This window comes from Halichoerus grypus, chromosome 9 (assembly GCF_964656455.1).
Source record: "Halichoerus grypus chromosome 9, mHalGry1.hap1.1, whole genome shotgun sequence".
Taxonomy (NCBI): Eukaryota; Metazoa; Chordata; class Mammalia; order Carnivora; family Phocidae; genus Halichoerus; species Halichoerus grypus.
Genome location: NC_135720.1, coordinates 49,783,080 through 49,904,975, shown reverse-complemented (window position 1 = coordinate 49,904,975; position 121,896 = coordinate 49,783,080). Strand labels below are relative to the sequence as shown.

General features: G+C 41.0%; 3 protein-coding genes and 1 long non-coding RNA gene across 10 annotated transcripts; 3 read left to right on the top strand and 1 right to left on the bottom strand.

The window, feature by feature from the left end:
• Positions 1–679: 679 nt before the first annotated feature.
• AMD1 (adenosylmethionine decarboxylase 1) lies at positions 680–23,944 on the top strand. Its single transcript, XM_036086520.2, has 9 exons — positions 680–1,141; positions 17,770–17,856; positions 18,708–18,834; positions 19,402–19,504; positions 20,581–20,623; positions 20,730–20,874; positions 20,984–21,076; positions 21,156–21,311; positions 21,710–23,944. The coding sequence occupies exons 1-9, from the start codon at positions 1,032–1,034 to the stop codon at positions 21,848–21,850; spliced, it is 1,005 nt and encodes a 334-aa protein (XP_035942413.1). The 5' UTR covers positions 680–1,031; the 3' UTR covers positions 21,851–23,944.
• Positions 3,052–58,401, bottom strand: LOC144379053 (uncharacterized). Its single transcript, XR_013441155.1, has 3 exons — positions 58,259–58,401; positions 49,714–49,765; positions 3,052–3,213 (listed from the first exon to the last, which is right to left on the bottom strand). It is a non-coding gene; the product is annotated as an uncharacterized LOC144379053 (long non-coding RNA).
• GTF3C6 (general transcription factor IIIC subunit 6) lies at positions 57,907–70,294 on the top strand. Of its 6 annotated transcripts, none has more exons than XR_013441153.1 (7): positions 57,920–58,096; positions 58,408–58,488; positions 59,980–60,043; positions 60,122–60,187; positions 61,718–61,831; positions 67,765–69,258; positions 69,648–70,294. XR_013441153.1 is itself a non-coding variant. In XM_036086523.2 (6 exons), the coding sequence occupies exons 1-6, from the start codon at positions 57,983–57,985 to the stop codon at positions 68,064–68,066; spliced, it is 741 nt and encodes a 246-aa protein (XP_035942416.1). In that variant the 5' UTR covers positions 57,923–57,982; the 3' UTR covers positions 68,067–70,294. The 6 variants fall into 6 exon arrangements, 4 of the variants coding, with proteins under 4 accessions (XP_035942418.1, XP_035942420.1, XP_035942416.1 ...); XR_013441154.1 differs by having other exon boundaries at positions 69,645–70,294; XM_036086523.2 differs by having other exon boundaries at positions 57,923–58,096; positions 67,765–70,294.
• Positions 70,295–77,122: 6,828 nt separating this feature from the next.
• Positions 77,123–111,577, top strand: RPF2 (ribosome production factor 2 homolog). Of its 2 annotated transcripts, none has more exons than XM_036086521.2 (10): positions 77,123–77,227; positions 79,104–79,236; positions 81,985–82,022; positions 86,971–87,010; positions 90,982–91,063; positions 91,894–91,970; positions 97,469–97,568; positions 103,435–103,537; positions 110,100–110,244; positions 111,023–111,577. In XM_036086521.2, the coding sequence occupies exons 1-10, from the start codon at positions 77,205–77,207 to the stop codon at positions 111,200–111,202; spliced, it is 921 nt and encodes a 306-aa protein (XP_035942414.1). In that variant the 5' UTR covers positions 77,123–77,204; the 3' UTR covers positions 111,203–111,577. The 2 variants fall into 2 exon arrangements, with proteins under 2 accessions (XP_035942414.1, XP_035942415.1); XM_036086522.2 differs by lacking the exon at positions 77,123–77,227 and adding an exon at positions 77,509–77,529.
• The last annotated feature ends 10,319 nt before the right edge of the window (positions 111,578–121,896 follow it).

Below are 121,896 nucleotides of genomic sequence, written 5' to 3'. Positions count from 1 at the left end.
GGTGGGAGGTAGGTAGAGCCGGAGCCCTCCAAGGCTGGGCGCCACGTTGCTTTTCTCTTTTAAATAGGGAGACAACGCTTCTGGCTATTGTGTAAACGGGTCGAGAACTGCGTTTACTCGCACATCAGCTAAGGCACGAGCAGAATTAAAGCGCCTTCTAATCCGACCCTTAGCAACATGTGCGTCACGGACAAATGTTGAGTTTTAATGCGTGGCTTCTTTCGCCTTGGGGAAACGCACTTTAGAGAATGGCCAAGTACCTCAGCAATCGCGGTGAACTGCACAGGATCAAAACCACCACGCCATCCCAGCAGTGGCCACCGCCCCCGCCGAACCCCGCCAACCCTTCCTAAGGACCCACCCATGATCTCTGCTAATTAGTTGTTTAACGCAGCGCGGCACAGCCTTTCCTCACTACTTTCCCGTTCTCCCCACCCATTCCGCATTCGACCCCAGGTTCCTAATCCCCAGCCGGACCACACAGCGCCGTCTCCCGCCCAGGGGACAGCGCGAAGCCGAACCGCAGCACGGCGGGCAGCTCCCCGCGCTCCTGGCAGGCGGGCCGCCAGCCAGCCGCAACTCGGCGGCTGCTGATTGACAGGCGGCAGCAGCAATGAGCCTCAGGGGCGGGATGCTGCGTCACTTCCTGGCCTTTCGGGGGAGATGGGGTATATAAATGCGGTGCTCACGCAGCGCCCTCGCTTCCACAGTATGGCCGGCGACATTAGCTAGCGCTCGCTCTACTCTCTCTAACGGGGAAACAGCGGACTACAAGAGACTGAACTGTATCTGCCTCTATTTCCAACAGACTCACGTTCAACTTTCGCTCACAAAAAAAAAAAAAAAAAAGCCGGGAAAATTTTATTAATCCTTTTTTTTAAAAAAAGTTAATATAAAATTATAGCAAAAAAAGGAACCTGAACTTTAGTAACACAGCTGGAACAATCCGCAGCGGCGGCGGCAGCGGCGGGAGAAGAGATTTAATTTAGTTGATTTTCTGTGGTTGTTGGTTGTTCGCTAGTCTCACGGTGATGGAAGCTGCACATTTTTTCGAAGGGACCGAGAAGCTGCTGGAGGTTTGGTTCTCCAGGCAGCAGCCCGACGCAAACCAAGGATCTGGAGATCTTCGCACCATCCCCAGGTGGGTGCTGGGGGCTGTCGCCGCTTCGAAAGCATCAGCCACGGGCGGGGGCCGGGTTCCCGCAGCCTTCAGGTGGGGGCAGCTCCCGGGCGGGGCTCGTTTCGGTGGCCGTGGAGGGGGCCCCGGTGCTGGGGGTGGGGAGCGGCCGCGTCCACGCGGGGCGCGAGCCGGCTCCTCCCGCCGCCGTTGCTGGGCCGGGCGCTGCCCGGGGGGGAGGGGAGGAGGCCGGCGCGCCGCGTGCTCAGGTAACGTCTCCCGCGCGGCGTGCGGGGCGGCGGGCGGCGCCAGTCGGGGTGGTTTGTGGGCCCGCGCCGTCCGACTTTCCCCTCCGGAGTTGGCGGTCCGGGGCCCCGGGTGGGGACGTTTTGGGGCCGCGCGGGCTGCCTCCCGGCAGGTGTGGCTCGGCAGGCTTAGTCAGGCGCTAATTTGGGCGTGCCCGTCTCGGAGAGCGAGGAGGGAGGGAGCGAGTCTGAAGCCGGGCTCGGTCTCTCCGCGTGCTGCGGGAGGAGGGGGCTCTCCCGGTCTCGGACTGAGGGTCTGGCGCGCAGGCCTCCCGCCCGCGGTCCGCGCTGGCAGCATGTGGCGCCCGGGCGGCGGGGATTGGGCGGGAGCAGTGTCGCAGTGGCTGGGCCCCACCGCCGCCTTAACGTGCTCTGCACCAAATCTTTTCGGGGCGGCCCCGGGAGACGGCCGCGGAGCCCACCGAGGCTTGCCCCCGAGACTCTTGACCTTGGGAGTGTAACCTGTTACCGCGTCGGCGGGTTCCGGGCGAGGTGCGGGGTGCTGGAAGGTTTGACTGCATTTACGGGCTAGAGGCCCGTCCGAGCCAGGACATAATACCTTTAGTGCCTAAGCCTGCAAAGGAATCTGGGGCCCCAGCCTCCCACCCCGGGCAGTCACGCGGGAGGGCTGGGCTGATCGGGCAGAAAAGGAGAGGTCTTCTTGTGGTTTGGGGAAAGCTGAGCGCAAAAGCGCAGGCGGTTGCGAAGGTGCTGGGCCTTTCTCCGCGGCGCTCACACCGCTAGCCGCCCCTTGCCTTTCGGCGCACAAGTGCGGCGAGTGTGGCGGTGCGGCGGAGGAACCGGCGCGGCTGCCTCATTGAGGCGACGACCAATGAGCTCCGGGGCCCGACAGAGAGCCTGGCCCCAGGGTGTGGGCCAATGGGCGTTTCAGGAATGTAGGCTGCGCTCGCTGCCGTCCCTGACAAAAAGCAACTGGAGAAGGGAATCCAGGCGGACACGTGCTGCCGGGACTTTTAAGGCGGTATATCTATCTTGAAGGATTCTCCTGCTGGAAAGCGTCGTGTTAGCTAAAATGTGACAGGTCTCATTTTTCAAGCTTTGTGCGACACTTAAGATGTCTAACGTAGCCTTTTACTACGTGCCAGGCTGAGCTTTAAACATTTTATAGTATAGGAAGCAGTTACTTACAAATACGGGGAAGCTTAGTATTTCCTCCATTTCACAAAGGGAAAAACTCCCTGGTGGTGGTGGTGGTATGCGTCTGATGAAACCATTGTGATTAGATAATGTTAGAAAATCCTGTCGGTGAAGAACTAGTGAGTGAGTCGTATAAGGTGGATAACAAATTGTTTTGCTCTGGCTCTTTAAATGTTTGGAAGCTTTATTTGTAAGCACACATTCTTAATAAAGGAAAGAGGGTTTTTCCTCCCTCCAAGTTCTTAGGCAAAAATACCAGAATTTACGCTTGGGCTTTTCTCGTTAAGTTCCCTGAGTCGAAGGGGGGCGGAGAAAGGCTCATAAAAGGGTAGTTTGCTTTCTTTAAATGTCTGAGAACCACTTTTCCTTTGTACTTTCGGCTGCTGAAATTGTTTTGCTCCCTTGGTGTGGCTCTTAAAATGATGGCGAAAGTTAAACGTTCAAGGACAGAATATTCAATTTTGCTCGTGATTTAGTGCCACAACGTTTTATAGACATTAAACATTGGTTAAAGCACTATTTTGAGAGTTTATATCACATTTCAGCTGTTGCAGGTAGAGCAAGTAAGAACTGAAAAATCTTCCATTTAGCTGAAGTCCATTGGCAACCTTGGTAGGAACTTTTCTCTGTGACCTGTCAAGCAAGGATGCACAGGTTAGGTTATTAACTAGGAGGTAAAAATACGTGAAAAATAGTAGATGCTAGGTAAATCATCTAAAATCAGTGGCCTGGCCAGAGATCATTGGCTTCTGGTCTTTTGAGGAGTTGGGTGTTAGGGGCTTCAGAGGAGGATTATAATCTAGAAGAGTAATTCATAATGAAATGGTTAAGTAAGTAAATTGCCTTGGAATATCTAAATTTGAATTCAGACAGCATTCAATAGCTAGCTGTTTGATATCGCCTCATCTCTAGAATGAAAATAGTGTACCTACCTTCATAGGGTCATTGTAAGGATTAAGTGGGTTCATATATGTACAGTACTTAAGAAACTGACACACAGTAACCACTCTGTAAGTATTATATCATCTTCTGGGGGGAGTTGTTTTGTTTGCCTTTAAAGATCATCCCCCCCCCCTTTTTTTCAGATTTTATTTATTTACTTGAGAGAGAGCAAGCCAGAGAGAGCTTGAGCAGGGGGGCAGAGGGAGAAGTGGACTCCGGGCTGAGCAAGGAGCGGGACATGGGGTTCAATCCCAGGACCCCAAGATCATGATCTAAGCTGAAGGCAGACGTTTAACCTACTGGGACACCCAGGCGCCCCTCCTTTTCTCCTTTTTTTAAGCAAACAAGCCTGGGGAAGAAATTGTCAGATTGTAGTGTAAAAGACTACATGTTAAAGCGTGTCCTAGCAATTCAATATATTTTTATTCGAGTAGAGAGTTTTAGATTGCATCATTATATTTTTATCATTAAATAATGTATTAAAATTTAAAAGCCAGAAAGTCCTTGCCTCCACACCCCCACTCAGTAATTCCATTAAAATGCAACTAAAGTCATAGAAGACATTAACAGACTGGATTAAAATAAACAAATAAATTACACTGTTCATAAAACAGATAATAACCGAAGGGCATGGGAAGAATTAACTGTGAAAAGGCACAAAATGTCCTAAGAGGGCCTTGCTATAGATGCTAGACGTTAAAAAAGATAAAGTTGTTATGGGAAAATGCCCCCTTGTACTTTTTTCCAGTTACTGTCCTACCCTCTCCTCCCAACTTCTAACCACTATAGATTAGTTTTCCCTGTTTTTGAGCTTTAAATAACATGGAATCATTTAGTATGAATCATTACGTAAGGCCTCTTTTGGTCAGCCTTATGTTTGACATTTTGTGTAGTGTTTTGTGTCAGTGTACACAATTTTTCATTCTATTGTTAATGGGTATTTGAGTAGATTACAGTTTGCTATTACAAATATATTGCTATGAACACTAGTATGTCATTTAGTGAACAGTATGCTTTTCTGAATAAACATCTAGGAGTAGAATTGTTAAATCATAAGGTGTGCATATATCCAGCATGAGGGTGCTAGTTGCTCCATATCTTCATCCAACACTTGGTATTATCTTTTTAATTTTAGCTATTGTGGGTGTATAAAAGTATGTACTTCCCATCAGACTAATGGAGTTGAGCATCCTTTCATGTCTTCATTCACCATTTGGATATCTTTTGTGAAATGCCTATTTTGGAATGCCTTTTCAGTTTGTACGAGTTCTTTATATATTGTGGATGAATTCTAATATGTGTATTATAGATATCTTGCACCCTCAGTGGCTTCCCCTTTCTTTCTATTAGTGATATCTTTAGAAACAGAAGTGCATAGGTTTTGTGTTTTGGGTTTTTTGTTTTGTTTTGTTTGTTTTTTAAGATTTTATTTATTTGAAGGGCGTCTGGGTGGTTAAGCGTCTGCCTGCAGCTCAGGTCATGATCCCAGCATCCTGGGATCGAGCTCTGTGCTAGCAGGGAGCCTGCTTCTCCCTCTCCCTCCCCCTCCCTGCTTGTGATCTCTCTCTCTGTCAAATAAATAAAATCTTTAAAAAGACAAAGATTTTACTTATTTGAGAGAGAGAAAGCATGGGGGTGGGGGGGCACTGCAGAGATGGAGAAGCATACTCACTGCTGAGCAGAGAGCCTGACATGGGGCTTGATCCCAGGACCCAGGGATCATGACCTGAGCTGAAGGCAGAGGCTTAACGAACTGAGCCACCCAGGCGCCCCAGAAGTGCATAGTTTTAATGTAGTCCAGCTTACCAATATTTTCTCTTTAATGGTTAGCAGGTTTTTGGTTTTTTTTAATTTTTAATTTTTTTTAAGTAACCTATACAGGCAACATGTGGCTTGAACTTGATCAAGAGTCTCATGATGCTCTACCAACTGAGCCAGCCAGCTGCCTCTGGTTAGCAGCTTTGCATCCAATTTGAGATATCTTTGCTCATTTTAGATTAATGAAGATGTTCTTTTTTTTCTCCTAAATTTCATTTTGCTTTTCATATTTAGATCTGCATTCCATCTGGAATTTTATTTTTAATACAGTATGAGGGAATACAGTGCACTTGAAGCAAAATTGGCTCATCTTTCCAAGCTTTAACTCCCAAGTCAATCTGGAACTTCTCTGTTAAACATTTCCCCACTCTCCTATAGGCCAATTGGAAGAATTTACCTCACCTGTAATCTGAACAAATTACAGAACACTGAGAATCTTTTTACTGACTTTTTGAGGGAGACAAAGGGTACATTATATAATTTTTGTTGTTTTGAGAGAGTACAAGAGGGGGCAGGAGGGACAGAGGGAGAATTTTTGTTTTTAAGATTTTATTTATTTGGGTAAGAGGGAGAGGGACAAGCCGACTCCCCACCAAGTGTGGAGCCCAACTCAGGGTTTGATTCCCAGGACTCCGAGACCGCAACCTGAGCGGAAGTCAGACACTTTAACTCACTGAACCACCCAGGCGCCCTGGGGGGAGAGAGAGAATATTAAGCAGGCTTCATGCCTGGCATGGAGCCTGATGCAAGCCAGATCTCACAACCCTGAGATCATGACCTGAGCTGAAATCGACTGGGAGTCGGTCGCTTAACCGACCAAGCCACCCAGACACCCCTTTTTGTTCTTGGGTTGTGAGATCGAGCCCACATTGGGCACTAAAAAATAAAAATAAATTTTAAAAATGGAAAATCTTGTGTGGCTCAGATTGAAGAATACTGGTTAACAATATGTTGAAGAAAAGCTGCAGTCCAGTGTATCCATATGAAAAAAGGAATAGATGATATGTTCTAAAACAGACTTAATTCACACATTACTTGAATTTGAAGTGTAAAAGGGGTGGTATATTAGGTTTAACCTGCAGTTTCTCCAGCAGTTTTTCAGATTTCAAAAGGATCTGAACAGAAATCAGTGATCATGTATTAAAAGGTCTTAGGGTTGCAGGACCAAACAAAAGCCTTTTATGTTAAGGAAATGGCAGCTATGGGGAGGAAGTCTGTTAGAAAATAAGAAATTTTGCTGAGAAGAAAGATTTTTGCTTTTGAATTTATAACCCTGAGCTATTTTTCCTAGTAATGAGGTGGGTTCAGATGGGAAATTATAGTGGACATGAAGAGAGTAAATATTAACTATGGGAAGGTTAGAGAGGTGTATTTTTGCACAGTTAATGTGAAACCATAAAAACTAGAATCTATAGTGTTCATGTTGAAGGCATTTAGGACTAGTGGGATGTTCTGCTATTTTTCTCCTTCAAATTTTGTAAGCTAAAATTTAATTTTTAGTAAAGGATTGGGGGCATTTGCAAAGATTGTAAATCACACCTCAACATTAACTTTCCCAGAACTCCTGTCTTAACCACATCATTGCACAGTATTGCAGTATCAGTGATTTTACATTGAAGAAGTTTACAACCCATTGCCAAAACCTTTTAGTGTAAATGTTTTTAGTAGAAAAGCTTCATACTGAATTAAGCTTCTCATTACATTCTTCAGAAAAGTTTGAACTGCTATCCCCAAGGCACCCTTTCTAAAGTATGCATTGAAACTAATAACTGAATGTAGCAGTAATTATACTCATTGTGATTAAAATTAGTGTATTTTCAGTTGATTTCTTTGAACAAAAGGGGAAGGCTTTTATTTTTCTGGATATCTGAACTAACTGCCCTGATTCAGGGAAGATATCCAGAATTTCTGGTCAGTCTAGGCTTCGCTTAAGAATGATCTCCTGGGGCGCCTGGGTGGCTCAGTCGTTAAGCGTCTGCCTTTGGATCGGGTCATGATCCTCAGGGTCCTGGGATCGAGCCCCACATCGGGCTCCCTGCTCCTCGGGAATCCTGCTTCTCCCTCTCCCACTCCCCCTGCTTGTGTTCCTGCTCTCGCTATGTCTCTGTCAAATAAATAAATAAAATATTTTTTTTAAAAAGTGATCTCCTATTTTAGGATGGTGTTGTCCCGAAGACTAATACACTTGGGTAAGGTATAGAGGCCTGAATGTAGTGTGGTAAGGGGAAAGTCTCTAAAACAGGTTAGTGTGACTTTTGAGTAAATTACTAGGTAACCCTGAACCCAGTTTTTATTCGCAGGGAGGCCTTTTAAATGCAAATTTCTAGGCACCATTTGCTGCATGTCTGACCTACTGGGTCTGAGGTTAGGATCCAACTCATCAGGCGATGAGAGTGGTAACTCTGCTCTGACGGGTTTCCTCCACCTGCCAGCAGCATTCTGTTCCCTCAGACATTTATTTGTAAAATTGTGACTTATTTTAAGTGGGTAGTATTGTAAGTATAGTCACATTGTTGATCTCTAGAACTTTTTCATCTTACAAAACTGAAACTGTACCCATTCATTTCCCCTTTCCTCTTCCTGGAGTCCTTGGCAAACATCTTCCTTTAGGATTTTGGCTACTTTAGACACTTCATAGGAGTGTGAGTACCTCATAAATGGAATCATACAGTATTTGTCCTTCCATAACTGGCTTATTTCACATAGCATAAGGTCCTCAAGATTCATCCATGTTCTATGTATATATCACATTTTATTTATCTAGTAATCCTTTGATGGACATTTAAGTTGCTTCCATCTCCTGACAGTTGTGAACAACAACAAACATGGGTGTGCAAATACCTCCTTCCAGACCTTGTTTTGAATTCTTTTGGATATATACCCAGAAGTGGGATTACTGGATTGGTCATATGGTAATTCTGTCTTTAGGGTTTTGAGGAACTTCCATACTGTTTTCTGTAATGGCTGTACCATTACACCAATGATGCACAAATGTTAAAATTTCGCCACATCTTTGCCAAAACTTCTTGTTCTCCTTTTTTTTTTTCTTTTTTTTCCAGTAGACATGCTAATGGATGGGAGGTGTTATTTCATGGTTTTGATTGGCATTTCTCTTATTAGTGATGTTGAGCATCTTTGCATATGCTTGTTGGCAGTTTGTGTGTCTTTTTGGAGAATTGTCTATACAAATCCTTTTGTCAGTTTTTTAATTGGGCTAATTTATTTAGTTTTCTTTTTAAGTGTTCTCTGTACCCAATGTGGGACTCGAACTCACAACCCCATTTGAAGAGTCCCACACTCCACTGACTGAGCCAGCCAGGTGCCCTGTTGGGTTATTTGTTTTTGCCCTTGGGGAAGTTCCTTATATAATCTGGATATTTACCTTTTATCACCTATATGATTTGCAAGTATTTTCTCCTGTTGAGTACTTTCCTATGATGTGCAAAAGTTAAGATTTGATGTAGTTCCATTTGTCTTTTACCTTTGTTGGCTGTGCTTTTTGTGTCATATCTAAGAAAGCATTGCCAGATCCAGTGTCCTGAAGCTTACCCCTATGTTTTCTAGGACTTTTGTAGTTTAGGTCTTAATTTTGGTCTTTAATCTATTATTAATGAATTTTTGTAGATGGTGTAAGGTGAGGATCCAACTTCATTCTTTTGTGTGGACACCCAGTTTTCCCAGCACTGTTTGATGGCTTTTCCCCCCCAATTTTGTAGTCTTGGCACCTTTGTTGAAGGTCATTTGACCTATGGCATTTCTTTTTACATACTACATTTAAAAATGTAGTCAGTTGTCCATTTTGGGTTTTGTTGAATCAGATGACCTAGAAGTCTGTCATCTTACTTGTGTCTTTTCCGTTGTAGATGCTCCAACTTGTTCTGTTTTTAGTAAACCACAGATTCTTTTAAAAAAAAAAAAAAAACTTCAAATATAATATACCATTAATGTTTTGCTTTCTGGCATGGTGACCTTAATAATCCATGTACTGTTACTAGTAAAGAGTATCCTATTTTGGGGGCATACTTACCATGATCTGGGTGTGACTAGGATCCAATAAAGCTTTATTTACAAAAGGAGGCTTATTTTCCTGGAAGAAATATGATAAAATAACTTGCTGAAATTCTCAGCTGTTTTTGGTGTTGATTTTTCACCTTTTTCTTTATATACATATATAGCATTGTATTGGCTTTTTTAGTTTTCTCTCACATCTTGCTCCTTGATTTATTCTTTTTTTAACCTTGTTGGCTCTCCTAAGGTTGTCTTTTTTGTTGATCATTTAGCTATGTGGAGTTTTGTTTTTTTTTTTAAACATTTTATTTTTATTTATTTGACAGAGAGGGAACACAAGCAGGGGGAGTGGGAGTGGGAGAAGCAGGCTTCCCGCGGAGCAGGGAGCCCGATACGGGGCTCGATCCCAGGACCCTGAGCCACCCACGCACCCCATCATTTAGCTATGTTGTAAGGTGTTTTAAATAACTGCATTCTTTCATACTATGACTTTGAAAAAATACTAGAGGGTTTCTTTTAGGGGAGGAAGAGTTTGGTTGCAAAATTTATTAACTAATGGTGAATGAGTGCAAGAGCATTTTGGTTTCTCTCAAGATGGAATAAGCACAGTACTGTCTCTTGTGTTTACTAAAAACCTTGGGCAGAATGCATGGAACAGCTGAGGACTTTGAAAACTAAATGTTAGCAGGTGAATTGAAGAAAGAAACCATAACTCAAAATACCACTGAAACAACTGTGATTCCGTTTCTTTTTTTTTTTTTTTTCCCTTTGGTTATCCCTTGGGGTGGTCTGAAAAGCTGCCAGAAGCTGGTAACTGCACACTAGGTGCAGGCAAAAAGACTTCCAAGAGAGGTCTTTTTCTGGGCTGCAGAGAAGGAAAGGGAGCCGGCTTCTTTGAGTCAGAGAGAGTAGGGAAAATCACTGTTCTGTTTTTGTATTGCTTTGCTTTTTGTGTGTGTGTTCTGCCCACAGCGTAGGCAGTTCTGTAACAGTTGTGGTGGCCAGACAGATGCCTAACACTCCAGGTGCAGGAGGGAGACCCCTTTTTGACCTGAGGAGTGTGGTCCCAAGAGTGAAGAGCATTGTGGATATTCCTATTGCTCTTTTCCCTTTTTGTCGTCTACCCATTTGGCCACAGAGAGACAGATAGTCACAGGCAGCCTGCTGCAGTTGGACAAACTTAAAGCCTTCCCTTTTTAGCCAGAGGACCCAAGAATTGGGCCCCCTCCCCAAACCAGAAGTTGTCAGCAAGATTATGGGAAGGAGAGAGGTGAAGAAAGTGATCCCATAAAGGTTTATATAAATACCACTGAGCTGCTACTGTATAGATCTGATCATAAACAGTATATCAAAGGCTTTGAAAACTGATAGATCACCGCCCAGTCCCAGTCTGGCGACTGGGCGACATGAAGGCAGGACAAATTTGAATACCGTGGCAAGGGCTTTCATAACTAAACTGAAGCCATAACATAACCCAAAGAAGCTGGTTAAAAACTTGAAGACTGAACTTAACCTTTTTTTTTTTTTTTAAGATTTTATTTATTTATTTGACAGAGACACAGCGAGAGAGGGAACACAAGCAGGGGGAGTGGGAGAGGGAGAAGCAGGCTTCCCGCGGAGCAGGGAGCCCGATGTGGGGCTCGATCCCAGGACCCTGGGATCATGACTTGAGCCCAAGGCAGACGCTTAACGACTGAGCCACCCAGGCGCCCCTGAACTTAACCATTTTAATTGCCTGCTAAAACAATTTTAAAAATCAACATGCTCCATAGGATTTAAACAAGATTTAAAATTATATAACATGACCAAAATGTTCAGGATGCAATCATAAATTGCTCAACTTACGAATGGGAAATTTTCAGCATCCCTCAAAGGAAAAAGACAACCTCAGGGTGACGCAGATCAAGCTTTACAGACAGCTGTCATAACCATTCTGTAAGAAAAGTGAACACTTGGGCGTCTGGGTGGCTCAGTCGTTAAGCATCTGCCTTCAGCTCAGGTCATGATCCCAGGGTCCTGGGATCGAGCCCCACATCGGGCTCCCTGCTCAGCGGGAAGCCTGCTTCTCCCTCTCCCATTACCCCTGCTGTGTTCCCTCTCTCGCTGTGTCTCTCTCTGTCAAATAAATAAATAAAATCTTAAAAAAAAAAAGAAAAGAAAAGTGAACACTTAAAAGGAAAAGACAAAATCTTAGAGAAATAGAAGATGGAACTTAAAAATACAACCAGAAAATAACTACTGGAATAAAAAGTTGCTTGGGTGGGCTCTAGTAGATTGGAGATGACAAGAGTAAGTGAACCTGAAGATAGATCAGTTAGGAATTATCCATTCTGAACACAGAAAAAAGATTGGGGGCAGCAAATGTCCCACAGGTCCCAAACAGTAAAGGAGCATGTAACAGTTTTAGATTTGAAAATTTTAAGGCTATATGGGGAACCTGGCTGGCTCAGTTGGTAGAGCATGCGACTTTTGATCTTGGGTGTAGGTACGAGCCCCACTTGGGCATAGAGATTACATTTAAAAATAAAAAACAAATTTTGGGGCACCTGGATGGCTCAGTCATTAAGCATCTGCCTTTGGCTCAGATCCTGGTCCCAGAGTCCTGGGATGAAGCCCCACATGGGGCTCCCTGCTCGGCAGGAAGTCTGCTTCTCCCTCACCCACTCCCCCTGCTTGTGTTCCGTCTCTCTCAGTCAAATAAAATCTTTTTTAAAAAAATTTTAAGGCTGTTATTTTCCCAAATGTCCGTAAGATTTAATCAGGATAATTATTGCCAGATTCAACAAATAATTGAGGACCTCTCACGAACTGGGTTAGGCACCGGAGATAAAAACAATAAAACACAAACTCCCTAACTATATGGAATGTCTAGTGGGATTTGCATGAATACCAAAATAGCCACACAAATAAAATGCTTTGGTAAGCTTTCTGAGTATTAAAACCTTTTCATGAAAAGATCTTTGATCTGGTGGGAATAGTGAGGTGACTTGAGGTAGAAGAAGGTGCCGAGGACAGGGTAGGGTGAAATCCATTCCAGCAGCACTCAGAACAAAGTTTACATGTGTTGTCCAGCATAATTATAATGCTCTCTTTCACTCTCATGTGGCTTGATTTGGGTGAATAAATTTATGGTGCCCTATTTCTAGGGAGAAAATGGTTGGTGGAAAAGTCCCGTGTGACTGAAATACAGGAAAATGGGGATAGAGCTAGTTACCTATATATTTGTCAGTGTGTGTTTTATTTATTTCAGCTGCTTTTCTGATTCATTGTCTTTATATTATAAAATTTGTCTGAGTCAGATGAAAAGAGGGATGCCAGGAGATCTGAAGATTAGATAATTACTCTCTGGGAGTAAAAAAGGGTCTCTCTGAAATGAGGGGACCAGGTACTGTTGGGGTAGAGTAACTATACTGAAAATAAAGAATAAAGGCTTTTAATGAGTGAGATCCTTAGCCCTTTACCTTTTGCCTACCAGAAATCTTCATGTTCTCCAGGCAAGAGAATGGAATATTTGGATAATCTGACCTGCCCAGGAAAGAACTTAAAAAAAAAAAAACCGATAGGGAGGGAGTTCCCCAGTGAAACCCCCCACAGTGCCTGTATAGAGGCCCACAGTAAACAAGCCCCATCCATGTGTATAGACTTTCTGACTTAGCTAAGTCTTAGTACCCTAATCTTGGCCAAGAATCACTCAAAAGAAATGTTGAAACCGTTGGGGGAACATTTGAAGATAAATTAATGCATAAAAAACCAAAGCAGGGACGCCTGGGTGGCTCAGTCATTAAGCGTCTGCTTTCGGCTCGGGTCATGATCCCAGGGTCCTGGGATTGAGTCCCGCGTCTGGCTCTGCTCAGCAGGGAGCCTACTTCTCCCTCTGCCTGCCCTCCCCCCGCTTGTGCTCTCTCTCTCTCTCTGTCAAAATCTTAAAAAAAGAAAAGGACGCTTGAGTGGCTCAGTCGGTTAAGCGTCTGCCTTCGGCTCAGGTCATGATCCCAGGGTACTGGGATCGAGTCCCCCATCATCAGGCTCCTTGCTGTGCGGGGAGCCTGCTTCTCCCTTTGCCTGCCGCCCCCCCTGCTTGTGCTTGCTCTCTGTCTTTCCCTCCCTTTCTCTCTGACAAATAAATAAATAAAATCTTTAAAATAAAAAAGAAAGAAAACCAAAGCAAATGAAAAAAGCAAGACAGCTTTTAAATCCAGAGAGAAACAAAATTCTACAAGAAAGAAAAAGTCACAGCATGATTAAAAGTCTTAATATACTGTTAACACTGCTGTATGATACATGAAAATTAAGAGAATAAATCCCAAAATTTCTCATAGTGGAAAAGTTTGTTTTCTTTTTTTGCTTTTTTTTTTATTGTATATGTGAGATCCTAACTAAACTTACTGTGGTAATCATTTAACAAATGTGTTAAGTCCAAACCATTATGCTTAAACTTACAGTGATATGTCAATTATCTCAATAAAACTGGGGGTGACGGAGTCTGTATGAATAGTGAATATAACTGAGGAGGTAGTGTGTCCAGTGGGTGGAAGAGAATATTTGCAAGAGTGCTGAATTCTAGTGGGGAGTCATTAGGTAGGATCTGAATTATTAGATAAGCTCTAAAGAGAGACCCCTGTGCTGCAGAATTTTACTTAATGCCTCTTATAGTGGGTATTTTTATTATTTACCTACGTATACAGTGCTTGAATTCTTTTTTTTTTTTTTTAAATTTTTTATTGTTATGTTAATCCCCATACATTACATCATTAGTTTTAGATAATAGTGTTCCATGATTCATTGTTTGTGCATAACACCCAGTGCTCCATGCAGAACGTGCCCTCCTCAATACCCATCACCAGGCTAACCCATCCTCCCAACCCCCTCCCCTCTAGAACCCTCAGTTTGTTTTTCAGAGTCCATCGTCTCTCATGGTTCTTCTCCCCCTCCGATTTCCCCCCCTTCATTCTTCCCCTCCTGCTACATTCTTCTTCTTCTTTTTTTCTTTCTTAACATCTATTGCATTATTTGTTTCAGAGGTACAGATCTGAGATTCAACAGTCTTGCACAATTCACAGCGCTTACCAGAACACATACCCTCCCCAGTGTCCATCACCCAGTCACCCCATCCCTCCCACCCCACTCCCCACTCCAGCAACCCTCAGTTTGTTTCCTGAGATTAAGAATTCCTCATATCAGTGAGGTCATATGATACATGTCTTTCTCTGTTTGACTTATTTCGCTCAGCATAATACCCTCCAGTTCCATCCACGTCGTTGCAAATGGCAAGATTACAGTGCTTGAATTCTTCCATCAAGTACGTAAATTTATTTGAGAGAGCACAAGCGGCGGCGGGGAGGGGGGGTCGGGGAGAAGCTGACTCCCTGCTAAGCAGGGAGCCGGATGTGGGACTCGATCCTGGGACTCCAGGATCATGACCTGAAACGAAGGTAGTCGCTTAACCAACTGAGCCACCCAGGCACCCCAGCAATAGCTTCTTTTAGAGCCCCATTACTCCTTTTTGCATTAAAGCATATTACTTGTGGAATTGAGCTACAGTGGGTTCTGAAATGTTCATACATAGTGAACTTTGAGCCTTAGAAATACAAAAGCCCAAGCTATTGCCTGACCACCTACAATAAGAGGATTAAAATGATCAGTTTGTGTTGCTCAGAACTGGGTCTTAATTGTAACTTTTTCTTCCTAAACAACAAATTGTACCATTTAAAAAGTTTGAAACAAACTGCCAAGATATGGCGTAGTCTAATATGTATTTTTTCTTTATATAAACAGTTGTTGGCACCTTTTTAAAAGAAAGCTAATTGTTAGCTTTTTTAAAAAATTGCTTGGCAGGGGCGCCTGAGTGGTTCAGTCGGATAAGCATCTGACTTTTGTTTTTTTGGCTTAGTTCATGAGCTCAGGGTTGTGAGATCAAGCCCTGTGTCGGGCTCCACACTCAGCAGAGAGTCTGCTTGAGATTCATTCTCTTTCTCTTTCTCTTTCTCTCCTTCTCCTCCCACTCCCCCTCTCTAAATCTTTTTAAGATTTTATTTATTTATTAGAGAGCAGGGGGAGCGAGCTGGAGAGGGAGAAGCAGGCTCCGTGATCCCAGGACCCTGGAATCATGACTTGTGCCAAAGGCAGACACTTAACCTACTGAGCCACCCACCCAGGTGCCCCAAAAATAAAAGTAAATTTTTAAAAAACTCCTTGGTAAAGTTATAGGCAAATAGGCTCTATAATCATTAGCAAGCCTAGGGGCACCTGGGTGGCTCAGTTGGTTAAACAACTGCCTTCCGCTCAGGTCATGATCCTGGAGTCCCACATCAGCCTCCCTGATCAGCAGGGAGTCTGCTTCTCCCTCTGACCTTCCCCCCCCTCTGGTTCTCGGCGCATGCGCACGCTCTTGATTAGCAAGCCTAACTCATTTAGGTTTTTTCAGGTAGGTCTCAGTACTGTTCAATTTAATTTACCCCACATAGGAATTACTGCCTTCTGTGATTGGTCATATAATTTCTTTTGGAAAATGATGAAACAGGCACAAAATGCTAGCAGGATTGACTGGTACTATGCTTGTGGGTTTTTGTTTTTAAGATTTTATTTTTTTAAGTTCTCTCTATACCCAACATGGGACTTGAATTCACAACCCTGAGATTGAGTGTTCAATGCTCTACTGGCTGAGCCAGCCAGGTGCCCCTGTGCTTGATTTTTAATACAGAAGAATAAAACATACCTATTTTTGTGCTGGCTGTGCTGTTGAGGATTTTTTTTTTTACAGAGTCTTAATTGGATAAGAAAACTAACCATAATATGCCATTTTCTTGGGTTTACAAGAATGATCTGTCAAACATTAAGAGCCTTAAAAACATTTCTAGCCTTTAATCCGGTAATTATAAGCTTGTCCTGTGGAATTGTTTTATGTATTTTCTGTTTGTAGTGGGCACACTAAAGAGGAAGTACTTCTTAGTCTCAATCAGATAAAATTAAAACCAATTTCTATTTTTTATTAAAGATTTTTTTCTTTTAAATTTATTTGAGAGAGACAGACACAGAGGGAACACAAGCAGGGGGAGTTCGGGAGAGGGGAGAAGCAGGCTTCCCGCTGAGCAGGGAGCCCGAAGAGGGGGGCTCGATCCCAGGACCCCGGGATCATGACCTGAGCCGAAGGCAGACGCTTAACCAGGCGCCCCAAAACCAATTTCTTTTTTTTTTTTTTAAAGATTTTATTTATTTTTATTTGAAACAGAGAGAATGAGAGAGAGAGAGAGAGCACATGAGAGGGGGGAGGGTCAGAGGGAGAAGCAGGCTCCCTGCCGAGCAGGGAGCCCGATGCGGGACTCGATCCAGGGACTCCAGGATCATGACCTGAGCCGAAGGCAGTCGCTTAACCAACTGAGCCACCGAGGCGCCCCCAAAACCAATTTCTTACGTTATGTCCATTTGACTTCATTTTGCTGTCTATTGCCTGTACTACAGACTTTTTGCTTTGTTGAAATGTGCGGTTTTTTTCCTGTTAAAGAGTTGCATAATGTTCCCCCAAAATCTTATTGACGGTTGAATTGCCAACAAAAGCCATGTTTCAAGTTTTTGATGCTTCTAGACTTTAGACACCACTAGGTATTACGATTAGCTGCTAATTTGATAGAAAATAGTATCTAAACAGTATGAGAGTTTCCGGCTTACTAACAGTCGGGCCTTTAAATCTTTTTGCCAATCTAATCGGTGAAGGAAATGATGCTTTTTAAATTGTAATTCCTCTAGTAAGATTTAAAATCTAAGAATATGATAGGCAATGGGGTTCCTGGGTGGCTCAGTCAGTTAAGCGTCTGCCTTTGGCTTAGGTCATGATCCGAGTCCTGGGATCAAGCCCTATGTCAGGCTTTCTGCTCAGTGGGGAGCCTGCATCTCCCTCTCCCTCTGCAGCTCTCCCTGCTTGTGCTCTTTCTCTGTCAAGTAAATGAATAGAATCTTAAAAAAAAAAAAGAAGAATTTGATAGGCAAACATCTCGTTTTGACTTAATTTCTTCACTTGCTTGTTGGTGAAAGGTAATGATTTTCCTTGGTTTATGGGCCTTTTAATTATCTCTGTGCATGGCTTATTCATTTCATCATTTGTTTTTTTCTTAGTAAATTGCAAATAGCTTATAATTTCCAGTTTTCCAGTTTGCTCTTTGTTACTTGGTGGATATGTCAATATAGATAGGCTTTTGAAATAAAACTAAATGTTACCCAGAAACTGGAACAAGAATGTGACAGCAAATACAAAATACATGGTGTAAATTGTGTTAGAACACCAAAGTGTAAGAGCTTTATAATTTTTATCATCCTAGCCACAGCAATCAGACAACAAAAAGAAATCAAAGGCATCCAAATATAATTTTTATCCAAGTAGGCAAGTACTGTTAGGACTTAATCATCTTTTTTGTTGTTGAATAATAGATCTGAGTGGGACATACTTCTGAAGGATGTGCAATGTTCAATCATAAGTGTGACAAAAACTGACAAGCAGGAAGCTTATGTACTCAGGTAAGTGCTGCAGAAACAATTGTTAGCTACCTGATTTTAGTCTGAATCATACTTTACATGGGAATAGCGAATTGTTCCTCTGGATCTTAGTACTATAATCATTTTTTCCTTATTTTGAGAAATAATGATATAAAATAAAATGTTTACTTTAGATGTCTCTTTGCAGTATATAGGAGAAGAAAGCCATTCAACATGTTCATAGGTACAAAGCTAATTTATCCAATAAAAACATTAGTTTCTTTTCTTTTTTTTCTTTATTTTTAAATTTTATTTATTTGAGAGAGCACGAACAGGGGTGGGGGGAGAGGGAGAAGCAGACTCCCTGCCAAGCAGGGAGCCGGACACATGGCTTGATCCCAGGACCCTGAGATCATGACCTGAGCAGAAGGCAGGTGCTTAATCGAATGAGCCACCCAGGTGCCCCAATAAAAACATTAGTTTCTAATGTATTATAAGGGACCTTGTGGTTACTGGATTGAACAAGGTGCATAAGGTGCCTGGTTTTTACTAAGCTTATGTTTGGCATATACAGATGTTTATTGAATGCTTGTGTCAGGCTCTAGGAATATAATGGTGAGTAAAAATAAATTCCTTTCCTCATGGACTTTATTATCTAGTAAAAGAAGTAATGAGATGTTTACAGAAATACACGTGAGAGTGGTTGGTACAAGCTGAAGTAAAGTATGACTTCAGTAAATAATATCCTAAGATAGGTGAGGTGAGGAGGAAAGTTTAGTAGTAGAAGGGGGTTAATAGCCAAATTTTACATTGTAAATAATCCAGTGATAGATTAATTGCATCTCAGTAATACAGAAACATCATTATAACCTTGTGACTTTTTTCAAATGCAGTGAGAGTAGCATGTTTGTCTCCAAGAGACGTTTCATTTTGAAGACATGTGGTACCACCCTCTTGCTGAAAGCACTGGTTCCCCTGTTGAAACTTGCTAGGGATTACAGTGGGTTTGATTCGATTCAAGTAAGTAATCAAACATTTAATCCTTTTTTTTCCAGGCAGACATTAGGGCTCTGTGTTATACATATGCCTAGTAAATAAATTTGTGTATTTACTGCTTAGTTGTGGTGGGTAATCACTGACTCTTGAAACTGAATGTACACATGTTCTCAGATTGTTGCTTCCATGCCTATTTAAAAGCTCAGATCTGAAATTACTGCTCCAGAAATAATGTACCTTGTTTCTACAGTTGTGACCCATCATGAGTAGAATGGGTATTTTTTAGTTTCCAGAAACTCACAGTAGTGATCTGCATTTTTAAGACTTTCTTGAGATTCTTCTCCACAACTTAAAGTTGCTCTGTGTAACACTATCTCGTGCATATTGGTCTGGAATCTTGCTCTGACACAGTGGCCTTCATTTTTTTATTGGCCAGCAAAAGACCGCTTACATTTTAAACATTAAAGAGAAAACATGTTAAATTGCATTGGAGAAAATATTTATAGATTTGATTTTGATATACATATCCAGAAAATAGTTGACTATGAAAAGTGATAGAATCCTACGTATAAAGTTATCTGTCTTTTTCAGAGCTTCTTTTATTCTCGTAAGAATTTCATGAAGCCTTCTCACCAAGGGTACCCACACCGGAATTTCCAGGAAGAAATAGAGTTTCTTAATGCAATTTTCCCAAGTAAGTTTAAATAGAGTTGAAACCCATTTCCTTAGAAGGTCTGTCCTTTCAGAGATCTTTTTATATATGTGAAAGCATTTGAATGCAAATATGCATTATATAGTTAAAATAAAAATATCAGTAAAGTTGATGACAAATTTTAGAGTGTGCATGCACATCAGGTCAATGCTGTTGAAAAGATGGGAAAAGAAAATGAATTGATCACTTGCTAGAGGGAGAGATCATCTTTGTTTAGCCAGTTGCTCTAATTTATATCTAACTTAGTGGTTGTTCCTTCATCCAGAAAAATGCATGGTCCTTCATATACCCATGCTAAGATCTTGGTCCATGTTATGAAACTCTGGACTGGCATTCTTCTATTCAGGAATTGAGCTGGCTTAAAAATGAGAAACACAGATCATAATGTCACTTCAAACAAATTGGCAAGATTTTCTTCCATTTACTAAGCTTTTATTTATAGACTTTCCTTTTTGAGTTTCAAGGTCAGGGAACTAAAGGTTATCTAATCTAACACCCTTATATCATAGATGTGGCTGAAAACCTAGGATGATTTTACTAACTTGGCACAAAAACACTCCAGGCATGATTTGACAAGAAAGTCCGATTTTTTATCCTGTTCTTATCTACTAATATGAAATTATTCCAGGCTGTAGCAGTGCTGAGTATAATTTGGTGTAAATATCTCCCAGTTAATTTACTGTGTTGAGTGAGGCTTTGGAACAAAAATATGGAAAGAATGTATTACATAAAATGACTTGTACTGACTTGGGAATGTAGATAAATGGGTGATCAAATTCCATTCCTTAATGGAGTTTTAGGGGAGAGTGAGCCATGGTTTTCTCAGCTCTCAGAGTAACTCACTAGTTGAAGTATATCTCTAAATGACAATAAAATATTTTTAGTAAAATATTTAAGGGATGACGGAGGGCATCCTGCCTACTTGTGAACTCACTTCCCTTCACCAATAACATTTCTGATAGGAGGCAAGCACTAACACCCTAACCATTAGAAGGGTGGGGGCAAAGCTACCAAATGGAGGTGTTAAATTTACTTTACATTCTCTCCTCCCTCAACAGATGGAGCAGCATATTGTATGGGACGTATGAATTCTGACTGTTGGTATGTTGGACACAGTTTTATGGATTTTTTTTTTTTTTGGTCTTTATAGGATTTATTTTAAATTGCCATTTGTCATTTTTAGAAACTACTTTTTACTTTTATATAGGTACTTATATACTTTGGATTTCCCAGAGACTCGGGTAATCAGTCAGCCAGATCAAACCCTGGAAATTCTGATGAGTGAGCTTGACCCAGCAGTTATGGACCAGTTCTACATGAAAGATGGTGTTACTGCAAAGGATGTCACTCGTGTAAGCGGTTTCAAGAATGATTCTGGATTATTCTTGAGAACTAAATATTTTAACTCATTCTCAGTTTATTTTTCAAATTTGTATGTAATTCAGTCTTTCCTTTTCCCAGGAGAGTGGAATTCGTGACCTGATACCAGGTTCTGTCATTGATGCCACACTTTTCAATCCTTGTGGGTATTCGATGAATGGAATGAAATCGGATGTAAGTGATATTTTGCTTAACAATTACTAAATATTGAAGTGTACCCATTCCATTACTGACATAAACCTATTTCTTTAAGGGAACTTATTGGACTATTCACATCACTCCAGAACCAGAATTTTCTTATGTTAGCTTTGAAACAAACTTAAGTCAGACCTCCTATGATGACCTGATCAGGAAAGTTGTGGAAGTCTTCAAGCCAGGAAAATTTGTGACCACCCTGTTTGTAAATCAGGTAATTTGTTTTATTATTGGCAATAAAATCTTACAGGAAATAAGGATAGTGAGTCATGTCATAAAATGTATTCTAAGACGGCAAATATCAGATATCTAGAAGTACTACTGTTAAGGTTACTGGTAGAGGAGATGCTTTATATCTTTGATTAGACTTGGTCGTTGCTTTATATCTACCCCAAGTGATGGGTTCCTTCTGTCTTCCTTTCCCTTTGGACAGATGGGCAGCTGGGGGGACAACATAGGATGTCTTACTCCATCTACCCGTGAGACAGCTAAAATATTCAAATGCCACAGTTTCTTCAGATAGTAGTCTTAAATACTTTTAAGTGACTGTTTTGTTTGAAAATACTTTTTCAGATTTGAAACACTAATGCTTTATTTAAATTTTTTCCCCAGAGTTCTAAATGTCGCACAGTGCTTTCTTCACCCCAGAAGATTGAAGGCTTTAAACGTCTTGATTGCCAGAGCGCTATGTTCAATGATTACAATTTTGTTTTTACCAGTTTTGCTAAGAAGCAGCAACAACAGCAGAGTTGATTAATAAAAATGAAGAAAAAACGCAAAAAGAGAACACACATAGAAGGAGGTGGTGGCTGCTTTTTAGATATTGATATCGGGGGCCATGCTTTCCATAACCACCACCTTGTAGCTGCAGAAAGCCCTAGATGTAATGATAGTGTAATCATTTTGAATTGTATGCATTATTATATCAAGGAGTTAGATATCTTGCATGAATGCTCTCTTCTGTGTTTAGGTATCCTATGCCACTCTTGCTGTGAAATTGAAGTGCATGTAGAAAAAACCTTTTACTATATGAAACTTTACAACACTTGTGAAAACAATTCAATTTGGTTTACGCACAGTGTAATATTTCTCCAGGTATCATCCAAAATTCCCCACAGACAAGGCTTTCGTCCTCATTAGGTGTTGGCCTCAGCCTAATCATCTGGGACTGTTCTATTAAATTGCTGCCAGGATTTTACATCCAGTTACCTCCACTTTCTAGAACATATTCTCTACTAATATTACTGAAACCAGTTTCTACTTCATACAGATGTTTTTTGCAACAGCAATTAAAGTTTATCTTCCACGAGTCAAGTCCTCTTAAGAAAATGATTGCAGTTATCCATTTTGTGTATTACTTTTTTAAAAACATTATTGCTTCCTGTAACTGTACTTCCTTTCATTGATTTTGTTCCTCACCATGGTGTCTTGCCTCCCAACCTCCCCTCAATAAAGCAATACACTGTTACACTGTGGGTTTATACTAATCTTATACCCGGGAGGGGGAAGGGAGAGTGGACCCTGGGCTTAATTTTCTTTTTAAGGTCAAGGGAGTTTGGCCTCCTTTTATATTGACATGGGCTCTTTTGGGAGATAGTGACAAAAATAAACCTGTTGTTGATTAGCAAGGAAGACACATTTATATTAGGGTATACTTGGCAGAACTGTTGCAGAAACTATGCCATTCTGTGTTCCCATTAAATGAGATTAGCTTCTCACTGAGTACCATGGCTTTAGTAATTTGCTAAGTAGTTATATAAAAATTTTTATCACTTAAGTTTATTAGCAAGGAAATTAAGATAAAGGTATTTACAGGATTTAATAAGTCAGCTCAGATGATTCACCTTAACTTTTACTTTAGCAGCTATCTCCAATCATTTTCATTCATAATACACCGTAAACTTTGGTTGAAAATGGAGTCTTGTCTTTGTCATCTTGTGACTTAAAGTTCTTTGACTTTGTAATGCATTATGATAGTGTTCTGACTTGAACTGTTTCTCTTCCTGGTGTTCCTTTCACCATGATTTCATAGCATCAACTGAAACTTCCCAGAATGAGAACTGTTCAAGTTATTCAGACATACACAATGAAGCAGAATGCTGTCCATAAGACAAAATTCCAAACTGGTCAGTGGGAAATGACTAGAAATACAGGCTTTGAGGAGTTGGCATCTTTTAGCCATATTTGCAAATATGAGATTAAGCAGCTGAGAAAACAGCAGAGTTGACTAAATTTTTTATATTCTTGTCCTCACAAAATTTTTTTGATTCTTTCTGGATTGATGCAGTGATGTTTTTGTTCCTTCCGTATTTATAAATGAAACACTTTTTTTTAGTGTTTCTAAACATAAAATCTACTTGGTTTGAAATCAAGTGGTTGGAACACAAATTTTGACTTTTATTTTAAGCATGTTGATTCGAAGTTTCATTGAAGAAACTTTCAGTCAGTGGATCAGTTAGATTCTGTAATTAGCACACAGTACCTAATGTTTCGGTACTGTTCTGAGGACCAATGCTCAAAGTGGATTTTGTTCTTGAACAGTGTCCCAGTAGATTTGATGACATTTGTTGGCTTGAGGTCTGATTTTTTTTTTCCTAATAGATAAAGATTTCTATCTAATACTGAAAAACACAAATTTGTATGGAATAAAGCCTAGAAAAATTAAAACTATAGATTCAATAGTAATTGGAAATTAATCCTAGTGTGTATGATAGAGGAGGGAAAATTTTGGTGCCATTATTTCTCTCTTCATGGTGTTGGACTTAAATCAGTTGAAATGTATTTCTGTACCACAATTTAAGCTTCAATAAAAGTTTGCTTAATTCATTGTCCAGTGACATTCAGAAAGTTTTCTGTTGATGTCTAGTATTTGTTCATGTGTACTATTTAAAAAATGTATCTACAAATTTTTGTGATTTGAGGAAATTTATATTTGGTTATTTCCTAACATTTTGGAGAATAATCATGAAGACATCTTTAAGCTCCTGGGAGAATAATTTATACTCAGATTTAAGCATTTTTTGTTAGTGGCTTCATAACTGAAGCTTAAAAGAAATAGCTGGGTTATATATGTATCCTGGATATCAAAGAGTAGGAAAGGTAAGTAGTAAGAAAAAGTGCGTTTGTGAGTTTGGATTTGAAGGTAAAATGTTCCAGCCTTTATTGTGGAATAGGCTCATACTGGTGGTGTGAGGAGGAACAAGTTGTAAACATCCTTTATTTCATTCACTGTTATTTCTGTTAATAGAACAGTTATAACCTTGATCATTTTTGCCATGTTAGGTACATGTCTCATGGTCATTTATTTGACAAAATTTCAGTTCTTCAGTCTCATGTCTACAGTAATCTGAAAATTGGAATCTTACAAAAATGTATATTCATACCTTTCTCAGGAAAAGCATATTAAAGAATATTTTTTTCTAAGACATGAGTGAAAAAAGGATGGATCCTAGAAAAGTAAAATATTGACAACATAATACCATCAACACCAGGTTCTTTTACAGGAACAGGTTAAGTGATGGAGATTCAGACACACAAGTTGCAGGTGTGGCTCATTTTCCTAGCCAAATAACTCACCAATTCCTGACTCCCCATCTTCAAACTTGATGTTTTCTTCTCCCCCCCCCCCCCTTTATTCCTGTTAAAATGGAAACTGTTCTTTGGATTCCATCCCTTCTACCTTGAGAGACTTTGTAACAGCTTTCTGCAGGGATTAGCTAGGACCCCAGAAAATAGATGAGATTTGTAATTAAACATTTTACTTGGAGAATCTTCAAATACACAAAGTAAAACAAAATATTACATTGAATCTTCATATCCTACCTTAAACTATCCTCCGTTCTGCTCTGGTACATACCTACTACACATCTTTTTAGGGAAGATTTATAAAATGCAAATCTTAACTATACTTCTCAAAAGTGAACACACTTTTAGCCCACAGCCATATTGGGACAAAAGGTTCATTTAGCCCTAATTAGGCAACTCAGCAATCTACTTCCACCCCCAAGCTGACTACTTCGCCAATTTTTTTCACCACAGCATAGGGTCCCACTGGGGACCCTGCCCCACTGGAACCTTATACTAATTTAATCATGAGGTATATACTCAAAGTGCTTTTCATTTGATACAAAGTTTTTGAGAGGTTGCGCCATGTATTCCTTTTGCCAAGTAGGAACCATTGTGCATGAATATACTATAGTTTATCCACTCTGTTTATTGGTTTCTGATTTTTTGAAAACATGAATAAAGCTGCTATGAATATTTGCATACAAGTGTTTTTGTGGCTTCTGGATGTGTAGTGGTATCTTGTGTTAATCTGTTTCTCTGAGTACTGAACATGTTCTGTCTTTATCCACCATTACTATTCACCATTAGTTCTTTGAAAGTGATACATTTAAGTTAGGTTGGCTCTTTATTTTGCATACAAGTTCCTTGTTTAGTGTTTTGCAAATGTTTTCTATCTAGTATTTTCTCTTCATTTTCCTAATACGACTTGATGAGTAGAAGTTGTTAATCTCAAGTCTTGATTTACTAACATTCTCAATGGATCTTTTTCTGTCAGTAAATTTACTTAACCTCACATTGTGGTGGTGGTGGTGGTACTGTTTTCTTTTGAAAGCTTCGTAATTTTTGGCTTTCACATCTGTCATCCACCTTAGATTTCTATGTGTGGTGTGAGGTAGGGTCTGAAGTTTGTTTTTACCCATGTGACTGTGCCGTTACTTTGGCACCATTTGTACTATCTCCATTGAATTACTTTTGGCACCTTTTAAATTCATTTGACTGGTTCCTGACTGACTTATATTTCATGGTTACCTGTATTTGTGTAAATGTTAAAACAAGCCTGTCTCTCTCTCGTTTTAAGTTCTACACCCAAGTGGGCTTTGAACTCACAACCCCGAGATCATGAGTCCCACCTGAGCCAGCCAGCTGCCCTTCAATTTCTATTTTTAAAGAGCCTGGGGCACCTGGGTGGCACAGTCTATTGAGCGTCTGACTCTTGGTTTTGGCTCTGGTCAGGATCAAGTTGGTCAAGTTGAGTGTGGAGTCTGCTGGAGTTTCTCCGTGTCGTGCTGCCCCTCCCCCCTCACATCTTTTTAAAAAATAATAATGAGCCTGATTGTTAGGATTGGGTAGAATCCATTATAATTTTTCTCAGAAATGTTTTGTGTGATGTTCTGTATGATTTTGATGAACTCAAGTATTTTAGGTTCCTTGGTGCTAGTGTCAATTGAATTTTCTTTCTAATTGCTAATTTATAGGTAATTTACAGTAATTTTTAAAGCCTTTATATAGGACCTTGCTGAGTTCTTTATTAATGCACTGGTTAGGACCTCTAATACCTGTTGAATATAGGTGGTAAGAGCAGGCTGTGGCTAAGGGAGTTTAAGACACCTAGGGAGCAAAATTCAGGTAGGTATCTTCAGGGTAGTGCAAGTTGGCATCTGAGAGTACATCCTTTCCTTTTGCTCAACAAGGGCTTTGCTTGCCTGAGTCTTACCCTTGTCTCCTATTAAAGTCATCTACTTGATTCAGTTTTAGGAAGGAAGCATTGCATATTCCATCAGGAATGTTTGCTGTTGGTTTCTATGTATAGATACCTTTTACATAGTCTCCTGTTTATAGTTTGCTCATTTTCTCAGGAATGGGTAATGTATTTTATCAGGCCTCCCCTCCCCCTTTTTGCATACATGAAATGATCCTGTCTTTATCAGTTAAGATAATATTCCTGTCCTTGGGGGAGTTTAGTAATGGAACTTTATGACTGAAGCAGGCTCCCAAATACCGGAGGCAGAAATGTCTTGTTTAAAGTAACTTTGCCCAAGGTTTCACAGAAAGAGTTCAGATTCATTTTTTTAAAGTAGGCTCCCCACCCAATGTGGGCCTTAACTCACAATCCTGAGTTCAAGAATCTGATGCTTTGCCGACTGAGCCAGTCAGGCATCCCTTAACGTTGATTCTCCTTTTAAAAACACTACATTGTTGGGGCGCCTGGTTGGCTCAGTCGGTTTAGAGACCAACTGGATTTCCACTCAGGTCATGATCTCAGGGCCGAGAGTTCAAGCCCGCATTGGGTACTGCTCAAAGTCGGCCTGAAATTCTCTCCCTCTCCCTCTACCCCTCCACCTGTTCCCACATGCGTTCTCTCTAAAATAAAATCTTTTTTAAAAAAAAACACTACAGGGGCGCCTGGGTGGCTCAGTCAAGCATCTGCCTTCGGCTCAGGTCATGATCCCAGGGTGCTGGGATCGAGCCCTGCATGGGTCTCCCTGCTCAGCAGGGAGCCTGCTTCTCCCTCAGCCGCTCCCCCCTGCTTGAGCTCTCTGTCAAATAAAATCTTTAAAAAATATATTAAAAAAATAAACAATACATTGTCACTAAATGGTACTATATTTGTGATGTACTATTAATTGGTCATAATTAAAAAGCTATCAAGTTTTATCAGTAATCCAAAGGAAGTCTTTAGAATGAGACAGTGGGACTGAAGGCCTGTTCTTAAGTATGGGAGGCAATGGTGAAGAGAATCTTGCTGCCCAAAGCTTGTCAAGATTCATTAAATCACTACTAAATGTTTTTTAGGAAAGTATGTGAATTATCTTGGTGGTATTTCTAAATTGTTTTTAGCTATGTGGAAAAGTCTGAAGGTTCTGCCTCAAAACATCGTCCCCTCTGGCTGCCCTGGGGCCACCCGACAGTTCTTACTATTAGGATAAAACTCTTAAGTCGGCATCTTCACATGGCTCCCACTGAAATCAATCCACAAATATTTACTGAGCAGAAGCCTAAGACAGAGGGAATGAGAAAACCCTCTGCTCAGAATCTTCCAATACTTACCCATTTCACTCCATTTCAAGCCAAAGTTATTACAGTAGTTTATAGGGCCTTTTAAGGTCTATCTGTCCCCTTTCTTCTCTTCTTTTTTTTTTTTTTTTAAGATTTATTCATGGGACGCCTGGGTGGCTCAGTCGGTTAAGTGCCTTTGGCTCGGGCCATGATACTGGGGTCCTAAGATCAAGCCCCGTGTCACGCTCCCTCCTCAGTGGGGAGTCCACTTCTCCCTCTGCCCCTCCCCTCCCCCGCTTGTGCTCTCTCAAAATCTTTTTAAAAAAGATTCATTCTAGAGAGAGAGTGGGGGAGGGGCTGAGGGAGAGAGAAACTCAGGCAGACTGTGCTGAAGGCAGAGTCAGACACAGGGCTCTATCTCATCACCCCAGATCATATGTGAGCCGAAACCAAGAGTCAGTAGAGGACACAGGCAGCAACTTCTTGCTAGACACGTCTCCAAAGGCGAAGAAAACAAAGGCAAAAATGAACTACTGGGACTTCATCAAGATAAAAAGCTTTTGGACAGCAAAGGAAACAGTCAACAAAACCAAAAGACAACCAACAGAATGGGAGAAGATATTTGCAAATGTCTTATCAGATAAAGGGCTAGTATCCAAAATCTAGATAAAGAACTTAACCAAACTCAACACCCAAAGGACAAATAATACAGTCAAGAAATGGGCAGAAGACATCCAAATGGGCAACAGACACATGAAAAAGTGCTCAACATCACTCAGCATCGGGGAAATACAAAATCAAAACCACAATGAGGGGCGCCTGGGTGGCTCAGTCGTTGAACGTCTGCCTTCGGCTCAGGTCATGATCCCAGGGTCCTGGGATCGAGCCCCACATTGGGCTCCCTCCTCAGTGGGGAGTCTGCTTCTCCCTCTCCCTCTGCCTGCCGCTCTCCCTGCTTGTGCTCTCTCTCTCTCTCGGTCAAATAAATAAATAAAATCTTAAAAAATATATATATAAAAAAATAAAAGAAAAAAAATTTTAGGGGCACCTGGTTGGCTTAGTTGGTGAAGCAGCTGCCTTCGGCTCAGGTCATGATCCCAGGGTCCTGGGATCAAGCCCTGCATCGGGCTTCCTGCTCGGTGGGGAGCCTGCTTCTTCCTCTCCCACTCCCCCTGCTTATGTTCCCTCTCTCGCTGTGTCTCTCTCTGTCAAATAAATAAAATCTTTAAAAAAAAAAAAAAAACCACAATGAGATACCACCTCACACCAGTCAGAATGGCTAAAATTAACAAGTCAGGAAACGACAGATGTTGTCAAGGATGCAGAGAAAGAGGGTGCAAAGAAACCCTCTTACTGTTAGTGGGAATGCAAGCTGGTGCAGCCATTCTAGAAAACAGTATGGAGGTTCCTCAAGAAGTTGAAAATAGGGACACCTGGGTGGCTCAGTCAGTTAAACATCTGCCTTGGGCTCCGGTCATGATCCTGGAGTCCTGGGATCAAGCCCCGCGTAGGGCTCTCTGCTAAGCCAGGAGTCTGCTTGTCCTTCTCCCTCTGCCCTGCTCATGCTCTCTCTCTGACAAATAAATAAAATCTTAAAAAAAAAAAGAAAGACGTTGAAAATAGAGCTATCCCACAATCCAGCAACTGCACCACTAGGGATTTACCCCAAAGATACAAATGTAGTGATCCGAAGGGGCACCTGCACCCCAATGTTTATAGCAGCAATGTCCATAATAGCCAAACTATGGAAAGAGCCCAGATGTCTATTGACAGATGAATGGATAAAGAAGATGTGCTGTATATATATAGAGTATATATATATATATATATACACACACATATATACAATGCAATGACTACTCAGCCATCAAAAAAAAAAAAGAAATCTTGCCATTTGCAAGGATGTGGATGGAACTTGAGGGAATTACGCTAATCAAAATAAGTCAATCAGAGAAAGACAATTATATAATTTCATATGTGGAATTTAAGAAACAACAGGATCATAGGGGAAGAGAGGGAAAAATTTAAAAAGATGAAATCAGAGAGGGAGACAAACCATAAGAGACTCTTAATCATAGAAAACAAACAGGGTTGCTGGAGGGGAGAGGGGTGAGAGGATGGGGTAACTGGGTGATGGACATTTAGGAGGGCAGTGATGTAATGAGCACTGGGTGTTATATAAGACTGATGAATCACTGACCTGTACCTCTGAAACTAATAATACATTATATGTTAGTTCATTGAATTTAAATTTAAAAATATTTTTTTTAAAAAAAGGAACCGGGGGGCGCCTGGGTGGCTCAGTCGTTAGGCGTCTGCCTTCGGCTCAGGTCATGATCCCAGGGTCCTGGGATCGAGCCCCGCATCGGGCTCCCTGCTCAGCAGGAAGCCTGCTTCTCCCTCTCCCACTCCCCCTGCTTGTGTTCCCTCTCTATGTCTCTCGCTGTCAAATAAAATCTTTGAAAAAATAAAAAAATAAAAAAAAATAAAAAAATAAAAAAAGGAACCAGGGCCCCTGGGTGGCTCAGTCGTTAAGCGTCTGCCTTCGGCTCAGGTCATGATCCCAGGGTCCTGGGATCGAGCCCCACATCGGGCTCCCTGCTCCTCAGGAGGCCTGCTTCTCCCTCTCCCACTTCCCCTGCTTGTGTTCCCTCTCTCTCTGTGTCTCTCTCTGTCAAATAAATAAATAAAATCTTAAAAAAAAAAAAAAAAGAAACCAAGAGTCAGAGGCTCAACTGACTGCACCACCCAGGCGCCTCCCCTTTCCTCCTCTCTGACCTCATCTACTTTCCCCTTGCTCACCCCTTCCAGGAACATTAACTCCTCGATTTTTCTAGAACATACCAGGCATGATTCTGTCTCAGAATCTTTGCACCAACTGTGCCCTGGAATGCTCTTCCTTTAGATACCTACATAGGTCAGTCCCTCACCAACCAAAGTTTTTGTTTAAATATCCCAATAAGACCTATCAGGAGCACCCTATTTTTTTTTTTTTTTAAGATTTTATTTATTTATTTATTAGACACAGAGAGAGAGACAGCTAGAGAGGGAATACAAGCAGGGGGAGCAGGAGAGGGAGAAGCAGGCTCCTGGCCAAGCAGGGAGCCCGATGCGGGGTTCGATCCCAGGAACCCAGGATCATGACCTGAGCCGAAGGCAGACGCTCAATGACTGAGCCACCCAGGTGCCCCAACAACTCCCTATTTTTTAAATTTCATTTCATTTTAGTTTTAAGTAATCTCTACCCCTGACATGAGGCTCAAACTCATGATCCCAAGATCAAGTGTCAAATTATCTACCGACTGAGCCAGCCAGGTGCCCCTGAACATCCTATTTTATTTTATTTTAATTTTTAAAAAAGATTTATTTATTTAGCGCGCACAAGCGACAGGGCGGGGGGGACGCGGGGGGGCGAGGCGAGGCAGAGGGAAAAGCAGGCTCCCAGCTGAGCGAGGAGCCTGACACGGGTCTCAATCCCAGGACCCTGGGATCATGACCTGAGCTGAAGGCAGATGCTTAACTGACTGAGCCACCCAGGTGCCCCCTGAACATCCTATTTTAAATTGGAACCTGACCCCAAAGCAATCTTAATGTTCCTTAATCGTTTTTCTTTTTTAAGATTTTATTTTTAAGTAATCTTTACACCCAACATGGGGCTTGAACTTAACAACCCCAAGATCAAGAGTCACATGCTCTACCAACTGAGCCAGCCAGGCACCCCTGTTCCTTAAATCTTATTCATTTTTTCCATTAGATACTAAGTAATTTATCATGTTTATTGTCCAGATGCTTCCACTAGAATGTAAGCTTTGAGGGCAGAGATAATGTGTCTGTTTTATTTCTTTATTCCCAAGTGTGGAGGCCAGCTTCCAAGATGGCCCCTGATGGTTCTCACATTGATAGAGATCACTTAAGTAGCCAATGGGATGGTATGGAAATTATCAAGTGTGACTTCAAAAGAAAGGTTTTACATGTCATCTTGGAAAGAAAACCTCTAGACCCATAAAGCCTTTGGATGACTGCTCCTGGCCAACATCTTTTCTGCAACCTCATGACACCCTAACCCAGAACCAGTTAAGGTGCTCCCAAATTTCAAGTTTATTTAAATTGTGAGAGAAAGTTTACTGGTTTTTTTGTGTGTGTTTTTTAAGATTTTATTTATTTACTTGACAGAGAGAGACACAGCGAGAGAGGGAACACAAGCAGGGGGAGTGGGAGAGGGAGAAGCGGGCTTCCCGCCGAGCAGGGAGCCCAATGCGGGGCTTGATCCCAGGACCCCGGGATCATGACCTGAGCGGAGGGCAGACGCTTAACGACTGAATCACCCAGGCACCTGAAAGTTTACTGTTTTAAACTACTAAATTTGGGGGTAATTAGTTACCTTGTAAGAGATAGCTAATGTACCAAGGATCTAGAACTATATGTGTGACACATAGTAGCCATTTAATAAATATCCCAGGAAGGAACAAAACTGACAGAAGTAACCTGACTTTCATCAATATTAGGATTATTGTCACTTAGCAGAAAGCAATGTAATGGGACACCTGCAACAAAACTAAATTTTCTAATCATGATTTCACCAAATTGAGCATCCTACTTCTGTGAAAGATTAAGGGGTTTCATGATCCAGATTTTGGTGAAGACTGAGTGGATCAATTCAGATTTAAAGTCCAGGATGAGCTATCATGTCAGGGTTAGTTAGTTCTGTAAGAAAGCACAAAATCCCTGAAGGCTATGGGTGGAGGGTGGCCACCAGCTGAACCTGTTTCAACAGTGTGTCTATTGTATGGAGTGAAACTGCCTTAGGCGTTTTTGAAAGCTTATCTAGAGAATTTTGATAGCTGAGGAGTTTTTCTCACATCCGCCAAAGGCCAAAACATTTCAATTCTCTTATTTTCACAAACACCAACTTTTTGGGGGAGGGAGGAGGGGGTTCCCCTAGATTGTATGTGTGCACATATATGCATATTTTTTCTTTGAATGTGAAATTTGGTAAAAGTTACAACTTGGAGGGGCACCTGGGCGGCTCAGTCAGTTAAGCGGCGGACTCTTGCTTTCAGCTCAGGTCATGATGTCAGGGTCGTGAGATGGAGCCTGATGTCAGCTCTGCACAGGATATAGAGCCTGTTTAGGGCCTGCTTAAGATTCTCTCGCCCTTTCCCTTTGCCTCTCCCCCTACTGTCTCTGAACAAACAAACAAACAAATAAATAAATAAAATCTTTAAGAAGTTACAACTCGGGGCGCCTGGGTGGCTCAGTTGGTTAAGCAACTGCCTTCGGCTCAGGTCATGATCCTGGAGTCCCAGGATCGAGTCCCGCATCGGGCTCCCTGCTCAGCAGGGAGTCTGCTTCTCCCTCTGACCCTCCCCCCTCTCATGCTCTCTCTCTATCTCATTCTCTCTCTCAAATAAATAAATAAAATCTTTAAAAAAAAAAAAAGAAGTTACAACTCGGAGAAAGCACACTAGTATATAAAACATAATAAAAACTTGTGTGATTTTTAGGGGTGGAGGGATGGGCAAAATTGGGGAAGAGGAGTGGGAGACACAGGCTTCTGGGTATGGAATGAGTAAGTCATGGGAGTAAAAGGCACCGCGTAGGGAATGTAGTGAATGATACTGTAATCGTGTTGTGTGGGGACAGATGGCAGCTACACTTGTGAGCAGAGCATAATGTCTAGGGATATTGAGTCACTATGTTGCACAGCTGAAACTAATGTAACATTGTGTGTCAGCTATATTCCAAAAAAATTTTGTAAGAAAAGAAACTCAGGCGATTTTCTTTCTATATAAAACCTATATTCCCTAGGGCTCTATTTTCAAAACCCAATTTTTATTTTTAAATTTTTATTTATTTATTTTTAACGTGGGCTCCACGTCCAATATGGGGCTTGAATTCAGGACCCTGAGATTGAGAGTCACGTGCTCTATCGACACAGCCAGCCAGACAACCTGAGTTTTCTTTTTTTTTTTAAGATTTTTTCTTTTCTTTTTTTTTTTTTTTAATTCATGAGAGACAGAGAGAGAGAGGCAGAGGCAGAGGGAGAAGCAGGCTCCTCGCTGAGCAGGGAGCCCTACGCGGGACATGATCCCAGGATTCCGGGATCATGACCTGAGCCGAAGGCAGACACTTAACCATCTGAGCCACCCAGGCGCCCCAAAACTGAGTTTTTAATTAAAACTTGTGTATAATCGGGGCTCCTGGCTGGTGAAGTCAGGTAAGCCTCCAACTCTCGGTTTCAGCTCAGGTCATGATCTCAGGGTGGTGAGATCGAGCACTGTGTGTAGGGCTCCTTGCTCAGTGAGGAGTCTGCTTGGGTTTCTCTCTCCCTCTTCCTCTGCTCCTCCCCGCCATGCTCACACGTTCTTTCTTTTTCTCTCTCTCTTTCAAATAAATAAATAAATATTTTTAAAAATACTTGTATATAATCAATAACTGAATTTATTAAAAATGCAAATTGTAAAAAGAGCATAGAGTGAATTCACTCTCCTACTTATATTCCCTACCTACCCAGTGTCCGCCCCAGAAACATCCAGTTTTGCCAGTTTCTTGTATGAACTGCCGGAAAGTCTATGCATATACAGGCAAACATACACACATACACACTTACATATATATGTCTTAGTACATAGCACACAGTCTTTCTTTTTTTTTTAACATTTTATTTATTTATTTGACAGAGAGAGACAGCAAGAGAGGGAACACAAGCAGGGGGAGTGGGAGAGGGAGAAGCAGGCTTCCCACTGAATAGGGAGCCCGATGTGGGACTCGATCCCAGGACCCTGGGATCATGACCTGAGCCGAAGGCAGATGCTTAACGACTGAGCCACCCACGCGCCCCCCATAGCACACAGTCTTACTACCTCAATTTAAAAAAAATAATAATGACGGAGCGCCTGGGTGGCTCAGTTGGTTAAGTGTCTGCCTTTGGCTCAGGTCATGATCCCAGGGTCCTGGGATCCAGCCCCATGGTGGGCTCCCTGCTCAGTGGGGAGCCTGCTTCTCCCTCTGCCTCTGCCCCTTCCCGCCCTGGGCTCATGTTCTCTCTCTCTCACTCTTGCTCTATCTCAATTAAATAAATAAAATCTTTTTAAAAATGACTTTTTTTTTTAAGATTTTATTTATCTGACAGAGAGAGAGACACAGCGAGAGAGGGAACACAAGCAGGGGGAGTGGGAGAGGGAGAAGCAGGCTTTCTGCAGAGCAGGAAGCGCAACGTAGGGCTCGATCCCAGGACGCTGGGATCGTGACCCGAGCCAAAGCCAGACGCTGAACGACTGAGCCACCCAGGCACGCCGTAAAAAATGACTTTTAAATAGATAACACATAATGTGTTAAATTTCAATAGGCATAAAACTGAAATTCCCCTTTTATACGTGCCCCTGCTTCCATCTTGTTCCCCTCCTGAACAACTAGTGTTACCACTTTGTTGTATTTCCTTCTAGACATGGTCTATACATAAATAACTGATTTTTTACTAATAACACAATCTTGCTCCGTAAGTGCCAGGACTTTGCCTATTTGGTTCACTGTTTCTTCCCCAGCACAGTCCCTGGCACATAGGAAGTCTCAATAAATATTTTTGGAATGAAATCATATAAACACAAACATCATCCTTACCTCTCTAATCTCTCTCTTCTCCATTTTTCAGATCTACCTAGCTAGTCTAATTGACTCTCCAATGGAGGGGGCACCTCCCTGGCTCAGAAGGTAGGGCACCCGACTCTTGATCTCAGGATCGTGAGTTCAAGCCCCATGCTGGGCGTGGAGCCTACTTAAAAAGAAAAAAATGAGGGGCGACTGGATGGCTCAGTTGGTTAAGCATCTGATTTTGGCTCCGGTCCTGATCTCAGAGTCCCATACTGGGCTCCACGCTCCACAGGGAGTTTGCTTCTCCCTCTCCCTTTGCCCCTCCCCCCCCCCCGCTCATACTAGTGCTCTCCCGCTCTCTTTCTCTTTCTTTCTCTCATATAAATAAATAAAATCTTTAAAAAAATGGTTCTCCACTGGGAATTTTTTTCGTTTCATCCCTTCGTTGCTTTTCTGCAGCCACGGTGCAAGCTCACTACATGCTTCATACTACCACGAACTCCTGAGGACTCTCCTGGCTGGCTGTTGTGTAGATAAACAGCTCTGTGGAAAGAGAAGGCCATGTGACATAATGGGTAGGAACACCAGTTTTTGAGTTGGACTGCCCACGTTCATACTCCAGTTCTGCTACTCAGAAGCAGTGACTTTGGGGAAATATGCCACTTTAACAGATCATTGCGTCCCTTTCCTTGCCCGTACAATAGAGGTAGCAGTGCCTCCTTCATAGGGTGGTTGTGATGAAATGGGCTAGTATGTGAAGCCTTTACGTATATGAACCTGACCCACAGTCAGTGTTCACCAAATATTAGCTAGCTAATATTAGCATAGCACAGTTCATCTTCCTCAAGCACTGTTTTGAATACAGGTAAGTTATGTATAATGCTTATGATGTTCTCAGAAACTGTCCATTATTCATACTGAGCCTTAAGGCCCCCTTTCAGCTGACTTTTCCCCCTTACTCAACCAGCTTCTTAACCTCCTGAGCATAAGCTCCATTCCAGGAAGCCAGTTGGCTCCATATACCACACGAAGTCATACACACTCACCCCAAAGCCTCACTTAGCACCATCTCTCCCTCTTAGTAGCCATGTTCATCTTGCCCTCTCTTCCTGCTTTCCTTCCACTCCTCCTCCTCTCTCCTTCTTTGACTAGTCCTGCCTCTGAGTATAGAGAGAGAGATACAGTTGTATATGTATGACATAGTACATTTTTTAAAGGTTATTTATTTATTTATTTGAGAGCGAGCACAAGCAGGAAAGGCAGAGGCAGAGGGAGAAGCAGGCTCCCCGCTGAGCAGGGAGTCCGACCAGGGCTGGATCCCAGGACCCTGAGATCATGACCTGAGCCGAAGTCAGACACTTAACCCACTGAGCCACTCAGGCGCCCCAAGATATAGTACATCTGTATTTCTATATTCTACATTCTTATATATTTTCAGTGGTGTGTATAGATTATCCCATTAGATTACAGCGACCTCAAATGTCTACAATGTCTATTCTTTTTTTTTCTTTTTAAGATTTTATTTATTTATTTGACAGAGAGAGACACAGCAAGAGCGGGAACACAGCAGGGGGAGTGGGAGAGGGAGAAGCAGGCTTCCTGCCCACCAGGGAGCCCGATGCCAGGCTCGATCCCAGGACCCTGGGATCATAACCTGAGCCGAAGGCAGACACTTAACTGATTGAGCCACCCAGGCGCCCCTTTTTTAAAAAACATTTGATCTTCCTCCAAATCCCCTGGCTTCCAGAAAAACTAAAGCAATAAAATATAGAGAAGGCTATGCCTGGGTCCGAGCTAAAGCATGCTGCAGGGGTCTGGGAGGAAGGCCCATACCAAAGAACACAGTGACAAAGCTGCTGCTCCCAAAGCACTCTCCTGCTAGAAAACATGTGGTTGAAGTATTTGGGGGATTTTCTATAAGCAAATGATCTGAACCCTTAATAGTAAGTCACTTATTATTGGTCATTATGATCACTATGATCATTATCAAATATTTATTTAGCACCTTTGTTGTGAAAGCGGCATGCTGGCAGGATACAAGGAGACATGGAATGATTCTTCCTGTGATAAACTAAAAACCTAATGTGATATAGACTCAAGATACTAAGGCACCTGAGTGGTACAAACAAATAAGAAGTCATCATCAAGGGTTGTAACAACGAATGAGTTCTTCATAGAAAAGGATGAACCTGACCTAACGCTTAAAGAAAGGGTCAAATGTTTAATGCGCATAAAGCAAAGCAAATATTTTAGGTGGTAGATACTATATGAATATTCTTTCATGTGAAATGCCACTTATTTTGTAAGTGGCAATATTATTTTCAATATTATTTTGTAGACAGATCATTCAAATGACATGTATTGAGTATCTACTATCTGCAAAGCACATGCAAAGGTAGAATGGGAGATAGAGGTGAAGAGTTGGTGATTCCTGCCCTGGACGGGATTACAAGAGAGTGGACAATACCAACATGAAAATACCTGCCTAACAACTTGCAGAATGATAGAAGATCAGAAAGCTGGAACCCTGGGACTGGAACAAAGATTTTCTGACCGCCACGCTGTTGTGTCGTCTAGCTCTAGAACACAGCAAACCCCTTTAAGGCCAAATTTGGGCAACATGTTATCGCCTGAGGATAGCCTCAGGTGAATACCACAGTGTCTGGTGCGGGGCTACCGAAGTCCACGGACTGGCGTTACTGAAGCCTGATACCATGTAGGACTCCACCACCATCTTTATCGTTATTCTTACCATTACTGTTTTCTGTCAGTTCCTTGTCTCGGCCACAAGAACTTTTGGTTCCCGAGAAAGCATGAAGCAAGCTATGTAGAAGGGATCTTAGTATTATCCAACCCAATTTTCTCATTTTATAAACGAGGCAGCTGACATCTGCTAAACAACTGCTTAAGGGCCGGGAGGCTTTGTCTTTCATTCATTTCCTTGATGATAAAGGCACTTATATTTAAGTTTTATACTATGATTTGTCATTTTTGGACATTTCTTAAACTTCCTATCTCGTGACTTTCCCCAGGATGTGACAGCTGTGACAGCAAGTTAGCACCGACATGATGAAGTGCTCCAAGCCGCTTCTGCTGCCTGTCCCTACGTCCCCACGAGCAGTGGGGAACTTTCGTTCCATGCCAGTCAAAAAAGAGCCTTTGTTATTTCCCCAAGGGAACATCAATACTGTCAAACACAATAATACACAAGAATTTTGAAATTAGTTTTTGTTATATTTCATCTTTTTTTCCAAGCTTCAACTTTATTTTTATTTATTTTTTTTAAGACTTTATTTTTAAGTCATCTCTACACCCAATGTGGGGCTCAAACTCACAACCCAATCGCAAGAGTTGCACACTCCAGGGGCCTTGGTGCCTCAGTTGGTTAAGCCTCTGACTCCTGATTCGGTTCAAGTCATGGTCTCGGGTAGTGATCATGGGATTGCCTCCCCCATCCCCATTGGGCTCTGCAGTGGGCCGGGGGGAGGGGGTCTGCTTGGGATTCTATCTCTCCCTCTCCCTCTGCTCCTCCCCCCACTTGCATGCGCTCTTTCTCTCTCTCTCTAAAAAATGAATCTTTAATCTTTATCTAAATAATCTTTAAAAAAAAACCAACTGAGCCAGCCAGGCACCCCTCTAAGCTTCAACTTTAAATGACACCCAGTTGGATTGGTGACATACTTCTGAATAGAAATGTATGTGGTTTTCATGTTAGGAAAGTTAGAAAAACTAAGGTTAGTTGTTTCCCCAAGTTAATCCTTTTTTGCCCTTATGTACTGAATTTTTACCTACAAACTGGTGTTTTGTAATGAATTGCTCCATTTCATCAAGTATATATCAATATCCTACAATGTATGTAGTTTTAATGCTTGACACCAAAGGACATAATAATAATGACACATGGTCTCTTACTCTCAAATTGTTTATCAGCTTCTGGACAGTGTTTCATGGAACACAAGTTCATGAAGAATAAATAGATGCTGTTAATTTCGCATAATGTGAGGGGGCGCCTGGCTGGCTCAGTGCGGGGAGCGTGCAACTCTTTTTTTTTTTTTTAAGATTTTATTTATTTATTTGACAGAGAGAGTGAGAGAGCACAAGCTGGGGGAGCAGTAGAAGGAGAGGAAGAAGCAGGCTTCCCGCTGAGCAGGGAGCCCAATGCGGGGCTCGATCCCAGGACCCTCGGATCATGACCTGAGCCAAAGGCAGACGCTTAACCATCTGAGCCACCCAGGCGCCCCTGGAGCATGCAACTTTTGATCTCAGGGTTGTGAGTTCAAGGCCCACATAGGGTGTAGAGATTACATTAAAAAATATAATTAAATCTTTTTTTTTAAAAGTTAGCATAATGTGAGTAAAATATTTTTCTTCTTCCTAAAGCTGTATCTAAGTTTTTTTTTTTTTAAGATTTTATTTGTTTATTTGACAGAGAGATAGAGAGCACAAGTAGGCAGAGAGGCAGGCAGAGGGAGAGGGAGAAGCAGGCTTCCTGCTGAGCAGGGAGCCCAATGCAGGGCTCAATCCCAGGACCCCGGGATCATGACCTGAGCCGAAGGCAGCCGCTTAACCAACTGAGCCACCCAGGCGCCCCAGCTGTATCTAAAGTTATCAAGAGTCTTCTGAAAAGCTACTGATGATGTTCATTTGTGTTCCCAACCTACCAGAGTGACTTCCACATAGAAAATGACGTGAGGAATCATTATAAGAGTTCTGTAGAATTGAAACAAGCACCTCCCTCCCTAAAAATAACAAATGATTTTCTTAAAGATTTTATTTATTTGTCAGAGAGAGAGAATACGAGTGGGGGGAGGGGCAGAGGGAGAAGTGGACTCCTCACTGAGCATTGAGCCTGATGTGAGACTTGATCCCAGGGTCCTGAGCTGAAGGCAGACACTTAACTGAGCCACACAAGCCTCCCACAAATGATTTTTTGTTTAAGATTTTATTTATTTATTTATTTATTTAGAGCACGAGCAGGGGGAGGGGCAGAGGGAGAAAGAGAGAGAGAATCCCAAGCAGACTCTGCACTGAGCACAGAGCCCCATGCGGGGCTCGATCTCACTACCCTGAGATCATGACCTGAGCCGAAATCAATAGTTGGGCACCCAACCGAATGAGCCACCCAGGTGCCCCCAAAATAACAAACAAACAAAAAACCCCTCAGGGGCATCTGGGTGGCTCAGTGGGTTAAGCTTTTGCCTTCAGCTCAGGTCATGATCCCAGGATCGATGACCGAGCCCCACATCAGGCTCCCTGCTCAGCGGGGAGTCTGCTTCTCCCTCTCCCTCTGCCTCTCACTCCCCCTGCTTGTGCTCTCTCACTCTCTCTCTCTGTCAAATAAATAAATAAAACCTTCAAAAAAAAAAAAAAGAACACAGAATGATGAGGTTATAACTAAGGTTTAGCTATCTTTCACAAATTTGTCCTCTTAAATACGAGAAATAAGTGTGTTTTGAAGGTTTGTGCTTAAAACCAGGAATAAGGGTCTAGTTGCTAAAAAAAAAGTTGCTATAAAACTTTCTTGCTCATAGAGATGAGCTTGCCTTACAGCAGGCCAGTTCGCTCTCTGATTATTTATGCTGATCTACACAGTGATGATAACTAACTTCCTGCACAAGGGTGCTTTGTTCACAAAGGATAGCAGTGGGCTTAAATAAATGCCAAGTATTATTATTAACCCGCTGTCCCCTTTTGCTACTCAGAGTTCCTGTGGCAGTTTTAAATAAGAGGGCACCTATATTGTCCACTGAACCCATAATTTGATCTCACAAAATCTATGGTTATTGATGCCAGGGGGATTGGGATTCACATGGAGATGTAGATAGAATGTGTATTCAAGGTGACAAGTGAAAAGGTTTCCTTGTACTGAAGCATCCACTGAGTGTCAACATCATTTGGAAGACAATGCAAAAAAAGCAAGAGAGAGAAATTTCTTAAAGACCTATTTGACATCCTTCAATTTCATTTCAACTTCAACAAAAACAGAAATGACCAGCACAATAATGAAAATGCAGAAAACAACACCTAATTCTTAGTTCACAACTGCTCATTTTAGATTCTGATTTGATCCTTCAATCCTTCATCTATAAGCAAACGCAATTTTATTTTATATCCTCTTCTCACCCTGAAAGAAAATGCTTCAGTGTATAAGGGGAAAGATAAGGCAGAGAGAGAGAGAGAGAGAAAGGAGGGAAAGAGAGATGAGGGAGTGAGGGGAGGGGGGAGAGAGAGAGAATTCTTTGCTGAGCTCAGCATCTCTAAAACGAGCAAAATCTGGACAAGTTTTGTTCTTCCATCCACTAGGGCACTAATGTACTCTTTAGTAAATATCTATTGAGTGAAGACTATATTAATTGTTCTTACAGCTAGATTTTTATCTACCATTGTTCAAGTCAGAAGATGTACAATTTGAAAATGATGCTATCAACAATGATTATTATCTGTCTGAGTGGGTGTTGCTGAAAAGACCGATACTGGCTCACTGGCTGACTCTACAGTCACTGGCTGTGGTGTATTTTTTCTACTTAAGAGTTAAGGTTAGAAGGGCATCATGTCTGCAACTTATTCTTAAGGGGCTCAGAAAGAAAAAAATGTATATAGAAATATATATAATGTTATAAAGTGAAGACTATCTGGGGATTCTTTGCAACCTTTCTGTATAACTGAAATTATATAAAAAAATCTTTGGGCGCCTGGGTGGCTCAGTTGGTTAAGCGACTGCCTTCGGCTCAGGTCATGGTCCTGGAGTCCCGGGATCGAGTCCCGCATCGGGCTCCCTGCTCGGCAGGGAGTCTGCTTCTCCCTCTGACCCTCCTCCCTCTCATGCTCTCTGTCTCTCATTCTCTCTCTCTCAAATAAATAAATAAAATCTTTAAAAAAAAAAAAAAATCTTTAAGTAGGGGCACCTGGGTGGCACAGTTGGTTCAGCATCTGATTCTTGGTTTCCACTCAGGTCATGATCTCAGGGTCAACAGATCAAGCCGGGCATGGGGCTCTGCACTGAGCGTGGAGTCTGCTAGAGATTCTCTCTCCCTCTGCCCCTCCCTCCACTCCCACACTCTCTCTCTGGATCTAGTTTCTTCATAAAAAAATTTTTTTTTAAGATTTTATTTATTTGACAGAGAGAGAGACACACAGCGAGAGAGGGAACTAAGCTGGGAGAGTAGGAGAGGGAGAAGCAGGCTTCCCGCCGAGCAGGGAGCCTGATGCGGGACTCGATCCCAGGACCCTGAGATCATGACCTGAGCCGAAGGCAGACGCTTAACGACGGAGTCACCCACGCGCCCCTCTTCATAAACATTTAAAGAGTTATATTAAGCTGTCTCAAAAAAGTCCTTGTAGTACTAATATTCTAATGTAAGTTCCTTTTTACAAATAGGGAAATAGAAATTTTAATCTTAACTAACTTTCCAGAAGTCACGTGAGAAGAAGAAAGCCCAGTTTAAAGAGTCCGTTAATTATATCCAATCTGGATATATACACCAACAAGGAGCCCATTGTGGAAAACTGTCCTAAACTTCCCAAGCACACCAGCTGTCAAGGATCCGTCCTCAAGGGATCAGTTGCCAAAGCTCATCTCATTCTATAAAGGGAGGGGATTGGGGAATTATACACTCTCCGGTTTGGTCTTGGGAATATTTTCCATCTTCTGGAGGCTAGCAAATCTCCTGGAGACAAGAGGAAGAAGAGACTTGGAATCAATGTGATCTCCAAACAGACTTGGGACAGGAGATGATTTGGCCATGGGATTGTTGCTACAATAGGCTTTGTGTTTTGTTGCCCTTTGTAGCTACCCAAACACTTTCCGGTAAGTGAGAAAACATGTTAGGCTTATTTGAATCCCTGCCCTTTTTATGTGATTTTAATTATGGGGAAGCCGTACAAAAGACTGAGTACGGTTCTCTGGCTCATCAGCATGTGGTAAAAGATCTAAGCTTTCTTTGTGCAGGTTTACCCTGCAATAAGGCCATATTCTGGTTTGAGGTGTCTACTTCTCTAAAACAGAAAAGGAGAAAGAAAGGAAAAGCTTTGTGGGTTAGGTTTTCTACAAGAGGACAGCCTTTATACAGAAATGTACCAGTTGCTGGAAAGTGGATACTTATAATTCTGATAATGGCCAACATATATATAGTGTTTATACTGTCAGACTCTGTTCCAAGCACCTTACATATACTGACTCATTTAATCCTCACAACTTTACGAGATAATTATATGGTTCTTTCCATTTTGTAGGTGGGGAAACTGAGGCACGGGGAAGTTAAAGAGCATGGGTAGAACATACATGTAGTAAGTGGTAGAGTCTGAGGAACACAGGCAATCTGGCTTCAAGGTCCTGCTCCTAACTGCTGAGCAGCTACCTTCATGAGCCCTGTTAGTTCTACCTTGTGCTTAGGGTAAGGGTACTCGAAATTATGGGAGCATCAGAATCATCTGAGGCACTTGTTAAAAGTGCGTATTTCTGGCCCTTACACCCACCTGCCCAACACCACTCCCACAAGATTCTGATTGTGGTGGCTGAAGAGCTCATAGTTTTAACAAGCCTCCCAAGTGACTCTCATATAGGGGCCAGTATCCCACTGAGAACTACTGACTTAGGGAAAGAAGATTCTTTTTTTTGGAGGGGGGGTTTATAAAGCTTGTTTAATATTAATGTAACATTTTTTTTCAAAAATTAGCATTAATGAAAAAATAAACAGTAAAGTTCTTCCTTATCTGCGGAAGCTCCCTGGAACGTTAAAGATCCTAGCCACACCCACCTAATACGACACACTATGAAAAAGCAGAACCAACCATTTGTTGATTCTTAGCTCTTTCCCATCTTGGAGCATGCAAAGCAAGATTGTCTTTCTTGACAATACTAATCTGTATCTATGTTTATGTCAATATATGTTTTTTAAAGTTTATTTTTTATTATAACTCACATTTTAATCTTCAAAAAAACTTTTTAAAAAATTATTAACATATAATGTATTATTTGTCAGGGGTACAGGTCTGACTCACATTTGAATCTTTAAACCACTGTCTATGCAGGGGCCAGTGGGTAGGCCACTAAACACTACTTGTTTCCCTGAGCCACAGGAACAAAGGCAGAGTTCAGACGGGGCCTCTAAGGGTGACTGCTGACCCAGACTGACCCCCCTGCACTGAGATCCTAATCACAAACATCACACTGTTTTGGTAACAGGTTCCTAGACAGTCTCCTGACCTATTTCCAGTGACTGCATGGCTTCGTCCAGGCTCCTCAGCACTGTGGTGGAGAGGAAAGTGCCGGAATGAACATTCTCTTTTTCAAGAGACTTCATGGTTTCCAGGCTGAGCAGCATGGCGCCTCCACACAGCATCCTTCGGGGCTTCACGGCCAAAATGCGAATCAGCCTTCTGGCACTTGCGGTACCAGAGTCTCCCCATAATGAAGATTTCAGCTTTGCCCTCGGAGCTGGGCTCTCTCATCTGGAGCAGGACTTGGAGCTCCCGTTCAAACTCTGGGAGGAGGCCTCTGCTTGGACCGAAAATCTTTTCCAGCAGACGCGCCTCCACGTGAGACACTGCTGGCTTCAGGAAGTGCTTAAACTACACCAGCACCGCTGAGTGTGCACAAGGAGCCAATTCCTGGAAGGGGACCACTTCCTGCTGGCGCCTGGGCTCTGGGCTCCGTGCAGGGTCTTCATCCTGAAGGGCGCCATTGCTCCTACCAGGAAAGAAGATTCTTTCTTCTAAGGGAAGATATTTCTCTTTGCAATCGATTCATCCATTCAAGAAGCATTTACTAAGTACCCATGGTAAACTCAGAATTGTATTACAGTTGACCCTTGAGCAAAACAGGGGTTAGGGTGCCAACCCCCACCCTCTACAGCCAAAAATGTGTCTATAATTTTTGACTCCCTCAAACCTTAATGACTAATAGCCTACTGTTGACAGGAAGCCTTATGAATAACATAAACAGTGGATTAAGACATATCTTGTATGTTATATACTGCATATGTAATACATACGTCACATATACTATATATGAGACATGTGTTATATGTATGATATACCAAATTCTTACAATAAGTAAGCTAGAGAGAAGAAAATATTATTAAGAAAATCATAAGGAAGAGAAAATACAGTACTGTATTTACTGAAAAACACCACAGGCATATTAGTAGACCCATGTAGTTCATTCAGTGTTGTTTAAGGGTCAGCTGTAATTCTAAAATCTATGTGTATGTGGGATGCCTGGCTGGCTCAGTTGGTAGAGCATGCAGCTCTCGATCCAGGGGTGGTGAGTTGGAGCCCCGCATTGGGTGTAGAGTTTATGAAATAAATAAATCTCTGTGTGTGTGTGTGTGTGTGTGTGTGTGTGAGACTACTTCAAATATTGGGTCCCTGTCATGAAGGAACTTGTTCTCTTAATTGTAAAGGTTAAATAATATACATTAATTCCTTTTTAAAGATTTTATTAATTCCTTTTAATAATTAACAAACATCTTCTGAATGCTTAACATGTGTCAGTCACTCACTTCCATAGAGAAGAAATAATATAAATGGCGAATGAGTAAGAGTCAAAAATGAGTGATTCCAGGGGTGCCTGGGTGGCTCAGTCGGTTAAACATCTGCCTTCAGCTCAGGTTCAGATCCCAGGGTCCTGGGATCGAGCCCCACATCAGGCTCCCTGTTCAGCAGTCTGTTTCTCCTTTTCTCTCTCCCTCTGCCTCTCCCCTGCTCATGCTCTCTCTCAAATAAATAAAAATAAAAATCTTTTTGTTTTCAGATTTTATTTATTCATTTGACAGAGTGAGCAAGAGAGCACAAGCAGGAGGGGCAGCAGAGGGATAGAGAGAAGCAGGCTCCCCACCAATGAAGGAGCCTGATGCAGGGCTCGATCCCAGGACTCTGGGATCACAACCTGAGCCAAAGGCAGACGCTCAACCGACTGAGCCACCCAGGTGCCCCAATAAAAATAAAAATCTTAAAAAAACTAAAAAAAAAAAGAGTGATTCCAGTCAAAAATGCTTAAGAAGGAGTGCACAGTCTAGAGATAGTTCACTCTAGGGGCGCCTGGGTGGCTCAGTTGGTTAAGCGGCTGCCTTTGGCTCAAGTTATGATCCTGGGGTCCTGGGATCAAGCCCTGCGTCCGGCTCCCTGCTCAGTGGAGAGCCTGCTTCTTCCTCTCCCTCTGCCTGCTGCTCTGCCTGCTTGTGCTCTCTCTCTCTGTCAAATGAATAAGTAAAATCTTTAGAGATATGTCACTCAGTTGAATCATTTACAATGTAACCCTCAAAGCTGTTTGAACTTAGAATGACTTTTAAATTCTAGTTAAGTATTTCTTTCAGGGTGCCTGGGTGGCTCAGTCAGTTAAGCGTCTGCCTTTGGCTCAGGTTATGGTCCCAGGGTCCTGGGATCGAGTCCCACATTGGGCTCCCTGCTCAGCGGGGAGCCTGCTTCTCCCTCTGCCTGCCTGTGCTCGCTCTCTCTCTCTCTCTCGCTATCTCTGTTTCTCTCTTTCAAATAAATAAAATAAAAAATCTTTTAAAAAAAGTATTTCCGGGGCGCCTGGGTGGCTCAGTCGTTAAGCGTCTGCCTTCAGCTCAGGTCATGATCCCAGGGTCCTGGGATCGAGACCCACATCGGGCTCCCTGCTCGACAGGAAGCCTGCTTCTCCCCTCCCACTCCCCCTGCTTGTGTTCCTGCTCTCGCTATCTCTCTCTTTGTCAAATAAATAAATAAATAAATAAAATCTTTAAAAAAAAAAAAAGTATTTCCTTCAAATTCCTTTGAATTAAACCAGTTTCATATTATTTAATTCATTCATCTATCCATTCATTCAATATCCTTAATGAACTCACAGTACCGTACAAAGAAACCAAAAAAATTAAAATCAAGTTGAGAAAAAAAATACACATTCACGAACAAATGCAAAGCAGAATGTGAACAATATGATTTAAAATTGTGTTAAAAGATTTAAGTGAGGCATATTAAAATGTTTAGGAGTTTATTTGAGCAAAAACTGATTTTTAAAAAAACATTTATTTAAGTAATCTCTACACCCAACATGAGACTCGAACTCATGACTCTGAGACCCCAAGTCACATGCTCCTCCCACTGAGCCAGCCAGGCACCTGTGAACAAAAATCTATCTGAAACAGACAGCACCAAACCCTAAACGGTTACAAGTGCTCTGCAAGAGCTGGGGAGAGACTTAGAAAAGGTGGAAGCAAAGCAAGGAACTCACTGATTGGCTACAGAGTAAAGCCTCGTTGGCTCTTTGTGCTTCCTTGTCCTTGGTTCCAACTTTGTAAACTTGAGGCATTTACAGGCTTAGATTTTTGGTTTGCTTCTTGTGGGTTCATTACAGCCACCTCAATCTAATGGGCTCCTTGTTTAATTAAATTTAACAGTTGCATACAGAAATTCACAGGAAATGTGGAAGGAGGGCCTCGCAAACGTTAACTGCTCGGTAAATGTGGGCTTAATGAATGAATGTAAGATTAGAATAAGCGAGTCAGGCCAAGTTTCTTGGACCGAGAGAAGTAATGGGCATGGACTGAGGAGTAAAGGACAGCCTGGCAGAGCAAATGACATTAGCAAAGGCCCTGTGGCAAAAAGAAAAAAAAAAAGCAGGATGTAGAGTTTCAACAGATTGGTTTGGTTGGAACAAAAGGGTTAGTTGGTGGGTGGAAAGGAAGAGTGTGAACCTTGATAAGGTATGGTACATTCTGATACAAACCAAGCTGTCATAACAAATGAAAACATTTGTAACCCTAAGTATAACAGTCTTGTTCTCAGAACTCTGACTTCCTTTCTTGAAATGTATTGATAGTAGAACATGAATTCTACAAGACCAAGCTACTTAAATAAGTAATATTTTGTGAATAAACTGAAGGGAAATGCCATCAAGATGATAAAGCAAGGGGCATCTGGGTGGCTCAGTCCGTTAAGTGTCCAACTCTTGATTTCAGCTCAGGTCATGACCTCAGGGTCGTGAGATTGAGCCCCACGTTGGGCTCCATGCCCAGTGCAGGGCCTGCTTAAGATTCTCTCTCTCTCCCTCTGTCCATCTCCTTCCCCCTCCAGCCCCCCCCAAAAAAAGAAATTAAAGAAAAAAAGATGATAAAGCAAAATATAATGGTATAGGCAATGTCATGGATGGAAAAAATTTAGAGATCATCTATTTTAATCCAAGCCCCGTTTTAGCAGATGAGAGAGGTCAAGAAGCCAGGATGCAGAGTGGGGTCCTATCTACAGCACTGACTAGCCAGGTTAGGCTGCTGTCTTACTTGCTGACAGTTGCTGGAATCTTAACTGTTTATGACTGTACCTGAATTGCTTGATTATTGTTACTTAAAGATCAATATGAAAAATGTGAAATATAAAATCAGAGAAAGGAAATGATAAAGACACCATACAGGGAAAATGCTGAAATCCAAGGGTGGGAAGTTTAGATGTGGATTAGGGCAAATTCCTGAGGGAAATGAGAGGACAGGTCAAAAGACATTCCAGTTCAAAAACTAATAGTATTTTTTTAGAATGATTGCCTGAATAAGGAGGTAAGATAAGAATAGTAGGGGCACCAGGCTGACTCAGTCAGAAGAGCATGCAACTCTTGGGGCGCCTGGGTGGCTCACTCATTAAGCGTCTGCCTTCGGCTCAGGTCATGATCCCAGGGTCCTGGGATAGGGCCCCGCGTCGGGCTCCCTGCTTAGCCAGGAGCCTGCTTCTCTCCCGCTCCCCCTGCTTGTGTTCCCACTCTAGCTGGTCTCTCTCTCTGTGTCAAATAAATAAATAAATAAATCTTTAAAAAAAAAAAAGAAGAAGAGCATGCAACTCTTGATCTCAGAGTTGTGAGTTCGAGTGCCTGTCAGGTATTGAGATTACTTAAATAAAAATTTAAAAAAAAGGGGGCACCTGGGTGGCTCAGTCGTTAAGCGTCTGCCTTCGGCTCAGGTCATGATCTCAGGGTCCTGGGATCGAGCCCCACATCGGGCTCCCTGCTCCGCGGGAAGCCTGCTTCTCCCTCTCCCACTCCCCCTGCTTGTGTTCCCTCTCTCACTGGGTCTCTCTCTGTCAAATAAATAAATAAAATCTTTAAAAAAAAAAAATTAAAAAAAAAAGAGAGAGTAAGATAGTAAAACAAAACAAACACCTCCACGTATGAACCTGAGCAGCATTAGATTTGATGGTGAACTTTAGAAGTTATTCAGTTTTTCAGGTGGACAGGTGATAGCATTAAAATAGATTTCATCATTAAAGAGTACACTTACCATGATGAGCACCAGGTGACGTGCAGAATTGTTGAATCACTATGTTGTACATCTGAAAGTCATAGAACACTGTATGTTAACTACACTGGAATCAAAATGAAAAACTTAAAGCAATAAAATGTTTAGTAACAAAAAATAGATTTCATCAAAAAAGTAATTCTTTTTTATTTTTTTTTTAAAGATTTTATTTATTTATTTGACAGAGAGAGAGACAGCGAGAGAAGGAACACAAGCAGGGGGAGTGGGAGAGGGAGAAGCAGGCTTCCCGCAGAGCTGGGAGCCCGATGGGGGGCTCGATCCCAGGACCCTGGGATCATGACCTGAGCCGAAGGCAGCCACTTAACCGACTGAGCCACCCAGGTGCCCCAAAAAAGTAATTCTTTGGAAACTATTTCTCTGCAAGATGAAAAGTTCTGGACATTGGTTGCACAACAGTGTGAATATACATAACCACTGAAGCATACACTGAAAAATAGTTCTGATGGTAAATCTTATTTTTAAAAAAGAAGAAAAAAATAAGTGTCCATATATATATTTTAAATGAACTCTTTTCATTAATTTAAACTTTTGCTCCATCTACTTTGGAGCTCTATCAGCTTTTCATGTTTGAGGAATGCAGATCCACTCAGGTCACCTCAAGTAATGGCAAGTCTCACTATTTTAAGGATACACGTGACTATAAAGGAGATAAGAATATCGTAGGGACCTAAGAATAGCAATATGATTGGGCTCCAATTGGGAAGGAAAATGAACAGGGAACTGGAAAAACTCCATGCACACCCAGAGCCTGGGTTGACTTGTCACTCTTGGCTGCAGCAGGAATGTAGTATTCCCCAACCATAGGGTGTCACCATCCCTCCTTTGTCTCTATGACTACCGGCCGGCTACCTCATTTAGTTATAGTTTCTGCTTACTCATAATTCCAGCTTACTCATAGTCTTTCTATAACCGACTTTCAGCTTCTCTCCCCACAATCAACAGACCGATTTTCTCTGTATATCTCACTTCAAATGCTTGCAAGGAAAAAAAGAAAGGAAACCTGACTGGCCTCGCTCAGAGTTCAACTTCAGTGGGCATCAGAAGAAGCCCCTAGAGAGCTTGTTAAACCACAAAGCCTTGAGCCTCATTCCCAGCGTTTCTGATTTAGTAGTCTGGGGTAGGGCCTGAGAATGTGCATTGGTAACAGAGTCCTGAGTAATGCTGACTACATGGGTCTGGGGACCGCTCTTGAGAACCATGGGCCCATTAATCACCCTTTTTTCCCTGTTTGGACAGAGCAGCTGGGCCCGTACCTCTACAGGGTCACCGACACTGTACTTCTGAACGAAACTGACTCTCAGGCTCATATATGGAGATTTTTAAAAACGTCCTTCTCTTGTTGGCCTCCTCATTTAGGCAGTCTCCTGGGTCCTACTGCTTTTCACCTGGAATGTCTCTGACCCCTTTTCCCTTCCTCTGTCACTGCCGCAATCCAGGGTCTCATCTCCCAGAACCCGAATAGCTCTAGAAAAGCTTCCAAGCCACCCACCCCCACGTGCCAGATTACCTTCCCGCTGAGAGCCCTCAGATGCTGTGTCCATTGGCTCTCTTTGCCCATCTCATTAACCTCAACACTGTAACATCTTTAAACTTTGTGCTCTAAAGTCAATGGTATTTATTTATTTATTTTGAAAAGATTTCATTTATTTATTTGACACAGCGAGCACAAGCAGGGGGAGCGGCAGAGGGAGAAGCAGGCTCCCCACTGAGCAGGGAGCCAGACGTGGGACTTGATCCCCTGAGATCATGACTTGAGCCAAAGGCAGACGCTTAACGACTGAGCCACCCAGGTGTCCTAAGTCAATAATATTTAAATGCTTGTTTACCCACATTGATACTTCCTTTCCATCATGACCTCTTGCCCTTTCCCTACACCAGTATTTCTCAAACTTTTCCAAAAAGTGCCTCTCACAGCAGAGAAAATATAAAGGGTGAGGAGGAGGGTATCCTTAGGGATTGTACCCCTTAGAAGCTTTAAATCTTCCTCTCCCCACTTTGGAGAAAATTCTTGGTAGACTCCTGTTATCTTTAAAAAGTTAGGCAGATTTTGCAAACTCTTCCATCTATTTTTATTTTATTTTTCCATCTATTTTTATTTTCACATTAAAGGAAGCTTTTAGTTATTTGTCAGGGAGCCAAATGGATGCTTTGGGAACATCTTGGGTTTGTCAGGACCTTCGCATGGGGTACCTGTGTCCTGGTTTGAGAAGGACCCCTGTAGACCACCTGGTCTGTCTGCACTCAGTGTCTAATTTCACCAGTGCCTACAACACACTCCAAGAGTTTCCAAAAGTGCCACACTGCTACCAAATTAAGTATAAACTACTTTCTTCTGTATTCAAACCCCTCCAAAAATGATCATTCAAATCTTATTTCTGATACTGTTACTTTTTTTGCAAATTGAAATATTTTAGTTAGTATGTTCTCAATATTTCATTAAATCTGGCTATTGCCAAATGGCTTACTTCCATAGTCATCTAGCCCGGTGGTTCTCAAAGTGTGTTCTCCAGACCAAAAGAACCAGCGTCATCTGGGAGCTTGCTAGAAATGCATATATTCTGTTCTGTCCTACACCAGACTGGCTGAATCAGGAATTCTGCGTGTGGGGCTGGCAATCTGCATTTTAACAAGCCCACCAGGTGATTTCTGATGCAGCTGGGGACCACTGGTCTAGCATTTAGTTTTCAGATCTAAAACAGAGTAAAATATAGATTAAAAAAAGAAGAACTTAATGGAATATGAACTATTATTTAACAGCAAATTGTTCTTTTTTTTTTTTTTAAAGATTTTATTTTTAAATAATCCCTACGCTCAATACATGGCCCAAACTTACAACCCCTAGATCAAGAGTTGCATGCTCCACCAACAGAACCAGCCAGGCACCCCTGTTAATTTTTAAGACAAATGTTAATACTCATCCCCCTCCCCCCAGCTCCTCACTCTCCACTAAAGGCTTTTTTTTTTACTAGAATTCTTCTACTAAATATATTTTTCATACAGGCTCTTCTCAATTTCTAGACGAAGAGCCAATTTAACAATTTTTAATTCATTTGTCTCCTCCTAGTGGCAGGCTTTTAAATATTGAGCACGACACCCTATTTATGTTTCTTAAAAAATCTATTTCTGATTTTTTCCCTAAGAGTCCTCTTATTAACTACAATTAAAATCAATTGGCCCTCTCCACCAAATTCCATAGATTTTTCTCTATTCGCTCTGTGGCTGCAGAAAATCATGTAATTTGTCTCCAACATGGCTCTTTTTAAGCTGACTTGTAAATTTTCCCTCATTTTGTTACTTCTTAGCAGTAGAACCTCACTACTTACAACACTTTGAAATGCGTTTTCTTCCTTTATAGGACTGAAGGACACCAGGTCATTATCCTTTATTCCTCTCATTATCACCCCCTTTCTTGCAATGCCCCAGCAACCACACAAGATCTTCAGAGTTCCGGGGCAGCCCCTGCCACCAAATCTCTTTTCAGTTAGCACTTTGAGCCCTTAAGCTCCCAGGCTATAACCGACCTAGGGTGTGAACAAATTTTTTTGACTCTTAAAACCAACAAGACAAGGTTTGATTTTTTCCAAAAAATTTTATTGATATGGCAGGATAATTTATGGAGATACTAATACCCCACATTTCCCCCTTTAGCCCTTCCAAGCAGGTAGCCAAGCCATTTGTATTCCATCATCTCGGCATGTCTAAAGAATGGAAAGCTGAAGCTTTGAAGATGGTGCCTTTTCCTGTCCATTGTTAGAGTCTGAGCTCACTGAAGAAATTATGCTAGATGTCTGAGAGGGAAAAGGGGAGGGGGTGCCTTTATTTAAAACTGGAGGCTGGGAAGGAGCATAGACTGGTATGTCCTCAATCCCCTCCCAGCGCCCTGGACAGGTGCCAAGATCTATGATCTGCTTAGAAAGGCTAGACCTTTAAACACTGAGGTTCCCAAACACAGCAAGGATTCCCATGCTCTGGGAAACAAGAGGCCCTGCATTTCAAGGATCTGTGTGGCTTCAACCATGGGAATTTCAGTAGTAACAAGTGTGGGCCGGAGACTGGAAAGTTCTCTCCAAATACTATGTAAGATTTGGGAGAGTAAAGGAGAGAAAACTGACAGAGATTAAATTTTCCTGCCATCCTGTTAAATATTAACAGTTAAATATTTTGAACATCACTCTTGATAATAATTACCTCTTGAGACTGTCATAAGGCTTAAAGTGGATTCGGTCAAAACATGCTAATGACAATTGACCCTTACCAACTCCTCCCTGCCCCCTCCAGCATGGATCCTTAAGCCATCTTTTTGGATCCAGGGCCAAATTATATTTCTGCTATACAGCTGCCATAGGATTTGGCCCTCATCTGGCCTTCAAAGATTTTTTTTAATCACCTAAGCAATTTCTCTTCCCTGTTCAGTTTCAAACTAGCAGCTTCTATTGTTGTTGTTTTTAATAACAGCTATATTAGGATATAATAAACATACCATAAAATGGACTATTTTAAAGTATACAACTCAGTGGTTTTTAGGATATTCACAAAGTTGTGCAACCATCACCACTAATTCCCGAATATTTTCATCACCTCCAAAAGAAACCACACATCCAGTTGTAGTCATTTCCCTTCCCCCGGGGGCCCTGGCAACCACTAATCAACCTTTTCTCTCCATAGGCTCACTTAACCGGAAATCTCATATAATTGGAATCATTCAATATGTGGCTTTTTGTGTCTGCCTCCTTGCTTTCAAGTTCACCCACGTTGTAGCATGTATCTGTACTTCATTCCTTTTTATTGGCAAATAAGATTCCATATATAGATCAGCCAAATTCGGTTTATTGCTTCTTCTTTTTTTTTTTTTTAAGCAATCTCTACACCCAAGGTGGGGCCCAAGCTCACTACCCCGAGATCAAGAATTGGATAGGATGCTCTAGCTTACCGACTGAGGCAGCCAGGCGCCCCTATTGCTTCTGTTTTTAAGTAAAGATAATTTAGTCTTTTTAAGCTGACATCTGAGACTTATTATCTTTTTTAGGATTGAGAATAGAATGTATTTTTTTTTTTTTAAGTAAGCTCTATGCCCAACATGGGGCTTGAACTATATGACCCCAAGACCGAGAGTCACATGCTCTACCAACCAAGCCAGCCAGGTACCCTGAGAATAGAACATATTAAGAATGGGCTCAATTGGTAGAGTATGTGACTCTTGATCTCAGGACTGTTAAGTTCGAGCCCCACATTGGATGTAGACATTCCTGGGGGAAAAAAAAATCTTAGGAAAAAAAAAAAAAGAATGGACTCCAATTAGAATCCACTGAAATTCCTCCCAATCACCAAAAGGCTTCTTTTTCTCCCTCTTTCAAAGTTGATTGCTGATGGGTTATTATGCCCAATAACTACCTGTTTTCTGTCCAAGATGTTTGAACCTTTAAGCTAATTATCAAAGGGCATGAGCTCTAGGCCATGAAGCCGATACTAGGTCTCCTTTCCTCCCAAGGGAATGGTTTTCTAGTTTGTGTGCGATGTTTTATTATTAAAATTACCTTACAGGTTTTGTATACACGTTTTTGTAAATATATAGAATATCTCTGAAAGTATATGTATGTAAGAAACTGGTAAAATTGCTTGTCTATGGGAAGGGGATGTAGGGGGACTGGGATGGAAAGCTTCTTATTCTATCCTTTTTCACTCTATATCCTTTTGTAAATTGTTCAAAATAAATAAAAATAATAATTACTTCATAAAGAGCAAACAGTAATAACCTTGACTAGATGTATGAGGCTTGTTTATTTAAAAGGGACTTTTTTTTTTGGTAAAGATTTTATTTATTTATTGGTCAGAGAGAGACAGAGAGAGAGCACACAAGCAGGGGGAGGGGCAGGCAGAGGGAGAGGCAGGCTCTCTGCTCAGCAAGGAGCCCAATGTCAGACTCATCCCAGGACCCTGGGATCATGACTTGAGCTAAAGGCAGACGCTTAACTGACTGAGGCACCCAGGTGTCCCTGAAAGGGACTTCTTAAATTATTACACTGACCTTGCAGAACGCACATATTCTCGAGGTGGTTAAGCGTCTGCCTTCAGCTCAGGTCATGATCTCAGGGTTCTGGGATCACACCCTGTGTCTGGCTCCCTGCTCAGACGGAGTCTGATTCTCCCTCCCCCTCTGCCTGCCACTCCCCCTGCTTGTGCTCTCTGTCAAATAAATAAACAAAATCTTTTTTAAAAAACCATACACACACATATTCTCATCCCTCAAGCCTTTGTGACTGCTGTTCCCTTAGCTTGGCTTGCCCTTCTCCTCTTTATCTTCCCTTTTACCCCAATAAAATCTGACAACTTGTGTAATTTTTCAATTTACAAAGCACTTTTAGATACAACAGGATCTAATCTTCAAATGCAAAATATACAGTAAGTATATTTTTATCTTCATTTAATAAATAAGAACACTGAGGCTTAGAAAGTGTAGCAGCTTGTCCCAGATCACAAGTATTACATTTCAGAGCTAGAATTCAAATCTACGACGTCTAACAAGTCTACCTTTTCTTTTTTTTTAAGCAATGAAATCCTATTTCTTTAATGGGGCAACTCAGTAAAAATGTACAAAGATGTTTATTAAAGTGCTGTGATATTTTAAAAAAATATTTTAAGTAATCTCTACACCCAAGGTGGGGCTCCAACTTAAAACCCTGAAATCAAGAGTTGAATGCTCTACCAACTGAGCCAGCCAGGCCACACAACCATTGTGAAATAATATTACACAATAAATACCATTCAGTTACTAAAAATTATGATATAAATCTGTATTTACCATGGAAAACTTGGAAAAACATCCATGATACTGTATACAGTGACTAAAGGCAAGTTAAAAACAGAGGTAAAAATTTAATGCTTAAAAAAAAGTGTTTATGTGTAGAAGAAAGCTGAAAGGATATACGGGAAAGTGTTTTTTAAACGTCAATACTCTAGGGGCGCCTGGGTGGCTCAGTCGTTAAGCGTCTGCCTTCGGCTCAGGTCATGATCCCAGGATCTTGGGATCGGGCTCCCTGCTCCGCATCGGGCTCCCTGCTCTGCAGGAAGCCTGCTTCTCCCTCTCTCACTCCCCCTGCTTGTGTTCCCTCTCTCGCGCTCTGTCAAATAAATAAACAAAATTTTTAAAAAAATAAAAATAAAAGTCAATACTCTAAAAAGTAGTATATTACTACTAATAGATAAAACACGTTAAATGCTCAATTTGTGCCAAATGCTGGGCTAAATCTATTTTACATGTATTGTCTCATTTAATCCTCACAATAACCAACTTGCCTAGGACCTTGCTGCTAAAAATGCAGCTGAACTGGTCAAGTATCAGACTCCAAAGCTCATGCTCTTTGGAGCTAGATCATCCTGCTTCATATACAAAGATCATTTATATTATAATCAGAGAAACCCATGAGTTTAAGAAAACTGGTTCAAAACTCCACTTCCCCAGGTCTCTGAATTCCCCTAACGATGTTTGTCTTACAGCACCTAGGGCAAGCTCATTAGCATATAATTGGTTGGGTCCCTTTCTCTACCTATCTTAGATCTGATGCTGGCAGGCCTGAAACCCAGGCCCACTTTGCGTGCTCCTTACGTGTTACAGTGAAATGTGCTCTTAACTCGGCTCAAGGAGAGCTAGAATTGAGGAGCAGTGCTCACACGATATTAAGAATATCTTTCCAAGAATGTTGAGTCGGGCCAAAGAGAGGCCTCTTCGTTTCCCTCTCACATGGCGGCCTCCTTGCTTGCACCTTCTTTTTTTTTTTTTTTTTCAAGATTTTATTTATTTATTTGACAGGGAGAGACACAGTGAGAGAGGGAACACAAGCAGGGGAAGTGGGAGAGAGAGAAGCAGGCTTCCCGCTGAGCAGGGAGCCCGATGCGGGGCTTGATCCCAGGACCCTGGGACCATGACCTGAGCTGAAGGCAGACGCTTAACGACTGAGCCACCCAGGCGCCCCATCTTGCACCTTCTTTATCCTCTCTCCCTCCCCAGCCCTCTCCCCCAACCTAGGCCGGTAGCCTGAGGGTGTCCTCGGTCACAGGCCTGCCGCGGCCGGCCGCCACCAGACCCGCACTCTTGCTCTCAAGAAAGGAACAAGGAGGAGGCCTGGAGCGGACGTCCACGTGGGCACGGGGGCGGCCATCTCGCGTCCTGGCAGGAGCGGTCTGCGGGGCCGGAGCAGCAGCCAGACCTGGGGAGCTGCTGCCCGTACTCAAGATGGCGGCCATGGAGGGCGTGGCCAGCGACTCTGAGGTTCCGAAAAGGTGCGGAATCATGGCGGCGACCGAGGAGCGGATTCGGGAGGACCGAGAAGAGGAAGAAGAGGAAGCAGTGAGTGGCACGGCGGCGGCCTGCGCGGCGCGGGCGGCGTGTGGGGCAGGGAGTCGGGATGCGGCTGGCGGGAGGGAGAGCCCCGGGCGCGCGGAGCCGGGAGCGCCGGCCTCGGCCCTAGCTGCCACACAGTAGTTAGAATGGGGAAGTATAGAAAGTTACCTTAGGCAACGTCGCTTCCTCTCGTTGAAAGCAGGACCTAGGGTTCACAAAGGTGGGGATCGCTGCAGTGGGGATTTTTGGCTTCGCTTATTAACTGCCCCTTCTGCACACTCCCGTGCTAGCATGTTAACTCCTCTTTCTTCCACCAGGAGCAGTTGGTTCTGGTGGAATTGTCCGGAATTATTGATTCAGACTTTCTATCAAAATGTGAAAATAAATGCAAGATTTTGGTGAGTCTTCTAGAATTGGGGGATTCCTGTAGATTTTCTTACATTTAAACAAGAATGAATAGTGAAATACGTATCCCCAAAGATCTATTCCTCGTTACAAAGCACTGGATTCTAAGGACAATCATAGAGAAGTACAGAGGGACTATGGGAGCAAGTGGGAGAAAATGCCATACTTTGCTTGAGTGTCTGAATGTGTGCCCGGGGAGAGTTAAAGATTTAGAGGAGGTAGCATTTTGTTACCAACCTATATATTTCGAAAAAATACATTGTTTTAGATAGTGAGCAGGGAGAGAAAACAGTGAAGACAGGCCATTTAGATATGCACACAGATTAACTGGAGACGGGAGGAAAGAAGCCTACAAAGAAAAGAATTTAAAGACCTCACGCTCTACTGTTGACTTGAGCTGTGGTGTCATGTTACCATCAGTTTTTATCATTTTACTTAAAAATCTTTGAGCTTGGGGGGTGGGGGGATGGGTTAGCCTGGTGATGGGTATTAAAGAGGGCACATACTGAATGGAGCACTGGGTGTTATACGCACACAATGAATCATGGACACTGCATCAAAAACTAATGATGTAATGTATGGTGATTAACATAACATAATAAAAAAAAAATCTTTGAGCTACTGTTGACAAGACTTTTTCTGTTCCTGCCTTAACTTGAAGAGGGGGTTGATTGAAATACAGCTTGCTACTTGGATATGAATGAAGCATTGTAACTGCTGTGAGCAGAGCATTTTTAGCTTACCTTGCACTTGCTAGGACAAGCTCCAGAGGTTCCCCAGTTTTGGAGATCACTCTCCTTGGTAGCAAGGTTACATATTGAAGCCTCTTTCTTTTTTTGGTTTTAATTGAGATGTAATTGACATATAACATTACATTTCAGGTGTACAACATAATGATTTAATAGTTGTTTGTACTTACCACAGTAAGTCTAGTTAACATCCATCACTACACACAGTTACAATTTTTTTCTTGTAATGAGTTTTTGTTTTTGTTTTTTTCCAATTAAGCAAGCTCGGTGTCCAACATGGGGTTTGAACTCACAACCCTGAGATCAAGAGTTGCATGCTCTACAGACAGCTAGCCAGGCACCCTGTTGTAAAAACTTTTAAGATGTTACACTCTTAGCAACTTTTAAGTGTACACCAAGGTATTATTAAGTAGAGTAATGCTGTGCATTACATCCCCAGGACTTACTTATTTTATAACTGAGAGTTTGTATCTTTTGACTACCTTCACCCATTTCACCCAACCCCCCCAAGGCTTGTTTTTTATAGAGGGGGAGGGAGAGGCAGAAGGAGAGGGAGAGGGAGAATCCTAAGCTGACTCCACACCCAGCACAGAGCCTGAGGTGGGACTGGATCTCATGACCCACCCTGAGCCGAAATCAAGAGTTGGATGTGCTTAACTGACTGAGCCACCTATGCGCCCCTGCAAGGCTTTTTCTAATGATGATTTTTTTTAATGATCCTGTATTCTGTTGCAGGGAATTGACACTGAGAGGCCCATTCTGCAAGTGGACAGCTATGTCTTTGCTGGAGAGTATGAAGGTAGGAGGATGTCAGATAGATAAAACTCCCTTTTTAATATGCTTTTCAGAGGAAGTTACTCTGTTATTTCTCAACAAGTTGCCTTCAACTTTTCTGCAGACACTCTTGGGACCTGTGTTATATTTGAAGAAAATGTTGAACAGGGTAAGTGCTTGCATTGCTGACTCAAATTTTTTACTATGAAATATTGCAAACTTCCTTTTGTACAGTAAATATTAAAATTAAACATCTCATGTGCCCATTGTCTAGTTATATCAAATCCTACCATTTTGCCAGATAGTTAAAAAACATTCCAGATACATTTGAAGCCTCGTGTGTACTCCTCTCTAACATACTCCCTTCCTTGGTAATCACTCCCCCGAATTTGATGTTTTTCTTTCCTATACCTGATTTTGTATTACATATATATGTATCCACAAACAATGAGTAGCATTTTTTTGTATATTTTCAAACCTGACACAAATTACAGCATATTATATGTACCATTGTATATCTTTTTTTCAGTTAGAGATAGGTTTTGAGATTTATACATGTTGGTATGTATAATTCTATTTTCCCTGTTGCTAAGTATTCTGTTTGTGACCATACCACAGTGTATTCTCCAGTTACTGGACATGTTGATTGCTTCCATTTTTTACCAGTAATTTTTAATAGCTATGAAAATTTATTGAATGCCTTTTATATGTCAGGCATTGTTCTAAATGCTACATGTATTAACTCCTTTAATCCTCACCACAAGTCTGTGAGGTAGATACCTTCTTCATTTTCTATTTGAGAAACTGAAACACAAAGAGGTAAATAGCATTCCCAAAGTCATACACGAAGTAAGAGACAGAGCTGGGATTTGAGCCCAGGTGGTCTCGTCCAGAGCCCGTGATCTTAACTATGCTTATTAACTCACTGCAGAAATGCTACCATGAGTATTTTGTGTCTCCTTGTGCATGTGTGCAAAAATGGCTCAAAGATACACACTTAGAAATGGAATTACCAGATTGCTGAGTGTGTGTTAGGTTTAACCATATGAAGTGACCAACTTGAACTAAATATGGACAGTTTCATGTGGTTCAACCTTATAGGTAGTGGTATGATCTTTTCTAAAGTGTGTGTCAGTGACACATAGCGGCGTCTGGAAGTTTTCAGTGTGCTTCACACCTCTAACTCAGAGCCTTGTCCTCCCTCCTGCCTGCGCCCACAGTTTCCTATAAAGCTGTAACCCCAGGCAGCATGTTGGCAGCAGGTTTTTTCTCAGCCTTCTTTGTGATTGAGAATGTCCTCACTCCAGTCTCTGGCTTCAAGTAGTAAGTCTGACTTTGGTGCTTCATTTAGAGTGGTAGAATTTGAGACACCATTACCCTGTAAGGCAATTCCTTGTCCCACTTCCCTACTTCAGGGCTGGAGCCTAGCAGGCCAATAGATGTAATTTCACTCACAGCTTTGTGTTTTGGTCCTCTGGAGATGTTTGTTGTTTTGGGGTCCACTTGTGCCTTCAGTTGTTACATATTTTATCTCATTTCTCTGTGCTGGGAGCAGGAGGGATGAGTTAAATTTTGAACTTACTACACTATCTCAACAGGAAGTAGTTTAGTCTCACTCTTTGAACTGGAGTTATTGAGGCTTAACATGATTATTTGGTGGCATCAACAGTAAGATAATTGAGTTCATTTTATGTTCTAGGTGATGCAGAAGGCAGTAGTAAAACAGTGCTAAAATATAAATGCCATACAATGAAGAAGCTCAGCATGACAAGAACTCTTTTGACAGAAAAGAAGGAAGGAGAAGAAAGCATAGGTTAGTTCACTTAGTTCTCTGAAAGTAGGTGATTTACTGTTGGCTTTGACAATGACACATTGTTGCCAGGACATTCCTTGTACTTTGTAGTAACAACTATGTTTTATGGAAATTGAGAGTGCTTCCTGAAAAGTATCAGATATAGATTTAAAATTCATTTGAATTATAGGGGCACCTGAGTGGCTCAGTCAGTTGAGCTTCTGACTCTTGACCTCAGCTCAGGTCTTTTTTTTTTTTTTTTTTAAGATTTTATTTATTTGCCAGAGAAAGAGAGTACAAGCAGGGGGAGCGGCAGGGAGAGGGAGAAGCAGGCTCCCACTGAGAGCCCGACATGGGGCTCATCCCAGGACCCCAGGATCATGACCTGAGGCGAAGGCAGACGCCCAACTGACTGAGCCACCCAGGCATCCCTCAGCTCAGGTCTTAATCTCATGGTTGAGTTTGAGCCCCGTGTTGGCCTCTGCTCTGGGCATGGAGCCTACTTTAAAAAAAAAAAAGATAAAATCAAAAATTTCATTTGAACTTGAGTGTAGCAGAGGGCACTGGTGACATGTAAGAAATTTCTTATCTACTTTGCATTGGAGACAATTGTGAGGAGTTTGTCAAGAAACTTGATAGATTTCCAACCCCTAGGGAATTCAGCAGCCACCATCCCCCACCCCTTTAATTAAAACTTCTTTGTAAGTGGAGATGATAGGATCTGGATTCTCAAGATGAAACCCCAGAGGATCTCCTGGAAACTTGTGGCAGTGGTGGCAACCTTCCCCAGGAAGCTAATAACTGGAAGAAGCTGGCTTTATATGTGAGGGAGGGACTCTAGGACCACAGTTGTTGGACCTGAGTTTCATTCTTAACTCACATCCACTGAGCCTTCTCCAGTTGCTGGTCATCCCAAAGTAGAGACTTTAGACCAGTGCTTCTTGCAACCATAGCAGGTACATGTTTGTGGAGATAATAATCACTTGATAGTTTATTTATTTATTTTTTTTTTAAAAGATTTTATTTATTTATTTGACAGAGAGAGACATAGCGAGAGAGGGAACACAAGCAGGGGGAGTGGGAGAGGGAGAAGCAGGCTTCCCGCGGAGCAGGGAGCCCGATGCGGGGCTCGATCCCAGGACCCTGGGATCAAGACCTGAGCCGAAGGCAGACGCTTAACGACTGAGCCACCCAGGTGCCCCAATCACTTGATAGTTTCAAAGCTCATTGCTCATAAGTGAAGTAAGAGAAGGAAAGATAAATGATTTCACTTATATGTGGAATAGAAAAAACAAAACAAACGGAAAAACAAAAAGCAGAAACAGACCCATAAATACAGAGAACAAACTGGTGGCTGCCAGAGGGGAGGGAGTGGTGGGATGGACAAAATGATTGAAGTGGAATGGGAGATACAAGCTTCCAGTTATACATGAGTAGGTCATGGGAGTTAAAGGTACAGCATAGGGTATAGTCAGTGGTATTGTAACAGTGTTGTGTGGGACAGATGGAAGCTACAGTTGTGGTGAGCATAGCGTAATGTATAGACTTTTCAAATCACTATGCTGTATACCTGAAACTAATGTCACATTGTCCGTTATACTTCAGATTTTTTTTTTTTTTTTTTTTAAAGATTTTATTTTTAGTATTTATTTGACAGAGAGACACAGCGAGAGAGGGGACACAAGCAGGGGGAGTGGGAGAGGGAGAAGCAGGCTCCCCGCAGAGCAGGGAGCCCGATGTGGGACTCGATCCCAGGACCCTGGGATCATGACCTGAGCCGAAGGCAGTCGCTTAACCAACTGAGCCACCCAGGCGCCCTACTTCAGATTTTTTTAAAAGATTTTATTTATTCATTTGAGGGAGAGAGAGAAAGAGGACAAGCAGGGGGAGGGGCAAAGATAGGAGGAGAGGGGAAGCCGACTTCCCACTGAGTGGGGAGCCCGACATGGGGCTCAAGCCTAGGACCTAGAGATCATGACCTGAGCCAAAGTCAGACACTTAACCAACTGAGCCACCCAGGCGCCCCTCAGTTATACTTCAGTTTTAAAAAATTCACATAATTTGAAAAAAAAAACAACAAAAACCTCATTGCTCAAAGACATATTTCAAACTCTAGTAAACATGACTCTAGTGATGGATATTTATGGCTTGATATTTACGGCTTGATTTATTGTATTTTAAGGAATAACTATTTGAAGGTATATTAATCATGTAGAAATTAATTATACCAGTTACACATAAGTACATAAAAAATCTTTGTTCCTAACATGTATATCCTCAATCTCTCCTCCTTTTTATCACTCTGTAAAAATAACAGGAAGAGGTACTTGAAGTTCTAGAAAGAACTTGAAAGGTAGATACATATCAGATAGCTTAGCTATTATTTAGATATTCTTTTTTATTTTTATTTATTTATTTATTTATTTATTTTTAAAGATTTAAAGATTTTATTTATTTATTTGACAGAGAGAGACCCAGCAAGAGAGGGAACACAAGCAGGGGGGAGGGGCAGAGGGAGAAGCAGGCTTCCCTCCGAGCAGGGAGCCCGTTGCGGGGCTCGATCCCAGGACCCCGGGATCATGACCTGAGCCGAAGGCAGATGTTTAATCGACTGGGCCACCCAGGCGCCCCAGATATTCTTTTTAAAGAAGAAAGTTGTAGAATTTCCTTTCCCATAGTCTTTAATAATCTAATAGGCCTTTTGGAAGATTTGGGTATTTTGTTTAATCACATAAATTAGTTAGCCAACAAGGCTGTATTGGTTATGTATTGCTGCATAGAAATTTACCTCTAAACTTAATGGTTTGAAAAAACAACAACAAAAATATTTTACACAGTTTCCGTGAATCAGGAATTTGGGATCAGCTTAGCCAGGCAGTTCTGGCTCGATGTCTCTCTTGAGGTTGCAGTCAATATGTTGGCTGGGTTGCAATGACCTGAAAATCTAAATAGAAGACAGCTTCCTCACATGCTTGGCAGGTTTGTGCCAGCTTTTAGCAGGAGGCCTCAATTCCTTGCTTCCCTACAGTACTGTTCCACTGCCCTCCTGACATGGCAGCTGGCTTCTTCCAGATCAAGTGATCCGTGAGAACAAGGTAGAAGCCACAATATGTTTTATGAACCAGCCTTAGAAGTCACATTCTGTTATTTATGCCGTGTCCTATTCATTGTGGGAGGAGATGACACAGGGGCATGAATACCAGGAAGGTGAAAACCTTTGGGGACCATCTTGGAGGCTGGCGACCAAACATGGCAATATGCTGCAGGCAGAACAAAATGGAAGGAGATGTGGTCCTTACCTTCTGGGAATTTGCACTCTAAAGTAAATCACATTGGGGGCGCCTGGGTGGCTCAGTCGTTAAGCGTCTGCCTTCGGCTCAGGGCATGATCCCAGGGTCCTGGGCTCAAGCCCCGCATCGGGCTCCCTGCTCAGCAGGAAGCCTGCTTCTCCGTCTCCGACTCCCCCTGCTTGTGTTCCCTCTCTCACTATATCAAAATCCTTAAAAAAAATAAATAAATAAATAAATAAAGTAAATCACATTGAAACACATGTATGAATGTGACTCAACACACATTTTATGCAATTAAGTATCTGAAATGTGCCACGTATCATGCTAAGTAACAGAATAGGCTGCAGGATGGCTTCAAGGTTTTGAAGCTGGTGACTAGGTGAATGATGGTATTGCAGGGGGAAAAAAAATGAAAGAATAGTAGAAGCTGACTAGAGAGAAAAGGACTAAACAACTTTTGATAGAAGATTTTTTGGTAATAACATATGAGAAGACATGGCATCAGCTGTAAGGATGTTTCAACAGTCACAGAAGAGTTGGTTTATGATGGGGAATAGGAGCAGTTGGAAGTGTGAACAGGGTGGCAAGATAAGTTGCAGTATCTTAGAGATATCTAATGGCATTTTGAAGATGACAGTAAATAGCTCAGGTTTGCTATAGAGATTAATGAGGATCCATTGAAAATATTTGAAGGGGTCAGAAGGATAAAAGAAAAAATGACTAGTGCTTTTTTTTAAATTTATTTTAGAGAGAGCGCACACAGGGAGGGGCAGGGGGGAGGGAAAAGGAGAGGGAGAGAAAATCTCAAGCAGACTCCCCACTGAATGTGGAGCCTGATGCAGGGCTCAATCCCACAACCCTGAGATCAGACCTGAGTCAAAACCAAGAGTCAGACGCTTAACCAACTAAGCCACCTGGGCGCCCCCAAATTACTAGCATTATTGAAACAATACTTGATTATGGGAAGGTTCTTTGATGGCTTAGGGCTGTGACTGTAAGTATGAAAAAGAACAATTTTTTTTCAAGTTTTTTTTGTGGGGGAGAGGTGTCTTATTTCATAGTTGGATGTTCCAACTCAGAATGACATGTGAGTTTTGAGTTGAAAGACGATAGGGTAGTATCATCTGTTATGGAAACTGAGGAGAAAATTGTAGGTAAATGAAAGATGAGGTGGTAGTGAGAGCTCAGTTTATCTCAGTGAGTTGGGAATTGGACTCAGGAAAAAGGGCTTGGAATAGTAAATGAAGTTGATTAGTTTTAGTGATTTTTTTATGGTCTGAATTATTTAAAAAAAATTTTTTTTAAAGATTTTATTTATTTATTTATTTGAGAGAGAGAGAGAAACAGCATGAGAGGGGAGAGGGTCAGAGGGAGAAGCAGGCTCCCCGCTGAGCCGGGAGCCCGATGTGGGACTCGATCCCAGGACTCCGGGATCATGACCTGAGCCGAAAGCAGTCGCTTAACCAACTGAGCCACTCAGGCGCCCTATTTTTTAAAATTTTTAATTGGAGGAGCACTTGGGTGGCTTAGTCAGTTAAGTGTCTGCCTTCAGCTCAGGTCATGATCCCGGAGTCCTGAGATCAAGTCCCAAGTCGGGCTCCCTGTTCAGCGGGGAGCCTGCTTCTTCTGCTCCCTCTGCCCCTCCCCCTGCTTGTGTGCTCTCTCTTGCTCATGCTCTCTCTCTTTCTAATGAATAAATAAAATCTTAAAAAAAAATTTTTAGGGGGCGCCTGGGTGGCTCAGTCGGTTAAGCATTTGCCTTCGGCTCAGGTCATGATCCCAGGGTCCTGGGATCGAGCCCGGCATCGGGCTCTGCACTCAGCGGAGAGCCTGCTTCTGCCTGCCGCTCTGTCTACTTGTGCTCTCTCTCTGTCTCTCTGTCAAATAAATAAATAAAATCTTTAAAAAAAAAAAATTTTTTTTTAGGGCACCTAGGTGGCTCAGTTGATTAAGCGTATGCCTTTGGTGCAGGTCATGATCCCAGGGTCCTAGGATCGAGCCCCGCATCGGGCTCCCTAGTCAGCAGGGAGCCTGCTTCTCCTTCTCCCTCTGCTTGCTGCTCTGCCTACTTGTGATTCCTCTTTCTCTCTCTCTCTGTCAAATAAATAAATAAATAAAATCTTTAAAAAAATAAAAATAAAAAATGTTTTTAAATTGAAGTATAGTTGATATACAATATTATATTAGTTTCAGGTGTACAACATAGTGATTCGTTAATTATATACATTACAAAGTGCTCACCATAAGTGTAGTCATCATATAGTTACTACAGTATTATTGACTATATTTCACTTACACTGAGTTTTGATGTTGCATATACTATAGGCATTCCAGGGTCTCCATGTAAGATGAAAATATGTGATTGTTTATCAGTAGTCATGGTACCATGTTCATTGGTTTATGTTGGGGCTTTATTTTGACATGTACTCATAGGATGAAAATTTAAATTAAAGAGAGGGGCGCCTGGGTGGCTCAGTTGGTTGAGTGTCTGACTCTTGATCTCAGCTCAGGTCTTGATCTCAGCGTCATGAGTTTAAGCCCTACATTGGGCTCCGTACTGGGCGTGAAGCCTACTTTAAAAAAAAAAAAATTAAAGAGAAATAAATGTAAGTAACTGAAATTCCTTTTTCATATTTCCTCCCATCCCTCACCGTCCCCCATTAGGTGGTGTGGAATGGCTGCAAATCAAGGACAATGATTTCTCCTATAGACCCAACATGATTTGTAGCTTTCTGCATGAATATGAAGATGACGACGTTGTAGCTCCAGCCTCAGATAAGTCTTTGGAGTTGGAAGAGCAAGAAATTCAAACAAAAGATAATTCAAACCTGAATTATGAACAGGGGAAATCACTGAACTTGGAAGTAGAGAATTCTGGTCCTCTTATTGATATCCCTTCTTCTGAGACAGAAGGTTATGTTTTTATGGAAACTCAAGATAGTGCCTCGGAAATCACTCCTAGATGAAATGTTTCTCATTATAACTAGTAATGAGCTTTTTGGAGTTTTTATATAACATAATTGTGTAGCTTTCAGTTCACTATTTTGCTAGTTTTGTTGGCTATACATGCATTTCTGATTATAGCACAGTTTAATATACCAGAGTCATTAAGGACCCAATATGAATTGAATTTTTAAAAATCTGGTATAAATGACTATAGGGACCCTTCTTTGAATTTCTTTAAATTGGAAGTTTTATTAAGGTAAGTGTATATGTTTTTTTATTGCAGCCATCACAAATTACTGCAAACTTAGTGGCTTAAAATGATACAAGTGTGGGGCGCCTGGGTGGCTCAGTCGTTAAGCGTCTGCCTTCGGCTCAGGTCATGATCCCAGGATCCTGGGATCGAGCCCCGCATAAGGCTCCCTGCTCGGCGGGAAGCCTGCTTCTCCTTCTCCCACTTCCCCTGCTTGGGTTCCCTCTCTCGTTGTCTCTGTCAAATAAATAAATAAAATCTTAAAACAAAAAAAATGACACAAGTGTATTATCATATAGTTTTGTAATTCAGCTATCTGACATGGGCTGGGCTAAAATCAAGGTGTTGGCAGGACTTCATTCCTTTCTGGAGGTTGGAGGTTGGGGAGACTCTGTTTCCTTGTTCATTTAGTTGTTGGCAGATTTCAGTTCTTTGCCATTGAAGGATCAGTGTCCCATTTTCTTGCTGTCATCTGAGGGCCATTTCCAGCCTTTAGAGGCTGCCTACATTCCTTGGCTTATGGTCCTCTTCTCTTCAAAGCCAGTAAATCTCTTGCTTCTTTTGCTTCTTCCGTCATCCTATCTCTGACCCACCTTGCTAATTACCTGACCCAGTATCTGTTCTTTTTTACTTTGTAACGGTCCCAGAATTATTCAGGTTAGCAGTGTACCCATATATGTGTAAATATGTGGCCAAATGACTAAGTTCTGGCCAGTGACATGGAATTATAAGTGTTGAGTGTTGGATGCTTCTGGAAAGTTTCCTTAAACTTTAAGGCATAAAGGGAGATGAGCCAGTTCATCTTCTCTTTTTTTCCACTGGAGCATGGATGTGGTGGCCAGAGCTTCAGGAGACTTTTTGGATTGTAAAGAAACCTTGGAAATAGAAGCCATGAGTGGCAGAGCAACAAGATAGAAGATTGGATCCTGATGTGATGCTGCCCTGGACTGCCAAGAATAAGGGTTAATAAATCCTTTCTTTTTCCCCATGGTAAAATGACTTCAAGTTTACCTTTTGGCACTGTTTCTCTGGAAATCTACTAGAGAAGATAATAATAGAATGTCAACTGTGATGTCAGGCAATATTGTTTGTGATTAAAAATGACCCCTGAGCCTGGGGGGCCTGGCTTAGTTGGTTAAGTGTCCAACTCTTGATCTCAGGGTCATGAGTTCAAGCCCTGCGTTGGGTCCACCCTGTATGTGGAGCCTACTTAAAAAAAAAAAAAAAAGATCCCTTATTGGTAAACTGTGTCTAGACCAGGAAGACTACAACCGCTATAAATGCCCATTGGAAAATACGGACTTTGGACTTACTTAAGCACCATGTGTTTTTTGTTTGTATTCTTAAGTAGGCTCCATGCCCAACGTGGGGCTTGAACTGACGACCCTGAGATCAAGAGTCACATGGTCTACTGACTGAGCCAGCCAGGTGCCCCAAGCCCTGTATTTCTTATTACAAAGATTCCTGAAAGCTACACTCATGGCTGTTTCAAGAGAAGTTGGTTCTTGGGAAGCGTGAAGTTTCTAAGCCAGCGTGGCTTCTGCACCCACCCAGATGATCTTGTCTCCTTACACTTGAACTGACACTTGGGTGCCAGAGTAAAGCCTCCTGTTGAAACAAGCCTCATGGTGCTGTGCTGTTTCCTATGAAGTTAAGTGAGTCTGGGGCTGGGTTCAGTCCCCTAAGGCCTATTAGGTCCTGTGAATGTGAACGTCCTTTGAAACCTGTGACGACTGCCGCTGCTCAGGCAGAGAAGGCGCTGCGACTGCCTGCGTCTGGCCTTCATGCGAGAGAAGTAACTCGGCTCTCGTTTAAGTCACTCTGTAGAGCCACACTTAATCCTATTTACTACAGTACGCATTTTGAAAAACAGAAGAGTATAAGGAAGTAGAATGGAAGATTCTTGACGTGTGTAATCTTGCTAAAGAAACTGATCTAGACTGATGCGGTTCTACCTTAAATTGAAGAGGATAATAAAGTTTTATATTCTGAAGAGAACATAGTGTGTGTTAGTTCCTTACTTGTAAATGAGAATAAATGTTTGCAATTTAGTAAACTAAATCTTATTTTTCAACTATGAAATATTTTGTAAGACTAGAACTTCACAAATGAATTTCTTCACCATTGATCTGCCTTACTGACTTAAAATTACTTACAGACTAAGCTTGGAACTACAGTCTCTATGTAGCTGGCACAATACTACTTCTGACACGGAATGCAGTGGTTGGCTTTTGCTTACAAGTAACAATATTTTATTTAATAGTGTTATATTGCTGGGGCGCCTGGGTGGCTCAGTCGGTTAAGCGTCTGCCTTCGGCTCAGGTCACGATCCCAGGATCCTGGGATCGAGCCCCACGTCAGGCTCCCTGCTCGGCGGGGAACCTGCTTCTCCCTCTGCCTGCTGCTCTGCCTACTTGTGCTCTCTCTCTCTCTCTCTGTCAAATAAATAAATAAAATCTTTTTTAAAAAATAGCGTTATATTGCTAAGGTGCACCCTGGGGAATTATTCCTTAAGGCCATTGTGGAAATGTTAGGAAATCCACACATTTGTACCACATAGTTGATCATAACAAATTTATTGACAGATATGGTCAGTTGAGTGAAATTGTTGATGATATCATGTGGTTAGCTATCAGTAGCAGCTGATGATTTTTTAGAATCTACTGTTTTCATTTAATTTTGTTCCCATACAAAACTGCACAAACTTCCTAATGTGTCAGGCTTGCGTAGAGTTATCTTCCAGAAATGTCACTGATTCTAAAAATGGGTTTTCTGTCTCTCTTTTATGACTTCCACCATTATTTCCTTACAGAAGAAGAGAATCCTGTTTATAAAATTATTTAAAAGTACACATTATTGACTCAATACAGAGTGAATATACACCTTTGTTAATGACAATATGTAGTTTCTAGATAATGCTATATATATATATATATTTTTTTTTTTTTTTTTTAACATTTTCTTTTGGGCACCTGGGTGGCTCTGTCGGTTAAGCATCTGCCTTTGGCTCAGTTCATGATCCCAGGGTCCTGGGATCAAGTCCCACGTTGGGCTCCCCGCTCCGTGGGGAGCCTGCTTCTCCCTCTGCCTCTCTCTCTCTCTCACATGAATAAATGAATAAAATCTTAAAAAAAAATTTTTTTTTTTTCTTATTTGGGGGTGGGAGGGACAGCTGGTACTTTGTTTTGGGTTTGATGTAGCCATACTTGCATGTCATGAATAAGGATGTCAAGAAAGCAAAGGTCCTAGTTTTCTCAAAACCCAAATAAGAGTTCTTTCACTATCATGTCTTTTTTTTTTTTAAGTTTCCATTTATTTTATTTTTTTAAAATATTTTATTTATTTGAGAGAGAGAGAATGAGAGACAGCACGAGAGGGAAGAGGGTCAGAGGGAGAAGCAGACCCCCAGCTGAGCAGGGAGCCCGATGTGGGACTTGATCCCGGGACTCCAGGATCATGACCTGAGCCGAAGGCAGTTGCTTAACCAACTGAGCCACCCAGCGCCCTCCATTTATTTTTTGACAGAGAGAGAGAGCGAGAGAGGGAACACAAGCTGGGGAGTGGGAGAGGGAGAAGCAGGCTTCCTGCAGAGCAGGGAGCCCAATGCGGGGCTCAATCCCAGGACCCTGGGATCATGACCTGAGCTGAAGGCAGACGCTTAACGACTGAGCCACCCAGGCACCCCTCACTATCATGTCTTCACAAACTCTTATTTTCTATTCATATTCCATGCTCCCATTTGGTGATTATATTAGTTTCCTATTGCTGCTGTAACAAATTACCACAAATTTAGTGGCTTAAAACACCATTAAACTTATTATAGTTCTGGAGGTCAAATTCCAAGATTAAGTCTTACGGGGTTAAAATCAAGATGTTGATAGGGTTACATTCCTTGTGGAGACTCCAGGGGAGAATCCATTTTCTTGTCTTTTCCAGCTACTAGAGGCTCCCTGCATTCCTTGGCTTGAGGCCCCTTCCTCCATATTCAAAACCAGCAATATAACATCTTCAAATCTCTCTCTCTCTCTCTCACCTGCTTCTGTAATCACATCTCTGATTCTTACACTCCTGTGTCCCTCTTAAAAGGTCCTTTGTAACTTAAAAGTTTCCTTGTAACTAGATTGGGCTCATACAGAAAATCCAGGATAACCTTCCTATCTAAAGATCCTGAACTTAATTACATCTGCAAAACACCCTTTATATATAACATTCACAGGTTCTGTGGATTAGGACCTCAGCATTTTAGGGAGACATTATTCTGTCTGCTACACTGTCATTCTCACTTTGGTGCATAAATTGTCCCATCCCAGGAAACAAGTGAGGTAGCCTTATGATTTCCTTAGAATACTGCCTTGAGAGAATTTCCAGGTTACAGTGTAAGAAGGAGAAGTCCAGATGAATATCAGAAGTCTTTCTGAGGTGAGGAGATGGAACTGGAACCCCTAGAAGACCAAGAGAGCTGGAACTTGCACAGCAGAATACCAGAAAGGGAGTACAGAGAGAAAGCTTCAATGATCTACAGAGAATCCTCCTGGAGTCTTCAGTAGAATACTGATCACAGGTATGCCAGAAAACCACTGGAGGCAGGGAAAAGAGCCATCTGAACAATCCCTGGGCTTGCAGTTCTCACCCAGTGTAGAAAACCTCATATTTCATGGAGCATGGATAGAGTACTCAAAACGGTTTTGCCTCAGAGCATAATTAGCCTAAATAAGGCTTTTGCCTCACCTAACAAAACTTAAAAGCAAGACCTGAAAGGATCAGGCTATTTCCCAGTAACTGCATCTCAGGCAACACTATATATATATATATATATATATATATATATATGATTTTATTTTATTTATTTGACAGAGAGAGACACAGCGAGAGAGGGAACACAAGCAGGGGGAGTGGGAGAGGGAGAAGCAGGCTTCCCACTGAGCAGGGAGCCCAATGCGGGGCTTGATCCCAGGACCCTGGGATCATGACCTGAGCTGAAGGCAGATGCTTAATGACTGAGCCACCCAGGAGCCCCAAGAATATATTTTTTAAAGATTTTATGTATTATTAGAGAACTCATGAGTTAGGGGAGAGGCTGAGGGGAAGAGAGAGGGACAAGTAGACTTTGAGCTGAGTGTGGAACCCAATGTGGGGCTTGATCCCATGACCCTGAGATCACAACCTGAGCTGAAACCAAGAGTTGGACACCCAACTCACTGAGCCACCCAGGCACCCCAAACCAAGAGTTGGACACCCAACTGAGCCACCCAGGCACCCCAATCTTTTTAACATATCCAACATCCAACAAAGTAAAATTCACAATATCTGGCATTCAATAAAATATTATCAGAGACATTTCTCATTTCTGGTCTAGCACTGAGAAGCTGGAAGTTGCCACTCCATTGTAACAATAAATAAAAAGCTGAACTTTGAAGCAATAATGACTAAGAATTTCCCCAAATTAATTTCAGGCACCAAACCACAGATCCAGTAAGCTCAGAGAACACCAACTAGGATAAATGCCAAAAAATCCCTAAACCTAGGGATATCATTTTCATACTACAGAAAATTAACAATAAATTTAAAATCCTGAAAGAAGTCAGATGGGGGAAAACACCTTACCTATAGAGGAGCAAAGATAAGAATTACATCTGACTTCTCCTCAATAACTGTGCAGTCAAGAAGACAGTTGGAATGAAATATTTTAAACGTTGAAAGAAAAAAACCCACCAAGCTAGAATTCAGTACTCTGCAAAATTATCCTTTAAATGTGAGAGAGAAAGACTTTCAAAAACATAAATAAAGACAAACAAAAATTGAGGGAATTTGCTGGGTGCCTGGGTGGCTCAGTCGGTTAAGAGTCTGCCTTCGGCTCAGGTCATGATCCCAGGGTTCTGGGATCAAGTCCCACATCGGGCTCCCAGCTCAGTGGGGTGTCTGCTTCTCTCTCTGTCTATGCCCCTTACCCCGCTCATGCTCTCTCTCAAATAAATAAATAAAACCTTAAAAAAAAAATTGAGGGAATGTGTTGCCAGCAGACCTTCCTTGCAAGAAATGTTAGCAGTTATTTAGAGAGAAGTAAAATGAGATGAGTCAGAAACTTGGATTTGCATAAAGAAAAGATGATCATCAGAGAAGGAATAAGTGAAGGTAAAATAAAAATTTTATTTTTATTCTTAATTGCTTTACCAGATAAATTTGTTCAAATAATAATATATTTGACTATGAATGCTTTTGTATATATGGATTGCTATAGACAGAACGTTTCCCCCCAAAATTCTTGTGTTGAAATCCTAACCCCCAATGTGATCGTATTGCAAGGTGGGGCCTTTGGGAGGTGATTAGGTCATGAGGATAAAGCCATCCTGGATAGTATTAGTGCCCTTATAAAAGAGACCCTAGAGAGCTCCTTTGTTCCTTGTTCCATGTGACAACACAGTGAAAGATGGCTGTCTGTGAATCAGGAAATGGGCCCCCATCAGACACCAAACCTGCTGATGCCTTGATCTTAGACTTTCCAGCTTCCAGAACTGTGGCTGATACATTTCTGTTCTTTTTTTTTTTTTTTTAAAGATTTTATTTATTTATTTGACAGAGAGAGACACAGCGGGAGAGGGAACACAAGCAGGGGGAGTGGGAGAGGGAGAAGCAGGCTTCCCGTGGAGCGGGGAGCCCGATGCGGGGCTCGATGCGGGGCTCGATCCCAGGACCCTGGGATCATGACCTGAGCTGAAGGCAGACGCTTAACGACTGAGCCACCCAGGTACCCCTACATTTCTGTTCTTTATAAGCCACTAGTATACAATATTCTCTTATAACTCCTCAAATGGCCTAAGGCATGTTTGCTTATGTCTAAGTGAAGTGAATGACAGAAATGATGCAAGGGACAGGAAGGAGGAATTAGGAGTATCTTTGTATTATAAGGTACCTGTACACTCCATGAAGTAGTTATTTGAAAGTGGATGTGGATTTAATTGTAAATGTATATTGCAAACTTTAGGGCAACCACTAAAAAGTGTATGTATGTATGTATTTGTTTATTTATGAGAGAGATCAAGGGAGGGAGAGCAGAGAGAGAGAATCTTAAGCAGGTTTCACACCCTTTGTAGACCCTGACTCGGGGCTCAATCTCACCACCCTGAAATCATGACCTGAGCCAAAATCAAGAGTTGGATGCTTAGCCAACTAAGCCACCCAGGTGCCCCCTAAAAAGTTTATAAAGAAGTTTAGGGGCTCCAGGCTGGCTCAGTAGGTAGGTCATATGACTCTTGATCTCAGGGTTGTGAGTTTGAGTCCCACGATGGGTGCAGAGATTACTTAAAATTAAATCTTTTTTCTTAAAAAGATTTTTAAAAAGATTTTATTTATTATTTATTTGACAGAGAGGGAGAGAACACAAGCAGGGGGAGTGGCAGGCAGAGGAAGAGGGAGAAGCAGGCTCCCCGCTGAGCAAGGAGCCGGATGCGGGACTCGATCCCAAGACCCTGAGATTATGACCTGAGCAGAAGACAGACACTTGACTGACTGAGCCACACAGGGGCCCCTGTGACATCTTAACTTTAGAACTGCAAAACTAATTTCAGACTTCCAACTTCTAGAACCCTAACATAACTTTGTGTTATTTACACCAGTAAATTTATGGTAATAGAAAACAGAAATAGAATAGAAATACTGGTGCCAAACCCTCTTTCATTGCTAGTGGGAATGTAAAATGGTGCAGGCAGAAACTAGTTTGGCAGTTCTTCAAAATGTCAAACATAGAGTTACCATATGATCCAGCAATTCTACTCCTAGAGAATTGAAACTTCTACAAAAAAACTTGTACGTGAATGTTCAAACAAGTGTAATTCATAATAGTAAAAAAGTGGAAAAAAACCAAATGTCCATAAGTTTTTGAAGGAATAAAAAATGTGGCATATCCATAGAATGGAATATTATTCAGTCCTAAAAAAGAAATGAATGTACTGATGAAGTACTGATACATGCTATACATTTGAACCTTAAACACGAACATGTATGAACATAGTGAAAGAAGCCAGACACAAAAGGGCACATACTCTATGATTCCATTTACATGTTATGTTCATAATAGACATATCTATAGTGACATAGATCAGTGGTTGACAGGGATCGGCAAGAGAGGAAAATGGGTAGTGATGGCTACTGGGTTGAGAGGGTGGGTGTTTCCTTTTGGGGTGATAAAGATGTTCTGAAATTAGATAGTGGTGATAGTTTTACCTTTGCGAAAATACTAAAAACCACTGACATGTACACTTTACAGGGGTAAAAAAAAATTTTTTTTTTAAGATTTTATTTATTTGACAGAGAGAGACACAGCAAGAGAGGGAACACAAGCAGGGGGAGTGGGAGAGGGAGAAGCAGGCCTCCCGCGGAGCAGGGAGCCCGATGCGGGGCTCGATCCCAGGACCCCGGGACCATGACCTGAGCCAAAGGCAGACGCCCCAGCAGTGTTATTTTCTGCACACCTTTTATGAGCCAGGCACTGTGGTAGTTTTAAATTTTGCCTCACTGATCTTACAGTTCAGTCAGTAGTGCACATTTCACATTGATATTTTTAACCACTACGTGAATACCTACCATGTCATCAACCTTTTTAGCATTCTGGGAGATTCCCAGAAGAATAACATCTAGTCCCTGAATATCTTATTGCGGGTATACACACAGGCGTGTACATCAAGCGGCTACAGGCGGTGTTACCTAGAGTGTTAATTTCCGGCTAAAAGAGAATCTGTAACCAAGGGAACGCAGCACTGGCCTAAGCGTCCGCGACCGAGCGGTCCCAGGAAGTGGCGTCACGCGCAAGTTCCGGTTCCTCAAGTTCCGGTTCCGCCTGTTCCGGAACACTGGCCTATCTCGCGGAAGCGCGCCGTGCACGTGCGTTCCCGGGTTTCGCGTTGCGGTAGCCATGGACGCTTTGGATCGAGTTGTGTAAGTGCGCTGGGTCCCTTCTTTGGGGGACGTTAGAGAGTGGGACTCCTGTGGTGGGAAGGAGTGAAAAAGTCTCTGCTCCGCCTGGCTGCCACTCGTTCCTCCCGCTCTTTGTCAGTTGGGACTGCGGTGGGCCTATCTATCCACTAGCTTGGGTCTCCCTCTGTTGGTGCCGCCCGCCGGGAGACGGAGAGCCCGGAAGCCCACTAGTGGGAGCTGCCTAGGCGGTAGCACGGAGATGGCCGCTTTTATCTTGGCCAGTTAGAAACGTCCTGGGCACAAGGCCTCGGAATTTGACAGCTGTAGGTGACAGTCCGGGCGCGTTCTCAAAGCTTTGTGACTTTGAGCCATATAATCCCCCTAAACCTCGGTTTACTTTGTAAAATAGCGTTCGTAATAATCGTACTTAGTAGAACTGTGAGGATTATTGGCGAGAATGTATGTAAAGCCTTTTTGCTACAGCACGTAGACATGTTGATTAGCTTTTTCTTTCTCGAGTTGATGTTTGTTTTAAATGCGTTCAGAAAATATTTATTGATCTCCTAAATAGTCCTGCTGTTATTGCTTGAGATTTGCCTGGTTAACATCCAACCAAAACAAGTTCTTCTTTTAGTCATTAATTCAGAGATTTTTGCGCATCTGCTATATATTCCTCCAGGTATGGGGATGGCAAAGATGAGTAAGACTGCGATCTGATTGGGGGACAAACAGCTGATAAAATATATAAGATGTTATTTGCATTATTTGCTGGCTAGTGAGAAGTAACAAACCACATGGAATATAGAGTATAGAGCACTTTTATTTTTTTAGTTTAGACATACTAAATATTTCTTGATTTAACAAACGTGTATCTTTATCAAACAGCAAATGATTGGAAGCTTTATATTGCTTGACATTTTATCTGGAGGAGAATTTTTAAACTCTGCGTGATAAATTGAGTGTGTGTATATTCTGTTTCTCTTTTCCTGTCCAAAGTGTCCATAGGACTGAAAGGAGGATGGAGGGTCATAGTTACTTAAGAGAGGAGGAATTCTTTCAGTAGATGGCAGGGAACTGTTGGAAAAGCAAGATATAGTGGAAGCAGAAGTGAAGCCCTTTTTCTGAACAGAAATGTATAAAAACATTCTACTCCTGCTGTCACATCATAAGATCAGAATAATGAATTTGTTTTCCCTTCATATTTTGCAGAGTGATTGGTCTAGATGAGTTTTTTAATCTAGCTCATTTTGAAGATTGGCCTACTTGTAAGATGTGTGACCTTGGCCGTATTACCTCCCTAGCCTCAGTTGCCTCATCTGTAAAATGAAGATAATAATTTTACCTGTGTGGTGGGATCTGGGTGAAGATAAACCTAATAGAGTGACTCTATAAAGTTGTCAGTCATTTTTATCCCCCATTGGTAGCAATAATATTTGACTTTCTCAGCTGTGATGTTGGAGTGGGATAGTGTATACTTCCTACTAGGCATTGTGGTCTTAAACCTGGATGAAAGAGAGGCATTTAGTAGCCTCTCTGTGTTTAGTAACTGCCCACAGATTGGTCACTAGTTGGTGTGCAGTTCTTTGTGTTAGGGTAAGTACTATTTGCTTTATTTAGACTGAAGAAAAAATAATGGAGTAAAAATAGCAACAGTATATGCATTGAGTCTTTTTTTTTTTTTTTTAAATAAAGGTTTTGGAAAAAAGCAGTAATAAAAGAATGTTGGGGATATATATTATCTCCCTAAAAAGTGAGATTTTGTTTAGTGGTAGAATCCTAACTGATAAATGTTATGTAATATCTGTTGGTTTTTAAGAATTTGCACGTTAGTCAAGTCATGGTTTTGTACTCTGAGGAAAACGTTTTAAGTTGTGATGAATTGTGATTTTCTGAACAGAAAGCCCAAAACGAAAAGAACCAAGAGATTCCTTGAGAAGAGAGAACCGAAACTCAGTGAAAATATTAAAAATGCTATGCTGATTAAAGGGGGAAATGCAAATTCAATGGTGACACAAGTACTTAAAGATGTGGTATGTATATATATACACGTAGTTTTTAATTTTTTTTTTTAAAGATTTTATTTATTTGACAGAGAAAGAGACAGCGAAAGAGGGAACACAAGCAGGGAGAACAGCAGGCAGAGGGAGAAGCAGACTCCCCGCTGAGCAGGGAGCCCAACGCTGGGCTCGATCCCAGGACCCTGGGACCATGACCTGAGCCAAACGCAGATGCTCAACGACTGAGCCACCCACACACCCCTATTTTTTAATTTTTTAAAAAGATTTTTAAGTAATCTCTGTACCCACCATGGGGCTTGAACTTACAATCCTGAGATCACAAGTTGCACACTCTACCTACTGAGCCAGACAGGCGTCCCTGCACACTAATTTTTCAGATGGTATTGAAATTATTTTAGGAAACTTTCAGTGTACTAGTTTAGGCTGCTGGAGAAATACATGGATAAGTTTGCCTTGCCTTAAGAACTGCTAGTCTTAGAGAAAGGCTCAAGTTGGAGGTTATTTGCCTTGGCAAGACACTAACCACTGGTTTTCCTTGAAACAACTACTGTAGTTCCCTTAGTAAATTTCACCTGGTTTCAATTACTAGAATTTGGTTTACTCGCATTTAAAGAATATATCTAGTTTGTAAAGTGAAATAACTGCATATTACTGTCTATTCCTTCAGCAATACCAAATACTGTGCTAGGTGCTGAGGATTAATAGTTATATAAGACACATCTATCCCTTCAGTGAGCTTAATGAGGGAGACCGGCAAGTAAGAAATTATAGCACTGTGAATTAAGTGCTCTGCTGGAGGCATGTGCAGGGTAGGATGGGAGGCAGAGTTAAAATCCCATAAGGGTAGCCACACACAGAGTGGGCTTCCCAGAGAAGATACTTAACTTCGTTTTGAAGGAGGAGTTAGAGCAAGTAGGAGGAGAGGAAGAGGAGGAGAAAGTCTTCCAAGGCTGAGGAAGATACTTGTGCAAAAAACAAACAAGCAAAAAAACAACAACAACAACAAAGAAGGGAATGTGAAGGAGCATGATGCATTTGGGGAACTGCAAGTAATTGGGGATGGCTAAAGGGAAAATGGGCTCTATGGAGCTAGAAGAACAGACAGGGATCAGATAACATGGAGTTTGAGCTTTGTTCTGAAAGCTCTAAGGAACCATTGAAAGATTGTTGGTGACAGATATGATCAGCTCCTTTAATCGGTTTGACCAGAGAAAATTGAGAGCAAATGTGGGAAACTAATTCAGCCATTGCTGTCAGGCAGGTAATGAGTATCTGGAGTGTGGTATTGCAAGTGAAAATGAGAGATGATCAGAGAGACTAGATGTTGAGGGTAGAAGTGTCTGGGTTGGGTTCTTGATGAGTGATAATGCCAATTAGAGAATATACCAGGTGGAGCAGGTTTGGAGAGAGAAGTGGTATGTTCAGTTCAGGACCTGTAATGTAAGTGATGAAGATAAAAACTTTATGTTTTTTTCTACCTCTGTAGCCTGATGTTTAGCCCAGTGTGTGGCACATGGTAGATGCTCAGTAAATGTTTAATCAGTGATTAGAAAGCATAGTCTATGGAGATACCTACTTGGTGGTTGAATATTTAGGCCTTGAATACAGCAGATAGGTTCTTTGACTTAAATCAACTAAGTAATTGAATAGACTTTTAAACTTGACTAAACTCTCTATGCTTGTTAAACACAATGGTTCAGATATCTGAATGTCTAATACATGTTCATCTTTCTGTCTCAGTGTCATTGTATTGGTAGGATACTGGCCCTGTATTTAAGTAAGCTCTAAGAATAGCACACTATTACACGTTACTGTGGTAGTTAACATTCATATTTATGATTCTTGAGTTGTCACTGTGGTAATGTGCATTACACCAAGGCAGGGAAACATTTGGTCAAGAATTATTAAAATTTTTAGTATTGAAGGGGTTCCTGGCTGGCTCTGTCGGAAGAGCATGTGACTCCTGATCTTGGGGTTGAAAGTTTGAGTCCCACGTTGGCTGTTGAGATTACTAAAACAAATAAACTTAAAAAAAGAAAAAAAAAGTTCAGTACTTAAAAAGATAGGTTTTACTGCTGAATTTCCTTTGTTCATTAGCTCTGATTGTTGATGAATGATCATTTTTCATTTCATCGTTTCCGTCATTTACCCCTTTTCCTAATGCAAGGGAATGCTTTAGGTCTTTGTTATTCCTTGTGGTAGAGCAGAACTGACCATACAGGTAATAAGTGATTATTAGTGAATGAGTGGAAAGAAGTAAGAAAAAAATGAAAAGAGGGTTGAATGACAGGAATTTTTTAAAGGGCTGTGTTTAAACTCCTGAGTAGTATTCTGATTGTCATCACCGGGACACTTTCTCCGTTCTCTTATCTCCAGACAACATTATTTCAACTCTGTCAGCCTTTTCTGATAGGATTTATTTTTTTGTTCTCTTCTGCTTTTCTTTCTACTCTCAAATAAATAGTTTGTCTGGAAAGAATGGAATAGGTAGAATTTAAAGAAATGAAAGGAATCATTTAAGTTGGACAGATTTTTGAAAGGGCATAGAAACTTTAGATTAAGGAAGTGCAGTTTAAGTTAGGTTATTAAGCTTATGTTGCAGGTTTATATAAGTGATTAAAAGGGAGCCAAGCAGAAGACATCAGAATAGGATTCAGGGACCAGGTAATCTTGTATAATGACTGATACAATGCAATTTAATTTTTGCTTCCGCTTTTCAGAATGTAATTTGTTTTGAAAGCTATAAATTATGTTTTACAGTATGCACTGAAAAAACCGTATGGAGTTCTGTATAAAAAGTAAGTAATGATTTATTTTAGTTTAACTTATATTGTTCTATTATAAAAGTAGCAAACAGTTACTTTATGGGAGATTTAGAAAAGTATTTTGTTTAAAAAACATGACGGTTCCTTACATATAGCTACTAGTATTTTTAAAATTTATTTCTTTCCAGTTTGTGTTTTCATTTGTATTGAATACTTACATAGTTGTAATCTTAGCATATATATATTATTTTGAAATAATTACAGACATACAGAAAAGTTGCAGCAATTAATAGATTTCTCATAACCTTCACCCAGCTTCTCTTAATGTTGCATCTTACATAACCATAGTATAGTTATCAAAAGTAAGAAATTAACATTGGTACAATAATGTTAACTAAACTGTAGACTTGATTTGGTTGTACCAGTTTTTCCAGTAATAGCCTTTTTCTCTTCCAGGATCCTACAGTGCATTTAGTTGTCATGTCTCCTTACTCTCCCATTTGTGACAGTTCCCCAGTCTTTCCTTTTTTGATGACTTTGACACTTTCGATGAGTACTTGTTAATTATTTTGTAAAATGTCCGTCAGTTTGGATTTGTCTTAAGTTTCTCATGAACAGATTGAGCCTTATGCATTTTTGGCAAGAATACCACTAAAGTGATGTGCTTTTCTCCGTAAATCATACCAGGGAGTACAGGATGTGTTACGCTGGTAGCATTAACCTCAGTTAAAGTGAGTCTGCTTGGTTTCTCCACTATAAATTTACTATTTTTCCTTTTGTAATTAATAAATGTTTGGAGGAAATACTTTGAGACTCTGCAAAAACTATGCAAATAATTCTCTTTCTCCTCACACTTTTTCTTACTCATTTTAGCATCCATCAATGGATCTTGTCTACAGAGGTGATTACTGTGGTGTTGTTCTAATGGTGGTTTTCTGTCTCCCTCATTCCTTCTACATTTATTAATTGGAATTTTGTAAGGAAAATCTCTCGCTTCTCCTCTGTTGAATTACTCATTTATATTAGTGTGGACTTATGGATGTTTATTATATTCTTTGGAGTTATAATCCAATGCTATCATTATTTTGTTGCTCAAATTCTACCTTTGGCCTTTGGGATCTTTTTCAGGTTGGCACCTGTGCTTTTTCAACATGCTCCTTGTATTTGAGTACTTCCTTTCTGGTGCCACAAGATGCTCTACACTCATCTTTTATTTTTCCTTGCAACAGCCCTGGAATCAACCCCTTCTCTGTGGAGCCCTGTTTCCATATATTGGAGACTGGTAATTTAGAAACAAAGATCTGGGCACTAAGTATGCTCTGTTGCTCTGGGAGTGTCATTGTCTCTAGATCCCCTCAGCAGACAGAGCTTGAAAATATGTGTTATGCGTATTAACCTGTGCATACATGCACATCTAAATTTATATTTATGTGTTTTAAAGACTGAGTTCATATCGATACTTCCTAAAAAATCATGCATTCATACTAATACTTCCAATTCCAGCCCAGTGCCACAGACTTCATTCCAGCCTTTCTTCTTTCCTTGTAACTTTTTTCTTCTGACAGTAAGAAACCTGGCTTTCATTATTGATAATATACATATTTATTTATTTGTATAATTCTAGTACATACATAGTATCAGAATTTCCAACCCTATAAGCAACAAATTAACTAGAGTGTAGAATGTGTATATAGTTCTTTGTGTCTTTAGCTTTAGAGTATCCAGTTCAAATACTGTTTCCCAATGGAACATAGGTTTTTTCTGCCTCTTTAATGTGATTGTGTTATTCCTTTAAACTACAATTGGGGTCGTTTATTACAGTTTGTATTCTGTTTTGGGTTTTTCTCCACATCCTGGTTGTTGTTTTAATTTATGTATGTAAAATTTACTCTTTGTCGTGTATAGTTTTGTGGGTTTTGAAAAATGCATTGAACTGTGTCTGCCACTACAGTTCATGATACAGAAACAGTTCCATCATCCTGAAAATTTCTTTGTGCAGTGCGCTCTTGTAGTCCATCTCTCCCCCACCCCTTTAACCATCGAACTGTTTTCCATCCTTATAGTTTTTCCTTTTTCCGAATGTCACGTAAATGGAATCATACAACAGATAGCCTTTGGAGTCTATTTTCTTTCATTAACAAAATGTCTAAAAATTATCTGTGTTGTTGCCATACATTAAATTTTATATCAAGTCTTTTTCATTTATATTGTAAACACTTTTCTATTGATAGGTGATCCTTTAGGTATTATTTTCATTGCCAGTATAATGCCTATTAAATGGTTATACTAAAATTTACTTGTAACTTAATTTGGGGGAATTTAGGTTTTTCTGTTTTGCCATTCTTACAAATAATGCTAAAATGGCCATTTTTACACAAATGAGTTATTCTTTTGAATTAGTTCCTACATGAGATTCCTAGACATGAGATTACTGGGTACAGCTTCATACCCAATAGGGCAAATTAATTATATTGCTTTTTGAAAAGATTGTCCTTTTGACAGAGTGTAATATATAAGTTCCATGGACCATTACCTACTTTTGGTTTATATTTTTAAGCTAAGAAGTGAAAAACATACTTTGTTTAATTTGCATTTTCTGTGTTTCCAACAGGTCATATTTGCTTATTGTGAATTATAGCTAGCTGTTAATCATAAATGCTGCAATAATTTTTCTTGGTTTGCCTTGCGCATTGTTAAAAATAATACTCTTTTTTTACTGATTATAAAAGTAATACATATTTCTCTTAGATAATCGGGATAATGGAATAAGTAATCACTCATAGCACTATGTACATTCTGACATATTTTTTTCCCTGTGTATTTTCTTTCTTTCTTTTTTTGAGTATAGTTGACACACAATGTTACATTAGTTTCAAGTGTAAAACATAGTGATTTGTTAAGTCTATACATTATGCTATGCTCACTAAAAGTGTAGCTATCATCTGTCACTATTATGATATTGACTATATTCTTTATACTGTATCTTTTATTCCCATGACTTATTGATTCCATAACTGGAAGCCTGTATCTCCCACTCCCCTTCACCCATTTTCATATCTGAACAGATATTTTCGTATCTGTACATTTATTCTTTTTTTAAAGATTTATTTATTTTACGGAGAGAGCACATGTGTGAACAGGGGGGAGGGGGAGAGAGAGAGAATCCTCAAGCAGACTCCCCACTAATTACAGAGCCCAAGGTGGGGATTAATCCCAGGACCCTGAGATTATGACCTGAGCTGAAATCAAGAGTTGGCTGTTTAACCAACTGAGCCACCCAGGAGTCCCTAATTTATTCTTTAAGCAAAATTGAGATCATGTTGTATATAGATTTTGCTTCATAAAAATGATGAACTATTTTATAGAAACTTGATTTACATAATTAGAAATCAGAAATTATAAGTGAAAATATAAACACTCTTCCCAGAACAACCACCTCTCATTAGTTTCTTACATATTTTACCAGAATTTGTCAATGCATTTTTTTTTTTTTAAAGATTTTATTTATTTATTTGACAGAGAGACACAGCGAGGGAGGGAACACAAGCAGGGGGAGTGGGAGAGGGAGAAGCAGGCTTCCTGCTGAGCAGGGAGCCTGACGCGGGGCTCGATCCCAGGACCCTGGGATCATGACCTGAGCCGAAGGCAGACACTTAACGACTGAGCCACCCAGGCGCCCCTCTATGCATATTTAAGCAAAGAAAAATATTTATTTGTATTTCTTTCCCTTTTGCATGAAAGATAACATGTTTTACCCACTGCTTCTCCAGCTCTACTACTAATTTTCCTGGTCCAATGCACCATTTTTTTCTTTCCCTTCTGGATTACTGCAATAGCTTCTTACTAACTCTTTTCATTCTTGCCATACTACATTGCATTCTCACATAGTAGACAGACAGTCCTTTAAAAAGAAAATTTTAGGGGTGCCTGGGTGGCTCAGTCGGTTAAGCGTCTGCCTTCGGCTCAGGTCATGATCTCAGGGTCCTGGGATCGAGCCCTACATCGGGCACCCTCCTCAGTGGGGAGTCTGCTTCTTCCTCTCCCTCTGCCTGCCGCTCTCCCTGCTTGTGCTCTCTCTCTCTCTCTCGGTCAAATAAATAAATAAAATCTTAAAAAATATATATATAAAAAAATAAAAAGAAAATTTTAGGGGCACCTGGTTGGCTTAGTTGGTGAAGCAGCTGCCTTCGGCTCAGGTCATGATCCCAGGGTCCTGGGATCAAGCCCCACATTGGGCTCCTTGCTCAATGGGGAGTCTGCTTCTCCCTTGCCCCTCCCCCTGCTTGTGCTCTCTCTCTCAAATAAATGAATAAAATCTTTAAAAATAAATAAATAAAAAGAAAATTTTAGTCTGATCTTATCACTCCTGCCTGAAACTCTTCAATGCTTCCTGTTACTTTATTAATATCTACATTCCTTACCTTGATCAACAAGGCCCTACATAATCTGGGCCATGTCTTCATCTTTGGCCTTATGCCCCACCATTTTCCCTTTGCACACTAAGCTTCAGTGACACTTGCCTTCTTTCCATTTCTTGAATAGTCTGAGCTTGTTTCCATCTCAGGATCTTTGCTTATTCTGTTCCTTCTTCCTAGAATACTCTTAGCCTCAAAACTTTTCAATGGCTTATTGCTTATCTCTCAGATCTCAGCTCAAATAGTCATTTTCTACTCTTCATACTAATAGAATACCCTATTTTATTTTTGTCACTACAGTTACTTTTGAAATTTTTATTTTTTCACTAGAATGTAGGCTCCATGAAAGCAAGGGTCTGATTTGTTTTCGAGGATCCTTAGCTCTTACAACAGTGCCTGGTACATAACAGGCACTAAATACATATTTGAATGAATGAATATCCCTCCAGCTTTATTTTTGATCATCTGAATATAAAATTATCTTTATTTAATATATTACTTAATTGTTATGGGTGAATTGCTATTAAGGTTATTAAAATTAAGGTCACCTGTTAAAATATTCTTAGGAAAAACATTACAAGACCATTTGAGGATCAGACATCGTTGGTGAGTACAAGAATTTTTTTTTTTTTTTAAAGATTTTATTTATTTATTTGACAGAGAGCGAGAGAGCACAAGCAGGGGGAGCAGCAGAGGGAAAGGGAGAAGCAGACTTCCCGCTGAGCAGGGAGCCCTACGTGGGGCTCGATCCCAGGACCCTAGGACCACAACCTGAGCTGAAGGCAGACACTAAGCAATGGAACCACCCAGGCACCCTGAATCTTTTTTTTTTTTTTAAAGTTTATTTATTTTAGAGAGAGCGTGCATGTGGTGAGGGGAGGGGCAAAGGAAGAGGGAGAGAGAATCTCAAGCAGACTCCGTGCTGTGTGTGGAGCCCAACATGGGGCTTGATCCTAGGACCCTGAGATCACTACCTGAGCTGAAACTAAGAATTGGTCGCTTAACTGACTTTGTCATCCAGGCACCCCAAGCATCTTTCTGATTTAAGAGAGCATGTAAATGATTATTCAGACTAATCACTGCTCCTTTAGTACTCCTAATTTGTGATGTTTCTGAATTAGAAATCATCCTATATGAGGGAATTTTAATGTAAATTGGAGGGGAACTAAAACATTTATTTATTATTTTGAAATAAGACTTTCATACTTTCAAAAATATGACTATAGATCTTATATTTTACTTTGACCAGTATTATTCACTGCTTGTAAGTATATTGACAGAATTTTTAAAAGTTGAATTATATTTTATGTGCATAATTAATAGATTATCAAAAGGAAGCATGTTACAGGTCTATTTTTATAAAGCAAGTTTGATTTTTAAAAATCTGACTTATTTCTTTGGATATTTTTAGAACAAGGAATGCTACCTGAATTATTGCTAACAATTGTCAGTTGCTTTACTAATCAAATTCCTATTTGAGTGTATTGGCAACCAAACTAAATGAAAAAGACTAGTGAATAAAATCAGAAGCTAAAGGATGGTATATAATAAATGGTGAATGATGAATGGACTTTGGGTATGTGATGATACTGCTTTCTTTCTAAAGAAAACCTTAAAAGAATAAGTGGTTTAAACTAAATTGACTTAAAAAGAAGTCAGAATAGGGGACGCCTGGCTGGCTCAGTCAGTAGAGCGTGTGACTCTTGATCTCTGGGTTGTGAGTTCAAGCCTCACATGGGGCATAGAGCTTACTTAAAAAAAAAAAAAAAAAGATTAAAAGATACTGAAAAAAAATCAGAATGGGATCATGTTCTCTTGAGGGGAACACCATTACTTGTTTTTCCTTTTAGTTAGTGAATTTATTTATTTTTTAAAGATTTATTTATTTTAGAGAGTGAAAGAGAACATGCACATGCGTGCACATGAGCAGGGGGAAGAGCAGAGGGAGAGGGAGAGAGAGAGAATCCTTAAGCAGACTCCCCGCTGAGCACGCGGATCCTGACATGGGGCTCGATTCCAGGACCCTAAGATCATGATCTGAGCTGAAATCAAGACTCAAATGTTTAACTGACTGAGCCATCCAGGCGCCCCTAGTTAGTGAATTTAAAAGAAAGAACTTTTGAATAGAATCTCAGTAATTAATTAGAAGACTAAAAATGAACATTTTCTCCTAATGTAGCAACTGACTGCATTGAAAATTATATTAAGAAAAATCAATATTCAGGGTTTAAAAATATTTTTTTAAAGATTTTATTTATTTGAGAGAGAGAGGGAGGGAGAGAGAGAGAGCATGAGCAGGGGGAGGGGCAGATGGAGAAGCAGCCTCTCCACTGAGCAAGAAGCCTGATGTGGGGCTTGATCCCAGGACCCTGGGATCATGACCTGAGCCGAAGGCAGACACTTAACCAACTAAGCCATGCAGGTGCCCCTTTAAAAAATTTTTTTAAAAAAGATTTTATTTGAGAGGGAGAGAGAGAACGAGGAGCGGGGTGGGGAGATTTGCTGAGGGAGAAGCAGGTTCCCCACTGAGCAGGGAGCCTGATGCAGAGCCCGACCCCAGGACCCTGGGACCGTGACCTGAGCCAAAGGCAGATGCTCAACCAACTGAGCCACTTAGGCATCCCAATATTCAGTTTTTTACAAAATTACTTTCATTATAGTCTTGGGTTTTTCACAGTCATTGTTGAAGAGATTGTGAAATTGAAAATAAGGGCTCTAATCCAAAATTCTGTCTCTTTCATATACTGCTTATCAAGGGCTTGCTTTGTTTTGGCACCATGATGCTTTTGGTTGAGTGACCACTTTGTAGCAGTGTTGTGATGTAGAATCTGTAGCATTCTGTACTTCTTTTTCTTTTCTTTTTTTTTTTTAAAGATTTTATTTATTTATTTGAGAGAGAGAATGAGATAGAGAGAGAGAGCATGAGAGGGGGGAGGGTCAGAGGGAGAAGCAGACTTCCTGCTGAGCAGGGAGCCCGGTGCAGGACTCGATCCCGGGACTCCAGGATCATGACCTGAGCCGAAGGCAGTGGCTTAACCAACTGAGCCACCCAGGCACCCCTTCTTTTTCTTTTTTTAAGATTTTATTCATTTGATAGAGCACAAGCAAGGGGAGGGGGCGGCAGAGGGTGAGGGAGAACTCCCCGCTGGGCAGAGAGCCTGATGCAGGGCCGCATCCCAGGACCCTGAGCCGAAGGCAGACGCTTAACTGACTGAGCCACCAGGAGCCCCTCTGTACTTCTTTGTCAATCTCGTTTTGATATGACAGTTTTTCTTACATTTGAAATTGTGACTTTCCTCTCTTTGATATCCCACCTCCAGAGATAGGAGATATTTCATTGGATGGAGAAAATCTCAGACTACTAAAGCTCACAATAGTTGTGGAAACAGTGGTCATGTTGGAAATGTGGTTGAATTCCTTCTCCTGACCATGTATCCCTCCAGTAGCACTTCTTTTTTTTTTTTTTCAGTAGCACATTTCTTACACTACAATTTTGGAACTGTGCTTTAGAACAAGAGTTGGCAAATATACCTCCTGTGGGTCAAATCCCTGTTTCTGTGAGAACCATAAAGAATGGTTTTTGTATTTTTAAAGGGTTTCTTTATAAAAGCATGTAAAAGGCCTAAAAATATTTACTATTTGGCCTTTTGCAGATAATTTGACTATGCTTGCTCTAGAATTTTAACAAAAAGTGGACTTTTTATGGAGAAGAACAGTAGAGATGAGTACTATATATGTATGTGAAAGGTAGTTCATGAATAGCTTTGGGGTGTTAGTCATAGTAAGAGAATGTAAAAAGGAAAACATTTTAAGAAAGCATTTTCATTTATTTGGAATTTATTTGGACACTTAAGAAACTTTTTTTTTTTTTTTTTTTAAAGTAGGCTCCATACCCACACCCTGCTGAGCACAGAGCTTGACATGAGATCATGACCTGAGCTGAAATCAAGAGTTGGAGACTTAGGGGCTCCTGGGTGGCTCAGCTGGTTAAGCAGCTGCTGCCTTTGGCTCAGGTCATGATCTTGGGGTCCTGGGATTGAGCCCCGCGTTGGGCTTTGGTCTTAGCAGGGAGTCTGCTGCTCCCTCTCCTTCTGCCCCTGCCCCCTGCTTGTGCGTGTGCTCTCGCTCTCTCTCTCTCAAATAAATAAATAAATCCTAAAAAAATAACAGTTGTAGGCTTAACCGACTGAGCCACCCAGGTGCCCCTATTCATGTGTATTTTAAATGCATGGTAAGATGTACCATTGATGGTAGCGGTAATGTCTAATGAATAAAGGCATTTGTTCAGCAAATGAAATACTTAGTGTGCTGTTTCAAAACTGCATTGGTGAGAATAAATAGTCTCATTTTATTTATTAACTTAAACTTTTCAACATATTTTTAGTCTTAAACTTATTTCTTATCCCTAGGTACCCCAAATCAGAAAAATTGAAGTAAAAAGCTAGAAATAAAGTCCCTTTCCTCTGTTTATTCCTGTCTAGTTCATTAAGTATTCATTACTTTTTTTTAAAGGTCAGAGGTATGATTCTTAAAGTTCTTACATTAATGCACTAATTAGAGTTTTTTTGGTTTTACAGGAATTCTTTTCAAAGAAGTCAGATTGTTCTTTATTTATGTTTGGCTCCCATAATAAGAAGCGGCCAAATAATCTAGTAATAGGTAAATATCATTTACTTTCTTTTTTTTTTTAAGATTTTATTTATTTGTTTGAGTGAGAGAGTGAGCGAGAGAGAGAGAGAGAAGGAGCAGGGGGAGGGGCAAAGGGAGAGGGAGAAGCAGACTCCCCGCTGAGCAGGGACCCTGATGTGGGGCTCGATCCTGGGACTCCGGGATCATGACCCGAGCCAAAGGCAGATTCTTAACCAGCTGAGCCACCCACATGCCCCTATCACTTACTTTCTAATATTGTTATTTACAGAGTCAGTTTTGTGACTCAGATTAATTGATGGTGTTGAGGATTCAGGAGTAACAAGTAATCTCTAAGCTAGTTTTTTTAAATTTTCCTTGTGACTTTGAATAAAAGTTTTTATCTACCAGATTGCAAGTAAACAATGGGCATGTAAATATTACTTTACCTAAAGTTGCAGCTACTTTCCTGATATAAAATATATGTACCTTAAATCTGTGTTAGAGAAAAAAACACAAAGTAGCATACCTACCCACATAAATGAACCCTTCCCTGGTAAGTTTTGCACTTGGTCTGGCATGGTCACTGGTGTAGGCAAGCCCTTTTCCTTCTGTGGGCCTTTATTTATTCATATAAAATCAGGGAGTTTGGCTCAGTAATTTCCAAGATTCTTTCAGGGCCAAGATTGTAACAGTCTATTCTAGATAGAGTTGAAAGTTTAAGAAAGAGGGGATGTGTTTGGTGGGGTGTGAGGGGAAAAAAGAGGCAGAGACTAACATTTTGAACATGCAGATTAAGTGGGTACATATAAGGTGGCTGTTTGGGAAAAATAAATGTTTAAAAGAAAATGTTTTCCTTCTAGGTCGTATGTATGACTACCATGTGCTGGATATGATTGAATTGGGTATCGAGAAGTTTGTCTCTCTAAAAGATATTAAGGTAAGATACTCCGCATAAAAATACAAGGCATTTTGTAATATTGCTCTTGGGCAATAGTGACATCTTGTGGTGAAGAGTACTGTTACAGTTTTGTACCTTAAAGAAAGAAAGAACTTTATTTTTATCCTAGTGTGCTGAGATAAAAGCAAATTTCATTTTATCTTTACTTTAAAAAGAAGTATTTATTTACAGCATATAACACATATGTGGGTCTTCTGGCAGTTAGACTTCAGAGCGATTATTAACTCTTGTCTGGGCCCATCCCTCTGAATTGTCACAGCACCTATTTTATGGAACCTCAGAAATACCAGAGTTTTCTTTTCTTTTTAAGATTTTATTTATTTAGGGGCGCCTGGGTGGCTCAGTCGGTTAAGCGTCTACCTTCAGCTCAGGTCATGATCCCAGGACTCTGGGATCAAGCCCCACATCAGGTTCCCTGCTCCACGAGAAGCCTGCTTCTCCCTCTCCCACTCCCCCTGCTTGTGTTCGCTCTCTCTCTGTGTCTCTCTCTGTCAAATAAATAAATAAAATCTTTAAAAAAAAAAGATTGTATTTATTTATTTGAGAGAGAGAGTGAGTGAGAGAGAGTACAAGCGGTGGTGGGGGGTGAGGGGAGAGGCAGAGGGAGAAGCAGACTCCCTACTGAGCAGGGAGCCCAACATGGGGCTCGATCCCAGGACCCTGTGATCATGATCTGAGCCGAAGGCAGACATTTAACCAGCTGAGCCACCCAGGTGCCCCAATACCAGAGTTTTCAAAGTGAACCCTGTGGTTTTTTTTTTAAGATTTTATTTATTTGACAGAGAGACAGCGAGAGAGGGAACACAAGCAGGGGGAGTGGGAGAGGGCGAAGCAGGCTTCCCGCTGAGCAGGGAGCCCGATGTGGGGCTCGATCCCAGGATGCTGGGATCATGACCTGAGCCGAAGGCAGATGCTTAACGACTAAGCCACCCAGGCGCCCCAAAGTGAACCCTGTTCTAAACCTAGGATGCTTTAGCTGATCCTACAGTATTTAGGCTGCTGGCCACCAAAATGCTAGTTCAGTCCTTTCCTTCAGGACTTGCATCTTTGAGTCTCCTTTGTTTAAATGGTATAAAATAGAAAGTAGTAAATAGTCTTAGAAAGGCAAGAAAACTGTGCTAATTCAGTTCCTGGGTCCAAATTGGGCTTCTACTCCTTCAGAATTCTGCTTCTGGCTTAATCTGTTCCATCAAATATTCCATCAAATAGTTATTTTATTTAGACTTCATAGCTACCCTGTGTAAGGCTGAAATTACTTTCCCTGTTGTGTAGAGTTGGAGATCAAGGCCCAGAGGAATTCTGTTGGTGACCTGGAGTCATACATATAGTGAATGGTATAACCATGAACATTGAAAGAATGAATATTGAAGTTTGTAATGGAAAGTTACATAATTGTTCTTAGTTTATGGGTCTTTGAGGGTCATGGTATAGTTGAAAGAATTGTAAAATATATAATGACTCCTTTTCCTAGTCTCCCCTAAAAAGAGAACATGCCTTCCAAGTTTTCTGTGGGTTTGAAAAAGCCTCTTACCAGATCCTGACTTAGCTTTAGCAGCTTCTTCAGGTACAAGGTAGAACAGTGGCCTGAGATTGGATTTAGAGGCAGAACATTTGGGTTGAAGGCCTGTGTTGGCCATTTAGATGACTTGTGACATGACAAGTCAGTTACTTCCTTGACCTTCAATTGCAATCAAGTATTAAAAAGGTATAATAATACCAGGGGCACCTGGGTGGCTTAGTTGGTCAGCATCTGACTCTTGATCTCTGCTCAGGTCATGATCTGAGGATTGTGAGATCAAGCCTTGTCAGGCTCTGTGCTCAGCAAGGAGTCTGCTTGAGATCCTCTCCCTCTGCCTCTCCCCCTGCTCTCACTCTCCCCTTCTCTCAAATACATAAATAAATCTTTAAGAAAAATAAATAGGTATTCAAATGAGATAATATATGTGAAAATACTAGTTAGTGAAGATAATATTTTAGAAGGTGTTTGGGAAAGCGTATAAACTGTGATGCTTTATTATGGTGGAAGCTCATCTTATTACAGTTTGTCTTTTAGGACAGTGCATGAATCCTTGGAGATGAGCAGCATATCCCCATTTTACCTTCACCACTGCTGCTACTTGGTCAGCAGTTAGTGGGTGTGAACACTGGCCGATGCAAGCATGCCAACCCCTCCACTCTTTGCATTTCACTTCCTAAGCAAAGGAGTACTTCCATTACTGTGTAGCTTCTATACCAGACCACAAAACCATTATTGTCAGATCTCATTCTAAACAAGAACCATTTAAATTGAATACTAAATTTTCACTCATGGAGCATATCCATTAACTCTTAAAGCCACTAATTGATGATGGTATGCTTACATTGGCAGTTCCTACATAGACTATTTTTTTTTAAGTTTTAAAAAAAATTTTATTTATTAATTTAATTTATTTATTCGAGAGAGTGAGAACATGAGCAGTGGGGAGGGGGAGAGGGAGAAGCAGGCTTCCTGCTGAGCAGGGAGCTGGACGTGGGGCTCAAACCCAGGACCCTGGGATCATGACCTCCTGAGTCAAAGGCAGACGCTCAACTGACTGAGCCACCCAGGCGCCCCCCCCCCATAGACTATTAACTGGACCTTACTTTTACTTCGTTATTCCATTATAACCTTCTATTTTTAGTTTGTTTTGGAATTGCATGTTTGTTATACTTTCTTTTCATATTTATTTCCTTTTTACATCTACTTCTTTATTTTTAAGACTTTTTCACCAGTATTTCTTTTCTCACTTGCCTACTTTTATTACCAAGCCAAGCCTCATCCTTTTGTTTACTCTCAAGCAACAGGTGATTCGATTCTACCAGGAAATTGAGTGATTATTGTAGGAGTGTATTTTCTAAGATGTGGCCAAACTTCTAGGGATGGTTATTTTACGTAAAATAAGCCTTAATGAATGAGATGATTAAAATTTAATTTAAAATTAAAATTAAGATACATTGCAGTTGCCTGGGGATATTTTGTTTGGGAAGTTTGTGTATCATTTGTAAGAATTTTTTGCCTTTGTTTAAAAACAAAATAAAACAAAACTTAATTCAGGGGCCCCTGAGTAGTGCAGTAGGTTAAGCATCCAACTCTTGGTTTCAGCTCAGGTCATAATCTCTCAGCGTCATAAGATTGAGCCCTGCATCAGGCTCTGTACTCAGCGCAGAGTCTGCTAAAGTTTCTCTCTCCCTTTGCCCCTCCCTGGGTTCACCCTCTTTTTCTCTGCTCTCTTTCTCAAATAAATAAATCTTAAAAAAAAAAAAAAATTCAGAAGGTTAGTTCAAGGATGTCACATAATTATGATGTTTTTAGTATACTATAATCATAGTACTTATATGGTATTTGAATTTTTAGTGTCTTATACTATTCAAATAAAGCTCATCTGTTGTAGTTTCTTCTAGTTCTGGGTTTTCACATTGTGAAAAATATCAGTGATCAAAATGTTAAGTACTGTTTCATATAACTTGTTCAGTTACATATCTTTTTAAAGATTTTATTTATTTATTTGAGATATAGAGCTAGAGTGAGCGAGTGAGAGACAGAGAGCATGAGCAGGAGGGGGAAGGGGCAGAGGGAGAGGGAAAAGCAGGCTCTCTGCTGAGTGGGGAGCCCGACATGGGGCTCCATCCCAGGACCCTGGGATCATAACCTGAACAGAAGGCAGATGCTTAACCTACTGAGCTCCCCAGGCGCCCCCTTGTTCAGTTATATTTTTATGATGTGTATACCAGGTCATGACTTAACGTGATTTTTTTTATTACTATGCATTGTGGTCAGGATATTGCATCACTTTCTCCTACCTTCTGTATACTTAAACAGCCCCCATAGACATAGGGGTAGAAGTAGCAGGGTCAGGTCGGCACAGACAGTAAGTGGAGGAGTCATTGGGTCTGGTAGGTCCCTTCAGGCCCTAGATCACGCAGACAGATCTTAGGCACACCTCCTAAGTATAGACAGTTAAGGTTCAGAGTTTGGAAGCAGAGAGTGTCAACAAAAGTGGTCATGGTGAACAGGGAAGCAACGTGACCTCTGGTCCTAGGGCAGAGGATGTTTGTTTTCTTGTCCAGTTTTGTTTGTTTGTTTGTTTATTTCTAGATTTGTACAGTCCTTGTTTGGAACCAGAGTAGAGGTGCTAGAATCAACGGAAAGCTCAGACTAACACCCGTTTGCCTTCAGAAATTAATCATTCAGTTAAAGAATTTTTTTGTTAGATTTTTTCTTTTATTTTTGTGGCTTTTAAAGATTCTTATTATTCACATCATGTTATTCTTTGTATAAAAAAAATCCAAAACAGGACAAAATACTTTTATAGTAAGAGCTTCAGTCATGCCGAGTAAGGTTTGCTCATACTTTCTATAGCTTGTATAAAATTCTGTTGCTTCTCATGTGAATATTTAGTTGGTAGTTTTTTTGTTTTTTTTTTTTTAAGATTTTTTATTTATTTAATAGAGAGAGACACAGCGAGAGAGGGAACATAAGCAGGTGGTAGTGGGAGAGGGAGAAGCAGGCTTCCCACGGAGCAGGGAGCCCGATGCGGGGCTCCATCCCAGGACCCTGGGATCATGACCTGAGCCGAAGGCAGACGCTTAACGACTGAGCCACCCAGGCGCCCCTGTTTAGTTGGTAGTTTAGATTAGCTTTCATTTAAAAGTACTGTTTATTAAAGATTTTTAAAAATTTATTTGAGAGAGCAAGTGAGAGAGAGAGAGAGAAGCATGCACACATGCACCAAGAGGGAGGAGGGGCAGAGGGAGAGGGAGAAGCAGACTCCCCGCTGAGCCCGACATGGGGCTCGATCCCAGGACCCCAGTCCCAGGACCCCAGGATCATGACCTCAGCTGCTTAACAGACTGAGCCACCCAAGCACCCCTAAAATACTGTTTATATGATACAGTAGGTAAAGGTACAGAGGTAGTAAATAATTGAAAGAAATTAACTTTGTTTAGACTCTGAGATGCTGGCTGTTAAAGGGCTATGTATGGTTTGCAGCAATTTTAGCTTTTTATTTTATTCTTTGAATCATTCTTTGACCACTTATTTGACAATGTGAGGGAATGAAACAAGAAACTGTATTTTAATTTAAAAGTTGCAACTGTAGTTTTAAGTCTTAATTTTTTTTTTTTTAAGATTTTATTTATCTGAGAGACAGAGAGAGAGTTCATGAGCAGTGGGTAGGGGTAGAGGGAGAAGCAGACTCCCCACCGAGCAGGGAGCCCAATGTGGGACTCCATCCCAGGACCCTGGGATCATGACCTGAGCTGAAGGCAGATGATTAACCGACTGAGCCACCCAGGCACCCCAAGTCTTTAGATTTTAATCAATATTCATAAACATAGTTTTAGGACAGTCAAAATATGAGAACTAATCACTGTATGTAAGTATTGACTACTTTAAAACCAGCTTATAGGTGGTTTAGAATTGATAATTATATCATTATAATTTTTTTTCCATTTCATAGAATAGTAAATGTCCCGAGGGAACAAAACCCATGTTAATATTTGCTGGTGATGATTTTGATGTAACAGAAGACTACAGAAGGCTAAAAAGTCTTCTTATTGGTAAGCATTTTAATACTTATTATCCCCAGGATAGGGGAGGTAGGCAATCTAGGACTGTCATTGGTGACACTTTGCCACTTCACTGTAGGTACACAGCTTTTTCTTTTTGATCTCTTTTTTTCCCCCTTTTCATTTTTTGTTTTATTCCCCACTAGCAGGGGAGAGGTTAAGGGATGCTATATTGCATAGACCATTATTATTTTTTGATGCTATAGTAACTTCAGTATCAACCTATTTATAAAGCATTTTATACTTTATAAAATGCTTACACCCATTTCCTGTCATTGGCATCATTAAATTTAGAAAATTGAAAAGTTAAATTTTCAAGATTGTTATACATCATCAGCTTCGAACTCAAAAACCTCTATTAATTTTTCTTAGGCGGATGTGCAAGGCTTTTTACACTATAACCCCTTATAACTTGTTTTGTTTTGTTTTTTATCTCTCCCACTTTCCTCCCTCTTTTCCATTAAAAAAGTGGTTTATTGAAAATATATCATGCACTTTCCTATTGTCTTTTCTGATTTCATTCTTATTTACCTAGTTTCTTTCATTCTTGCAAGTTTTAGATCAAGTTTCTTCCCCAGGAAACCTTCAGTGACTTCCCAGCTCCTTTTATCTCATTATCGTTGTCATCCTAAGTGCCAAGCATGTACTAAGTACTTTATATGTATTGCTTTATTCTCACGACCTTGTAAAATTGTCTTACAGATGACTTATTCTTAGTGAACTACATTAGTTCCTAATGATTTATGTAATGACTACATCTTTTCCTTTGTGTTCACAAGTCACCTTCTTAAAATCCAGTATACAGTTATTGTCATTATCTGGGATTGACGTTAAATTTACCTATTTTAAATCACTTTTTCTCCCCTTTTTTGAAAAGCTGGCGTTATTGTTCTCTGTAATTTCTTAAAGGTTGCTAATATTAATCCTACTTAATATTTTGTGATCACTTTTGCCAGCTCTTTTCTAACTTTGGAAAGTAATGTAGTTCGTCCCTAGCGATATAAACTCTTCTGATACACAGCAGCATTTTTTCAAGTTTAAGTAATTTATTCCATCTGAGCTGTCCTTGCACCATTCTTTTTTTTTTTTTTTTAAAGATTTTATTTATTTATTCGACAGCACAAGCAGGGGAGCAGCAGAGGGAGAGGGAGAAGCAGGCTCCCAGCTGAGCAAGGAGCCCGATGCGGGGCTCAATCCCAGGATCCTGGGATAATGGCCTGAGCCGAAGGCAGATGCCCAGCTGACTGAGCCACCCAGGCGCCCCTCTTTTTTTTTTTTTTTAAAGATTTTATTTATTTATTTGTCAGTGAGAGAGAGGAAAGAGAGCACAAGCAGGGGGAGCGGCAGGCAGAGGGAGAAGCAGACTCCCCACTGAGCAGGGAGCCTGATGTAGGACTCGATCCCAGGACCCTGGGATTATGACCTGAGCCGAAGGCAGACGCTTAACCAACTGAGCCACCCAGGTGTCCCTTCTTGACCATTCTTACAAGCTTTACTACAGTTTTTTGGTTGTCCTTCTTTTGGATTTTGATATACTTTGCCCTAGATCACTTTTGGAGTGTTGGAGTATATGTTACAAATAAGTTCTTCTTCTATTTTTTTTTTTTTCGGTGCGAAAAGGTGTTTTTATTAAAGCACAGAGACAGAACCCATGGGCAGGAAGAGCTGCCTGTTATAAGTAAATTAAATTGTACACATGCTCTTTACAAATCTGAACCAACTGGGGGGTGCCTGTGTGGCTCAGTCATGTGACTCTCAATTTTGGCTCAGGTCATGATCTCAGGATCCTGGGTTTGAGCCCTGTGTTGGGCTCTGTGCTCAGTGGGGAGTCTGCTTGAGGATTCTCTCTCCCTATGCCCTTTCCCCCGCTTGCGTTCTCTTTCTCTCTAAAATAAATAAATCTTAAAAAATAAAAAATGAAACAAATCTGAACCAACTGAAAAACATTTGTGGGTAGACACATTGCTTTCATTTTTCCTTGTTGTGATTATTTATGGTTTTATTGTTGGGATTGCAATTTTCAAAACTTTTCATTTCTCTTACTAATAATGGCTATTTTGGGAGCACCTGGCTGGCTCAGTTGGTAGAGCATCACACTCTTGATCTCGGGGTCATGAGTTCAAGCCCCATGTTGGGTTTAGAAGTTACTTTAAAAAAATGGCTGTGTTTTAAAGAACTGAGTAGTGCTCAGTTCAATCCTTACTAAAGCTCTTGAGTTTAGTGATACTCCACTTTACAGATGGGAAAATGGAAGGTTAGAGACATTAAGAGCTATTAAGTAGGTGAGCCAAAATGAAAACCAAAGGCTGAGCTTTTCTGCCTCTGCCGCCCATCTTGCCCATGCTGAACAACTGACTCGTTGCAGTCTTTGCTATAGGTTCTTACCTGAATTTTTCATGAATTTAAAAAAAAAACAACAATGAAAGACAATGACCAACATTTCCTTTTTTCAATATTACACACCCCAAAATATCAAGGGTGGTTTTTAGCCAGGATTTCTTGTTCTTGTACTCCATTGGCTCAGATTTTCTGCCTTTTTTCCCCTAGTTCTCCTGTATAATTATCAATTGTCAATATATATTTGTTAAAACAGAGAATGCTTTTGTTTGCTTTTAAGTAGTTTTTATGAGAACTTTATTATTTCGTGCTTCCACTAGATGGCAGGAATAACCACATAATGCAGTGGTGAAGGGGAGGGAGTGAAAACCCAAAAGGAATCTGGGGAAGAAGAAAGGTAGAGGAATGAAGTGAGATTGTCAGGCCCCAAGGGAAGTTGAGTTTTTAATATAAATATGAAGTAAGACCAGCTGTAGACTCCTTGGTGTATGTTTTATGTTCATATGAAATAAAGTAGAACAGTAGGGAAAGAGGATTTTATCAAGGGCTTGCTTCCTTTTAGGAAGTTCTTTTTTTTTTTTTTTGGTAGTTGGCCAGAAAGAAAAGTTAACTTATTAACTTCAGTGTTTTTATGCCAGGTAGCCATTTTGTTCATTCTGAATTTTGCTTCTGTTTTGCTTTCTTAAGTACTATATAAATTTGTAGTTAATCTTAGTGGTCTTGCTTTTCTTTATAGAAAATCAGTAAATATCTATTTTTAGATTCAGTGTATCCTAATTTTTATGGTTACTATTTAATATTACTATTTCTTATATACAAAGATATAGTAAATCAAGTAGTAGGTTAGTTTTATTAAATGTTCCTTTAAAGCCTGTCTTAAAATTTAACTTCCTAACTGGGTTACTTTTTTCTTATTGCCTTTCTTTATATCAGTGGTCATTTTAATTTTTTTTAACCTTTTTCATTTCCTAATTCTTAACTCCACTTGAAAAATATATAATGATGAAAATAACTGCCATAGTTTAGGTCAGGTAATCTGCAGCTTTACAAAGGTAATCATATTAGTCTGCTTGGGCTGCTAAAAAAAATACCATACACTGGGTGGCTTAAAAAACAGAAATTTTTTTTTTTTTCCCCAGTTCTGGTGGCTGAAAGTCCAAGATCTCATTTTCTGATGAGGACTCTTACTGCCTTCTTGCTATGTACTCACCTGGCTTTTCCTTCATGTCTGTGCATGGGAGGGAGGGAGAGAGAGGAGGGAAGGTGTCAGCTTTGTAGGGTCTCCCTCTTTTTTTTTTAAAGATTTATTTATTTGACAGAGACACAGCGAGAGAGGGAACACAAGCAGGGGGAATGGGAGAGGGAGTAGCAGGCGTCCCGCCGAGCAGGGAGCCTGATGCGGGGCTTGATCCCAGGACCCTGGGACCATGACCTGAGCCGAAGGCAGATGCTTAACCAACTGAGCCACCCAGGCGCTCCTGTAGGGTCTCTTATAAGGATACTGTCCTATGGGACTAGAACCCCAACCTTACGACATGCCTCATTTAACCTTAATTTCTTCCTTAGAGGCCCAAATACAGCTTCATTAGGGGTTAGGACTTTAACATGTGAATTTGGTAGTGATCGGGGGGAGTAGTGGGGGCAAACATTCAGTTTATTATGGTAATATTCCCTTGTTGTAGACGAAGAAATTGAGATCAGTTAACTTATTTATCCAGAGTAAAGAGCTAGTAAGTGGCAGAATCAGGATCTGATCTATTCTCTAACTCTGGATCCTCTGGTCTTTCCCATCAAAGCCCTGGTTAGCCTTCTGTGCCCTTTCTCAGTATATTTACTCCTGGACACAGCCACGCTTGAGGCCTTATTTTACTTGGAATTGATCCATTGAGAAAAGGTCCAAGCTAGGGCTTTCCTTCTGACCATAACCAATTTTTCTTCTACCTCTTCACCCCCTTACTTGTATTTAGCCAGGTTTTTATTTTTATCTTACTCATTAATATCTCTCTTTATCTCAGCCATCATTCCTGCTCATTTTAGGGTTAGGGGTCTTTTTGGCAGTGTTCTGAGACACATTTTAATTCATTGCCCCTTTGATGTTTCAGACTCCTCTTATACTTTCATTGCTCCATTCCTGGAATCAGCTGCTTCTCTAAGGAGGCCTGAACTTTTTTAAATTGAGAAATTATTTTGGAAATCACAGCCTGGGTGATAGGAATTGTTTCATGGTTGGTCATTGTTTGTAGGCTTTTTTAGTGAACAGAACTTTTTTTTTTTTTAAGATTTTTATTTATTTATTTGACAGAGAGAGAGCACAGCAGGGGGAGCGGCAGACAGAGGGAGAAGCAGGCCTCCCGCTGAGCAGGGAGCCCGATGTGGGGCTTGATCCCAGGACCCTGGGATCATGACCCAAGCCAAAGGCAGATGCTTAACCAACTGAGCCACCCAGGCGCCCCTGGTGAACAGGACTTTGAAATTTGTTTGTTAAGATAAAATGATTGTTGTTTTTCAAACTTTTTTCATTCACATGCTACCTTCATAACTTTAGCCAAGTCCATGTAGTATTCATAGTGTTGTTCACTGGAGATGTTTCTTTATCCTGACTCCTTTTTTTTTTACAAGGAAAGTTTATGTTTCTACCATGAATGGAAAATGGTATCTGATAAAATAAATAATACATCGTAAATTATATCTGCCTGTGTATCATTTAAGATCATCTCATGTGCCACCAGTGATATGACTACCACACTGTGGGAAAACAGCCTACTCATGGATCTCAGTGGTTTTTTTCTGGCTTTAACACTTTAGTTTATTATCTTTGCTCATATAATTGAGATTTCTTCTTAGAATTACTTCCATGTTGGCCTCTACCATAAAACCAAGGCTAATTTGATTTAATAGTCAAAGTTTGAACAGCTGTTTTGTGTGTGTGTGTGTGTGTGTGTGTGTGTGTGTGTGTGTGTGTGTGTTTAAGATTTTATTTATTTATTTGAGAGAATGCAGGGGGAGGAGCAGAGGGAGAGGACAAGCAGACTCTATGTTGAGTGTGGAGCCCTATGCAGGGTTGGATCTCACGACCGTGAGATCATGACCTGAGCTGAAATCAAGAGTTGGATGCTTAACTGACTGAGTCACCCAGGCGCCCGATAGAAATTTGCCATCTTAACCTACCTGTGTCATAGGTAAAAAATTTTATGCTTTGATTTACATTTTTAAAAAAGTTAATATGCATGATAAATACGATATACGCATATGTTAAGCATTGGCTTAGAGTGAGAACTTCAAAACTGACAAATTACATGGCTCAGTGAACTAAACACACAAAGTCATGAGCTTAAATGGTAGAGGAGTGGGACTCTCAGACATTCTTCAGGGATCAGTTTTTGTGCCACCTTTTTATCTTTTTAGGTACGTATTGATACAATATGGAGCACTTTGCAATCTGGCTTTCTGTAACTGAATTTAAAAGCATGTTAGTCTCTTTTTTTTTTTTTTTTTTTAATGATCTCAAATTTGTTTTCAGATTTCTTCAGAGGCCCCACGGTACCAAATATCCGCCTGGCTGGTTTAGAGTATGTTCTGCACTTCACTGCATTGAATGGCAAGATTTACTTTCGAAGCTATAAGTAAGTACATTGTGTAGCATATTTTTGAATCCAGGGTTAGCATTTTAGTGTGACCTTTGTAGAGCTCAGACTTAGAATTGGTGTTTGGTCAGAAGTTTGTTTGGAGAGTCCACAAACTAGTAGTGGCACAGCAGGTCTGTGTTGTTCCCCAAATCTGTCATTCCCCTGCGCCCTTCTTCCTCTGAAACCCTGCTTTTCCAGGGCCCCAGAGCATCTGATGCTACACTCCTCTGACCTTAGAACACTAATTCAGTCTTGACCCTACTTTATGCAATATCTCCTTTTTTTTTTTTTTTTAAGATCTTTTTTTTATTTATTTGAGAAGTGGAGGGGAGGGCAGAGGGAGAAGGAGAGAAGGTCCCAAGCAGACGCCTTGCGGAGCCCGATACGGGGCTTGATCCCATGACCCATGAAATCGTGACCTGAGCCGAAACCAAGAGTTGGATGCTTAACCACCTGAGCCACCCAGGTGCCCCTCCTTCTTTTTCATGACTGGATTTAGAGCACCAAGCCACAAGTCTTAGGCCAGCCAAAGCAAATCTCAAAACTCTGAACCTAAAAACGAGTCTGAAAGGACTGAGAAGATTCAGTGGCTAGATTCATTTTACCCTCTTTCTCCAGCCTAGACCATCTAGCCCTACCTCTACCACAATATAAATATAAATCCTAACACTGATTTTGTTTTCATTAAAAAGCTTAGTGACATGCTACAATTGTGCCTTTTGAGGTAATCATGATATACATATATTTTTTTTTTCTTCTTTAAAATAAAGCGTTGGGGCGCCTGGGTGGCTCAGTCGTTAAGCGTCTGCCTTCGGCTCGGGTCATGATCCCAGGGTCCTGGGATCGAGTCCCACATCGGGCTCCCTGCTCAGCGGGAGGCCTGCTTCTCCCTCTCCCACTCCCCGCTGCTTGTGTTCCCTCTCTCACTGTATCTCTCTCTGTCAAATAAATAAAATATTAAAAAAAAAAAAACTTGTGTCAGCCCACCCTGGGGATACAAAGGAGCTAAAAATATAAAGATCAAAATCTTTGAGAATAAGAAATGAATAATAACAGTAATCTAAAACTCTTTCATTGTAAACAGTTTCAAAGAAAGTATTCACTTAGGGCGCCTGGGTGGCTCAATCAGTTAAGCGTCTGCCTTCAGTTCAGGTCATGATCCCAGGGTTCTGGGATTAAGTCCCGCATCAGGGGGACTCTGCTCATCGGGGAGTCTGCTACTCCTTCTGCCCCACTTGTGCTTGCTGTCTGTCTGTGTCTCTCTCTCTCCCCCAAAAATAAATAAATAAAATCTTAAAAAAAAAGAAAGAAAGAATTCACTTCTATCAGAACTTGTATTTAGTGAAAAGAAAGATTAATTTGTAAAGAAAGAAATGCAGAGAAAATAAAACAGACAGAAAATTAGTAAATCAGATTTCAGAACATGGATAAATTAGCAGTGTAATTACACATATCCACTCATCCATTTACTTTAAGAAGAATTGCTGGAATCACCATTAGGTTAGCATGGCATGTCCCATAATGAAAAAAAAAGTTTGAACTTTTGAGATCAGACACCCTAGTGTAATTTTAATCCCAGATGTTTTATACGGGTCCCGTAATAACCTGCTAGCTATTGATTTATAATAGAAAATAGACTGTGAGTGAGAGCAAGCTGCTAGTGGGAAAAAAAAAAATCATTCGATGTAGATTAGCTTAGTCTGCAGAGGCCGTGCCGCTCTTGGGAGAGGAAGGAAGAAGTGGTCTGAGGAATGAGCATCACCTCTGAGCCCAGGGAGCTGGCTCTGGGCCAGGCTTAGCCACATGACCTAGGCAGGTCACTGCTTAGGGCCTCCATTTTTCCTTTGCAAAAGGTAGTGATACCATGTAGGTAATTCTGCGGTCCCTCTAAGATCAATAGTAATTCCTTTATAAGAGGGAGAGGGTTGTGGATAGAGGTGGGAATATACTGGAGAGGTGTGTCTGACTTAGGGTAGCTCCTTAGGCACTCTTGCAGGGTACTCTTCGGTGTCCTGCCCTCTTTCTTTTACTTGGAACCAGCCCTTAAGCAATTGGTAAAAGGTAATACACATTATTTGTGAAGTTAATAAGGTTAATCTTAGAAAATGGCTTTGAGTTTCTTGGATGAAAAAGTGTAAACATGAAGTTATATTAATATACTTTGATCTGACCTTTTGGGGGGAATAAATCATTGTTACTGACCTCTTCCCATGTATCATATAGTAATTAATTCCTCATATGTGAGTGACCATTTATATTCCTTGGAGAATTTTATTCACTATAAAGTCAAAGCCATGAATATAAAACAGGAAATTTTTAGTAACTGCCACATTTGCCTTTGCCATGACATTGGTTAGGTTTTATGGGGAGAAACATGCAAAACAAGGAAGTATTAGTGTACCTTAACAAGCAAACAGCATTGTAGACAGGGAGTTTAAGTAATGAAAAGAGAACATCAGCAGAAGAGAGGGATATGGGAGGGAGAAAAATAGGGAAATTACAACTTGAACAAGAGTGGTAATGGCAGTCTTTCTCAAGAAATAGGCAAATAGGGGCGCCTGGGTGGCTCAGATGGTTAAGCGTCTGCCTTCGGCTCAGGTCATGATCTCAGGGTCCTGGGATTGAGCCCCACATCGGGCTCCCTGCTTGGTGGGGAGCCTGCTTCTCCCTCTCCCTCTACTGTTCTCCCTGCTTGTGCTCTCTCACTCTCTCTGTCAAATAAATAAATAAAATCTTTAAAAAAAAAAAAAAGAAATAGGCAAATAATGTTTTAAAATATATAAAAATTACCCATCAACATATCTAATAGCCTGAGCCCATTTGAGAAGGAAGGAGTTGGGTTGTCTTTGCGTCCCTGCATCTTGTACCATAGAACCTTGCAGAATTGAATGTCACTTTTGATTTAGAGCTTACAGGGAGACAAAACAAAACAAAGCTTGAGGTTAGGATCTGAGATGGAGATTAATAGGCATATGATGTAACAGTTTGGGCGTAGGTATTTGGCTGGTGACATGATGGCCTGGAAATGAAATGTCTATCTTTAAAAAACAGTGTGGTGTGTATGATGGGATGAGGGTGAAGGAAAGGGTTTTAATTTTATTTTTAATGAGTCAGTGTCAGTCTCTTTGCTTAGTGTGATCAGAAAAATCATTTGTAAGTTCTTTATTAATGCATCCCCTCTGAGAAAAAGTAAACAAGTTGGTTTTTTTTTAAAGATTAACAATAATTTTAGATTCTAAAATAATAATAATTTTAGATTCTAGATTTCACTATTAAAAGTTTTGTTTTGTTTTTAAGATTTTATTTATTTAATTGACAGAGATAGAGACAGCGAGAGAGGGAACACAAGCATGGGGAGTGGGAGAGGGAGAAGCAGGCTTCCTGCCTAGCAGGGAGCCCGATGTGGGGCTCGATCCTGGGACCCTGGGATCATGACCCGAGCCGAAGGCAGGTGCTTAACGACTGAGCCACCCAGGCGCCCCTTCACTGTTAAAAGTTTAATAAAGAAAAAGAATGATAGATCTATCACCAGAAACCATACATAGATAACTGAAAATTGGAGAAAGTTTTCTTCTGATTCCATCAGTTTGATCTGCCAATAAACATGCCCATTGAAGTAATTCAGATGAGATCATTTACACAGGGGCGCCTGGCTGGCTCAGTTAAGCGTCTGCCCTTCGGCTCAGGTCATGATCTTGGGGTCCTGGGATTGAGTCCCATGTCGGGCTCCCTGCTTAGTGGGGAGTCTGCTTCTCCCTCTCCCTCTGCCCTGCTCCCCTGGCTTATGCTGTCTCTCTCAAATAAATAAATAAAATCTTTAAAAAAGAAAGATCACCTACACAGACAATATGGCACTGTAACTTAATTCTTTGGTAAATAACAGCATATGTTAATTGTGTGTGTGTGTGTGTGTGTAGTTATTTGGAAATAATCTTAATTATATACACTCAAAAAATTACTTTGGTAGGAGGATACTTGCATAGATAAAAGGGTACTTGGGTGATGTGAATCCATCAGGCATGCAATGAGCTGTTCTAGATCTACAGCTTTTCCATTTAGCTGAAAATTATTTTAAGTGGTAGAAACACTTTTAGTTTGCCATTTTTATATATACAATTTCTCTGATTTCTTAAGTAGTCTACTGAACAAGATACTTATCTTATTATGAGTTCAGCTTTATAAATATCATTTATCTGGAGGTATTGAAAATGTGGATGCAGAAGCAGAAATACATGAGTTAAAACAGTCAAAACAGTCACTGCCACCATATGCTTTAAATCAGCTTTTAGGGAAGATGCCCTGATACCACCGACTTCCACCGTGGGCCTGAGACAACTCTCAACTCTTTTCTCCTGGAACCACAATGAAGAGAGTTACCTAAGCACTCTTGTTTTGACTTTTTTCCCCTCTGCTTGCTCCCTTTAAGTCCCATACCAATATTCATGTTATCTTTTATTGTTAGTAGAGCTTTTTTTATTGTTTAACACTTCTGCTTTTTACATATCCTGGGTCGGTGTTTGTTTTGTTTTTGCCTTGTTCAGTTTGGTGTAAATAACTGTGTCTGATACAGCGTATCTATCATTAAGACTCTTCTTACAGCCAGTAGATGCACCTCCCATGGGTGTGGACTGTCTGCATGTGACACATTTGGGGCCCGAAAGGCTATTAATGAGCTTGTGCACACTCTGTTCTGCTTCCTGGAGTTGATTGGTTGTGGGTTTTCCTTACTGAGCTTTTACTCATGTTCTGTCTCTTCTCTCGTGTCATTGGTTGCCTCTCTCACTTTCCACCTTTGGTGTGAAAAGTTTGATCATTTTTTCGCAAAGTTTGATCTTTTATAAACATTGTTATTCATTTAATTCTCTTATTCCATGTAGAGATCTGGCCACTAGAATAAATTGAGTCAGCTCAAATAATCTTCAGGTCTTTGAGCTGTTCTTGTGGTATCACTCACAAAAAGAGATTGTTTGTCTCCTCTTCTCCTGCCTATGTCCCTCATCTGTTTCCAGATCCAGAGCTATTTGGACATACAGAATCTAGAAAGTTGTGGTTTTGTTACATTAGGATTTTATTATTTTTTACTTAGAAAATTTTTTTTTAAAGATTTATTTATTTATTAGAGAGAGAGAGTGAGCAAAAGAGAGAGAGAGCACGAGCCAGGGAGGGGCAGAGAAATAGGCTCCCCACTGAGCAGGGAGCCTAATGTGGGACTTGATCCCAGGACCCTGGGATCATGACCTGAGCTGAAGGCAGACGCTTAACCGACTGAGCCACCCAGGCGCCCCATTATATTAGGATTTTAAAGTTCATTCCAAGCTATAGAGATCAGTAAGTGTCTGTACTATGCCCAAAAGTGGATTCTGAATGGGTCTTAGAGAAATAAGAATTTGTTAATCATGTAAACGTAACATTTCAAAGGCTCAGTTGAAATTGTTTTTATAATTATGTAAATCTGTAAGTAAGATGAAGAAGTCAAATCAAAGGATTCCATTTCTGGGGCGCCTGGGTGGCTCAGTCAGTTAAGCGGCTGCCTTCGGCTCAGGTTGTGATCTCAAGGTTCTGGGATCAAGCCCTGCATCATCATCAGCAGGGACCCTGCTTCCCCGCCTCCCCACCCCCCAACTTGTACTCTTTCTCTCTCTCAAATAAATAAAATATTTTATTTTTATTATTTATTTATTTAAAGATTTTATATATTCATTTGATACACACTGAGAGAGCACAAGCAGGAGGTAGTGGTAGAGGAGAAGAAGAAGCAGGCTCCCCGCCGAGCAGGGAACCTGATGCCAGGCTCAATCCCAGGATCCTGGGATCATGACCTGAGCCAAAAGCCGACTCTTAACTGACTGAACCACCAGGCGTCCCAAATAAAATCTTTGAAAAAAAAAAAAAGATTTAATTTCTTAGAATTGTCTGTCTCACTTGCTGTTTCTCAACAATATTGTATTTTTTTTTTTTTAAGATTTTATTTAGTTGAACGAGAGAGAACACGAGTAGGGCGAGGGTCAGAGGGAGAAGCAGACTCCCCACTGAGCAGGGAGCCAGATGCAGGGCTTGATTCCAGGACCCTGAGATCATGACCTGAGCTGAAGGCAGATGCTTAACTGACTGAGCCACCCAGGCGCCGAACAGTATTGTATTCTTTTGTGTTCGATTTTTAAAACTTTTTTTTTTTTTAAGATTTTATTTATTTATTTGACAGAGAGAGACACGGAGAGAGAGGGAACACAAGCAGGGGGAGTGGGAGAGGGAGAAGCAGGCATCCCGTGGAGCAGGGAGCCCGATGCGGGGCTTGATCCCAGGACTCTGGGATCATGACCTGAGCCGAAGGCAGACGCTTAACCGACTGAGCCACCCAGGCGCCCCGTTGTGTTTGATTTTTAAAAAGCAGCAAACCAAAGAATATACTTGGCCTAAATGCAGAAAGTATTTAAGAAGCTTAGCCTCCTAAAGACAGTGTCATTTTATGGAACTGTAATTCTCTTACACAAAAATATTTGAGGGGATAGGACTTCCATCAAAGTCAAAGCAATATTTCTTTTTTTTCTACTTCATAAAGGTTGCTGTTGAAGAAATCTGGTTGTAGAACACCAAGGATTGAATTGGAAGAGATGGGTCCCTCATTGGATCTGGTTCTGAGGAGGACACATCTGGCATCAGATGATCTTTATAAATTATCTATGAAAATGCCAAAAGCACTCAAGGTTTGTAACTTGCAGATTGGTGCCATATTTATTTGTATATTCCACTCTTCTTTCCAAAAAAGATTTGCAGCATAGGACACTAAAGAACATACAGAAAGAGCTCAATAATATACATAAAATTAGACTCTCAGAACAAAGAAAAGGAGGAAGAAGCAAATAAGCCACCATAAACGATAATAAAAGAGTTGTAGAAACCATGCATCAGCTGTGGCTAAGAGCTTTCTGGTAGCCAAGACTGCCAGTTTTAAGCAAGAAAGAAAATTGGGGCATTGTGGAGATTGGTGACTTAGAGTACAGGATGTGTATATAACCCATACTTGTATAAAATGTATTTTGACTTTTGAATGGTTTTGAAAAACAAGTAGAAATGGCATCTCTGGAATGCCAATAAAGATTGAAATGATAGTCACAATTCCTTAAGCTAAACACAGGAAATTCTCTCAATGCATGACAATGGTTAGCATAGTTTATAGTGTTGCTTTTCAAAGTGTGGTCTGACAGTTTACCTGGGAATTGTTAGAAATGCTGAATCTCAGGTCCTACCCTAGACCTATTGATTTATAATGTGCATTTTAACAAGATCCTCAAGGGATTTGTATGTACTTAAGTTTGAGAAGAAAGTTCTATAGGGTTATAGACTATATTATTGAATTGATGCTCTGAGTTATTAGTAAGATAGTTGTACACTAGATTTTTACCAGTTTATGACAATAGATACCATTACATATATAATAAATATATATAATTATTTATTTATATATATATTCTTGTTTCATAGCCAAAGAAGAAGAAAAATGTCTCCCATGATACTTTTGGTACAACTTATGGAAGGATTCATATGCAGAAGCAAGACCTAAGCAAACTACAAACCAGGAAAATGAAGGGTTTGAAGAAGCGACCTGCAGAAAGGATAACAGAAGACCAAGAGAAAAAATCAAAGAGAATTAAAAAAAACTGATGGAACTTAGCCAGTGACTATAATGTTATTGTAGTCTGTTTACTTAAGAGAATTATCAATCATCAGTCATTTCTAAGTTTCTTAAAGATTTTATTAAATATTTTTATAGTGTGGTAATTTACCTAAACTATATATTATATATATTATGAACACTAATCTACTAGTATGAGGTTGAAAGTAAGCCCCTTTTGAGATACATCCTGGTGGGCCATTTTCTCTCTGTGTTAATGGTATTCCCTCTGCCCCCTCCCCTCCAGGGTTGGTAGGTGAGGTGGGATCTCCCGAACAGCCATTGGTATTTTAAAGAATTTCTGGATTAAACTTTCAATAAAGGGAGAAAGCCATGGAAAGTAGAAATGGCCCAAAGGAACTGTATACACACTTAGTAGTATGAGTTACCTGGAAAGTTAACCCCATCTGCCAACACATACCTACAACCTGACTTTTGTTTTTCACTCTTCTGTTACTTTGCCTGAAATTTTGCCAGTTAGAGATTCATTTAAGTTTTTTAACTTTGTGTCTTAAAACATTTCTCTTAAGAGCATGTCCACTAATTTTCTACCATCTCCACCCCACCCCACCCCAAAGAACCACTGATCTTCACAGTTATACAGTAAACTAAAGGAAGTGCCTGTGAGGAAGTCCAGCAGAGAAGACCCAGCACACTGTGGAGCAAAACAAATCTGAGATTGGATAGATTGAGGAGGGCACGAAGAACAATTTCACTTTAACCTCATCAGCCCTGCCCATGTGACACAGTTCCCCACCAAGAGAAACCTTCCAGCCTGTGATTTCCCCATGGAGGGGAGGGAGAACATGTGAGTGAGCAGTGGCTCCCCCAGCTCTGCAGGATGCTGCCAAAGAGAACCCTCTTTCTAGCCCCACCCAGAATACTGAGATATACTGCTCAACGGGGGAGTGGGGTGCACCTAGGAGAACCACACCCAGGGCTCTTGGAGGGCAGTAAACCAACATGGACCATACAAACCACGGCACAGCCTCCATTAGGAATCTGCCCATGAGCCACTGGAGATGGCCTGCCTGCAGACCCCCACAAATGGTCCACGACACACACAATACTCAGTCCCTCGCCCATATATCATCCCACCCTGTGGCCTGCCACCAGCACACACAGGAGGGCAACACGAGGGAGCTTCTGGAAGGGGCTAGTGAGCATGTGCAGAAAGCAGCCCCACTCTCCCGGATTGGGAGAAATCACATAGATTCAGTCAGCAGCGTCCTAGAGAAAGCAAACAAAAGGGAGACTCTCAGCACCCTGTCTGGCTTCACAGGATGAAGAGCAGGCCTTAAAGTTTGTACTACACTGTCCCAGGCAGTAGGAGACAAATAGCCAACCATGGTGAAGATTTAAAGCCTGAATGTGTCTGGATCTGAGCTATGTATTCATTGCACACTCTGGCTAAAGCACTTTTTTTCTTTCACTGCATCAATTCTCACCTAAGTATGATCGAGCATTCAAACCTGTAGGAACTGCATCCTCTGTCTTGCTTCTAACTTAAGAAGAAATAAACTAATAATATGGAAGCATGCTTCCTTCTGACTCCATTATCAGGCGTGGAGGAAATGGACCAGTCAAGAGTTGCCTTCCTTTTACACAGGAGCCAGCGGTATTATTACAAGGGAGGGAAAGAATCAAGGCCATTGACATGTTGGGCTACAATACTAACTGTCTTTGTTCAGATGTTTTAAACCAAATTTAATCCGAGGACTTTCCCAGTAAGAAAAAGCCAGTTAGCAGATAGCTAACAACCATAACTCAGCTAAAAGGAACCACTGTCACCGTACCAGTTGCCAGTTGGTGTATCCATCATTAGTTAGGAAGACTTGGAGGGACCTTGCAAGGAGCCTACCCTTGAGCAGGGGTGGGAGAATGAGGGAATTAAGTATTTACTCAATTTGTTTCATTCCACTGATTTCTGTACAACACTAGAGAATGACTTTGTTAAAAAGAAGGTTGTGGTTAGTAATGTTTAATTCAGTCATACAAGAACAAGTGGCAGGGAGGTTGGTAGCACATCATCTCTTCATTAGCCATTAGTCCAAATGCCTTTGTGCAGTCTACTAATAATAGTAAGGTGGCTGATACATGCATATAAAAGTTTTACCATCTGTATCTCAGAAAGAAAGGTTTTCATTATAATGATAACAAAAAATCTCAAGTCCAAGAATAAATTGAATTATCTTCAAACAACAGTATTATTAAGAGAGACATATAGATGGAAAGAAACAGTATGTTCTAAAACAATCAGATATACACTTTGAAGACTTTATTTTTCACAAATCAATTTATAAACTTAATTTATAAATCCTAAAGCTTAAAATTATGAGTAAGTAGCAAAAAAAAAAAAAAAAAAACATGTCTACCACCTGATCATTGACATATTACCTACCATACTATTGGTTATCTTAAGGGATTCTGCCACTAAGCTCTGTCCCCCCCTTCTATGAGAGAAAAGTAGTTTTGGTAGGGCTAGAAGTGAGAAAGGAGGGACTGGGTAAGGTTTGAGACAAAGGGCACTTAGGGTACTGAGTAACTCTAGGTAGCTAAAGGTCACATGAAGGCCCTGGGTGTTTTCATACCAAGTAGGAGTGAGCCAAAGCCAAACTGAGCTTATTTTGAAAAAAAATTTTTTTTAAAGATTTTACTTATTTATTTGAGAGAGAGAGAGAGAAACAGCATGAGAGGGGAGAGGGTCAGAGGGAGAACCAGGCTCCCCACTGAGCAAGGGGCCCAATGTGGGACTCGATCCCAGGACTCCGGGATCATGACCTGAGCTGAAGGCAGTCGCTTAACCAACTGAGCCACCCAGGCGCCCTATTTTGAAATTTTCTTAAAAATGGACCTAGTGCCTAGGAAAATGGGAAGAAACTTTCTACTTCCTCTTCCTGCTGTTGCATACTAGTATGTTTTCCCTAATGTTCAAATTTAGGTTCCTGGTAAAGAAGCTCCTTTATACAAGTGCAAACCAACCATGTTGCAAAAACACAAACATACGTCAACTATAATTTGTTATATGAGGTGGAAATGCTTTTGTTTTCAATTCCATGTCAAGGAGTTCCCTTATGCCTGTGTGTGCGTACACTTAACGTGAGTTTGCTGACACTAAGCAAAAGCTAGAGCCTCAATTTTAAATTTCCCTTCTCCAATAAACCCATTCCTTAGCCTTCTCTCTCCCCATCCCTTTCCAGATGCTTAATACCTCTCCTCATAAAAAGGGAGCTGGTATTCATTTGCACTTGTTGCTTGATTATACATTTACCCAAAGACCACAGAGTTTTAGATCTGAAGCAGGCATTTTATGTCTAGATGTGGAGAAAAGGCTAAAATAATTCATATCCAGCCATCTAAAAGTAAATGGACAATAGTTGGGGAGAAGAGGAGCCATGAAAGGGGCATCAGAAACAATGAATGCAGAGTCCTTACCCAATGCTTGATCCCCTACTTCCAGCTAACATGGAAATAATGATTCAGCCAAGCAATGGGTCTTACTAGCCACCTACAGGAAGGACCCTGCCATACCTTGACCTCTCTACCAGGAAGACCTCTCTCAGCAATTCAGCTGATAGAGATGGCCACATTTTTGGTATGTGGGACATTGTCTTAGGGTGTTTGTTTTAAAATTTATTTTTAGGTAATCTCTACATCTGGTGTGGGGTTCAAACTTAATAGCTCCAGGGATCAAGAGTCGCATGCTCAGCTAACTGAGCCAGCGAGGTGCCCCTTAGGGTGTTTTATTTATTTTTAAGATTTTATTTATTTGAGAGAGAGAACAAGCAGGGAGAGGGATAGAGGGAGAAGCAGGCTCCCCAGTGAGCAGGGAGCCCGACGTGGGGCTAGATCCCAGGACCCTGGGATCATAACCTCAGCCAAAGGCAGATGCTTAACTGACTGAACCACCAGGCACCGCAGGTTGGTTGTTTTAATCAATCCTCTTGAGATTTGGTAATGCATCCCTTTGTTTCCTATGAAATTTTTATCTCAAGATTATAGAGTCATTAAGTATTTGAATGCATCCTCTTCAGTAAGAAAAGTACTATATAGTATTTATTACTGAGACCTAGTTGGAAGCCTTTTTTTGGCGGGGGAGGGGGAAGAAATCTTTGTTGGAGTTGTTGAGGCATCTGGAACCTTTGATCCACCATTTATATCACCCACCGGTTTTGTGGGAAGTGCATTTTAATTTCACTTGTCCTTGAACTTTAGGACACAACATATATGAATTGGAGAATATATATTCATTTCAATAGAGCTGGTAAACTGCCTTAATTTTTACTTAACTAAGTTTTACTTAACACTGGATTTTGGTAGATGAAGAAAACAGGTTTTTTGGTTTTAAATACCAAATTCCTTTTGTTTTTACTAGGATGTTAATACTGATACCAAGCTATATATAATTTAATGAAATTTGGTTCCTTTTTATAACCTAAAGCCTATTTGTTTTCTTGGTATTGAACATAATCCAAAGTAGAGTTGTCATTACTCAAGAAAGGAAGGGGGGAAAAAAGAACTTACCCCAAGTCAGTTTTCAGTTATCTGATCATCTAGCTTCTGATCTCTCCTTCCTTTTGTTTATATTTTTAGCCATTTCATATCCCCCCTTCCCCCAGGTGGGGCCAGGAAAGAAACTTTACAATGGAAGTTCAAACCACTGCTAACATTTGACCAACAAGGGAAGGCTTGTTTTTTTAAAGATTTTTATTTATTTGACAGAGAGCAGAAGCAGGGGGAGCTGAAGAGGGAGAACGAGACTCCCCATTGAGCAAGGAACCCGATGCGGGACTCAATTCCAGGACCCTGGGATCATGACTTGAGTCGAAGGCAGACGCTTAACTAACTGAGCCACCCAGGTGCCCAGGAAGCCTTGTTTTTTAATTGAATTTCAGTTGTTGGTTGCTTTGTCCATCATAAAATTAAGAGCCTGCAAATATACAGGGTCTTCATTACGTCTTTAGAGCACTTTTAACAGATCATCAACATGGTCACAATATCCCATAACTGCATTAAAGGTGGATATATCCTAGTGCTATAATCCACTGAAATAAGCTACTATGAACAAGAAGGTAAAATGGGCTAGCTGGCTTGAGGTTTATGCTAGCTGTGACAAGAAAGTCAACTTGCTTTTATTTATTTTTTAAGGATTTTATTTATTTAAGGGAAAGGGAGAGTGAGCTGAGCAGAGAGCCCATCCCAGGAACCTGAGATCATGACCTGAGCCGAAAGCAGAGCTTAACCGACTGAACCACCCAGGCGCCCCAGTCACCTTGCTTTTAAATATATATTGTTTTTCTCTCAAACTGACAACTTGAGTTCAAGTTTAACACAGGAAGGCTATTGCTCTGTGTTTCCTGTATCACCCGGAGGGGCCCACGTTAGGAATTTTAACTGCCTTGGTTAGAGTGGAGTCATTTGTACTTTTCCATTTCAAAGCCCTTTGGGAAAAAGTTTTAAAATAAGGGATAAATAAAGTAGACCTTTTTTTTTTAAGATTATTTATTTATTTATTTATTTGAGAGAGTAGAGAGGGAGAGTGAGAGGGTGAAGCAGACTCCACTGAGCAGAGAGCCCAATGGGGGACTCGATCCCAGGACCCTGAGATCATGACCTGCGCCAAAGGCAGACGCTTAACCGACTGAGACACCCAGGCACCTTTTTTTTTTTTTTTTTTTAAAGATAACCAACATGCATTTTAAATCTGTTCTTGTTCTGCTTCTTCCTTTAAACAACTTTCCCTCCTCCCTCTCCCAACCCATTTCACCCCCACCTCCACCCTTCACACACACTCTGGGCATCAGAAAATAGGTTCCAAACCCAGGGAGAAAGGTCCAACACTGCAAGTTCCTGCTGAGCAGGGCTGGGGCTAGTATGCAAAAAGGCAGATAATGGGGAAATAACAAAATTAGAACTTTGCATTTAGGGCTTTTGCTAAGCAAAGATCAAAGCCCCTGAACTTTAAGTACTTTACTGGGTTTGGATTGATTCTTCAAACTCAAAACTGGGTTTCTGAGGGCTCAGCAAGAAGCAGAGTGGCAGATGTTGGCTCTGTGAGGCATGCCCTCCCACTCAGCTGTAACCCTGGGCTTCAGGGGACCACCTCTGGATTCCAGATCAGGGTAAGGGACTTGCAAGCAGAGTTAGGGCTGAGCAAAAGTTGCGGCTGTATTCAGGCAACACCTCTGTCCCTCTCAAAACACTGCAAGTGAGCTCAGGGGTTCCTGGAGGTAAAGTACAAACTATTTAATTGGTGCATTTGATATAGACTTGGAAGATTCACATTCATCAATGTGAGAAGCTTATTACCTCCATCCCTTAGCTGGTTCCCCCGAGTCACCTGACAAAGCAGATGGCAAGGTGACCCAACAGATTAGAGACATCACTTTAGATGACAAATGTGACAGCACCTGCAGTTCAGCCTCTCAGAGGCAGCTCTGGGGTTTGGGGCACTGGGGTAAGAGCATGAGAATTCATTGCTGTCCCCATTAGGCCCCATTTCTTTTCATTTGACTCATCACTTAAATCTAGTCCAGGTCACAAATGGTTTGAGTTTTACTCCCAGCACATTCCTCCATATAGGGAGACCTTAGGGAAGGATTAGACGGAATCTTGAAAAATCAATAAACAAAGCTCAAGTGGCATGGGAGCTCCTCACAAGAATTCTGGCTGTGGAAAATATGGGAGGGGAGGACAGCAGGCGGTGCGGTGTTGGTGGGGGTGGGGGTTGTGGCGTTAAAAGAAACTGACATCCTCTGCTGTTGCTCTCTGAGAGCTCAGCTGAGATTTTAAAGGACAAGGATCTAATTAAGGACAGCAAAAAACCATGGTCATCACCAATTACTGGTATGGTTCTCTAACAGTAGTGTTAGAATGTTAGTTCCCAGCATTTTCCCACAAATGCAGAGGAAACAAATGAGGTCTTGTTTTGTGGTGGCGGTAGGATGACAAGGTATGACTATTTATTTATTTGTGCAAAAAGGTGATTTTATTAAAGCACAGGGACAGGACCCGTGGGCAGAAAGAGCTGCTGCCAAAGTATGACTTTTTAAAGTGCCTAATAAGGCAGGTGGTATGATACTGACAGATTTCTTATGTTATTTCCATGCTTAGAATATGAGAAGAGTAGCCATCATGGTTGAGAAGGAGGGTTCCAGAGAGTAATCCTCCTACCGTCAAGGTGGGTGAGATGTGGTATGGAAAGTACCTGGCTAATTGAAATGACTTGGAGTTTCAATCCCAGACAAGTACAGAAATATTTTTATTTTTTATTTATTTATTTTTATTTTTTAAAGATTTTATTTATTTATTTGACAGAGAGAGACACAGCGAGAGAGGGAACACAAGCAGGGGGAGTGGGAGAGGGAGAAGCAGGCTTCCCGTGGAGCAGGGAGCCCGATGCGGGGCTCGATCCCAGAACCCTGGGATCATGACCTGAGCCCAAGGCAGACGCTTAACAACTGAGCCACCCTGGTGCCCCAGGACAGAAATATTTTTAGAAAGCATTTTCATATGTTCATTTTATTTGCTATTGAAAATATCCTGTAAGATGTATAGTGCAGTTGGTATTATATATAATTTCCAGTTGAGGAAACAGGCTCAGAGAGACTAAGTTACTTGTCTGAAGTCACACACCTGAAAGAAGTGAAGCTGGTCCTAGATAGATCCCCTGTCTTCTCATCTCTAGTCTAGGGGATTCTCAACAAGACATCTAAGTCTCTCAAAGTATTCTTGTGAATCAGATGGAGAAATGTGATATAACTAAAACACTTAGGCCACTTCATGGCAGTTTGAAGGACTACTGTACCCAAAGAATGTTGATGAATGATGAATAAATCTGTGGCATCTGCAAAGGAAATCTTCCTTGGCAAGCCACAGGGCTCTGTCCTTGGCCTTTGTCTCCTAAACAATTTTATCTCCCACTTGAATGAAGACAAAGATGACACACTTATTAAATTTGTGGATGATATAAAGCAATGAGAATATTAGATGACATAAAAGTAAAGTATCTTGGGATATAAAATATCTTGGCAGGGTGGGCAGGTGGACTGAAGCCAAAAGGAGAAATTTAGTAAGATAAGTGAGAAGCTCAGTATCTAGAGGGGGAACTATAAACATAGTTAGGATAGGGGCACCTGGCTGGCTCAGTAGGTAGAGCATGTGACTCTTGATCTTGGGGTTGTGAGTTCAAGCCCCATGTTGGGCGCAGAGATTACTTAAACAAACATAGGATAAGGAAGACATGGTGCTACAGTTGGGAAATGACCCAGGGGACAAACCCATTGTCAGTCATCAATGTGAGCAGACTTCCAGAAAGGTCCATAGAAATAGAAACTGCACTGACAGAACATTCAGGTTGACTGAAGTAGTATACATGAGATAAATAAGGAAGTCTGAAAATGGCACTACCTGATATGAAAATTAGTAAAAGGGTAGAGGTAACAGAGACCCAGTGTCTCGAATTTGCCCAAACCACATCTACAGTATTGGTTCCAGTTCTGGGCACCACCCTTGGAGGAACCTGAGCTACCTGGATTGTGTTCAGAAGATGGTGATGAGAGTGATGAAGATCTCTAAACCTTGCCAGATGTGGAAATAATTTCCCAGGGGAAGAAAGGCATTCACTGAACAAAATTTATTTTTATCAGCTTAATTGGAATATAATTTATGTATAATAAAGTACATTCCTTTAGGGGCATCTGTGTGGTGCAGTGGATTGAGTGTCTGACTTTGTTTCAGTTCAGGTCATGAGATTGAGCCCCGTGTCAGGCTTCATGCTCAGTGAGGAGTCTGCTTGAGATTCTCACTCACCCTCTCCCTCTGTTCCTCCCCACCACCACCACCACTCCCACTCCCTCTCTCTCTTTAAAATAAGTAAATAAATCTTTTTTTTTTTTTAAAGGGTACCTGGGACGCCTGGGTGGCTCAGTCGGTTAAGCTTCTGCCTTCGGCTCAGGTCATGATCCCAGAGTCCTGGGATCGAGTCCCACTTTGGGCTCCCTGCTCAGCGGGAAGCCTGCTTCTCCCTGTGCCTGCCGCTCCCCCTGCTTTGTGCTCTCGCTCTCTCTCTCTGATAAATAAATAAATAAATAATAAATAAATAAATAAATATCTTTAAAAGAGTACCTTCACTTAAAGTGTATGATTTGGTGAGTTTTAACATTTGTATAAACCCATGAAAGCACTAGCACATTAAAGATGGGAACATTTTCATTACCCCAAAAAGATTCTTCATGCGTCTTTGTAGTTCATTAACTTTTTACCCCAAGTCCAGGCAACCACTGATCTGCTTTCTGTCACTACAGATTGATGAAGATTTTCTGGAATTTTGTATAGTAAATGGAATAGAAAAGGACAACTCCTGTGACTGGCTTCTTTAACTCAGCATGAAGATTTTGAGGTTCATACATCTTGCTCATCTATCAGTAGTTCATTGCTGAGGAGTATTCCCTTGTATGGACGTATATTTTGCTTCCTATCCATCTGTTTGTGGACATGTGGGTTGTTTCCAGTTCTTGGCTATTATGAACAAAGCTGCTATGAACATTCATGTTACAAGTTTCTGTGGACAAATGTTTTCATTTCTTTTGGGTAGATACCTAGGAGTGGAATGGCTGGGTTATGTTGGACATACAGTTCCATTAGAATAAGAGAGAGGTTCCCAGATGCCACGAGGCTCATATTCTAGTTAAGGGAAGCAGGCAGTAAAACATGTGAACAGATAGGATAAATTTATTTTTTTAAAGATTTTATTTATTTATTTGACAGAGAGAGAGATAGCAAGAGCAGGAACACAAGCAGGGGGAGCAGGAGAGGGAGAAGCAGGTTTCCCGCCGAGCAGGGAGCCCTATATGGGGCTCGATCCCAGGACCCTGGGATCATGACCTGAGCTGAAGGCAGACGCTTAACTGACTGAGCCACCCAGGTGCTCCCAGATAGGATAAATTTAGAAAGTGATAAATGATAAAAAGACAATAAAATAGAACAGGTGAAGAGTGACTCAGAAGCGTCTCCTTTAACTAGAACGACAAGGAAAGATCTTTCTGTAAAGGTGACATAGGAGTTGAACTGAGTCCTGAATGTTAAGGAGGAAGCAGTGTATGAAGATCTGGGGGAGCGCAAAGTCTTTGTGAAATGAAAGATGGATGGATGAATGAAGGGTATAATAGTTGTCTCCAGGGATCTGAAATATAATCAGGAAGAAAGGGGATTGCATTTATTCTATCGAAATGTCAGAGTCATAAATATAACCAATGAGTGGAAGTTAGATGGAGAAAAGTTTTGGTTTAGTCTAACCTTTTAACAGGGGACATTGAGGGATAGGAGAATGACCAAGTTCTAAGTTCTTTGTTGTTGTTGTTGAGGTTTTTTTTTTTTTTCTTTTTTAATAAACACATTTCCTACTAATGTGAATAACAACTACAACTAGATGGGACTGAAATTGAACTTGTGACTTTGGTCTCTCAAAGTGAGTTATTGAGCAAATACAAATCCAGCTTATAAACCAACTGCAGTAGTTTGCAATAATTTGTAAGGCAATTGATTTCTTTTCCCCATTAAGTCTGGGTTTAACAATAGGCACTGAGAAATCCTTCAAGTATTCCTTGAAAGGCTGGGAAAGGAATGTTACCTCCCTTCAGTCAAATGACATCTTCCGTAGTCAGTGTATACGAGGTGTGAGCAC

Bases quoted from the DNA above. Each gene is read 5' to 3' on its own strand.
- RPF2 (XM_036086521.2), top strand. From the start codon at position 77,205: ATGGACGCTTTGGATCGAGTTGT. The intron at 87,011-90,981 runs GTGAGTACAAGA...TTGGTTTTACAG, and splicing joins TTGAGGATCAGACATCGTTG to GAATTCTTTTCAAAGAAGTC. The intron at 103,538-110,099 runs GTAAGTACATTG...TACTTCATAAAG, and splicing joins ATTTACTTTCGAAGCTATAA to GTTGCTGTTGAAGAAATCTG.
- AMD1 (XM_036086520.2), top strand. From the start codon at position 1,032: ATGGAAGCTGCACATTTTTTCGAAGGGACCGAGAAGCTGCTGGAGGTT. The intron at 20,624-20,729 runs GTATGTTGGACA...ACTTTTATATAG, and splicing joins CGTATGAATTCTGACTGTTG to GTACTTATATACTTTGGATT. The intron at 21,077-21,155 runs GTAAGTGATATT...TATTTCTTTAAG, and splicing joins TGAATGGAATGAAATCGGAT to GGAACTTATTGGACTATTCA.
- GTF3C6 (XM_036086523.2), top strand. From the start codon at position 57,983: ATGGCGGCCATGGAGGGCGTGGCCAGCGACTCTGAGGTTCCGAAAAGG. The intron at 58,489-59,979 runs GTGAGTCTTCTA...ATTCTGTTGCAG, and splicing joins AAAATAAATGCAAGATTTTG to GGAATTGACACTGAGAGGCC. The intron at 61,832-67,764 runs GTTAGTTCACTT...GTCCCCCATTAG, and splicing joins GGAAGGAGAAGAAAGCATAG to GTGGTGTGGAATGGCTGCAA.